We start from the raw sequence: 144,179 nt of genomic DNA on the forward strand, positions 1-144,179 counted from the left end.
GATTTGCTAACTTACATACCTGACATAGATAGGGCAACGAGAGATGACCTAGGAGCTACGCAGATACCGTGCATTTCTAGGTCTAAACTGAACATGTACAGAGTGAATCAGGTGATTCCTAACTGGTTCCTGATTGGATAAACTGGAGGTGTTACAATTCACCCGCGTTACAACCATCCCCGGTCTCCCCTACATGCTGTATAATTAATTTTATGTTTAACTTCAAGTTTCCCATGTTGGATTGAATTCTTTGTGTTTTTTTTATTTTGTTCTTGGGTTTTATAATATTTTTGTTAATAAGTGCGTTATGTTGTAGAGTAGGATGCCCGAATCCTATCAAATTAATTGATAAAAACAACAATCAGAAAAGCTTAATTGACCTACTAAATATTATGGTACTAGCTATAATAACATTTAAGGAAATAAAACTGTGAAATGTTTAAATTGTTTCCCCCTCTGTTTTAACCGTGTATAAATGTAATTATTTAGTCAAGGCGCATTGTAATAAAGTTTTGAAAAAGCCCTTACGTCACTTCCGGGTTTAATCGGACAGTAGTAGGGGGAAAAAATGGTTGCAATGAATTTCAGCTAGCTAGCCACCGACAGCTGCCAGTACATTTGAGTAAAACCATCCATGTCAAGGCACAAGAAGGATTTTCGGAATCTTGTGCTGCTTCTGTGTACGTACAGGGACAGACTAGCCTGCCTGCCAACCTACTGTGAATCGGTAAGTGACTAGCTTTGACGCTAGCGAGGTAGCGAGCTAGCTGCCGCCGCTAGCTGGTTCCCTTCCCTAAGTGATGCTATTTTGACTGTCGGCTGGCATTAACCTGTTCACGGGGGTACTGTAACAGCAGGCACGTGTCGCTTATCTACTCTTCCAGGTGTATGTATGGCATGTCAACATGCTGCTCCCGTTATGTGCCACATCACTGGCTAACGTTAGAGGTGAATATCGTTTTTACCAGTGTAGCCACCATTAGCATATCAGTCGCTCCCTTTCGCTCTGTGTCTGGGTTGAGGGGGGTGTTTTAATTAGTCACCAGTGTCCATGATCCCAGCAGGCATTTGAATCAGTACTTGCTTAAATGCACATAGCTTCTGCCCTAATAAACGCTGCTTGATTGCAGGAACTGTAACTTGATGACAATAACAAGTGGCGTGTGGTTGGGGTTGTCCTTTGTCTTTGAATCAGTTATGGATTCCTCATTGCTGTGACGCTAGGTTACTATTTACCTTTTTCCCATTGTAAACTATTTTTTTAAAGCAAGAATGATAGCTTGGGCTTACCAGCACATAAAAGCTCGAATGAGAAACATTAAAAGACCGGGGCAACTAAGTAAGCATGCATGTGTGACAATACGTTGTCATGTACAGTATATTTCCACATGATGTGAAGCCATTTTAATGTGTCATCATTTCTTTTTTATCAAGATCCAGCTGGCTCAGTGACCAGACAAGAAAACCTTGGCACCCTTGTGTGCCAGTTCATTTCAAGACCCAGGGATTTCTGAATCCAGGTATATTCATTACAGGGTATATGTGCAGGGTTTCTCCCAGGAAATTGGTTAGTGGAGGCGGTAAGGGCTGTTTATCTCTACTTTTTCTAACCTGTAAAAACACGTTTCTTTTTCTTGATTTTGCAATGTTCTCCTCTGACAAATAACTGAAACAAACGTAGGATCTTAATCATCTGCTGATCGTGATGCATCACATCTCATAATCAGTGTGGATTGCGGATGACGATTTTGAAACATGTGGCCTTTGCTAATGATGTAGTGCAATATTTGATTCTGACGACAGTGGAGATGCGCGTTATTTCAGGCAAGGCGAGGTGCCTCCACTATAAAAAACTGAGTGAAACCCTGCTGTTAATCAGAGGTGAAAGGCTTTGCTTCTTGCATGCTGTTCTTATTCTGTTATTCTACCACCTAATACTCCGTCTGCCATGTTTATTTTTCTACCAGAAGATGAACGGTCTGTCCATACGAGAGCTATGCTGCCTGTTCTGCTGCCCCCCTTGCCCCAGCCGCATTGCAGCCAAACTGGCTTTCCTCCCTCCAGAGCCCACCTACACCCTTCTCCCTGACCCAGATCCAGGTTCTGGAGCTGGAACTGCTTCTGGGTCCAGCTCCGGGGCTGCTCCGCCTTCTCTTGGAGCCCCAGGACTGCGTTCCCGGCTGGGCACTGGTAGTGGAAATGACAGAGGAGGCGGAGGCGGTGGTGGAGCAGGAGCAGGAGCAGGAGCAGGAGCAGGAGCAGTGGCAGGGGGTGGCAGCGGCGGCGTTGGGGCTGAGGGCAGGTGGAAACTTCATCTCACAGAGAGGGCTGAGTTCCAGTATTCACAGAGGGAGCTGGATGTGACGGATGTATTCCTGACCAGATCTAGCCGAGGGAACAGGGTGGGATGCATGTACATTCGCTGTGCCCCCAATGCCAGGTGCGAAACACACCAGCCCCTGAACACCTTGAGACTGAACCTGCCTGCACACACAGATCACAACCCTGTATCTCTGTGTTTTGCTTATGCTTTAAATAGGGCAGCATGCCTGTCTTTTGTTGGAACCAAATACAAATATATTTTTCTCAGCCATGCAATTATATCCCATGTTTTTCCATCAACTCGGGGCTTCCCAGTTCACCAGATTCCCTGCTTAGTCTCAGCCTGCTGCATAACATCCTTCTTCTTTCTTCTTCCTCCTTTATCTCTCAGGTTTACAGTGTTGTTTTCCCATGGCAATGCAGTAGACCTGGGCCAGATGAGCAGCTTCTACATCGGCTTAGGCACACGCATCAACTGCAACATCTTTTCCTATGATTACTCAGGCTACGGTGTTAGCACTGGCAAGCCCTCTGAGAAAAACCTTTACGCTGACATTGATGCTGCCTGGCATGCCCTGCGCTCCCGGTAAGCAGGCAGAAACTGCCCGTTCCCATTCACGCAGGGTCCGAAATCAACAGCCAGCAATCACCAAATGCCAGTTGAAATGTGTTTGGTAGATAAACCAGTGAGAGTCGCATAGATCTCTGGCCAGTAACTTTTTGTGAAAAGAACATTTGGTTGGCTCATTTATATACAGACTTTTTCCCTGCTGACCGCAGTGGCCTGTCTCTGACCATCGGCCAGTCAAATCAAAGCTAAACAATGGCGCTCTATCAACCAGGCTGATGATTGGCTGTTTTATACTGTGCTCTAAAATCATGAAAGACTTTCCTCTTGTTTATCTGCTGCCAGCATGGTTAATGAGCCCAATATTAACAGAAACGTACATTACCAGGTGGCAAAACAAATGGAACTTTGAAGCCACTGAAAAGTTAAGACTCAAGACAACATTTATGTTTAAAAAAAAAAATCAGGATTTACTCACAGTCCCTGATGCTGGTCTTAAGATAGCATTTAAACTGGAAGGATAAGGGCAAGTGAGCCTTGTCTATTATTAACAGGAAACACAGGGGTTGCTCGTGTGTTGGATGGAAAGGGTTACTGAACCATGTTAATCTGCATATGGAAATATACATACTTCTCATACTTGCGGGATAAAAAGGGGCTCTTATTCTGAGATTGTGTGTGTGTGTGTGTGTGTGTGTTGTTTCAGGTACGGCATCAGCCCTGAGAATATCATCCTATACGGACAGAGCATCGGCACGGTGCCCACAGTAGACTTGGCATCACGGTTTGAGTGTGCGGCTGTGGTCCTCCACTCTCCTCTCACCTCTGGCATGAGAGTGGCCTTTCCTGACACCAAGAAAACCTACTGCTTTGATGCCTTCCCTAAGTAAGTTCCTCGACAGAAAACCTACGTTAGCTGTATTTTGGTTTTTTTTTTTTTTTTTTAATTAAAGTGACCTTTTACTCAAAATGTATCCTTAGTATCAAGTACTCATACCATTCTAAACTCTAAAGGTGTCTGTAAAAAGAACAAGCTTGAATTGTTTACCTAGTTATTTACATGAAACTCTGAATCTTACGCATTATCACTCTGGAAAAAGAAGTATGAAAATGTGCATTAAAAATTCACAAACTACTCCTGGGTATCTGTTTCTGCCCAGTATGTTCCAAAAGCTAATATATTATTCCATTTAAATTCTGATGGCCGTTCTAGCATTATAATGCAATGTGGAACCTGTGTGACAAAGCTAGTCCTTGAGGGTGAAATGCACTTACTGTAAGTCACTTTGAACAAAATGTCTGGTAAATGAGTACGTTTGGGCAATATAATATAAATATCACCATATATTGTGAGACTACGGTCAGGTTTTTTTAATACTTTTTATATCGATTTATTTAACCCTTTAATATATTTATTGTAGTTAGACAACTGTGGCAATGTTTAGCAGGACTGCATGATGGCAATAATGGGCTTTTTGTTTATTTTTTATTTGGCTGTCCATTGGTTGTTACCTTGGCAATAGCTACTCTTCCTGGTGTCCAGATATTTTTGCGGCAGAAAGAACCTTGATTTGCAAGGTATTAAATTAGCTAAATTAGCCAGTTCAAAGAAGAAACTGCACACCTTTTAAGCCAACAGGATCGGGTGATACTCTGATTTTATGTGTAATATCACTTAAATGTATCTCAAACACGTTGACTGAAACGAGCATGGTTATTTGTCATTGTTGGTCAATACTAATGGAAAAATTATCTTGTTTCTTGAATTTTCTAAAATTAGGGCATTAATAGCCTCCATTATTTTTCTTCCAGCATAGAGAAAGTGTCAAAGATCCCGTCTCCAGTGCTCATTATCCACGGTACAGAGGACGAGGTGATCGACTTCTCTCACGGCCTCGCCCTGTTTGAGCGGTGTCCCAAGGCCGTGGAGCCCCTCTGGGTGGAGGGAGCCGGTCACAACGACATTGAGCTTTACAGTCAGTACCTGGAGAGGCTACGGCGCTTCATCAACCAGGACCTGGCTACACAGCATGCCTGAGAAACAAACAACAGCCTCTCTGCGTTTGTGTGAATGAGACGAGCGTGTACGTGCATGTGTGTGGGACTGAGTGAGAAAGCATGTTTGCAAAGTATGGATGAGAAATTTGAGGATGTGTGATTGAAATAATTTTTTTTGGTCACATCTGTGTGTCTTTGAAGCAGCACACCTTTAGGTTACTTTTCAACATGTGTTAAAATAATTTCCTGTTTTTTAAAGGTGAGAAGGCTTTTTAATATATAAACGGCGGTGTCCATCTGTGTGGTGGTGAAACACTAAGAACAAGAACTGAGATAAAACAACTTCAAGTTTTACAAGTCACCTGGGAAAACTTTTGAATTGCAGCTTTAAAATGTGACACTCACATGAATTTAGAAGTAACAACAATGTACTTTGTCCAAAAAGGCACACAGATGTAATTTTTAAGTATGACATGTTAGTGAATGTATGAGTCATGGGTGTATGTGTTCTTAAAATCTCCATGGACCCGTGACACCTGAATATGTATGTGTGCAAGAGTTTGTGAGCCAGGCAGTGCTGAAAGAAATGAAGGACATCCTAATGACCTGGGACAGCTGCAAGTGGAGAAGGCTTATGGAGACTTATCAATATTGATGTTTAGTTTTTGTCCTTTTTATTTTTTTGGTGCGTGTATGTATGAAGAATACCTCCACAGCTTGACCAGTTCTCTTTCCAGTGAACAACACTGGTCAAGCATGTGTGCCCTCTATCCATGTTTACCTGTTACCAGATATCCATCTGACTGCCAGGGCATTTCCCAAGTTGTCCAGCTAACACTAACCTACTTTATTTGTGTGATTTGGGGCTCCATCACCTTTCCTTCTGTGTCGGTTATGGTGGATACACAAGGACTAGCCTGGAATACGGTCATTGCTTGTATGGCTGGCGGGTGTCTCATATTTTCCTCTTCCTCATTTTTGACTCTGATAAGATCACAGGACGGCCAGCAACCACTTCATTTCCTGGCTGTGCTGTAGATTTAGCCTTTTACTGTTCGCAAAACTGCAGTGGGAACGCACAGGAAATTGTTTTGATTCACCTGTATTGCTTTTTCCCCACAGTCTGACATTTTATACTTGCGATCAAGAATGATTGTGGTTGAAGTAGAAACAGGTATTTGAGGGGCCGCACTGAGAATATGTAACGTGTTTATTTGGACATGTTTCTGGCATTAACAGAACAGTTATAAAAGTGCAGGTTTACTCTATACTTTTCATGTCACATTAGATCGGTTGGCTCTAAACAGAAGGCTGTAGCCCTTCAGTATTTACTGATATGTGATGTTTAAAAAGTTGGGCAGACTGCACTGACTTGGTAACAGCAGAAATAAATCAGATTTAAGTCTGAAGTGCAGCTGTTAAGGAGATCTGTGATGAATATGCCTTCTTTTGGAGCTTGATGAGATGCTGGATTTGGAGGCTCTAAATGTTCAAGGAGACCAAGTAGCTGCTCAGTTTACCAAACTAATGAGGATTATGTCTGTTTTATTCAGAACAATCTTTTGCTTCATCAGATTCTCTATTGTGTAATATTGATTAACTTGTTGTCTTACAGCACAGTTTGTTTTCCAAGTCTTGTTCCAGTAGCACTCATTACCAGGGTTAGTCAGCCTCCTGTTCATACTCACCCTCACCACATTTCTCCCTAACATTTTTGTCTTGATGTAATTAATCTGAGCGTGTTTGTCGTGTTGTTGGGCCATGGATTATTTGTTTTTAGAACCAGGTGTGTCGACGTTATGACTTACAATGTGATTCAGCTTGGGTGCCAGGACGGGACAACTAGCTCTGCGTAACGTGTGGCCCTATATGTACAGTAGCTCTCTTATGGGTGGCAGCACGCTTCATGTCTGACACAAGCCATATTTGAGCCTCTCACTGTTGGTGTGGTGCAGGTTCCACCACACGCATGCACGTGCGCGTGCACACACACACCTTTGCACATCATCATCACACACATACATTAAACATACACATGCGTACACACATAAATTCATGTACTGTAGTATACAGTATATTTACACATTTATATATATATATATATATCGGATCAAGCATGACAAAAGCAGGTCTTAAGTTCAGCACTATTGTACAAAGCATCCAAAGTGTAATAAGGGTATAAAATGTAAGTTTGTGTGTCTTCATTATTATTGACTGTCTTCTACAGGCCAGCATCAAGGATACTAAGATCACTTTTGAATAAGTAGTAATAGGCCCTGTGTACAGACGTGAAAAATTACAAGAACTGGTTTTATGGTTGCAGGCTAGCACCACATTTCAGATCTACACATGGTGTCTGCTGCATAGGAGGCCCATCAGTTTCAGTGTAGCTGCGTTTTTTTTTTGTTTTGTTTTTTTAAGGGAACATGTACTGAGCTAGCACTGATCTGATTGCTCCATTTTGGGAGTACAAGTCGGTCTTAGTAAGCAGTGGAACTGTTACTGAACACCACTCGCTTCCTGTCATCATTACGAACAGGGAATCTTTCCATTCTCATCCTGTACTTTGTGTCTCTGATATTTAATGGAAATCTGTTACCATCTTGAGCCAGGGATCTGAGCTGTCTGAAGAATTAGAGAGAGTTATCACCGCTCTCTCTCAATTTAGAAGTAGGTTTCAGTTTCTCCTGGACAGGTCGTGTTATCAGGGAAACCACTGGATCTACCTTTCATTCCTGGGGTTCAAGAAACGGGGTGAAAACTTGCCATTATATTGATGCACCACTATGGTTGACGTATATTGTATCCTCTGGCCCTGAATGTTTATTGGTGGGGGGGGGGGGGGTCAAACAGTGAAAACTGTATGCATGTCTATTGTGTTTTGCAGAGCAAGTAACGGGTGGGATGTTATCGCTATTGTATTCTATGTGAGGGTAAAGTTTAACTCATGGCATTGGAACATTGAAGCGCTTTTTTAAAAAAAACGGGACGTTTATTTGAATTTTTTTATTGCTGATACTAACTGATGTATTATGAGTTTTGTGCTAGAGTTTGAGTGGGGCAGTGGTGTGTGTGTGTGTGTGTGTGTGGGTGGGGGGGGCTAGACAATATTAGTGGGCTGTTTATATGGTTAATGTACTTACCTATTCTATTCTTTGTATTATGATTTGTAATTATGTTGCTTTTTTGAACTGAGAATATGTAATGAAATTAATTCATGGGACTGAATCTTGACCTTTTTATGGACAACAAAATAAAAAGATCACTTATGTACAAAAATTTTAAACTATTTGTTTTAATGAGTACTCTTAATATAGTACTTAATTTAGAAATAAAACACTTAAATATTTTTAACCCCCACGTTACAAACTCGCATACACTAAAGATTTACTGTTTGAATGACATGACTGTACACCAGTGATACTGGATTTTGGATATATATATAACAGTCTCATCCCCATGATTAGCTGGAATTCATACATGCAGATAGTGCTCAGGTTTTGTACCATTATAACAATCGTGGATATGTGTTTTCCAGACCTACAATAATTTTGGAAAATCAGAAATACCACATAAATAGTTAATGAATATCAGAGTTAAAATGACCTGTGTATTTTTTTATTTAAACAATATTAGAGCAGACATACAATTACTGAAGCATCACCACAGGCGTTTTTGACACCATTAATATTTACACAAAATTCACAATGTTTTGTCATAAAAATGGTTTAAAGTGATGAAAATCATATCGCCAACAAGTGTATGAACACTGGATGTCAAAAATTCTCTGTTAACAGGTGTGACAAAAGGGCACTAGCAAAAGTGTTGTACAATTTGCATTTTGAAGAAGTGAACTCCTGCCTTTCTCTCTCGTAACAGTGAAGTTTAATGGGGGTGACTGCCCTCTGCTGGCTGATTATTGTCATTCACATTTTTTCATATTCTTGTTAATAGTGACTCCGGTGTGTTGTCAATTGTGGCAGGATGTGTTGATCCAAGATGGCCAAGACTCCTGCAACCTCCGCTAGCTGAGCTCAGCTGTTCACCTGCCAGGAAATAAACCTGGCTTCAACAGGCTGCCTCCATATGGCTCAATGCAGGAGATCCTCGCATGAATTTTTTCCTATCAGCAGAGAATGAGTGCACTCCTAACAGAAATATTGTCGGGGTGCTTCTCTGCCAACACACTCAGTCATCCATGTAGTTCACCACATGGTGGCCTGGTTCAGACATCCCAAAAGCATCTTATTGCTGACTTGCATCATCTGTAGACGTGGCGCTAACACGGAAGGTTAATTTTTACTGTGAACATGTTTGTGCAAAATATTGTACATTTGTTTTTACAAAAAAAACTTTCACTGAAAGACGTAGGCCAATAGCATGTTAGATGGGCTGAGTCTCACTGCTAAGATGCTTTTGGGAGCCTGTCTAGACAGGGATCAATGTACAGCAGGATCTTAATAGAGTGGTGCATTGCAGGATTTGTTTGTCACAGTCCCTTGCCACTGGCTATGTTTCTTGGTACCTGCAAAAGAAGAGGAAACAGCATGAGTAGAGGTCAGTGGTGGAGGATGTACTTAAGCACTATAATGTGAAAATAAAAGTACACGTCTTAACACCAGAAATTTATTTGCTAAATATACTAGTCTTTTTTTTGGCATCTACTGTATAATTAGAATGGCTCTAATTATACAGTAGATGTATTAATAAGTAGAATTTTAGTGTATGTGTAGCTCGAAGCAGAGCTAATTTGAAGTACTTTACATACTGTTGGCTAATTTAATATTTAACAATGCATCATATTTTATGTTAATCACATTATTTGTATGTAAACTTTTAATCTTTAGGGTATCTATAGCTCTGTAGAAATGTAGTGGGGTAAAAAGTACAATATTTCCCTTTTGAAATGTGATGGAATAGAAGTTAAAAGTAGCATGAAATGCACATTATTTAAGTAATCACATGCTAAATTCATGTCTTTATAACCTTAATCTTTAAGAAATTTAGTATTCATTTAGTATTTCACAACTGTTGAGAAAAACCAGTGCAAAGCATCATCTCAGCATGTGAATTTTTAATGCAGGGGTGTGACTCTATTGGAACATAATCGGTGATCTTTCATGTTGCTGTCTAACCTGTAGAACTACTCTTAACATGTCTTATCTGCACGTGATTGTTTTTTTTTTAAGTCGCCAAAACAGGTTTGAGCCATCTCACTTTTTTTCCCATCAGACTTCCTCTTGTGTCTTTCTCCTGACAGGCTGCCTTTTTTCTTTATGCATCAACTCACTCTCCGTTGTGCAAAGACAACTCAGTCAGGGCTCCCAAAGAGTTCAGCTGCTCCTCCAGTGCTGTGATCCTCAGCCCGATGTAGACAGCCACCAAGAGGAGCAATGTCATCCTACAAACACAAAAATGATCTGAATGCTGTTGCTTTCACAAAGAGAAAGTGCGTTGTGCTAAATGAATATAAAGGTGAACAGACGGCCTAAGATGGGTACATACTGTCATAACAACAAGTGAACATTCTGCGATAACGTTTCTAGAACCGCATCTCAGAGATTAGATACTTCTTTCCTTGCTAGCTTCCAGCCAATCCAGAAAGTCAACATACCAAAATGTGCCTCTAACCATACAATTCGTAGAACAATTATGCACAAAGCAGTGAGATTAATTTTTAGTACTCTTTAGTACTCTGTGAAAGTCCCTCATGCTTTAACATCCGTGTCTAACTTCCTGGGGGGCGGGTTGTCTTACAACCTATTCCCATTTACGTGTTTTACACAGTAATTGGTCAGATGTACACCTGTGTACCAACAGCGGAGTGACAGACAGCGGTGGAAGAAGTATTCAGGATATTCACTTCAGTAAAATAAGTAAATCCACAACACAAAACTACTTAATTACAATTAAAAGTCATGCAAGTATAAAACGTAACACTACTCATTTGCAATGATTAAACTCACAGCATCATGTAGATGTAGAAGAGAACGCTGAGATTCCTTATTTCTCTGAGGAAGTAGAGCGGCGCAACATTCTCAGTGATTCTCCGAAGCCATGATTCAGCTGGTTGAGAGAAAAAACATCATGTTATTGTATAATGACACATTTCCTCTATTCCATATTGGTAACAATAGATAGATATTACCATATGGGCACATCTGTTTGTGAGCTGTTACACACACACCTCTGTTCTCTTCATCTATTAAGCTGTTTTGACGGGTGGAATTGCTTCTTGTAGGACCTGGAAAACAGTGTCATTATTAAGATGTATCAGTTTAGCGGTAAAATGTTGAGTATTTGTTTTTTCTCAATTAGAAAAAGTGCCATTTCAAAACTGAAATCATTATGAAAAATTGTCTTCTGCTGGTACAAGAGCCAAACAACACAATTATTATGTATTAGCTGGTGATGATTACTCCATTACACGTTTCTCTTTTCCTCTGTCATCTTTATCTCACCTTCACTGGACATCTGAGGAAAGCCGTTATCAAGAAAAATGTTCTGCTGTCTGCTCAGATCATGATCTGCGCAGTCCTCCAAACTCGAATAACTGGAGCCCTGTAGACAAGGAGAGGCACGCTGAAGGTAAAAGTCTTTCTCATCTCAAATTATCCACTCATATTCCCTCAACTATGACCAGATGGAACTGAAATTCCTGGTTTGGTTGAGTTAGACAAGCGGCAAACCTACCAAGTCATGATCAGCTTCATTCTCAGAGGAGGGATGAGTGCTGCTCTCCACCTATTCGAGACAAACACATAAACATCGGTTTAAACTGAACATGGCCTTTGTTTAAGAGAGGATGCCTTTATGTGCATGCAAATTAGTGGAGCACATACCTGTTCATGTAAAGAGACAGTTTGGAGGAGTTTGTAACACATCTCACGGTGCCTCAAAGACACAAATGAGTACTAAAAGAGAAAGAAAAGAGGTCAGAGAAAGGGTTAATCCAGCACAAAACAAACCATGTGTATGTTCAATTTTAAGGATGTTAATTTTAATTTGTCTTGGCTTGTCATTTTCACAGGACTTTCCCTTCTTCTTATCTCAGTTTCCATCTTTCCTTTTATTGATTTGTAGTTAACACTAAAACCACTCGACATATGCGAGTCAATTAATGCGAGTCAATGCGAGTCGAGGAGTTCAATAAGGTGTGTGCCATGTTTCTGAGCCACAAACCCCAAGAGGTTTTACCACATCACCAAGTACCTTTGGATCCGGATTATGTAGGCATTCAAGTTTAACTGCAGAATTATACTGTACATCCATATGTCAAAATCACAATCCAAAGCACTCAGCACAGAAAGTGAAGCAAAATAACAGAACAAAGATAATAAAGAACAATATGTAAGTGCATAGTCTGACCTTCTCTCCAACAGTTTGAATGGACAACATGGACAAAGCTGAGTTGTATTTCTTCACGTCCCTGACGCTGGACACAGGAATCACCACCTGCAGCATGTTGACAAAATACTTGTTCATTTTTTGATGCCATCACAGCCCTGAATAGAAAATTACAGTCATATTACACTTATAGAACATTCTCAGTGTGACCTGAAACATGCAGAACCAAGGTAAAGAACCAGCTTGTGATCTTATTCTCTATCCTAAAATAAAATAAAGCCTGACCTCTGGAGATGAAGGTGAATTCCCAGGATAGCTAATGTTAATGTTGACTGCTCCTTTACAGCTTCTGGGACATGTACACTTAAATGTCTGTTCTGCTGCTAAAGTTACTCCATATTAGTCTAACTGGCCTGAAATGGGATGTTGAATCTAAGAAAGCCCAAGCAGTGCCACAGCTGTCATTTCAGTGTTAAATCATTTTGTCAGATGAATTAACTGTCACCTCAAGGCGTCTGAGGGCGTTACCTTGGTATCTTTGAGCAGCACGGATGAGTGGAAACACACATGGTTCTCAGAAACAAAGAGTTTCCCATGATACAGCACCTCTTTCTGCAAGGCACAGGTGAATGCTACAGTGGAGACACACATAACATGCTCCATTTGAAGTTGTGAGGTAGGTGTTTCTCTAATTTAAACCCCCACCCAGAAGTCTCAACTTCTCCTTCACTGCGGAGCATTTGGCAAACAAAGTATTAGGCAGCACTTAATCAGACAAAGTGAAAAAAAGGACACAATGGGATGTCATTTCCATAATCAATACCTATGAATAAGTGACTCTGGACTTCAGCTCAACTCACAGTGTATCAGGTTCTCCCCCTCAGGAATCTCTTGAAACAGCTTGTGGAAAGTTTTGTTGTGCTTCAGGAAGCTCTTTAAGGGGAAAAAAGAGAAGTGTTCAAAAATACTCAACTGTTTTGGAGTACACAAGAAGCAGGTTCGGTGTTTGTTATCTGAAATAATTGACTTTAAACCTGCCATAATAGATTTTTTGGGGGCACCAGAAACTGTGAACTGTGAACATTGACATATCAACTTGTTGGCAAACGTGTCCAATATGTAATCTATGTAAGTCCAATATTCATTCTCTTTAACTGTGGCTCTACTCTACCACCTTCTGAGGTAAATATCTGGCACCTAAGCTGCTAATTGCTTCACAGCGCTCACAAGGTGGTCTCCAACTGTGTCTGTCTGCTGGATTTTAGAGGCTTTTTTGGTGAAAACAGCTGGCTGCTGCTGTGGCTGAAACAACCCCATGAGAGAGGGGATAGTGAACTAATAGTAAACTAAAAGTGAAACTAAAAAGTTGCAGGCTGGACAGCTAAACAATGAGCTGCGACTCACCATAAAGCTTCTTAAACCTGAGGAGAGCTGCTGATTCAGGTGCTAATTCTCTGTAAGTTCAAGTGACCCCTCTCACATATCATATTTTCACATTGTCATGTAATTTATTACATTGTTATTACCGTAAAACTTCAATTAATAGAGTCCCAAATACCCGCCTACCCCGTTTACTGGCCTGGTGTGGGAACACATTTTGACAAATAAATGCCTGCCTCAATTTAACGCCTGGTCTAATTTTTATAGAAGTTCTTTGGATGTATAAAACCACTTAAACGCGGGGTATGCATTAGCTGCTAAATATTAATGTTTTCACATATGATCTATATGTCAGTATGGACATGCTTACACATCCTTAGATCAGTTAGATTCTCCACAATTCAATCGTTCAGTTCACTTAAGGGAAACAACAAGCTCTAGTTCTTATAGATTTAGATTTAGCCCACCGGTGTAACCTGCCTGGTACAGGAGAGGAAAGGAAAAAAAGTGATGACTGCCGTTACCTTTGAAGCGCTCGTTAAGTCCGAATTAGTCCATTCCTTGAATATTTATATTCCTTTAGTCTGTAAGGGTCCACCGGTCAAAGGAATCAAAACAGTTTTTCATAAAAATTAATCCAAGTTGTGAATCCTGTCATGTGAAGTCCATCGCTCTCTGTCTGCTAACTTCTCTCATCCTGGACCATGTTGTTGTCTGATGTTACTTTAGAATAAAAGCGTACTGGCTGTCTGTCGGACCTACATCAAATGAATGACGTGTAGGCCTATTTGATATTATTCGATACTTTTTTATACAAGTATTATTCTGTTTGAAATAAATAAACTGTTTCATAGTAGTTTCAGTTTTGTGCAAAAGGAATTAAAGGCCTATATGGGACGCCTGTCTCAAATAAAGGCAGGGTCAATTCAGTGATTTTAGCAATTAAAAGCCTGGGCCATTATTCAAAGTTTTACGGTATAAAAGATATTGATTTAAGTAATAGCCCTGTGCTGCACAGAAAATATGATAATACATGAGTGTTGCAGGGAACAGGAAGGAGCAGGACTAACATTATTTTTGATGAGCCCATTTGATCGCTGAAGGGTCTCCTCTGCTATGGACTGCTCCCTGAGGACGCAAACAGGACAAATGCATCACACTAACACAAATGAGATAAGGATGTTATCAGGACTTTGTCTAGGTACAAGTTTAAAGTTTTAAGCCTCCTCCTACTCATTTTTTTCTTAATCTCAGTGTAGTTTACCTGAGGGAAATGTTGGAGTTGAGGCTGTGACTTAGCTGATGACTCTCCAGTCGGGCATCGTCCAAACTCTTTCTAGATTTCTTACTACTAAACCTGTCGCTGCCTGTTTTTCCACCAAGGGGCCCAACTCCATCTGGAGACCTGTCCCAAGAGATGAATGTCAGACTGATGAGCCAGCTTTTATTTGACCGAGACAGGTGGGAAAGGTATAGAACAACATAAAATAAAGAAATCACAAAGATAAATGGACACTACGGAGAGGGAACATCAGGAAATGTGTTAGATTTCAGAGCTCACAGAGTGGATGAAAACAACTTCTGCATGCTGATGGTAAATCTCTCATTATCTTCACTATCAGTGTTTTTCATCGAGTCTGGTTTTCCACAGAGATTAATGTAGTTCATTCAAAGACACAAAAAATGTCTTACACAAGGCATCAACAAAATATATTTTCATATTGATAAATAGGTAGGCTAATAGAAGTGCTAATAGAAGTGAATATATTATTCTTTTTTGTTAGTGAATCCAATCTAATATCAGTTTGAATAGTTCATTTATATGAAAGCAGAGGTTCTGCCTATTAGACCTGTGTTTAGTCTGCAGTCTCTGGACAACAGCCTGGTTTCACTTAACCAGCGGCTACAAAAACTGCGACACAACAAGAGCATTGTGCACACCTGCTGCTTGGAGTGACTTATTTACAGTATATTGTAAAATTTAAACAAAATCTAATGTAGGACGTAAAAAAAAAAGGAACAGAGAGGGTAAAAAGGACAGTAAAATATGTATACTCACACAGAACTGTCCAGTGAGAATCTCCTGTTTTTGAGGCTCATGATGCAAAATACACACTCATCCAATCCAACTCATGCACTCACTACACGTGCACACACACAAACACACACGCACACACACACTTTCAGACATGCAGTGCAAGTCGATATCCTGAATCCTCCTTAAACTAAGTCTGAAGGCAAAAAAATAGCATAGTCTACTTTCAGAATTGGCTTCTTATTGTTAAGTCAACCAATCACATGTAAGAGGTGGAGATTTTCACAAAGAGCGAACCAATCAGGGGAAGCAGGTGAACAGACCACATTGTCCGCACAGCGTCTGCTCCTCGTGGCATCATTCGCTGTGGGTAGTAATATCTACACAGGTATGTAGAAAAAAGCCCTCCTGCGTTTGAGACAATTAAGCCTGTTATACCGTCTGCTGCCGCCCAACCTGCTCACCCTGCATGGCACGACAGTTTAAATCGATAAAAAGCTTTACACAGATTTCGTCATTGTAGCCTTCCTAACTGTAAAAAAGAACAGACATACTATGTAAAGCTCCACAAACATTACATTCAAAATTCTTATAGCTTTTAAAGATAAGCTACATCAAAAATGTACAAAAAAAAAAGAAAAAAAAAGAAAAAAGAAAAAATACTTTATATACATACTTTTACTTCTTTATTCTTAGTCTAATCATCATAATTTACTACACACTAGTCTTTTAGCACACCCTTATGGTATGCAACTCTGAATTTCACTGCACATGTGCCAAGTAAACAAAATGCAGCACATACTGCATCAAATACAGTTGGGTCTAACTGTAGGATAAGCTCACACCCAATATTGTGAATCATTTTTTTGTTGTGATTTCTGCTACCATGACCTGATCATCTTACAGTTCCATATAATTATGTTGTCACAAACTGCGAATACAAAAAGCCCTTTTCTAGGAAGACATTGACATGTCACAGCAGGAAAAGCACAAGCATAAGTTATCCAATTAATGATGGCTTACCTTGACATTGAAATAAACTGTGCCATTGTTTATGTTATTAGTTACGTGTCACTTCTATGACATGTCTGCTGTGAAAAAAAATCCTATAGAAAATATATATTTGAAATTTAGAAATCTCTTAATTTTGGTCTTTGAGTTCAATAAAAGAAAATAATAAATAATGAGGTGTACATAATTGCATTTTCTATTATATATGGGAAAACACTTTCTTTTTATGCTGTGATGTGTTCATAGGCACAGTCACTGTATGTAAACCTTGGGTAGTACTATACTGTGCAGTACAAAAACACCACCATGTCAGAGGTTATTCAGATAGAAGTTATTTTCATTTTGTATAGTATATGAAAGGCTACTCAGGTGGGGTGATTTTTTTTGTCCAGCTGCCTACACTGTGACACCACAGGTGATCATATGATTGCATGGTGTCATTCCAGATGTTGGCTCTCATCCCTCCCCCATACCCTCACCTTTCCTACACCTTTGCCTCTGCATGTAGCTCAGAGTGCTGTGCTGCCCCATGTCCATGTATTCCGATTTGAAACAAAGACTTCAGTAACCTCTGAATAAGTCAGTGTTGCCAATTGGTAGGCCTAATGAGTTTTGAGTGCTGGTACTTTCCACAATAATAATAGTTTTAGTTCAAATATTGTGCCAGATGTAACAACACGCATCACTAATCTATATTCGCGATCCAAATGAAAAATGCAAATGTGCTGCCTTTTCAGGTACAGGAAATGTATAACCTCAGAAAACATTTTTTAGTGACGTTTTATAATCTTGTTCTCATTATCTCGTTGTGCTTGCTTTTCAGAATAATTGAAGGCACCGATGCTATTTCAAAAGCTTATAATCAGTCTATAGTCACTTTATTTGTGTTTGTGTCCTGTACATAAAAAGAGAGCAGTGTAGATTAGTGATGGGAATTTTTAAAGATGTTAATTCTAACCTCACACATACAATAATGAATTAGCCTTGCAGAACTACTGTCAGTTCTTCAGGGTTAATTTTTGTATTGACATGATGAATTGAACTTCACTTAATGCACATGTGTGGCACAATACACTATACACTGATGCCAGCATTTCAGATAATTATGTTTAGTGCTCAGAAGGTGTTCGGAGTAATAGCAGTTCAGTGTCACAATGACTTTTGGGACTTGCCTTTGTGTGAATAAACACTTCCTCATATAGGTGAGTGAGATTGATTTCATTATTAACTACAGTTAAAGGTGTGAAGTTACTGGCCCTGTCTCAACACGTCTCAAGAAGGAAATACTGCAGTCACATTCAGTCTTCAGCGATAAGAGACACATAATAGGCTACTTGTCAGGTGTGGCAGCTCTTCTTATCAATAGACAGAAACAATGAGGAGCACGCGCTGACATGCTGTACGTGAACTTTACTCAGGCAAAGGTCTATTCTATATCTTCTATATCTTGCATGTGGTAGCTATGCTAAGATCAGATGGATCCAGAGTGAGTTTCTTTATTAGTGCATTACAGCTGATTATATCTCCCTCTACTAAAAACACACGCTATCAGTGACAATAGGAGCAACATTCCTGTCTTTGAATAAAGTTATCCTCCCTTCCCTGTTCCTATAGCTATACGTGTGAGCAGTGTTCAAACAGTGATCGAACAGACTGCAAACATTTCATATCAAATCATAAAACTAAAACTTAAAGCTAATGAGTGAACCTTTAAGGAATAGTTTGACTTTCTGTTGAAAATACCAGTTTGCTTTCTTGCCAAAAGGTATGCTAAATATAAAGCTAGCGCCAGCAATCATACACCTTTTATAGCTTACATTATATTTTGTTTGTTTAATCCATATAAAAACCAAAGTGGCATGTTGTGGTTTTACAGGTGGTTATGTGGCTAATTTTGTTACCTTTGGAAACAGCTTAGCTGTGCTAGTTGTTCCTCCAATGTTTCCAGTTTTTCCTCGCCAAATTCTGTTGTTCATCGTAATTAAAACCAAATAGGGATTTATATTGAATGTATCACAGTGTTTTAATCCTTACATGACTGTTGTTAACATGGGAATCTTTCCCATCTCTACCATCCATCCCATATGATATGAATGTGGTATGATCCTGCCTCTGTCCTGTATTACTGTAATGCTACAGCAGAACTGAATGCAACTTAATTTTGTGGAGAAAAACCCCCTGAGGATTCTTTGTGCACTCTGATTGCAGAAAAGAAGGTCAAACTAAATTTCTAGGTGTAATTTTGTGCAGTGTATTTAGAGAAAACTGGGTGCAGCGACAGGAGTGCATTTCAGATTGGAGTTTCTTTGGACCCATCTAGTGGACAAGGAGTGAATAACCAAAAAAGAAAAGGCAAAAGACCCCCCACAGGAATCAAGCAGCTCATTGTGCTGTATATCCAATCATCCTGCCTTTAATACAAAGTCAAGATACAATATCTACATCCATGATTTGAAAGGAAAGAACAGGTACATAAGTGAGGGGGATGGCGTCATCAGAGCTGGCCCTCAACACGTTTCATATTATGTTTCGTGTGTGCCTTTTATAGTTCTCTTGACACATTAATCATTAGAAATAGAAGGAATAACATATTTCATATATGTCACACACTGTCAGCACTTCTGCACCACACATAAATTTCATATCAGAATAATTTTAGATTCAAACAATAACTTTTTGAGTGTGTTTGTGTATGTGTGTGCGTGTGTGTAGCTGGGCGATTCTTTACCCATTCTCTGTCAAAAATACACTTGCTACCATGTGCTTTCCAGCAAACTAAATACCAACAGCTTATCTGAGGTTTTCACCAACAAGTCTGCTCTATATGTTTAATTTCTCTGATGCCCTTAAACCTATCACGGCGGGGTGGATCATACCTCTGTTGCTTTGATCGCACCAATGCTTTGCTATAGAGGTTGAGTAAGGGAGGGGATCAAAAGGGCATCACTGTAAACTTAATCTAGGTCTGCCTCTAATGTACATCTCTAGTTAACTAGTCGGACATCAGTAATCAGTATCAAATAGCACCCTACACAGAGGGCATACTTTATAATAACAAAAGCAAATAAAAAAGCACCAAAACTGACCATTAAAAATAAACAAACAGTGACAATATCATACGTTAACATTGGCTCGCCAAAGAAACAAGTGAACAACAGCTTATTGGTTATAGTTGCTAGATATCCCAAATAAATAAATTAAAAACATACATGAAAAGTAACAAAATAGAATAATAAATATCTTTAAAAAAAATCATATGAAATAAATATGACAAAGTGAACAATAACAATAAGGCTTTTTTTTGCAACAATAAGAACTACATCACATCCAATCCCACGTTATATCTTGTGCTCAGACGTATGTAACCGTACTGTATAGGACTCCAATGACAGACTGTATGTACAAAATCCGTGAAATCGCCCCAGATGTCTGATACACTGGAACATTGATGTGCTCTTCAATCACCACGTGGGACCAATCATGATTATTTGTCAAATTAAAGAAAAAGATATATATCGATATCAAGGACTTGTGCAGTTGTACTGGAGAGGACAGAGGACACCAGTCGGTTAAGTTGGGATGTTCTGTACAGTGTGATTTAGGAGCAGAGAATTTTAATGGCGTTCATATGGAGGTGGCACAGTTGGGTGAGGGGAGAGGACCATTTGCGCTGAATGTTTTTCGGGATTTCTCTCATTATCTTTCAGTAGCCTTAAATACATAACAATAATAATAATAATAATATAATAATAATAATAATAGACTGATTTAACTGCAAAGTGATGCAATTCAAGTAGGTTAGCTTCAGAGGAGGAGGATGATAAGGAAACAAACTTTCATCCTCAGTTTCAGATACTGTATGACAATAAAAGTTTAGCAAACAACGCGTGAACATTAAGCAGCATGTTAAAAAACAAGAAATATGTCAGCATAAGGCAAGGACGTACAGTAAAAACACAAAGATTATGCCTGCAGAAATGAGCTGAGCATCTTTTTCAGTAAGCCACTGCTGAACTGACACAATGAGGTTGACATCAAGAGGAGCCGAGCTGGAGGATGGACAAGGACTACAGCAAACCGCAAGCAAGCTTTTTTGAATGAAGAACGTACTGGACTACAAATCTCAGCCCAGGTGAAGATATGACGGGCTCTAAATCACTGTTCTGAGGCCAGCTGTTACTCAGTGAGGACAGGGTTTGGGAGTGTGAACTGATCCTTGGCCAGCGTGTTAGTCTCTAGTCTGACTTTATGTTTTGCTGGATAAAAGAGGGAGCCATCTCTCCTTGTAGGCCACAGTTCATGTTCACGCTGCATGGTTTCTCTTGGCACTGTTCATCAGGTAAATGAGCATCCACATGCTTCTCCATCAATCCTCAGTGTGGTGAGTCCACACTGTAGGCTTCAGCCCAGGCATAACCTAGGCGTCTGTTTTAAACTAGAATCAGAACCACCTGTGGTAGCAGTGGACACCTTTGAAATAGACTCACGGACACATAGAAATGTTCACCTTTGCACTTTGTAACCCCTTAGTACACCAAACCAATAGATACAAAGTTGAGGATAAAAAGCCCATTTAGGGTGCAGCAAATATCCAGGCTCTTTGTGTTTTTTTTGTATTTTTTTTTTGTTTTTGTTTTTTATACACATATAGTATCATAATTCCTGTTCAGAAGCCGTTTGTATTTCACTGGTTCATATTGGGGATAGCTGACCACAACACACATGTAATATATGTCCTTCACACTGGAACACTGAGGTAAGTATATGGATTACACATGGACAGTCTCCACACCCACCAGCTCCTCAGAGAAACTCCTGATGAGTGTGGATGCTGTTAGACACAGATTTCTTGTTGCTTTTTGTCCTTGTTGGTGTTGAATTCATCTTTGAGTCTTGCTCCCAAAAAAAAGCTTTAATGTTCATGTTATTTCAGGACGTCTTTCTCTTGCTTCACTTGTTGGTTTGTTTGTGGACCTCAAAGCAGAAAGATTTAGGGATGGTCGTCTCTTCGTTTACGTTGCATAGTGGTCAAAGCTACCCAGGTACTCAAGAGCAGCCTGATAGCAGAACTGGTACTCATCCTGGGTGAGAAACAGAAGAGAGATAAAAATAAATAAAAATGTATCGTTGCTAGACAGGCATGGACTTATGGGCCCAGCTGACTGCTCACAACATCTATTCAGTCTCATTTTACTACTAGAATCATGCTAATTGCAACGCAACAGAGACTTTTCTGTATGTAGGGAATGCTGTGTCACATTTATCTTCTTGTACCTTTCAATGTACCTTACTGTTCTGTACCTGTGCAAATGGCAAATAAATCTAATCTAATCTAATCTTCATGTCTCAGTCAGGTGATTTTGAATTTTTCAGATAAACCCAAGGATTAAGTGTTCCTTTATGGTATGAGGAAAAATCCTCATGTCTTCATCTAAACAAAACATTTAAAAACCCATTGGATTAGGTGAAAAACACACCGTCACTTAGATTATAGCAGGCCTGTTTTAATTACCTCACAGAAAGCTAAAGTTTTGGCGATACATGACAGTCACATCAACGAAAGGGAAATTTGTTTTTGCAGTCTTGAAACATAAAAATGTTTCTTACTCACTTATTTAAATTCAACTTTTGTGAAAATATGGGAAGATTAAAATCAGTCAAACAGTAATCATTATTAAGGAATGCACATGTACACACAGTTGCCCCATACAGATATAGGGCATAATATATAAAAGTATGGTGAAGACTATTAAAGCCTTGTTTTTTTTTTGCATGTTTGTAAGACATGTCCTCCTTAAGGAAACTAAATAGCTTAAAATATCGATGAACTGCCAAATATAAACAGTAAGAAAATTACTGGATTTATCAATATATTGCTTTAAGCAGTAACAATGGTGTGCTCTACCAGTGCTTTCCTTGCTTGTATCTCTGCCCTGTTGAGTGAATGAATAAGTCTCACATGCTGTTGAGTCTTTACCTCAGTCTGCACCATGGCTGGTCTCTGTGTGCGCAGCATTTTGACAGTCTGGAATATGTCCACTGCCCCTTCGTAACGCATCCTCTCCAGGACAATACTCAGAGTGATGAAGACACCTGTCCGTCCCACGCCAGCACTAAAACCACAAAGGAAAACCTTTGTTTACAATGTGCCCAATCTTGGACGTGCTCTGTTCTGACCAACCTACTGCACATATTATGTAGATAAATGTGCTTCTAATTAACAATGAATAGTTTCATCATAAGCTGCTTAGACGAACCCCACTGCTTACCTGCAGTGAACGCTGATTGGTCCATCCTGGCCAAACTGCTCCTTGGTTTTGTGCACCTGGCCAATGAAATCGATGAAACCCTCTCCAGATTTGGGCACACCTTGCTCTGGCCAATCAGTGAACTGGAACTGACGCACTGTCCGTGATTGGCCATCCTGAAGGAGAGAGGCAACGATAAGAATCGGTATATAAGAAGACAGTATATCCCATGAAATGTGTAGTTATTGTTTGTATGAGGTGATTATTTCAAAAAGACCATTTACAGAGCTTCTTCTTGTATTGACTGAGGAGTGAGACCCTGCCAGGCAATATCTATTTTCCCTCTCTAATGATTACTGTTATCTGACCCTGGATCAGTGGCTGTGGTCAACTTCAAGCTGTAACGTCAGAATGTCTGCTTTTGTCAGCCACTCAGAAGGCAATTACATCTTTTTTCTTCTGCTCAGCCTCTCTGACTCCTCTTTAATGGGGATCGATAGAGCATCTGTCAATGTGGCGTCAGTGCAGGACAGGCTCAACTGGAGTTATCTATAACTGGCACATATGTGCACGACGCATGCGCTGTATGCTGTCAAGGTAATCTGGAGACAGTATGGTTGAATGAGTAATAGGGCTGCTTATCAATAATGCTAACCTGTTCTGTTACACACATTCACATATGAAGCACACTCTAACCAACACACACTACAGGTCGATAGGACATGCTTTGCACCACTGCCTACTAACAGCACTGATGGATTGGAAATAGAGCAGAAAAGTCAAGGAGTGTGATGTTACACTGCTGTTTGCATACAACATGAGAACAAATCTTTTTAACACACAGACACCATGAACCCACCCTGGCATCAGTAACTTTGAACTCCCGAAGGATGTACTGAGGCATGTTGTACTCGGCCATGGGGTCCACCACAAAGTATTGGTACCTGGCTGAGCGCTCAGCGGGCCAGTACTGGTGACACTTCTCCTGAGAGAGCAGAACAGAAAAGAGGTATTGATGAATTTGTGTACAGGGGTGACATTAACTGTTATTTGTATTACATTGTGTGTTCATGTATACTTAAATTATCCCTACCCGTCCCATTTCTCTCAGTTTAGTGAGCATGACCACTATAGTGGAGTTGTGTTCCCACAGCATCCTCCAGAAATCCTCCGTAGTCTCAGCCAGTGGACCTTGGGTGGCAATGTAGCCTCTCTGCTGCCTACACGCACAAACACACACATTATGAGGCCACCTCCTCCCTTCATTCTCCCTGTTTCTTCATCTGTCAGGCATCAGGACTGAAAAGGGGCCAGGCTTCAGGCAAGAATGGGAACAGTCAAAACATGTGTGTACAACCACTCTGGATGTCTGAATCATCAGAAGCGCTTCAGCGTCCATCCCTGGGACCGAAGCGAGTGCTGTGCAGCGTGACAAATAGTGGGAACATGTATACAGTAACGACGGATCTGACAGGACATGACAGGTGAGAGCGCTATGGTGAAAACCTATCCAATCCATTCACTCATCAAGCCATCATAAGAGGATGAGGGGGTCAGGTCATATTAGCGTTTTTGGGACGAAAACATACCTGTATCCGTCTATGTAACTGGCGTTGATGTAGTCGGAGCCTTCCAGGCCTCTTATTGGCTGGAGGCAGACGCGGGTTGTTTCATAGGGCATGATGTTGACCAGTCGGTTCTTGAATTTGTTGCAAGGCAGGTTGGCTGTGACAAAGCGGGACGTGTGGGCTTTGGTATTAGCCAGTCGCTGGATGGAGAAAGAAATGTGTGATGTTATTTTAAACTTCATAGTATTACCTTGACCAAAACCAAAACTGATTTTGTGTGCAAGAGTGTGGGGTTATTTAAGACTACACTGCAAAAACTGAGCTCTCAAAAACAAGAAAAAAAAGCATTAAAATGGTGGAAATCTTACTTAAAATAAGCAAAATTATCTGCCAACAGAACAAGAATTTCACTTGCTACTTAAGGCCAAAAAACTTGAAACAAGTGAAATTCTCTAACATAAAAGCCGCTTGGTAAGAAGAAATATATTGTCAGACAAAAAACAAGTATATTTTGCCATCAATTAAGATAATTAATCTTACTAAGATTTTAGTTTTTGCAGTGTACTTGGCTAGTTTAGTTATTCTACACTCTAGTGGTTCCAAATTATGGGGTTGCAAAATACATCAGAGGGTTTGTGAGATGATGCCAACAAGATGGGAAAGTAGAAAAAGTATTTTCCTGTTAGGAAAATACTGTTAATCTTCTGGGTATTTTTTCTTAGGTAGGTAGGTAGGTAGGTTTACATCTTCAGGGCTCTAAATAGTATTTAAGTGAAACAATTTTAGAAGCGAAAATTAATCTTGTGTTAAACTGCTCACAACCTTAGACAAATGCAACATAGAACGAGGGACTGTAAGTAGACATGGCCAAAAACTTGTGGAACCACTTTTCTGTTCCTACACCAATTAATTTAAATGTTGTCCCCTGCCCTCACCCATACCTTGAACTCCAGCTCCATGCCGGTGACATGCTCCCCAGTCTCCACCTTGGACAGCTTCTGCATGTAAGAGTACAGACTCCTGGCGGCCACCTCAGTGTTCCCACAGGCCACAGCCTCCAACAGGGCCTCGTGGATGAAGCTGTATTGGTCCTCCGTCTGCACCATGTAGTTCCTCTGTGAGCGCATCAGGGTCACATGACCGTATATGTCCACGGTGCGTTCATGTCGAATGCGCTCTAGCATGGCATCGATGACGATGAAACAGCCGGTGCGACCAACACCAGCACTAATAGAAGGAAAGGAATAAGTAGGATATCAGGTGACTGACATGGTGGATTTTATTTTTGACATCATTCATTTAAATGAATAGTTTAAAGTTTTGGGAAATTGTCTTATTTTGCTTTCTTGCTGGGAGTTAGATAAGAAGATTGATAGTCTTGTCTAATATGAAGCTACAGCTATTTGCCGGTTAGCTTACCTTATTCTCATGAAGACTGGAAGCAAAAGTTCGGAAAATCCACCTACCAGCTCCTGTAAAGCTCACTAATTACGTTTTTTTCATGTTTGATTACTCCGTACAAAAACTGTAATGCAACAACTACAACTGATGGTTATCCAGGGCCTCTGTGCTTGTGTGCGGATCAAACAAATGAGATATAATGAGTAATTTCGTCAGCTTTAGAGGTGCTGATAGATACATTTTATTACCTTTTAGACAGAGCCAAACTAGCTGTGCCCCCGAAACCTTGAAAGCAAATAAGCGTATTTCCATAAAGTCAAACTATCCCATTAGTGTAGACTTGGGTGAGTGAACTGTACCTGCAGTGAGCGATGATAGGGCCAGCGTCAGGAGGGTTGCAGGCTTTGACCCTGCGGAGGAAGTTGAGGAAGGGCGTGGGATACTCTGGCACACCATGATCTGGCCAGGCTGTAAACTGGAACTGACGCACCTCTCGCCTTTCACTACTTCCACTCTAATATAACAAGACAAGAGATTATTGTTTGTAGATTGTACAAACAACTATACAAACTTCATCCGTTTTATAGCACAAAACCTATTAAGTAGTTAAAGGGATTTGCCAATTTGTTTCTCACATATGTCTCCATTAACATGGCTCCATCCTAATTCCTGGAATAATACTAGTGTTACAGAATATTTCATGTGCATTATTCTCTACTATATGATGGATCTCTTAACTGGACATAACATATCAACAAAAATTTGAAGAAGAGGTGTTACACTTGGAAGCTACATTTGGCCTAGTTTCTGTGTTTGTAAGTAGGCCACAGAGACATGCTAGTCTGACGGTCCTAGATTAGCCCTGTGCTATAAGAAAGTGCTCTGCTTCCAACAGTGATCAAATCTCAGCGCTTGATACACAGAGGTGCTGGCCTGGTTTGAACACTCCATAAAGCCCAGACTAATCTATTCTCCTCCGTGAGTCCACATGCACTGCTCGTTCAGTGACGGTGGAAATTCACGAGTACTCCAGGTGCTCCAGGTTCCTAACTGTAAACTGAACAGATCAAAGCGGTTGCCATTGGATGTGATGGTAACTCACAGAGGAAAGGGCAGAGTGGCGAGTCAAGGCGTGGTTAGGGAAGGAGAGAGAGGCTTGAAGAGAGAAATAAAAGAGCGAAATAATTTACCTTATGCAGGGAGAGGGTGCGAACACAGAAAGTGGCCAGCTCCATTGTGTCAAGCAGGGTGACCTGGATCATCCCATATGTCTCTGTGCCACGACTTGGCCAGTATTGGTCACACTTTATCTACACGGATAAAGTAAAAGGATCATCATCATCATTACTAGAACTATTGCTGTTTTTCAGACTGAATTAAAGCAACATTCCTCTTTAGTTTCAGCACATTTACATTGCAGATAATGTTCAGATATAGAGAATGTTAGAATACAGTACTCTAGGGTGCGCAGTAATGCAAACTGTGGGTCAGTGTATGAAGGACTGGTTTCCTACCCGTGACTTCTCCTCCAGGCGCGTCATCATGACGACAGAGGCAGCCCGCTGCTCCCATACCATCCTCCAGAAGTCCCCGAACGTCTCCGCCAGCGGCCCCTGGGTAGCAATGTAGGCATTCTGCTTCCTGTAGCCATCAATGTAGTTGGCGTTGATGTAGTCGCTCCCCAGGATACCTGCAAAGGGGATACCTGTGAGGTTCTCGCTAACTTGCAATCTGCATAAGCGACATAATAAATTAACCTGCATGTATGACATCAAACAGCCTAACGCACTGCTTGTTTCTGGCAGCCGCGGCTTCCAACAGACGGCTGCTGGATGACTAGAGGACGACAACAAACAAACAAGCCTCTGTCAGTGTAAATTCATGAGCTCCAGATCAAATCCATTCTCCCCTTTCTTGTTCTGGAGGACTGCTGGCTGCACTTGAATGCACCCGCGCTGTTTGTCAGTCTCATGCCACTGCACACAGCCAGTCTTGAGCACTGTTTACAATTTCAGATTTCATCCATCATGCAGCACCCCACCCCCACCCCACTTTGTGTTCACCCCATGAACATAAACACGCTCAGACTCTCCTGTAAACATCTTCTTTCATTTGCTATTCCTTTGCAGCTAATCCTCACCTTCTATGGGAGCCAGGATGACCCTGGTGTGGTCGTACGCGATGACGTTAGCATAGCGGTTTTTGGGCTTGTTGACCTCCAGGTTTGAATGCTCCCAGGTGAACTGCTGACTAGGGTCGATGGACTGGGAAGAAGCGGCAAAATACACACACATTAACAGTGTGTGTGGTGGCATATTTGGTAGTGCATTTGAGGATAATGGAAAGAGAGTGCTTTGTAAGTAGACAAGTTACAGCAATAAATTGCAGTGCTGAATAAATCATGAACATATAGTCTGCACAGAGATAAAACTGTTAAATAAGATCTGCTTTATGAAGCAAAGGCTTAACAGGCTTAACATCTTGAAACAATGAGGATGTTATCTATTTATTCAAATAGAATAATAATGTATTTCTCACCTCGTACTCCTGGGAGAGTCTCAGGTTATCATTAGCTTTCAGCAGTTCTATGTGCTCAGCCAGCTCGCTGATGGGGATGGGAGGATGGCTCATCATTCCTGCGTGACAACAAGGGCCAGCGGGGTGGGGTCAGAAGTGACTCAGGGTTCAGCTAAATAACCTAAATTACTGTAGGTCAACATCACTCATATACAAAGATGTGAAGATAATTATACGATCAGAGAACATCACATATCATTAAGGAACACGCTGAGGCAGAAAATCAATTTTGATCCACGTGCAAGGACAAAGTGAAGCGAGCCCTGTTTGTTTGTAAATTGTTTTTCTTTGATAAATTGCTTTCTCTGAGATCATAGGAGCAACGAATCAGAGAAAACAAACACAGACAGAACACTAATTAGGAGGGTTGTACACTTGGGCACACACATACACACACACACACGCACTAACACAAACAAAGGAAGCATCCTATGCCTCCTGTTTCTTTTCACAGCTGGAGTGAGAAAAGAGAAGCTATAGCGAGCCATTGTCCATTCAAAAGGCAAACAGCCACAACAATAAATCAAAGTAGCACTGCCATGTATACAATAAACATGATACATTGAATGCCAAAGTCAAAATGCATTCTCTGTGTTTCTTAAAATGTAATGAATGTCGATGCCCTATGAAGAGCATTTAAGTCTTTCTGCTGTTACAGCTGTGAAAAACAGGCTCACATCGACGATTATTTCCTTCTTCAGCCCGCCACTGCAGCACTCACAGGTAATCACGACAAAACGCTCTTGTCACGATCCAAAATGACCTCACATAGCATCAGCCGGTTTTGTTAGAAACAAATTTTATCTTTGCCGAGCATCTCAAAAGCACAAATCTCAGGGGAAGAGAAGTGGGTGAAGTGTGAGCATCAAGGTTGCAGCTACATGAGAGCAAAAACATTTTTTTTTATGATAGACAAGAAGCGAGCTGAAGAGCTTTTTTTGCTGTAGGTTTTACCTTGCTTCCCAGGAACATTTACAAAAAGAAAAAACTTCAAAGCTTCATCTGTGAATTTAATAAAATACAGAATCATCTGACTTTCTATATCCTGGCATGTTAAGACTAAGCCTTTCCCCCTGGTGACACATCTTGCCACCCTTCCCACAAGGAACCTGTGAGGCTTCTATAAACTGCAACCATGAAAATATAGTGAGAACAGTGATTAAAATCCTTCCAGGCCGTGCGTTTTTAAAAATTTTTTTAGATGCTGTTAAATTTGTGAAAGAAGTGAAAGCGAAGCATCATCAGCCTGGTGCTGTGACCAAAGCAGCTGTGTTGTTAGATCTTACTAAGCAGAGGGTGGGAAGTGGCAAAATCCATGTAATTACTTGACAGTGGTGTTTTAGTTGGTTATGCTGGCGAGGACAGAGTTCCTTCACAAATGATCACAGTTAACCCACAACTCCCCTTTTGATATAGCGTTTTGACTGTTAAACCCAGTGCAGAAACATTAGTGATAAGGCAGATTTCTTTCATTTCTGTCTGTTCTCATGTGCATCTGCAGCCTGCATGAGGAATGTGGGTGAGCAGAGATGATCAGATTTTGCCACACCTTTATGACTCAGCCGTGACTAAGCATTGGCTGCACTACCTGGGCAGCCATTTTGATCTAAGAAACGACTAGAAGTTGGCAGGTACGTGTTGGTTGTGATGCGGAGGAGGGCTTGCAGTATGTTGTCTGCATAATCTTACCAAAGTTAAAATTAGTCACATGAATATTTCATCATCAAATGATGAGCAATCGGAAGTACACATTATTATGCAAATACAAAGTGTGTGTTTGGGTGCCTGTGTGGGTACATGCTTCATACCAGGAGTCTGGAAGTTGATGCGTCTCATCTCCACAGGGTCTGTTGGGTGATGGGCCATCATCTCTGCGTTGCTCAAAAGGCTCTTGGTGCCTGGTTCAGAGTCCTTGCGTTTGCTGCTCAAACACCAGCGAGTCAAAAGAGCAATTAGCACATGCAAACAACCGGGGAGCGAAAACCAGACTGTGACACGTCATTAGCATGGGTACTTGATTCAAGTAAATAGATATGGTGTTTAACTGCTTTGTACAAGTTCTCAGTGCAGCAGCTGCTATCATGTAATTGCTGCGGGTTAAAACGAACAAAGAGCTTGACATTGGTTTAATCTTACCTGTCAGGTTTGCTGCTTCCAGTGAAACAAGAGCAAGGGAAGGAATAATTAGGGGAGGAAAAGGAAGGAAACAGACATATTGTTAGAGAGGAAAATCAATATTTTGCATTAGTATTCAAAAGCTTGATGGCTTGCAGGAGATATAACAGGCTTACGGCAGGGTCAGACTATTTCATAGCTGTCTCAGGGGAGAACAAACTTCTAAATTGGAACAAATTTGATTACAATCACACTGACTGTTGAGTATTTGAACTGAACATTAAACAATCCCAGTACGCAAAAATGTAAGCACAGAGCATGACAGATAGAACTCATTGTATCTTTAAAGAATAAGGATGGAAATATTCAATATTTCTTATTCTCGAGAAATCCCAAAAGACCAAAACTAACGAATTGATCCTACAGTACTAACAAGTATTGTCAGTGTAGCCAAATCCTGATATAGCTTGTTCCTCTATCAATCCAGCTCTATTGTTGTCCAAAACTATTAAAAAACACAACAATGAGTCACACTGTTGCAATCAGTGACATGTTCCTTTATTACCACGAACATGCACACTGTAGTTTACCCCACACGGTCTCCCCAGTCTATCCCACATACACCATGGTGCCTTACATACTCACTAGAACACCAGATGTAAATTAATCTTTCACAGAAAATAGTCAATTTATTGAATAACATCATCCTTATCCTTTAAGAATCAGTAATCAAAGCTGAACAACAACTTTTGTCTCACGGCTATGGTGTTTGGCATTTTGTGTTTTAGAGTTTATCCGTCACACTCACTTTTTGTAAAGGAGGATAGCGATGACGATGCAGATGATGAAGACCACAGCTAGGACAGGTCCGACCACCCAGATCAGACCATCACCTGCGTCGAGCGGCTGGGGGTCTGAATCTGGGGCAATCACGGGGTCCGTGTAGGGGCTGGCTACATACATTTTCTGTAATCAAACAAACAGGAACATAATCAAGAAAACTGTCCAAGAAACTGGAAATGTTTTACTTTTTGTTGACTTTTTTTTAAATAAAAAAGAAAGGTATGCTTTTCTGTTATTTCACTCTTTCACCAAGTCTCAACAAGATCAAACAGTTGCACTGCATCAAATAAAATATAAAATCTATCCTAATTCAAGTTGTATCATTTACGTCTACTCCAATTCAAATGCACATATATACCAGCAGTGCACAAGGCAATATCTCTCCCTACTGCCACAGCAGGTACATTCACTCTTTATTAGCAGTGTTGATGGAAGTACGTGAAGGTTATTGCCTTTTGCTTACAACACTTTGACTGACATGCATTTTATTGTTCCAGCAGCAAGGCCATATTGATTACAATGTATAGTGACAGCCTGCGGGAGAGAAAAATAGGCAGCGGAGAATGAAGGAGTGGTTAGAAACACGGAAAGAGAAAGGATGTGTGGCTTTTGTACCCCAGTTGTGGAGTTGAGCTCAGCCAGGATGAAGAAGACGTACTCCTGCCCTGCGTCTAGAGCTCGGTTCTCAAAGCCTCCATAGTCCAGTTGGTCCCCCAGGGTGAAGAAGGCCGGTAGGGTGGCAGGTGTGAAACGGGCTGTGATGTAAGCTCGTCGCAGGTCAACCTGCTTCTGCTGCCGAGATTCCTTCTGCCTTTGACTGATATCTTTTAACAACTGAGAGACGAGAGGAGAAACAGAGAGAAACAGCGAGAGTGATGATGAGAAAAATTTGATGTTCCCATATCTATGACTAATGTTTAAACACCAATATTGAATTATAAATGGTAAGCGCTGCCAAGAGTTCTCAGCACAGGACTGTGTGTGTGTGTGCGTGCGTGTGTGCGCGCGTGTGTGCGCGCGTGTGTGTGCGTGTGTGTGCGCGTGTGCATAGGTCCATTCCTCTTTCCAGGCACAGACATCAGAGGGTGCTGTGATTGTTGTGGTTCTCACCTCCTCTAGGTCCATTTCGTCTGGGCTCTTGAGGTGTCTGATGACGCCGCGGGCTCTCCTCAGTGGAACCACAACAACATAAACATTCCTGTAGGAGCGGAAGTGGACAAAACAACATTACACAAGTTGCACTGACACAATAGCAAGCACACCTAAAAATTCTTTATTCTTTAATTCTGTCACACCAAAGACTGTGTTACACCAAAGACTGTGTTTTTAACATCTTGTTAGTCAGGTAGTGTTATCATCCTACCCCACACCTTTAGAAATTGTAATCATCTGACATGTCTCACCGTCTATGAATTTCAAAAACTGTAACAACATCTAAAACTCCTTCTCTATGTCTTACTTGACAGGAGAGCGAGTCTCCAGTGATGGCAGGATTATGGTGACTGTGGTCTCAGTGTCACGCGTGTGGTCAATCTCAGGGCGGCGTATGATGATTGGCGGGGAGGTCTTGGCAGAGATGCGGTGGCGAAGGCCTCCCATGTTGCCCTCTGGAGCAGTGATCTTAAAGTCATAGTTGGTGTCAGGCTGAAGGTTAGGGATGACTGCCTTTCTCAGACGAGCATCCACCTCCATCTTCTGTCGGTTGTACTCCACCTGGGGGATAGGAAAGGTTCAGTGAAGTTAGAATAGCAGAAGAAGCTTATTTATATACTGTATGCTGACAATAGCGGGGATAGAATTAAATTAATTTGGAGATGAAGTTTTCAAGGGTTTATTACAATGTTGGACAACCACACTGGCCCAATTTATACCATATTGGAAATATGCTTATTCACTTTATTGATGGGAGTTAGATGTGAAGCTTGATACCACTCTCATGTCTGTACGATTAATATGAAGCTACCACCAGCAGCCAGCTAACTTAGCATTACATAAAGACAGAAAAGCTTGCCTGTCTCTGCCCAAAGGTAACAATATCTGCCAACCAACACCTCTAAAGCTCACTAATTAATGTTTTATCTTGTTTGTTTAATCCATCCAAAAGAAAATGAATTGTTAAAATGTCAGTTTGTTGATGGACATACAGTAAAGCGATAGGGGTTGCTGCTCTCTGGAAACTCCCAGGTCAGAAGAACACTGGTCTTTGTGGCCAGGTTGACTGAAAAATTTCTCGGCACATCTAGGAAGGAAACGAAAAAAAGAGAGTGTCACTCGCCATGAAGCATTTAATTCAAAGCAGTGGCTCCTCTGCTTTCCCACTGCAAACCTGTACAAATGGAAGACACGTCAGTCAGATCAGGGGGAAGAATGCATGATGGTTAGGAGGATGGGCAGGTGATGAGGAGAGTGGATGGCAAGAGTAATAAGTCGAAATAAGAGACAGACCGGCTGCAGGAATGTGACATGCCACATTCTCAGAGTGTAAGGTTGTGTTTGTTAGACTCAGAATTCAGCATGTCAGCAAAGGCTTTAGAAACGGTGGAAGTGGAGGTCTATCAGATAAAAAAGGCTTACCTGCAGATACAGCACCAGACGCCGGTTCTCACTTGAATTCAGACTTAACACTTACCTTCTGTATTAGATACTGTATATCCGAGCCCTGTATTGACTTTTACCTGAGGGTTTGTGATAAGCAGTGCTCTTGAAGCAAACATCCATTAACATTCAGCCTGCTTCCACTGGTTGTGAAGGGTAGGTGATGAAGGTATAAGTGAGTGAGTGGAGGAGATTGGGGGGAGTAGTCGTGTTCCCCTGGACTTTGCGGTTCTCAGCCTCTCTGATGTGCACAGGTGAAAGGCCGACCTGTAAGAACTGGCCCAGACTTCATTTAGTTTAGTGGTTTGGAGTGAAATCCACAGTAAGGGGAACAGATATGTGAAACTGAACCAGTGCTTAGAAGGTGAGGGGTGTTCCTGAGGCCTGAGGCCAGCCCTACCTGTTTCAAAGGCCAGGGTTCGGCTCACTACAGTTGGGCTGAAGGGGCCTGGCCCTGCCTTGTTTTGGGCTCTGAGCTGCACCTCATAGGCTGTGCTATGATTGAGGCCCTGGATGGTGTAGTTGGACTCACTCGCTGGTAGCGTGATCAGCCACGGGGGAGCAGTGGGGACTGGTAAAGCTGAAGGGCCAGGGTCACCAGAGGGTTTGGGGCCCGCAGCCTCTTTGTAAGCTATGGTGTATTCTGTGATGACACCATTGCACTCCTCCGGGGCAGGGGGCAGCCAGGAAAAGTGGAGGGAGCAGCAAGTGGCATTGACAAAGTCAGATATTTTGGGATATCCCAAGGGTGGGAACATGGGAACTGTTATTTCCTGCTGCACTACATCTCCGTAGCCTGCTCGGCTCTTCGCGGAGAGCACAAAGACGTAGGAGGAGCCTGGGGAGAGGTTTCTGACGGTGAAGTTTTTCTCCCGATTTGTGAAATCCACTGTGGTGTCTAAAGAGGTATTCTTCTGGCCAAACTGTAGGCGGTAGCCCTGGATTTCCACTGGGGCCCCCTGGCTATTAGAGCCTGACTCAGAGCACTCCAGCGGAGGAGACCACCGAACCACAACTGATCCTGGACCCGATCCCGGACGCAACCAAAGGGAGGGGGGGCCAGGCACTGCAAACGACAGTGCAGGCAGAAGAAAATCAATATATATATATGTATAAACATATATCTTGTAAATCTTGTACAGGAGAATTGATTTGGCTGTTTATTTACTGCAGGCTCCTGGTGCATCTTATTGTAAGATCAATTCTCGAGTATGTTACTAAATCCAGTGTACTGAACTGTATACTTGGCATATGCTTACCAATCCCCAGGGTCTGCACCAGCTTGGCTTTGCTGTGCGCTCCATCCCCTTTGGTGGTGTACGCTGCCACTGTGACAGAGTACAAAGTCTCCGCTTTCAGACCTCCCAAAATCAGCTCCTGTGGGGAGATACACATAACAGCACCATCAAATACTGCTAACTCATTCCTTTCAATATGAGACAATGCACATACCTCTTTATTCCCTTTCTTTACAGTTATGCATCAGTAAGAAGTGATTAAAAAGTTACATATCAGAGGCTAATTAAATCTCTGGTAGTCAAACTCAATGGGAATTTAGGAACTGTCTCTGTGTAATGTATTGGATGCATTATGCTGTATGTATTAATAGTGAGTTGATTCATAATGAGAAGAAGATGGGTAGTCTGCACTCACATATTGAGTCGAGTCATCCTCCTCCATCTTATCCCGCAGACAAGACACACCCCGCAGGCAGCCAAGACAGATGAGAGTGAGTCAAAGGATAAAAAGGAGAGAGGGAGAATGTTTAATGATAAAATAAATGAACATCAATTAATCATTTATATATTCAGCCATGATGTCACCTGGGACTCGTCCAATAAGAGGTCTTTGATCCGGGGCAGGTTTCGTGATTCACCGCTCTCGACACGGCTGAAATGCACCTGGTAGCCACGGATCTGGCCTTGCCGTAACCGTGGCAACACAGACCGCCATGCGACTCGCAGTGCTGAGGAGTTGAGCGGCTGGACGTCCACCTGGCGAGGAGCTGCACCAGGAACTAAGCACACACAAACACACACACACACACAAAGAATTAATTAAGTGACCAACAGTCTAGCCAGTAAATAATCAGCTCAACAATCAATACTGTGTCGGTCTGATCTACGTCTCTCACTCTTACCGTCCTCATCAGTTCTGCAAAGCGCAGCCAGGCTGTCGGGACCAGACCCCTCTGCAGTGTAGGCCGCCATGGTAATGTTGTACCAGCTCCATTTCTCCAGCCCCTCTAACACTGTCTGCCCCTGCTGGGCCGGGATAGGAAGCCCCTTCACCTCCTGGCCCTGTTCTCCGCCTCCTGCCCCAGAAACTCTCTGGTATCTCAGCTCATAACCTGCCAAGTCGCCATTCTGGCCCTCCATTGGAGGCGGCTTCCAACTTACTCTCAGCGAGGTGGAACTGGCGCTCTCACAGGACACACCCTCGGGTGCAGCTGAGGGCTCTGATCGAACAAGGGGCAAGGAGGGCAATTGGCAAAGAGTTCAGGAGAGACCCGAATATGGAGTTGAAAAAGCAAGAGAGGGGAAAAATAAAAGCAAAAGGATAGGAGATAAGGATGAAAAAAGAAAAATAAGAAACGAAGGTAAACTGGACTGAAAGAGATAACAAAAAAGGGGGAGTGACCACATAATGTAAAAGCATAATGTTAGGCTTAGAGCCTAATGAAATAAACCAGAGACGAGAGTATCGACCCAAAGTGGACAACTTAATTATACCCAAGGAGAATGTGCATCCGATACCCAATGATTTTATCTTATCCTTTGGCCGTGGCTGGTGGCATAAAAGGATCCAGATTTATGAATGAAAAACAGATCAAGTCTTTCTTTCTAAAGCAAGGATGCACAGCTTAGTACGCAGCAGCACAGACAAATATACACATTTCACACCCATGGTGGCATAATCCTTGAGTCCCCGGGATAATAGAGTGGTCTGAGACTTCCCACTGCTTGCTAGGGGAAGGTCTTGAGCTTCACAAAGGGAAGAAACAGACAAACTAAAACAGATCTCACACAGTGCCAAAAGGATTACGGAGGCAGGTTAAAAAAGATAAAACAACAACAGGGAGCCGGGGAGAGAAAGGCACTCAGATGGATATTGAAAGGCAGGCTAGAATGATGAGTTGTAGACAAGGATTGAATCAGAAGTCGACTGGGATATTTACTGTAACACACATTAGCACAGAAAACAAAAAAAGAAAATCATACACCTTCATCACCACAGATTTCTGAACTATTGGCATCACTCACCCTATATAATGTTCCTTAAAGAGAACACACACAAAAACAGGTGAGCATGGCCGAGGCATATGGGCTTGTGTGTGAGCTCTGGAGTGTATAGCATGTGTGTATGTGTGGGAGTGTAATAGTCATAGCTGACAGGTTCAAGTATCTATCCACTCAGCCGTACAGCCACTGTTCTGTTGGCCTCAGGGGACAATCTAGATGTTCACCAAAGCTTGGCGATAACAAAGCGCACATAACCTCCCTGGGAAATGAATTCTGCTGCATGAAATAGTCTGCTTATCTGGCATCCCCCCTCCCCGCCACCTCCTCCGGTGTACTACCTTGGTCTCTGTTTCTTTTTGGAGGTACAGAGTGAAAGGAAACCAGCTAGCATATTTTGTACTTGGCTCTAAAAGTGACCCGATTGTGAATGCATGTTATGAGTCGTTTTATGAATCAACTGTAAATCCTGTAAAAACAAACACTTACCGCTGAAGTGATACAGCGCCATGAACTGCAGGACTTTGACTCTTTTCCTCAACCACGACTACTTAGTTAATTCTTTTCCTTGCACCATTTTCTCTGTTGTGTCTGCATTTTCTTTATTGGTTTTCTTCTTGAGATATGAGATGTGAAATGACATCATATGTCAGAGGAAAATAGTAGGAATAGAAACTTATTTAACTCTTATCCTCTATCAGTGATTGTGCAGAAAAAAAGAGAGAAAGGGAGACAAGGGAGAGAATCCAAATTCAGCATGGATAAAATACAGACTGGCCGGCACTTACCTGTCAACATTACAGGCCAACCACCATCCTTTAATGCTCCTCACCACTGGCTGCTAGCCAAATAAGTGGCAGACAGTTTCGCCCTTTCAAAGACATTAGACACTGATAGAGTGGAAAAATTGAAAGGAGGGTGAAGAAAAGGAAGACTGAAACATTACTCGGTGCTCCATCTCCATCTGTCATGATGTTTTGGCTGTGTAAGAAAGCAAGAGGCTGAGTGGAGGAAGAAAGGCACAGTCAAACCGTAGATGGATGGATGGGAGGTGGGGTTGGACAGATGAGTTGATAAACGAGATTGATGGAGAGATGTGAAGATGGTCCCCAGGTTTTTCTGGGTCAGGAGCTGAGGAAGTGCCACGACCTGTGTGTGTATGTGTGAGCAGAGGACCAAATATTTGCCAGAAATATGTGCACAAGGCTCAAACATGACACAATTAAAATTTGTGGTGTGTGTGTGTGTGTGTGTGTGTGTGTGTGTGTGTGTGTGTGTGTGTGTGTGTGTGTACAGTACATGAACACAGCCAAATTGAGACGTACTGGCTTGTGACGTCCTCTGCACCAGTTCGTTGGTAAAAGCTCCGATGCCTTTGGTTGAGATGGCGGCCAGGGAGAAGGAGTACTCTGTGTTCGCTTTCAGGCTCTCCACTGTGTAAGAATTCCTCGGGCCAAAGGTGAGCTTCTCCTGTGAGAGAGAAGAAAGTGGAGCAGAGGACAGGATGAGGGGTCGGATGATGGCAGTGGAAAGGAAAACATTAAAGGAGCGTTGGAGGTAAAGAGAGATGAGGACTGTCACCAGCAGACACAGTGGTGCTGGACACCAGGGTTAATCTTTTAAAGACCTCTTTTATCCGTCCTCTCATCCCTCTGTCTTGTTAGGAAATCCACTCTCAACTGACAGATGTATGAAAAGAGAGTAAGAGGTCTTACCAAACTGCCAAACTTGACAGGTTTATAGAGCAGCTCATAGTTGACAATGCCCTCCTTGGTGTACGCAGGTTCCCAGGTCAGCTCAATACTGGTGTCTGTCACTCTTCCGACTTTAAACTTCCCTGGTTGGCCGGGGACTGAAGGAGACAGGTACACAATATCAGTCAGTTGAATTTAGAGTCAGTCAGGACTATAAATATATACAGTATAAGACAATATTCTTTTGTAGTCTTGTGCATTTCTTATTTTATAGTTAAAGGTCCCGAAAACACATTTTCTTAAACAGCTTAAAGTGATGTGATTCTACATGAATGCGATTTCACATACATAAAATATTTCCACACACCGATCAGAATTTAACAACAATACATCTTTTTAATTCACATTTACTGGAAGTCTCTTTTCTGATTTTACCATGCCTTTTATGTCCGCTCCATGTTAACTCTGTGTTTTTATTTTTAATGTATTACATTTAATTCTTTAACGAAGAATGTACATTTTAAGAATGTATTCTTCTCCTGTCTAGTTACCTCAATATTTCAGTTAATTTGATCTTTTTTCCTGTTTTGCTTTGTTGTTATCACTGTGATACACTTTGTAACTATGTTTAGAAAATTGCTCTCTAAAGGAAGTGTATTATTATTGATATCATTAATATAAGAATTGGAATTATGTTGCCTGGGAAATGTCTCTATCAATCAAATCTGATCAAAGCACACCCACACATTCCTGCTAAAGCTGAGTTTGGGTTTTGAGTGTTGAAATACAATGAATTAATAACTGCTGTCAGAAATACTTGATGTTAATCCATTTTAACTGAACCTATTTTTTCAGGTCAATGTTTAAAGTCATAGTGTAATCAAAAAAGACTTTGCACCAATTCTCACTATCATAATGTACATCCACTAACCCATGTGCATTTCTGTACATTCTTATTCCTTTTATGTGCTGGAAAATGGTAGACTTTTTAGGGACATCTAATGGTGTAAGAGTAGCTGAAGTTCCACAGAAATTTAAACCGGTAATACCATCAGAGTAATGATCTCTTTGTCCCTCCCATCACATAAAACCTGTGACTTCACAGCAGCTGTCACGGTGACACGAGCAGCGCTGAGGTACGAGGGACATTTTTGGCTGTTAATCCCTGTTTCCTTTTCGTAAGTCTCCACACTTCTGTCCCAGCAGGTAGAATTTATTCATTTTGAAGGAGGCATATTTTCTGACAGGTCAAGCTTATTTGCAAAGCGTTTCACAGTAGTTTGCTTCACAAACTTTACATAAGTCACTCGAATAAGCTTCTTAACAGTTTATTTACATGCACACACATGAATAGTGACTCATTTGTGCTCTGTCGCATGTACACATTCACCACATGTTCACCACATGTTCACGGACCTCCAGGCATGACTTTAACATGGACGGGGTCTGAGAAGGGTCCATCCCCTACAGAGGTGAAGGCTAGGACCTGGATGGTGTAGGTCTCGGACGTCACCAAGTTCTGAATGGTGGTGATCACACTGTCCTGGACGTTATGGATTTGCCACTCATTCATCGGCCTGGACGGGTCCATGGTGTAGTACACGCGGTAGCCTTTCACCTACAATAGAGGAACAGAGAGAAAGTAAGGCTGCTAGAAAGAGAGCAGGTTCAGGTTCTGCTGACTGGAGCTGGATTTTTAAGGTCATCAGTGACTGGGTTGTATTAAGTGGTCTTACATCTAATTCCACTGTGCTGTACCCATGGTAATCCATAATACCATCTTTCAACAGAACTTTGTCACAGCAAAGGTCATCATCTATGAATTGTGTTTTGTTTTTTTTAAACTTTAGTCCAGATGGTCCTTTGGATTTGGTCGATCAGTATTTGTTAGAGGTCACGGTCACAAAGTGATGTCCTCAACTCTCTGGGGCTGTTGTGCAATCGACCCTGATCAACAAATCTCACTCTAAGTTTAACAAAACCAGTTCTAATACAAGATGCAGATGCACATATTTTAGTGCTTAAAATGCAATCACTATACCTCCTCCTGTGGAATTTGTTTAGAGGCGGTTCAGAGTATATAATCCTGCTGCCATGCATTTGCCCTTACCCTCCACCTCTACCACCTCTCCTGTTATTACTCTTTAATATCTATAATCCCCATGTGCTCTCAATTCAGTCTTGCACTTTTATGAACCTACTGCACAGTTAGGTAGGCAGGACAAGGAAATAGGCCTCAAGAGGGGGTGCTCTTAACTTAGGACAGACAGTCCAATTACCTCTTCTTTCTTTAGAGGGTGGGGGAAGTAGCGAGGGAGTTACAGGAGAGAAATCTTTGGCAAAACACCATCCCTGCAAAGGAGATGAACCTGCACACTGGAATAAAGCTCCCGATGGTGATTTTCATTAAGCTTTTATTGTTGAGCTCATGTGGGCCTTTTTGAAATGTTGTCAGTCCATACTAAGTGAGGATAAATGTAATTCCAAATGTAGGGAATTCACCCTCTCTGTTTTTTACTTACACTCTCTTCTTTTTCATGATTGGTTTAAAAGACTAGAATGTTTACTTTTAATCAATCAATCACTTTATATGTCCCCACAGGGCAATTGATTGCGCAGCAGTGAAAAAAAACAAAACACGAACACATATAAACACATAATGGAAAAAAAATAGTCTACTAGTGAAAACAACAAAGAGTAAAACATTAAGTAAAAAGTTAAGGTAAATTATGAGTACTAATATAAAAATCTGGGAAGTGAATTTATCAACTGAGTTCGTGTGTATATGTTTCCTCAAATAATTGAGAAGAGCCCAAGGGTATGAAATAGGTTTTATATGTTTTTGTCACAACCCTGGTGAAGTCTGTCTGTTTTTGTAATGTGTTTTGATTCTTGTCTTCAGTTTTCATGGTCATATGGTTTTGTTATCCGTTTCTGTGGTTTTGTATCAGCACACTAGTCCTGTTGTTGTCTTATTTTGAAATGGTCTGTGTCGGTTGTTTGTCACATGCTTGTTTTGGGGTTGATCTGCATGTCTGTTTTTTTTGTCTGTGTGCCTGTCTGAACTTGGTTTTTTATGGTTTTGTCGGGTTTTGGAATTGCACTTTCGGTTAACGGCATTTCCCTGGCACGGCAGCAAAGGACCATGCTTCGCCATGACACAGGAAGTTGTTGTAACTTCACTGTACATGCTCAGATCTGTACTAAATGTATATATTTTTATTACTCAGAACAGATCAAAAAATGCTGTGTCACTCCTCATCCTACCTGCCCATTGGGTTCCTCCGGCCTCCTCCCAGCGGACCATCACCGTGTTCTGAGAAATAATGTGAGCCTGGACGTTTCGGGGAGGGCTGGCCGGGGCCTGCTCTCCTGTACGGGCCTCCACGCGTGTAGAGGGGGGCCCCTGGCCAATGCTGTTGAAGGCCGACACTCTGATTTCATACTCGGTGTTGGGGTACAGTCCCCCGATGCTGTAACGGGTGGTGGTGATGCTGTCCACTGTCTCGTACTTGCTGTCCGGCCCTTTGGCTCGGTACTGGATGATGTAGTAGGAGACAGGATCTGGGTTGCCAGAGTCCCAGGTGATGGTCACACTGGTGGCGGTGGTCTCTGTGACTATTGGTGTGCCAGGAGGCTTTGGCAAAGCTGGGGATTAGGAGAAAGGGGAGATAAAGAGAATTATACTATTTACTACACACTATTTATTAGATTGTGTCCATATTCTGTTATTGTTACATATTATGGCTGCATTCATTCATACAGTACATTTTGTTAATTGTTTTGTTTATTTGTACAGATCACACTCACATCTCTTCCTACTATTCTGTACATTTGTTTATCTATCCTTCAATGAAGCGACAACTGAGGTACTTTTCTGCATCCTCTTCTCTCTCTAAGAACCAAAATGATTAACTGTGTTATTAGAGCGTCTCTTACTCTTCACTAAGACCTGAGCGGTGGCCTCGATGATACCCAGGCTGCTCATGGCCACACAGGTGTAATTTGCAGACTCCCGGACACCATTGAGCTCCAGCACGTTCCGTCCAATCGGCATCTCGTCCTCGGGGGTCAGGTCCTCACTGCCCAGCATCCACTTGACGTAGGGCATGGGCGAACCCACGGCCACACAGGTGATATTGACGCTCCCTCCCGGCATGATCTCATGGTTTGAGGGGAGAATAGAGAAACGAGGGGGCACACGGCGCACTGGGAAAGGAGGAGAGTCAGGGTTGAGAGGAAGGGGGGATGGGAATTTAGGGGTAAGGTGGGGGAGGAGAAAAGTGGGGAAGGATGTGAGGAGAAGAAAGGTGGAGAAAAAGAAGGAGGGGTGGAGGGAGAGAGGATTTAGAGAGAAAGAGAGAGGAAGAGTGAGGAAGAAAGCAAGATAGAGATTGAGAGAGAAAGTGAGGGCAAGAAAGATAAAAAGAAAGAAAAAGAGAGAGAAGGAGAGGAGAGGTAACAGGAGGGGGGAGAATGAACTTCAGGGTTTTTACAGAAAATTACAAAGGGATATTTCAAGTTTAGTCCCAATTACTTTATGGTACTGATGATTCCAACAGAAAGACACAAATCTTGTGTTTAGCTCAACCAATCAGAGTGAGCTGCCTGCTCAAAATAATAGTGACAAACTCTTGAGTACTGTTTCAACCAGGACATGACACCTATAGTCAGTTTCTCTTCCAAAATAAACATTTTCTTATTATCATAAACAGAAAATAAGACTTTGTGATTCAGGTTTTTGATTATAGATGTATTATCATCTTTTGCCCTCGAAGCAATGACTAAATATGTTAAACTTTACCAGAAACTTCAGTTATAAACTTTACTTCATTGAGATTATTGTGCCTTGAGGTGCTTCTACATTAGATGGGCTCTTTTTAGAGAGAGCGTATGCATCATGGGGGCCGATCAATACGCCCTGCCAGCTATTTGTGTCCCCATGAGAAGAACAAGTAAAAGTGGCAAGTTATATCCAATACTGCATCTGTCAGAGCTTGGCTGATATATATTAGGGAGAGATGCATCGAGAGACTGAACTCATAGGTCACTTGCATGCCTGGGCGACTCAAGAGGAATAAAATGGTGGAAGAACACAAAGAAGAGAACGAAGAACTGAAGACAGAGAGGCAGACAGAAAGAAGCGAGGCAAGTGCAGAGACAGATAGAGTGATAGAATAAGTATAAGAGAGAGGAAGTAAGAGAGAGAAAAAGAGAGAGAGAGAGAGGCAGCTCTGCTTCTCTTCCAGACAATGACAGGCAATGTAGCAAAGGACAGCCACATTGTACAACAAGATACTGTACAATACATAGGATTCATAACTGATACAGTGTGTAGTCAAATGAATTGAAAATGTGGACAGGAGTGGATAGAGGGTTCTAATAAGGTGTTGTGGCAATTACAGAGTGATCATTGGACACAGTAAGTAAAGAACACCAAGACAGCATGAAAGAGGCAGAACGGGAAAGAACGAGTGCGAGCAAAAAGAGAGATATGTGAGGTAGTATGTGCATGTTTATAAGTTAATAAACTTATGTACATGTGTCTGTCGCTCCTACACATCAGGGTGCAGACAGAATGCAGAAGAAGAAGAGAAAAAAGGGGGAGGGAAAGGAGGGGAAAGACAGGGAAGTGGAGATAAAGAGAGGATTAGAAGAGGGTTTTAGGGGAAGGAGGGAAAAGGGGGAAGAAAAGAGGAGCGAGGAAGAAGAAAACACATGGATCTATTTAAAAACACGGCTATATATACCAGAGTCAGGCCCATTCAGAAAGTAGGTGCTTCAAAAGTAAGAAAAAGAAGTAGTAGAGATCGGATGTTGAAGGAACAGAGAAGAAGAGGATACCCGAGGGTCACAACACAGGAAACAGAAAGAGACAGAGAGAGTAACGGACGAACATCTCTGCATGGAAGGAGAGAATGAAAGGGAAGGCAGACAGAGAGCAGAAACATTGTCGAAAAAACTAAGCTAAACTCAACACTGGGAAGCTTATTGGTATAATAAACATGAACGTGAGAAGCAACAAAACTAAAATTAAAAATGGATTAGAATAGGAAGTCACTGTAACACCCTACAGTAGCAAAACAATGAGACGATATTTTCTTTAGATGATTTGGAAATCCAGCTGTCTTTCCAATATAATATATAAAATTATAAAATTAACAAAAAGATAAATAAATAAATATGGGTAAATTTGCTGCACAACCTCCACTCCTTAATGTGTAACATCATTACTTGGAATCTTCATGGGCCACATCCCCCTACTCAAAGAATCTAGAGACAATTGGATAGAAGTTAACATTTTTTGCATGATTTCAACAAATTTAAAGAAAGAAATAGGTGCCGTGATGTCACTACCATTTCATAAGTAACAGATAAAGTGCACAGCATTTGGAATACTTGTAGGGGGGGGGAAAAGCCGGAAGACACCCAGAATTGGATACAGAAGTTGAAGACACGAAAGAGACAAAAACACAGGTAGATCTGTTAGAAAACAGACATGATTAGGCAGGCATCTCCTTATGTGAGCATGCTGGAGACAGAGACCGCATCCATAACAGCTCCATGCACAAGACAGACAAAGCAGGTGCAATGCAGCATGACACAACACTATCAGGTTTATTCAGTCAGTTATTTTAGCTATTAATATGGAAAAAATACAAACTAAAAAAAGATTATTAATTAAGCACATGGATTAGTGTGGTAATAGGAGCAACAACAGGATGGAGGTGGAGACTCAAGATGATCGTTTAGTAATCTTAAATATGAACTCAGCAGTTTAAAATAAGAATTCTGTCAAAACCAGAGACAAAAGACTGAAGAACCCACTGCAGAGACACAGCCGAATACTTTACAATAAAGTGAGCTCATAACAAGGGATAATCCTTCACATGCTCACAGAGCCTCTAGCTTAAAGTTAATCGAGCTGGGCCGCATGATTCCCCTCCATTTTCTATACAGTTTGTGAGAGCCAGGAGCTTCAATCTTTATTAGCGAAGCTATCATTAGTCCCGTCCTCTGCAGGGAGTCTGGAGGCTACTGGCTGGGGGGACCTTGGCACAGCCATAAGGATTACGGCTGTATCTCAGCACTGCTATATACCCGCTCAGCACTGTCACTGAGCTGACATTTACGCAGCACCATCCAGTCTGCCTCAAGGAAAGGGCTTTCATTAACCACTGTAGTAACAGGGAATCATTAATATCCCCTCGATATCTAAAAATGCGAATGGATATTATTCATTTCAAATGTCAGTCAGCATTGCCGTATCTGAGTGTTTGGCAAAGATAGCAACAACCAGGAAAAGCGAGATACGACACAGGCTTACAGTAAAGCTGGCATATTGCTGTACCTGTAAATAGATAGTTTATTGTTCGTATGAATCTAGATGATACACAGTGGTGGAAGAAGTATTTACATCCTTTACTTGAGTAAATACCACAATATAAAAATACTCAATTACAGTAAAAGTCCTTCACTAAAAGTGTCACTTACATAGATGTACATAATTATTGTTAGCAAAATGTAGCCTACCTTAATGCTGTGTGTAATTTTTGTGGCCACAAGTGGCCGTTACGATTATGGGATGATGCTAAATGCTAAAATATAGCACAACAGTAGCACAAGTACTAATGATTTATAAAATCAGTGAATTGACTCAGTAATGTGAAACACTTTGTTCACAAGCAGAACAAATAAGACTGTAGCAACTAAACCCCTGACACTCAGTATTAAACTGAGCTGGGGGAGATTTTATAGCTTATTAATTAAACTTTAAGAGGAAAAATGCGTTACTTACTTATATCACAGTAAAATATCAAAATGAAAAAAAGGCCCCTGTGAGTGTTACAGTAGCCTATACTGTTATATATTGTATTATTTCATAATTATAACGAATTCATGCATGTGTACATATCATTTTACTGTTGTAATTCGTCTAAGTGGAGCTAATTTAAATACTTTAATATAAAGAGTAGCCTAGATAAAAATGCATCATATGCATATGAGGTCTTTTCCCATGCTTTGTATGTAAAATTTTTATTTGTAAGTAACAAGTAACTGTAGATGTTAAATAAATGTAGTAGAGTAAAAATACAATATTTCCCCCTGAATTGCATTAGGGTATTATTCCCAAGTAAAGTACCTCAAATTTGTACTTAAGTACAGTACTTATATATAAATATATTTTCCACCACTGGGGATGTGATGGTTCTCTCACCATCTTGAGTTCATGTCATAAATCCAGCCAAATAACTGATGCTTCTCCTACAAACCTGCACAACACATATAAGTTCAAAACAGAAGGGCATGTACAAGCGTGATTGCGAGTGCAAGACGTCCACTCAGTGCAAAAAGTGCAGCCTTGGAGATGTGATGACATGGGAGCTGAGACACAAAGTTACACATGATGATACAAAAGGGGGGGGGGGGGATCTGACAGTAGCAAGACATGACAAGACAACAAGTTCAATAATATCACAATCCGAGCATATCAATAGGCGTGAACACACACTGTGCCATGCTCTTGTGTCAGTCCATCAGTCAACAGACATGCAAGCGGTGCTCCTTTCTCTTTCTCTCTCACTCCTTCCATGCAAACATCGCCTCTTTTTAATCTTCCAATTCTTGGGTCTCCATGACAACATGATCATACCATGCAGAAAACACTGATCGGGGAGTGAAGGCAATACCAAGGGTTCTGCACACAAGGCCTCACAATGCAGTCAATGCACTCTGCTGCGTAGGCAGACCACTTCATCACCATAGCAGCTTTAGAGAAATCAACTCTCTTCATTTTTGAGATAAAATCATTTCACTTCAAATCTACTCAGGTGTCCTTTAAATGTTTGTTTTTCTTTTTTGCATTTTTTTGTTTCTCTCTGTTTCAATAAGTGAAGTTTTCTGAAACAAAGGAGTAACAAAAGAAAAGAAAGAGCACACCAACCTTCTCGCAGCTCTGAGGGATGGAAGGGGGTTGATGCAGAACACAATGACGTGAGGGGTGGGGAGAGAGAGAGAACGGGGAAACACAGAGAGAATAAAAACGGCCAGCGCAAAGCTACTCGCTCCACTGCATCACACATACTGTACACACACTCACCAACACCCGAACCAACACTCACACATCGCACACACACTTTTCCGATATCCCACTTAACATGGAAACTAGAACTTGTAAACATTGGTCGTGGTCTTTCAGCCATAAGCCATTGATTCACCAGCACCCACAGTCCAGAGACTAGAATCAGTTATACAGGGATCATGTGGGTGCCAAACAATGCCATTAATGTAAACACATTTAAGAATAAATGACATCCTGATTGTTTAAATTCCAATTTCAGTCACATCTTTAATCAAATATGTTTCGTCTTATCCGCCTCTTGTACAGAAACCGTTTTAGTAGACAGATCAGTGATGTTTCCATGCAGTTAAACCAAGATGCGTCCCCGAATTTATGTTCAAATTGATTCAACTGTAGGAGCTCGCACCAAGGTTTAAGGTGGACTTGTTAAGGGTGGTTGTGAGAAATACCAAACAACAGGGTCAACATATACTGTAGACAATGGATGGGTTAGTAATACTTTAAGAGCACAGTTATGGAAAGGAAATTACTTTATTTATACCAAGAGCACCTTAATTGTAGTGATTTCTGTCTTTGTGCATGTGTGTGCATGTGCACGTGTGTTCTCTATCCAGGTCCTACCTCGCACATACAGGTTGGCAGGGGAGGAGTAGCGCACGCCTTGAGAGTTGGTGGCCACGCACTCATACTTCCCTTGGTCGGTTTCCTCACTGTTCTCAATCTGTAATGCTCCTACAAGACAGAGAATGCCAGAGAGAGAGAAGAGAGAGAGAGAGAGAGAGAGAGAGAGAGAGAGAGAGAGAGAGAGAGAGAGAGAGAGAGAGAGAGAGAGAGAGAGAGAGAGAGAGAGAGAGAGAGAAACGATGTTTAGTTGAGATTGTAGAACATATTCATGCTTGCTTTGCATCCTCTACTTTTCATCGTGACATGATTTTCTGTTGGTCTGTTTCTATTATATTTTGACCCTGGGGTATCCTCGCTTCTATTGCTTCAACATCCAATAAAGTAAGCTTCCTTGTTATATAATATCTGTGAGGCACCATCTGAATGGGCGGCGCTCTCACATACCAGCAGTTGTATTAAGTTGTATTAAGAAGAGCAACTCGTTCACAAATCTGAAATTTCTTCCAAAAAGTTTGGAAGTCAAAAATGACTTTTTATAAACTTAGATGACACTTTAAGGAGCTTTTGTTGTATACCTCTTTACAAGCTACTGATTGCTCTCCTACATCAGGCTCACTGCTGACATGAAGAAAGCCTGTTTCTATCTTGGCAGCTAACTCGCAGCAGCTACACATCTTTACCCCACGGCAACAACCAGACGATGCACTTTAACTCCTCAACCTGCGTGTTTTACTTCCTCGGTTTTTATCCTCCTACCCTGATCCCACTGTGGTAAACAGTGTCTCCGTAAATGTGCTATAATTACACACAACACTCATCAGGTATTCTTTTCTTTCTTTTGTTTCACAGCATGCTATTCTTACTGCTTTTTAAAATGTGTTTATTTTTTTTTTGCTAAAGGTCTTTTGAATTACCAGCAGTGCTTTTTTTTGCTCTTTGCTCTGTCACATTTCTCTCATCTGAAACTGACTTTGACATGAAGCCTGAGGAGGAAGCACAAAACCATGGATTACACTCTGCTGCAGGAGAGGAAAATGACACAACTCAAACAACCATGACACGTGCACATATTGAGGAAAAGACACACACACACACACATACACAAAGCAGTGTTTTGTATCAGATCTTCTGTGAGACTGAGATAAAAGGGATCTGTCTTGTAAGAGATATATAAAGAAACAGAAGATATAGTATGCTCTGCACACTGACGTTTTACATACACTTACACACGGTGGTGGAAGAAGTAAAAGTAGTAATACTGTATCACAGTATACCACAACATAAAAATACAAAGTTATAAGTAATAGTCCAGAAAGTACAGACTTCCATTGCTTCCTATTTATTTTCAAATGTGCCACCATGTCGGAATGAACTCTTGGTTCCTTGTAGTTCTACATATTCACTTAGAGATATACAATATGTCTTTACTGTTCTTTAGAATCTTCTCAGCTGCTGGATGTAAAGCTACTTGCGATTGGAACAGTCCATCTCATCTTTTCACAGATTTAGATTATCAATATTTAATTATCTTAACAACATGTGTGCATGTTACTAATGCTGGTCTCAACAGTATTGCTTGTAATTTGTTTTATATAACCATCTAATTGATTTACCTCCTGTGGATTTGACCTCTATCTTTCTTATGTATTATGGGTCCTGATTGTGTAATGGGGTAAATGAGATGTACTTATTGTGCTAGTTATAACATGTTTGAACCATGATGTGTCTTGTTTTAATTTTATTATTATTTAATTTTTTTCTGTTGTCTGATGTATGTGTGTTTTTTGGACCCTCTTGAAAGCAAGATGCTGCATCTCAAGGGGCTATCCACAAAAAAATTGAAATTTAAGTATTATAATAAATGTATGTAAAAAGATTAAGCAGAATGGCTGCTTTCAGAATGTACAATGATTCTAAATGATCATATACTGCATTATTATTATTATTATTATTAATGATGTATTAACATAGTAGCAAATGAACTGACTACTTATTTGGAAATTGGTTTTAGTCCTTTTTTAAAGTAAAACGTTCCAAACATCCTCCAGCTTCTCAAATGTGAGGATATGTTGCTTTTCTCTGTTTTATATCATTTATAAACTGAATATCCTTGAATTTTGGACTGTTTGTCAGGCAAAACAAGACAAATATGAAAATATTGTGGTGGGCTCTGTAAATCTCTGTTTTACTGACATTTTACAAACCAAATGATTAAATCATTGAAAATAATAGGTAAATCTGAAAAAAGAAAATCACTAGTTGCAGCCCTATACACAAGGAAAGCAGACGCACCTCAAAATTAAACCTACTACTACGTTAATGTACTTACTAGTTACCACTGCAGGCACAGACAGTTGTAGTAGTGTGTTATCCTAATGGTGAAAAAGCTTTAACTCATTAAATCTTAAAAACACGACCAGTTAAGCACTAAAAGGTTCCACAGAGACAGACAGTTTGCGTGTCTGTGTGTGATTCTCCAAATTACACAATAGCTGATCACAATATGCAGAGATTTTTGGAGGGAAAGTTGAACTTGTCACACTTAGCTAGGGCACTCATGTGCGTGTGTTTGAGCGTGTTTAGTGAGCTGAGGCCCTGCTAGCTGAAGCTGTCATCCATTTGCTTCTGACTTCTGCAGTTACATGAAAAGAAAAACAGCTCGTGCCTTCCGTTTTCTCTCTGTTTTCCCATCTCTGTTTTCCCTGCAGTACAAAGCAGAGTTGGGAGATAAACAGGAATAAATTATCTGCTTTACAAGCCCAGCCTCCTCTCCAGAAAGAGGTAGAGGCTGAAGGAGGAGTGAGAGAAAGACAGAGTGGAGGAGAGATGGAGCCAGACAGGTGGAGCTCTGCAAACGAGAACTCATCTGACAGCTGGAAGCAGCTCATATGGCTAGCCATCAGTACACATTTGAAAAATGTCAATTAAAATATTGTTTTATGCAAAACATGTTGTTACCATACGTGGTGTTCAGTATATAGGCACATATAAAGACGCTGCATATAAAAACACAGCGTAGATGGCATGAGACAAACACAGTTAGTGTGCAACAGCAGGGGAAAAGCTGTAAAAAAGGGAAAATGAAGAGGAGGGAGAGCAGTTTGTTAGTTAGTCTGGAAGTAGCTGACAGACCTAGAATGAGATGTGACTTCAGGTAAATTGAGCTGCTGTGAAATCGCGGATGGTGTATTATGTCTGCTGGGCAGAGACTCAGCCGATCAGATGACAACAGATACTGCTAACTTGATCACTCTGCCAGAACATCTAGGTCAAACAGATCACCTGGACTCCAGCCTTCCAAGAGACGAGACATTAACTTTTAACTGGGAAGGCGTTTTACACATTTACTTAACACAGTTTAAAAATAAACTGTTTGGGTGGGGGTTCTGAAATGTGAATATTTGCTGGTGTCTTAGTCATAGTAAATTGAATATATTTTAGTTTTGGACTAATGGCTACAGCACCTTGGGTTTGGGAAATTGTGAAATGAATTCATAATAATCGATTAATTGTGAAAATAATCAGCTGATTAATAGATAATGAAAATTATCATTACTTGCTACACTATATTTATTCTTTGCAGATGTTTTTGGAAGCTTTTTGAATCTACAATATAACAAATCACAACATATACAATACAAACTCCAAATGTTCTGTCAACCTAGAAACAAGATCTGTAAAAGGATTTGTCTATCTCCCAATTTAAGAAATAATTTTAAAAAAAATCCAGGATCTTTCCCAAAATGAACCTTTTCTTTTTTTGGCCAGAAATCTCTGCTGACTAACAGACAGACAAACAAACAGGACCAAGAATAACCTCAGTGGAAGAAGTATTAAATGAGGCACAGGCAACATTTTGAGGAGTGCCTATAATATGAAAACATTTCTTCTGTGTTGTGTGTTCAGTTAAAATACTGCTGGTGTGCTGTACATCTGATTTAAAGGAACTAAACTGTGTCTTTAGCCATTTAATTTTTTACCTTTTTGCTTTATATAAAAGTGACCTAAACCGTGACTGTTATCATAACCACAACCTTTGATCAGATCACAGTTGTTAGCCAAGACAGGTCCATCCATTACCCAGCAGTCAACCTCAGGGTCCATATTGCATGCCATCTGTTAGAGTGTAGGTCTACGGAGGCTGATAAGTGCTTAGGTAAACTCTCCAGATCTAAGTCCCAAATGTCAGAGGTAGACAGATAGCTTGTCATGGTTCTCCTCAAGCACATCTAAACTGGTGCAGCAGATGGCATGGAAAAAATAGATTGATGCCCTGGTTGAGGTATAAAGATGTCAGTAGAAGTTCAACTCTATACTGGGCCATATGTTTCTACCCTCAGGAGACCAATGGCTTGTGTGTGTGTGTGGGTTTTAGGTGTGTACACATGGCGTTCATGTCTGTCAACGGCCACCTTTTGGACAGTTACCTGCAGTGAGAGGATACCACAGATGATGGATTCTTATGGGCTGTGAAGAGTCATCTTGTGTGGGATTTGAGTGCAGTCATTCTTAATATAATTTTTCATCCTGACCCATATGGGCCATAAAAATATTTCCAAGACACAACAGAGAAAGAAAAGGAAAGAGAGAGAAAACAATGTTTGTGGCCCAAAACAGATCCCTGGCTGCTGTCCAACGAGAGCTGGCAGCCGTCCACTAAATCAGAGGCACTGCTTGGAAGGTGCCCCCATTAAACAGGTCTTACAGGAGTGTTTCATCCATAACACATCTCGGTGCTATTTTGTGCCTAGCTCAGGCGTAATTGATTTCCTCCAAGTCATTCCGCTGCAGTGTTTGGTTCATTATATAGTGCATTTTGTTGTTCAGCTTTGTGATGCTTTTGGTGATTTGAAATCCTATTAAACCCTGCGGTGAATCTCACTGAGCCATTTGTCTTGCTACTGTTTCATTGATGTGATATGTGGCCTCACGTTCTGTACCGGTGAATCAGTGTCATGTCTGTGTGAGACACCATAAATAGAGCCTCAGAGCAGACCAAGTGAAACTTATTATGATAGATAGTTACAAATTTGGGGCAATTTTACTTACAAAAATAAGTATTTGCTATCCTGTATAACAATGAAAATATCATGTAGCCTACTCACTAAGGGAGAAAACTATTGTTTCAAGAGGAGGTTCTTAGCTGTGTAGCTCCAAGGCCATCAGCGCTTTCTCATAAATTATAAGCAAAGAGTAGAAAAACATTTGCATAGTGTTTATAAATCATAATTAGGGATCTATAAAACACTCACTACACTGCTCCCTCTGGCATATTTCTAATATTTCTGTTGGACATAGCACAGCTTTAAAAGTGTCTTATTTTTTTTGTATCTATTATTTCACCTGCCTCCATGCTGCAATCACACCCACTGCAGAGTATTTTACACAGAGGCAGTCACACTGGTATTCTGCATGCACACACCTTCACACAGGTATTCTATATATTACAGTGGTAAGAATAAATTTTTTACACATCAGTAGGTTACTGGAAATCATGTATAAATATTTTATGTAATGTTATGTACTAGGAATGGGTGTAGGTGCTAAAACTGGTCTCTGCACAGAAAATGGGCTACAGCTACCTACAAACATTACAAGTGACTTCTCACTAAACCCCATCCCCTGAATTGCTTTTGTCCGTGTTTTTACAACTCTGCCTCTGATAGGTCAGTACTCATTGCCTCTGTTGGTTAGGGTTGGTTAAGGTTAGGGTTAGCCAGTTGGAGGCAGAGTATGGGGCAGGACGTGATGCAAAGCTGGTGTTTCTCAAATGAGATGTGTACAAACGTAAACTGCAAACATTAGCATGTTTGGCAAATTTGCTTAGCCTACTACCTAACACAGAAAAACTAATGTAATGTTATTTCCAAGGCTACAGAGCACATCATTTGCTTATATTACATTATTTTGTCAGAGTTACAGGTTCTTTCCAGGGCTGGAACAGCCAGTGTATTAAATTACCTCAATGTGTGGGAGACGATCCAACATGTTACGCTATCAGAGTTTGGACTAACGCTAGCGACTCTGTCCTGCTCTTTATTGGATTTGATTACGTTCCAGCAACCCCAGCCAAACCAGTTATCTGTAATAGCATTATGTTTACCCAGCTTATCAGTAAGTCATCATCCTAAAAGCCCTTTCTCTTGTAAAAGTGAAATTACAAATAATAAACCACAAATCTAACCTCTGTTGCTTAAGTAGGTTTATCTATAACCCACCATTTAAACAGGATTTTATTAAAACAACCTAACAGTTTGATCTTACATTTTCCTTTTCATGTAGCACTATAGGAAGTAGCTCTTCCTTGCAATACAAAACATGTCTGCACTTTATATCCATCCTCTACATTTTACTTTTGCCTCGGACATGTAGCTTTCCATAATATATGGTATGGAGTCATTAATTGCATATTTGAGACCGCTTTATGTGTTTCTGGTTGTGAGTCTGCTGGAGACACTTTTTTAAAAACTTAACTCATGGAGTTAACAATAGCTAGCAAGATAAAGCTGATCAAATCTGTTTGTTACAATCATTTCAGTTGTTAAACTCAGTAGTCTAGAAATGAGAAGCCTGCTTTTGTCTACTTCTCTGTGAAATGTGAGGCCCACTCTTTAAAAAACAAACAAAGTAATCACTGTAAACTGCCAGAACAGATAGCTTGACAGATGTGGCATCAGTTACTATGGGAGGCAGGGCTTAAAAGTAGGGTTGCACAATATTACCAAAATGTAATATTGGGATATTAATATTGCAATAACAATATTAATTTCTATACATATGTACACATATGTAAAAACACATGTTGATGGGCCCTGATACGTTTCCCCTTTGATCTCTGTTGTGTCGTTGTCTCTTATTTTTTCCCTTTCTTTTCTTTCTCTCCTCTGACTCACTTGGCTTTTCTTTTTTATCTTTTTCTCTCTCTCTCTTTACTAACACGCTGTCGAAGTATGCAGATATGTCAGGTGGTATGCTTCAAATGGTATGTTTCATAGACTGTATATAAAAAGTTATGTTTGTGTAGTCAACCCATACACTTTCATGTTACAGGGCAACGGGCCAATGAAACATGATCATTATATAGCGGTTTCTAGCGGGCTCTAAATCGAACACAACTGACCCACACAGCTACGGACTCACCTCTCCACAAAATAAACAGGAAATGGCATACTTTCTGTGACATTTTCGATACTATATTGTGCAACTTGATATTGCAATAACTATATTGAGTCAATCTATTGTGCACCCCTACTTAAAAGATTTTAAAGTGTGAGACTTAAATTTGTTTAAACAGCGCCATGGCATACTCTGCAAATGGGGATGTAGATACAAGGTTGACAGAGGGCACTAGTGATCAGTGAAGGATATTGGCTGACAGCAGGGAGATATCTGAGCTGGCAGGATGGAGGAGCACAGAGAATATGGATGAAGCAACAACAAAATGGTTTCGCCTCACCATCACTTTCATTCCCCCTGAGGACGACAGAGTGAGAATGGCTGAGAAAATATGTATCTGGCTACTCCAGGAGACACTGTATCATCTATACAGAAGAGCATAAACAAAGCTGAACAAACTGTCTTAAGCACAAGATGTGATTCCTCTGTATTTATTCCTCGATCTGTCTGTACAGACGTATTCTTCTCACCTCGCTTCAGTGGCAAAAAAACTTCTCTTCCTCTTTTCCCTGTTTCTGTCTCTGCAAATTCATCTTACATTCAGATTTTAGGACACTGAGCTCATTTCACACAATTTCAGGCTGGGCGGGTCAAAAGATAAGAGGAGCATCAGTTAAATACCTAATGTGAAGAAACTCCTGTCTCTGGATCTATTGATTTTGCGATCTGAGAAAGAAAATTATGGTTGTGGGATGGTAGATTGATTATTATATTAAGTATTTATTTCAAAGAAGATTTACTATAATTGTGTGTAAATTTTTAACTTTTTAACCCACTTATAATAAGTGAAGCCTGGCATTTTGCTTCCCAATTGCTGTTGTTATAATTTTCAATCCACAATGGAAAGAGATTTGTGCCTTTAAAATGCCATCTTTTTATAATCTTTTCTCCCAAATGTTAATAAAAACAGCATTTTTTTCCTTCGTTTAAGGATGACACAATTATCCTTTTATGAAATTGGCTTTAAAAAGGTTTACACCCCCAAAGGATGTAGATAAACTCAGAGAGGAACATGTAATCCCTCAATCCTAATTAAAACATCATAATCACCAAATTTAGAGCAACAGGGATTTTACCTGATACAGATGCTAAGCTTTAGATGCTCTGTTTGTTTACTTATTATAAAAAGACATTATCTGGCAATAATTCTTTGTATATCTCACCTGATCGGAGCTGTTTGATGCGACCCTGGCTGATGGTGGGGTCAACTGGCAGGAAGTCTTTGAACCAGGAGATCTCTGGGTCGGGTATGCCGCTGGCAGCGCACAGCATGGTGGCCGTCCTCGTACGCTCTACCACCTTCAGCTGGGGACCCATGTCTATACTGGGGAAGCCAAATGGCAACAGGTCCTCTGGAAGGATGCAGACAAAGAAAGAAAGGATTCAGAATTTACAGTTGATATCAGCATTCAAAATTCATATCAAGTTGTCAAAAATGGCTCTTGTAAACAAGACTACGAGCCTTTAGCCATACTAGTGGCTCTATAATGCTTAGGCAGAGCAGAATTAAATGTAACATCAGCATGTTAACACTATAGTACTGCATTTGCATATTAGCATTGATGCTAAAATACCAGGATGTCCTACTACATCCAGTCGCATTTTGCAGTATGCAAGCCAGCATGCTTTTCTGGCTTTTCTGACCCACAATCCTCTATGCAGCATGAGTATAAACAAGAGAGTTATGATGAAGTAGTATGTCCCAACTATATGAATACTACATGAAACAGGACACACTTTGTAAGGGCAGCTGCAGTATGTACAAAAAGTAAAAAAGAAAAAAGTATGCGATTTGGAACGCAGCATTCCTTTTCAGGTATTTGGTCATAAACCAAAGCATCGGAAACATTGATATTTTGACCCAATGATGGCGCTGAATGAAAAGTTAATGGATCATTAAAGGTATTAAAAGTTATCTGGATAGGGGGCATGAATGTCTGTACCGGATTTTAAAATTTCACAAATGCTGGACCAAAGTAGTGGACCACTGACAGTCCAACTGTCTGACCGACATTGACATCCCTAGAGCCACGCTTCCAGCATGGCTAAAAAGAGATAATGATGAAGCTATAAAGATAGACGGAAGCAGAGGGCTGTTGTTGGGGATCAGGGGGGTTAGATAATGTGAGGATTGCTCATACTTTATTTTGGAGCAAATCCAATGGGAAAATAATGTGTATAGTGTGTAAAACTTGTGTATTCCTTTTTTTTGGAACAGTTGATTTGCATTTTTTTTTCGAAATACAAACTGGTTTATCTGCCTGCACAGAGACAGAGTCAACCACGCCGTGCATTGAATCCCTACTTTCCTTCTTCTGTGGTGAAACATCAGACTTGCTCACACACAGTGATGTGAAAGCCAACCCCCAACTCCCACCTTTCACATCTGCAGGCCCTTGTAAAGTAAAGACACTGGCGATGGCAGTGGAGCCACAATATTCTTCCTCATAAAACCCACATGTTTATTCCTACAGCTAGCTATTCATTAGGTGATCTAGCAGGCTGTCAGGAACACAGCTAGGTTCTTGTGTGTGTGCGATCGTGCGTGCGTGCGTGACAGGCCATATTAGTATAAACATACCACCCAGTCAGCAGGAGTTACTTAAGTGCCGACACATTCATGCAGACGCACACATACACATACAGTATACCCCTAGAAACACAGGTGTTTGGTGGCGGCAGAAGCCAACTGTGAGTTTGCCATGGTGTGGCTGTGTGGAATGTAGTGGTAATGATTCCTGTCTAATAACTATGCAGAGAGCTGCTCAGAAACAGCAGCGGCAATTAGAAGCTGGGATCAAGAGGAGGGGCAGGGCACTGGGGGTAATAAGGACTTGTTAGCGGTAATTGTTAAAATGTACCAACGATTAGAAAGGCCGATCTGGGATGTGTCTGCATGCTTCTGGATATGTCTGATTACATTGGTTAGGGGGGGCAGTGGATAAGTGTCTCTGTGTGTGTGTGTGTGTGTGTGTGTGTGTGTGTGTGTGTGTGTGTGTGTCTGTGTGTGTGTACATATTTGTTTCTATAGATACGTTCTTATTAGCATCTTCACATATTTGTGTAATGTGTGGAATTATGTAAAGAGACACATCCACATATATCCAGGAAAACGAAGGCGTGTGCACGCAGAAAAGCAGTTGCTTTCTATCTCACATACACATTCTCATACAATTTCTCTGGTGAATGGGATTAAGCATCTCGGTGACAACAGTCCAGATGGCCAGACACGTAATCAAGCATCCATCAGCCTTCCTGCTTCCTCCCCTACTTACCCTTTCAACCACTCTATCTCTCTCGCAGATACACACAGACACCTCCCCCCATACCTGAAACTATAATTAAATATTCCACTTTGCTACAGCAGCAAAGCAATTATCAAGATGGCAATTTCCTTGGCTAATAAATCAAACCCACGGGAGCCTCTTGATTGTCAAGCACAACAAAACACCCTAAAAGTTTGCTAGCTCGAACCCTTCATCACTGACAAATTTGGAGCCATACACAGTCCGAGACACAGACTGTGGCCCCATCAACTGTCTCTGTGTTTTTCCTCTGCTCCTGTCCTCCTCCGGGCCCCCTGCTACCTGACCACATGACAGACGTGTACCATCTGTTTCCACACGCTCTGCAATGGGGATGAGAGGCTGAGTGGAGATAGGATCTATCGCTCTCTTTCCACAGTCGTCAGCCTTGGAGAGACCCTGACAGATAGGAGGGAGCTGAAGCTGCTGCTCATGGCGTGGCTGAGAGGAGGAAGGAGAAGAGAAATGCCACAAAAGGCAAGCGAGTACGTCAAAGCTCAGAGGAGAGTCTGGTGATGACGCAGAGTCTGAACGCTATGGTCAGAGCTAAGGTGTCAATCAGGCCTCATACCAACCTTCTGGTATCAGCCAACGGAGAACCAAGCAGAGGGAGGGGATCACCTACCTCCCCTCTACACTGTATCAGACCGATCAATGCTAATGATCGCCCTGAATGGAGCCCAGTGGTACGGCCATTGACTAAAACAAGGAGGATGAGAAAGGAAGTAGAGGGGGGGAGATCAATAGGGAGGTCAGGAGGCAAGCTCCCTCGAGGCGAGGAATATGCTAGGGCTACATCTGCTCCCCTTTGCCCTACCCCAACCCCATTCCTCTCCTGAGAGGGTTCAGATGGTCTTTTTATCACCCCGCCGGCCACCACTACATGGACTCCCTAGCTGTTAATTAGAGCACGCCACTGCAGTGGCCTTGGGGTGTGTGTGTGTGTGTGTGTGTGTGTGTGTGTGTGTGTGTGTGTGTGTGTGTGTGTGTGTGTTTATAGGGGGCCTGTAATCTGTGCAAATAGAGTTTAGGTGGACCTTGGACTGAATCATTACAAAGAGGTAGGAGAAATGGGGAGAAAGATAAATAGATGGATGGATAGATAGATTTTTAGATACTGCTATACTGTGAAAACAATGATAACTACTTTTAATGTCTGTTGTTTAGGGATGAAACTACTTGGTTATTGTTTAATTTATGAATTCACACAAAATAGTGTAAACTATCCATCACAATTTCCCTCCAAACTACTTTTTCAACAAGAGTTCAAAGTCTGAAATGGAATTAAGAAAAGAAAATTCCAATAAATGTCACATTTGTAAAGCTGGAATCAGCAAATGTTGGGTATTTTTGCCCAGATACAATCAGCAATCAATTATTCATCATCAGCTCATCGTCTTAGTTAATTTGTATGTAATTGGTAGTATGTCGTCGCCTTGGCACCTGGACTCCTGCATCAATTGTGTCTTTACATTAGGGATGAGACAGTTACCGCTTTAACAATAAACCATGAGCTGTTGCAGGAGGACGATGGTGGAAATGTGAGTTGGAGAGAGGAGATTGTTGTGTAGTAATAAATAAATAAAGTCTTCCTAGCAGTTCCAATAAACCAATAATAATAATAATAATAATAATAATAATAAATAGGGCACAGGTTTAAAAATACAGAAATTATCCTTTAATCAAAGAAAATTGCTGCAAAAGGGGGCAATATTTCTCATTCAGGACTACTACCCACTACTTTACAGCAAATGCAAGGTAAGTTAATTTTTAGCTGAATGCATAATCTGGAGACTTTGGAATGGGGGAAAATTTATGGCTAACTTGCTAATAGCTTTCAGTTTAACTGCTCTTGTAAAAACCCTACAATTCTTTTGTGTTGGGTGAAGACTCTTCACTGTTCATTTAAAATTGCGCATTCCTCGAATTGGTTGTGTTCCAACAGGAGAAACGCTTTAGGCTTCTATGTATTTATGTGAATTGTCGGGCTCATTGCAATTACTATCACTTATAAGAGTCGTTTGTATTTATGTAAAGTGTGCATGGGGTCATTGCATAATTGTATGACTTTATAACATCTATTCTAATATCCGATTTATACCTAGCACCAGGGACATGCCCAAACACACAGGTAGCTACGGGGTTTCACTCAATGACACTCCTGAAAGTGACGGCTTTAAAATCAGTCGCTCTCCCCTTACCCACTCACTGCACCTCAGAGTTAAACACAGCTTTCATCGGTCTTTTCTATGTTTTCACTGGAACTCTGCATCATATGCAACATATATGTTATTTTAATAATAAAGACGGGGATGTATTTTCATGGGGGAAAAAAAACAACATGCCCCCCTCTGTTTTTTTTTTGTTTTTTTTCCACAAATCGCACACTGCCTAGTACCATAATGGAAACAGACATAGATATGTGACCTGGGATCCTCTCTTTCATTGTGTCAAATAAACTAAAAACTATTTTAGCGCCATTTAATGCTGATGATGAGAAATGAACTTCTCACACCTTTCTCATCCTCTTATCATGTCATGTAATCAGTGACAATATATTCCAGATAGACAGAGAGAGACACACAGATAGATCGAAAGGTAGAGCACACTAACACAGCAGCCGACACTCTGTGCTGCAGATAAGCCAGCAGACAGATAGATGTACTGGACACTACAGTTCACTGGAGAGGAGAATAGGGAGCTACAGGTATTCAGCTAGGCTCCTGGATGAGTCAGCGGTTGCTTGAAATAGATACTGCGGGCATGGCCTTGATCACACTTTTCACCAAATGAATCATTTATCAAACACAAACACTGCAACGCAAAAGAACCGCTTATTTTCATCTCCTGGCTAAATTCATAAGACAGCCTGTGGAAAAATGCGCCATGTGTATATAAACACTGTGTGTGTCAACAGCGTTTGGGGGGAACTTTGGCAAGGACCAACCAGCATTGTTCCCTGGAGCTTTGTGTTTGTGTGTATTTTTGTGTATCAAGAGGTTGAGAGCGTACATTTTGGCCTGGCTATGTTTGCAGAAGGGCAATCAGGCCCTGTGCCCAAAACCAGTCGGTGGAGCCAACCGAATCTGGGCAAATATACAATTCATGCATCCGCGTGCCCCCACACACACACACATAATGCATATGATGCAAACAAACAAACATGGATCCAGGTTTGCTTTTCCTGTCCCTATTTGTATTTCCTTCAGTTACCCAAACACATATCCACACGCACAAACACTCGTTTCCCCACAGAAAATTATCATTTGTTCTGGTTAAGAAACAGGTCGCCTATTCATCTTTCAGTTTATTTCACTGGGGAACGGGCCTGTGCATGAAAGAAGCCCAAATAAAAGCTGATCTCGGGGTGCGTGATTCAGGATTAATCCGCCCGCGCTCAGCGGTCTTTAGAGGCTGTAATGCTTTGACTCCTATAGACTGCAGGAGGGCTGAAGGGGAGCACTTTAAATGCTAATGGTCCTTTATGATAATAGATCACAATACAATGCAGAATCAGACATAGCATCGTAGATCACTCCCACCAAGACCCCACCATCCTGAGCACTACTTTGGCTCTACTCACAGATCCAGCAGCCGAAGACTAAACACAGTAAACATGATGATCCCATACGTAACACTCTATTACATCAAACACGCATGAAGGATAGACTGCAAGAAGAAGGGAAGGAGGGAATAAAAACGGTGAAGATGAGAGGGGGTATGTATGGTGAAAAAGCTGGTTCTCCACTCAAGGAGTGTAATCCTCTTGCAGACTGAGTTGATACTCTCAGTTGTTTCCAGACCAAAATGCTGCTTGAGCCGCCAGCCTGCCAATGCAGCAGACGCCTGGGGGGAACCACTGATCTGGCTGTTGTTCATTTGAAGGGTGTTTGCCGTGGTGGCAGAACATCTCTCCTCCCCACTTCTCTCTCTCTTCCTCCCCCATCCCTCGCGCCTCCCTTTCTCCTAAAATGGGACACTGGGAGGTGAGTATAATCAGGATTACTCTGCACAAACCAGCCATACACACACACACACACACACACACACACACACACACACACACACACACACACACAAAAAAATCTATGTGCATGCATTAACCGCGTACACAGTCATGAAGGTTGTGCGCGCACACACACTGAGTATATACATGGCTGCAGTGATGAGAATCTCTCGCCCACTGGAGGTTTTTAAACATGCAGAACTGCAGATATTCACATCTCCTGAAGGCGGAACAACACAACTGCAGTGTCCATAGGAAAGAGCAGTTTGTGTGGAAAGGGGATGGGTTGGGTTTGGAGGGGGTGAGCAGTGAGCCTGTAAAATGCAAAGGCAGGAAAAGAGTGAGAGAATTCGGATAGACAGTGAGGGCCAAGCAGAATAGGTGGCAGAGAAAATGAAAGAATGAATAAAACAAGAGAGAAGAAATTAGAAACGGATGTCGCTGTGGGCCAAAGTGAGGCTGCTAGAGCCAAAGACAGTAACATTTAGTCAGGAAAAGAGAAAGGAGGAAGAAGAGTAGGCAGTGGGATGGGAAAGGTGGTGACGTTGAAGTCACAAAAATCTCCCTGACCATAACCTACCACATCTCCATCCATTAGGCAGCCTATACAGCAGCTCATATCCTGTGGCCAACCACAAGCCCCTCACGGTGTACAACATTGCTATTAGTGTCGGTCAAACATAAAAAAAAATGATACATGCAAAATGATGAGATGAAACCGATCAAGGGATGAAAAGTCTTTTCAGTGGAAAGGTTTGGTCAGTAATGGAAAGCCTTCTTTCTACTTCAGTGGCTGCATGTTGGACCTTCTCTCCAGTGAACCGTGTTTTGAAAAGACTGACCCAAACACAATTTTTGCAGACTTTTGTGCACTTAACAGCATTCTTGGATGACATGATCTATCATACAGTATATCACTCAGCCTATAGTCAATTGCAGGGCTGGATGGCTTTGAAAGCATACTGACAAACAGCCCAAAACATTGAGTTATGTTTTTTCAGTAACAGAGTTGTAAAGTGGGAGGAGATAGGTCCAAAAGTAAAGATCCAAGTATTTTTCTGCATATAGTATGTCAGGTGACTTGCATTTGGAGCACCCCAAGGCAAAAGATTAGCAACTGTGTTAGAAAATATCTGACTATTTGAAACAAAGTCAAAGGCACTAAAGATGTCAACCATGACTCCCCAAGGAGCTTCGTGGTAATAAAAATGCCACTAACGGCAGGCTACTAGCAGGCAAAGGCTAGTTTACGCTTTGCAGAAACCCAATAATACATTCAGCAGTTTAAATCAGTTTCTGGATCAATTTCAGAGAAATTAGGTGACAGTGGTTTTGTTCCCAATAGCAATGATGAAGCATGGTAATTTGGTAGCACTATTGGTTCGCACCTATAAATGGCTTCTTCTCCATACCAATTGCTGCTGAAGCTTATTGGTATTGTAATATTTGCAACCATTTGTCATAACAAGTTGAAAGACAAAACATGATTTCTGAGACACAACGCTGAAATTATTAAAGCTTAAGGCCATACCATAAACCTATAGTATCCTTAAATGAGCCAGGACACACCTGTGTCTCTATGGCAACATGCAATAGGAATCAAAGGTTTGGTGAACAAGATTCACTGTCATGGTATATGTAATTTTATATTAAGATATCAATAAATATTATGATACAGTAATTTTCGTGAAAATTAAATACCTAAAGATTATAGGTATTTCATAACACATTCATTTATAAAACATAAAACAGCCCTGCTCATTGATTTGTCAACATTGCCCACAATGGCCTAAAACAGATTTTAAAGGGACACCAAATGGCAACATCTGTCGCTCACTGCCCACCATACACAGTAGGAAAAAATACTTCAAGAACCATCACTTCTGTCTGCAACCTGCCTGCATCCTTGTATTTGAAAAATGTAACTATCATGGCTACTAACAGTTCTATGATGCTATGGCAATGGTGGCGCATGTAGATGTAGCAGCTTGTTTTTAATCAGTTTTTTCTTTCCGGCTTTATTGCCGAAACACATATTACCTTTAACAGAAATACAGTTATCGGATAAGGAAGCCAGGGTTTGAATTAAAGAGCAGCGAACCTTGAGACGATCCATCCGGTTAGATTAACCGGACCAAGCACCATGGCGGGTGCTGTGATTGCCCCAGAGGAGAGGATAGAGAGCCAGGATAGGAGCCATGCTGGCCCAGCTTGGCTGCTCCTGGCTAAAGTGTGGTCTGGACGAAATGGGACTCAGGCGGGAAATCAGAGACTGTTTTGCTCACATCATAACAGAGACCTGCTCCGTCATCCCGGATCAAGCATTAGGCAGGCAGACCATGTTTCTAGCCGACAGAGCGCAAGACTCTGGTAAGATAAGAGCAGGGGGATTCTGTATTTCCATCGATGATGCTTGGTGCTCAAACGCAGTCAAAGTGGACTTTTTATGTGAAGATGAAAACCATATTATCATCACTATTTTGTTGCTGCTGTTTACATGGTTGCAGATGCAAATTCAAAAAATGCATTGAATTATCTCCTGGGTGCCTACGTGTATGTATATATTTACATAACTATATCTATTATGTTATTTTATATATTACTTAATTTGTGCGTAGCTTGAAGGGACTACAAACCTTCATTTAGTTGAACCTTGTGTTGTATATTGTCAAATAAACTACCTTGTACTCTGTTTACTGCACAGAGCACATCAGCGGATTAGGAAGAATCAAAGACAGCTGATTCTAGTGTCACAGAGGGGACAGGGGACGTCAAGGTACATAGACCTCAGTAAGAGAAAAGTCTACACAAACAGGAACCGGCATACAGGGCCACACACTCCGAGAGGCTCGCCCTCGAGGTGTAGTTTATGTGGTAATGTGCTTTAGATTGGGGCTATGTGTGCAGAGATGATGGGCCGGGTAACAGATGGACAGGAGTCTATTCCCTGGGCTACCAGCCTTCTGCTTACCACACAGCCCTGCCAACTCCACAATCCTCATCCATCTCCCGCACTTCTACACACCCCCACTCCTCGAACATCCCATTTCATCTCTATTGTTTCATGCCATTCTGTTGTACTCAACTTAAACCCACGTCCTCACCCTCCATCATACTCCTCCTCACCTCTCCTCGACCTCTTCCTCTATCTTTCCTTCTCTTCCTCAATTTCCCCTGGTGAAATGGGTTGTCTGCCAAACCAAGGCCTAATCCCCTGATCTTTCTTCATGTAGTAACAGCCCGAGCAGCCATCCCTCTATTTCTTCGTCCTTTCCTGCTGTGCTGGGCGAATGGCCAGGGCTCGGATCCCAGCCCTGCAGCCACATGCTGCAAATTTAGTTCATTCAATGTTGGAGCACCACATTAGATAAGTTTTCCTCCAAGGAGACAGTGTACATTAGGTTAACACCCTCACTCTAGCCGGGAAGCACAGTGATTACAGCAAACTGGGATGCTGAAGTACCCTTTAGCTAGCACGCTAGCTAGCCTTCTCTGTGGCCAGATCACGCTCTGTCGCACTCAAGAGGGACTATAAAAAGAACAGTTGACTGCAGCCTGCTGTGGAGGAGGGTGTGGCACGGCTCTATTGTCACATCTACAACTGACAGCCCAGGGAACCGGGGACGATGGTTGAAATAAGGTGTGTGCGCATGAAAAAGAAAGCCCCACTCAAGTGGAAAAGGATGAAGATTGTGTGTGTGTGCTGACCTCTGATAATGGCCAGCTTTGCAGTGACAGACACCTCTCCTTCACTGTTGCGTGCCACACACTCGTAGATGTTCTCATCTCTGGGTGCTCTGAGCGGTTGTATCCTCAGCACGGCACCGGCACCCTCATCAAACTCTACAGTCTGGACAGCCACAGAACCACAGAAAAAGACATTAGTCACAGCAGAGTAAACAGATGCATTGCTATTAGAACAGTAATACATAAATATAATGTTGTACATCATTAACTTACCATAGTTTTCTCTTACAGTAATAATATGATGATAAATATATAGTTTAATACTGTATTGATCTCCTAAAGCAGGATTCCTTTTTTACTTGCCCTCCCTTCAACGAGGTCAGGGTCAGCTAGCGTTCCTGGAGCTGGCAGGGATTCAGTGTCTTGCACAAAGACACTTGAGCAGGGTTGATACTTACCAACATGAGGGGTTGAATGTGGGTCCTTTGGTTGAAATCTCTAACCATTAGGTCATATTATGGCATCGTTATACAATCAGGCCTCACTAATGTGATTGAACTGCAAGAATTAAACAGCTCTGTGGAATAGCCTAGCTCTGCAATGGCCTGCTTGATAGCATATAGCTTAGGGACAGTAATATGTTCAGTTTTACAATCTGTGTCAATTTTGAAAAATTGCTCTGAAATTCTGTTGCAATTAGTTTGTCTTCAATGATTACATTTTATACTTTAATTAAATCTTCCAACATATGCTTGAAATGTGCAAAAATGGTGTACTTTTGTCAAATTAATATTTTTATGGACTATTAATTTAGGGAAAAACGCTTATTAGCTCTCTTGATGAGACTCTTGACTGTTTAACTATGAAGCTAGGAGTCAATTAGCTTAGCATAAAGACTGGAAGCATGGGTAAACAGCTAGCCTGGCTCTGTCCAAAGTTAGAATAAAAGTCTTAAATTAACATTAAACTAATTAACATTAACACATTACACCTCCTTTGTCTAATTTTTGCAAACCACAATTCATGTTTACACTTAATGTTTTTGAACAGATAAATAAATATATAATATGTTACTGAACTTTAGAGATGGTGGTAGGTCGATTGTATTGTTACTTTTGGACAACGCCAGACACAATCGTATCATCGAACTCTCAGCAAGAAAGCAAATACTGTAAATGTATTTCACAAAATGTTGAACAACTCCTTTAAGAAACAGGGTTATGGCATCTCTAGAATCCAAAACATAATTATAACAATTTGTATTAAAAGCAACATCTAATCAAAGGACAAATATATCTAGCAAGATATCTATCTAAAAATACAATATAACTTAGCCATAGTAATTAGTCTTTACTATTTGCATACATTCATATATTAATACATTTTATTACTGGGTATACTACTTTGTATTTCTCATGCTGCTACAGTAGGAGTTAACAATTGTGCACTGTGACAACCACCTCGATACGCTGGGAGTTGACCTTCTTGCCCTTCTTGTTCCAGTAGACAACCGGTTTGGGATTGCCAGTGGCCTGGCACACAAATGATGCCACGCCCCCCGACACTCCGATCTGGTCTGTGGGAATCTTGGTGAACTTTGGGGGAGCTGAGAGACAGAGAGAGGGAGAGGGGAAGAAAAAAGAAAAAAAGAGAAGAACTAAAAGCACAAGCATGAAAATTTATACCCTTATACCCAGAGGACATCAAACTGACCACAACCAGCAACAACCCCCCTGCTGACCACACCCTGTTTCACTGTCAGTGACTGGTCAGACTGACTTGTGCTCTGATGACTGCGTGTTGTGCTTACTTCCTGGGTATCATCTAAAGGACATGCTGAAGGACTTCCTGTGGGTCATAAATAAAAGATGGGGTTGGGCTTCAGAGGAACATCTCTCTCTCTGTCTGTCCATGTCTCTCTCTCTCTCTCTCTCTCTCTCTCTCTCTCTCTCTCACGCTCTCTCTCTCTGCTTCCTACAGGGCAGGCTACCCTCCTACTGCATGCAGCACAGGCTGTCATGACATATGAGTGTTTCACAGGTAGGAGAAGTGTTGGCTGCAAATTCACAGCATGTAATTGGTTTAAATGTATTAATACTAGAGGTGTCATTTTGTGCCTTCATACTCTAACACCTATAAGGGATTTGCACTTGCCAATTCTGATGGTCTTAATGAATACAATCAATATACCAACATTAGTTGTTAATATAGCTGTCATTGTGTTAAAATCCAGCTTTGTATCATGGGAGATTTTAAGTAGAACAATTTCGGCTGTTATTATGCATCTGATGTGGAATGTAATGGATATGTGCAGCATTTGCCCTCTGTAAGAAAACAGCAATTTTCAAGTCCGATATTGAGCCAACAGTATACTGAACTACCAACTGAACCTATATTTTTCACAGTGGCTGAGTCAGATCAATCAAACAACTTCATGCACCCGCCCCTTGCTATCCGTCGGTGGCCTGTTGCCATGGTGCCCAGCTTAACTCCTCCTCAGCAACAGAATCACTGCTATCCATCAGGGTGAAGCCAGGATGACCCTTACCATAGCAACCTGGATCCCTCCTCCCACTCCCCCTGTGTCTGGGTGGGTGAGGTCCTGCTGTGTTGATTCATTTCTGCACTGAAGACAGAACAGGAGTATAAAAAAAGTCTATCAAATAATCACTAGCTAGAGTCTAAAGCCTATTTGCAGGTCTTCCCACTGCTCCCGCTCACTTCGCTGGCTAACAGCCGAACAGAACACTTTCCAGTTTCACTACAATGCCTTGACAGTAACTGCCATGTGAAAAGACTGTTCCTGCTGCACTGTGTGGTACCTCTACAAGACCCACTCTGAATGTCAAAAATAAAGAGGTTTCATGTTATGCTTGCCATAATCCCCAACAGGAAAAAGCAAAAAGCTGGTTCAGTATGGTCAATCAGAACAAATTTATGCCCACCATTTCATGACTCAAGAGCAGGATATTTCCTGCCTATTAGAGTCTCAGAAAGGCACACAGAGTATTGAGCAAATTGCTCTTTCACTCAGCAATATGAGAATGTGAACTATCAAAAGTCCAAAAAATGTCATGGCTGAAAACTGTCTTCTCCTGGCTATAGGATTATGAATGAATTTTGTGTGCTTCTTAGGGCTTCTACATGGGTTTCAGTGGCTTTATGTTGAATCCAAAAATGTGTTCTCTTAAATGCGCTTCAACACCAATCCTCATGCCAAACCGACCCCAATGGCAATGTTACCACTTAAGCCTCTTCTGAAAGCCAGGGAAAAGCCCTGCAAGGCACTGGCTGTGGATTTGCACTGAACAGAGACTTGTTATGATCAGAAGGTTCTAGAGGGACTAATGAGGAGCTCTGTCTCTTTAATAGTAGGTTTCACTTTGTTGCACTGGACCAGACAGGTGAGGCCTGTTCTGTTTTTAATGAAACGCCTTTGTAACCTGTAGTCATCTGACTGACTGACTGGCTACTGCTGCGCTTAAATATGATTGGGACCAGCAGGTATAGTGTAATAGTGTAGTTAGCATGCCATGTGAACAAAAAAGTACTCCGAGTTTGGTTCAGGTCACACTCTGTTCAGTCTATGAGTTAAGGAAATACAAGTTTTATTGTCATTTTGGGGAAATTAGTGTAACTCCTAGCAGGTATTAAGTGCAACCAGCTGCGGCCAGACAAGCCTTTAAGCCACTTTTAATAATGCATCTCTTCCTGTTTGTGTATCTTGACTGTCAGATCTGTTTGCATCTCACAGTCAAATGTGTGCAACAAAAATAGTTCTGTGATACAAAGATGATGAGGGAAGTTTGAGTATGCTGTGTAGCTGTAATTATTCCTCACTTCATTTACATGCCTTTGCAATTGTTTGTGTTTGCAAGTTAAATGTAGAACATTTTTGTGAGGTAAATAATAGAAGGGAGGGAGAGCATGAAAGGAGATGGGAGAATGGGGAGATTTCAGGAATACGCCGACTAATACAGGAGTGAGACGAGGGTAAACTAATAATATATGTGCATAAAATTCAAACCAGTAAAGAAAAACTGCCATTGAATCTGCAGAGACACAGAGGGACCACAAACAAATCTCACCTTTTAGGAGCCTTTGTTGAATGTTACAAGGTCACCATTTAGCTAACTGATTAATCTACACAGGTCACTCATTAAAAATTTAGTGGCAACTGAGTCATTCAAGTTTTTTTAAGAACAAGTGGTTTTCCTGTAAGGTGGCCCTTTTGTGTGGAAACAATTATTCATAAATATTATGATACCTTTTTATCACAATATTTATGTTAATTGTGTCATAAAAAAAACATTAGAATTGGGTCACCTTTGCAATAAAAACCATGATGAACACAGTGAAGGTTTGCAAAAAAATCTAAATGGTAGCCTACAACTACTGTTAGGACAGAAATTCTCTCGAGATGAATGAATGAAAATTTGGATTTCAAGAATTACATTTTAAGTAATCAAGTTTCCTGTTGCCAATTAGTCTACATTTTGGTAGCGGCGTTTTCTCACAGAGGCCAAGGGAAGCCAGGCTTCCCCTGTTTTTTTTAATCAGACTCTATTTATCATTTTAATAAAAACACAATGTTTATAGTTAGTATAGTTAATTATAGGTTCGATAAATCGTGAGTGCTGTTGCTGTCGTCTCTTCCCCATTTCTCACTGAGTATTTTACAATAAGTGAAAGTGGGGTGGTGATGGCGCAATGGATAAGACACATGACTTTGGTGTGCGAGACCCAGGTTCAACTCCCCACCGTGACACATGCACCAATGTATCCCTGAGCAAGACACTTAACCCCTTGTTGTTAGAGTGGCCTTCAGTCTGACTATGCGTGGGAGGCATCCCTTTGTGAAAAAAAAAATTAAATGAGGCCACTGCCTAACTGTGATTCGTCAGGATGATGCCAAGGGAAGCCAGCCGCTGTCCGGCTTCACGCCAATCAAATCACAAAATGCGATCAACATCATTCAGATGAAATAACAGGAGCTGTTAGGTGCAGTTATGGAGGTTGGAGATTTTGGAGTTTTTTAGTTATAAAATAGTTTTATTAAAATATCACTACAACAGCAACTTTTATTATTTATGATTAAATTTGATGGAGGAGAAGACCAACACCAAAACTGGAGCTGGCCTGGAGAGGAAAAAGGGGTTTTGGACGTTCAGTGAGGAAAACTATATCTGTACAGAGTGGCTAACATTAGCTGGTAGTGCCAAACTTCAATTGACTCTGTTGTTGCAGAGGAACTAAAAGCCAGTGGGAAATTCTATAACTTGGTTATTGACCACTTCGCCACCATGAAAAACAGGAGAATGGCCTTCCTTTTCGAATAGGGTGAGTGTAATGTCACCTCCTTCTCTCTCTGAATTTAACTGAACTCCAGCTATGTGCAATTTTTGATGTTGTTATATTGTTTGTTTTTCTTTGCTTGCCTGGATTTACCGAATGAATGAATAGTACGCTGAAGTAACCTTATTGTCTTTACTGCGGTTGTGTACGCATCTGAGCACCACAGACAGCACCTGCCACAGGGCACTGGGCCAGCTTACCTGACTAATTGTTTATACTCTGTTGGTCTGTTACTCGGTTGTTAGTCTTGAGTGATGTTGTATTATGAACATTTGGTCTAGCATTAAATAAGAAGTATTTAGGCCTATTTGATACATGCACCACTGCTACTATGCAAATGTAAAACTTCTACTGATTGAGCTTGTGAATGCTTCTTTTATTCTTAACCATAGCCTATATGTACTGTGCACTATAAGCAGCAGGCTATGTATGCTATTTGGGGCGAGAGAGGGCGAGAGAGAGCGAGAGAGAGAGACACACACACACACACACCCCGCGTACGTGTTGGTAAATGCAACTTTCAGCGAGTGTATTGATAACAGATGCATCTTTAAAGTATGATTCAACTTTGATTCAACCCCACGCCAATGCATTTTGGTTGGATTTTTTAAAAACCCTTCTATTATATTTCTTCACTCTAATTTACAAGTTCTGCTTTACATATTGTTAATACAAGAAAAACTCCTAGCTATAGAGATATGGGAGCTGGAGCTTTAATACAGCACTATCAGACCTGCAGAGACACACTGTAGGTGGTCCAAAAGCAGAGATCTCCAATCCCACAACATTTCAGCTTAAAGTTGTGTGTTGTGTAATTCTACCTCTTCACTGAATATAAATATATTTCAGATATGACAGTCTTCTTAAAGGATCATGGCTTCAATTGGTTACACAAATTGGGATATGAAAAATACATTAGACAATTCCTATCCCTGTGTGATAACTGCTATTGCCATATTTCACCAGTATCCGCTTTCAAGAAATATATGTGGTTCTATTTTCAGCAGCAGTGACAGCTGTGTGTATCTGAGCATGTGTGTGTGTGTGTGCCACTGAGGCAGAAAATCTGTTAAAATATTGTAATCAAGGAGATGATGAGGAACATACTGATGGGACCTCCAGGCTTATCAAAACACATTAACAACGCCACAGTCCAGAGCTGATGTACTAACACGCACACACAGATGCACGCACACGCACACACACACACACACACACACACACGCACACGCACACGCACACAGGTATGTGTGCACCTACACACACATTCACACCTTTGTACATCATATTTACCACTGTCAATATACTACCTACCATTTCACTGAGAAAGAGACAGATAGAAAGAGAAAGGCCCCTAAAGACAGATAGACTACTTATCGTCATACCTGGTGCTCCACAAATGCTGTTCAAAGGGATGGTTAGCAGGATAATCAAAGGCAGCAGCACACACAGGGGACAGGGGCTAAGGTGGAGCCCCACGATAGCTCTCCTAGACTGAGCTAGAACTCCACCTGTCCTGGGCAGAGGCATGGCACCACCGTGGGTTGATTGGAGATGATGGAGATACAAGTTGGGCTTCACTCAACAGGGGTAGGCACTCTGCAGACACACACAAAAAAAATGGTCATCTGAAACGAATGAAAGGCATATATCCGCCACCACCACCACCTGATTCATCACTTTTAGAGAGGCAGCTGAAATGTCAGTGCACCATCAGATGAAGAAGGAAAACATACAATAATTCATACAGATGCAGAGAGAACATCCTCATGAAGAAAATTAAAGACAAATTCATGCTAATGCAGGATTAGGTCTTTTGATTCAGCCAGAGCACTTCTGACTTGGGATTAACAGCTCAAGCAGGCCTGCTCTGACTGAACTAATACCAGAACAATAGACACACTGCTCAACAACTATGACAAGAAACAGACCGAAATAGTTTTTGGCGTACCGCTTCTGTATTAATAAGTCTTCTTTTCTAGTGAGCCGTGAAATGAGCTGCAATGATACATTTTTAAGAGTTTTTTTCTCCCTCAGACGTCCTAATAATTTCATTTCACTTCAGCTCTGGACTAATTCCTTCTTAGCGTTCAGTATTTTACTGTTCTGGTGGCACATAAAAGTGTTAATGCAATAATACACCGAGAGTGTGCCACAGTAATGGAAAACACTTAAAACAAAGAGGATTGAGGGGTCAGTAGGAACGCAGCAAAATTCAAAAATAGCAAGTGTATCAGAAATTGCTGCTTTAATAAATGTCCCCTTTCCTCACATAAACACACGTGTTCGCACACATCTGGAAGTCGGGACATAAATGAGATTTAGACAAGCTCTGCAGAAGCTCCCTGTTTGGGAGTCAATAACTCCACAGTCTTATCAAGCTCCCCCGACCCCCACCACCCTGCCCGATGAGTCAGAACGCAGGTGGGGAGGCCAAATGAGAAAGGAACCTTTGTTAACCTGTCATATCTCACACACATCCACGTCAACGTTCACCACTACAGGATAACATATATGCCCTAGGGGAGACATAATATGTATTCACAGGTGATAGACCACATTGTGATCGGCACATAAATATGCGCAAACACCCATAAGCGCGCTTTCACCCCGACATCCCCGATACAAGGGCAGAAATGGAGTAGCAGAGATTTGGCCGACCCTTACTCGCTTTTACTAAATGAAAGAGGCATTTCTGGTGAGTTACATATTCAAAGACTCCTCCAACCACTTATTGAGCTAATGACCTGCTCAAACACATTACTGTCTGCCAGTTCCTACACTAAAAATAGCTCATATGAAAACAAGGCTGTCTATCTGATACAGGCGCTCTTTTTCGCGCTGCTTTGCCCTCATCTTATCTGGCGTGCGTAATAGACGTTGAACAGAAAAGCTTTCAGAGTCCCCTTTTTCAATTGAACAATGTGATAAGAGAAATCAGATCAGAGCTCATTCAAGCACCATTGGCAGCATGTTAAGTAAATTCTCCTCTTACGGAAACTCAATTTGCCACCGTTAATCGAACTAGGAATACTGCTCTGTGTGGAGCCACTGAAACATTATGGTACTCCTCGTATGCTGCAGTGTCTGCTGCCTCTGTCCCATGTGGGGGATTTGCTGGGGCCTTTATATCTCACTGTGACCTTAGTCAACCCTATCTATCAGTCTCAGTTTATCCACCCCTCCCTGTTGTCTTTCACCTGCTGACAAAGCCCTCTCTGCTCTACCTCCACTGTAGTCGCTCACTCTCTACCTAATCCTTAATCTTACCCTCGTCTCACTCCTGTATTAGTCGGCGTATTCCTGAAATCTCCCCATTCTCCCATCTCCTTTCATGCTCTCCCTCCCTTCTCCTCTCCGCTCTCCTCCTTGCCTCCCTTGTTAGCCTCACCACTCTCGATGCCATCTCCTCTGTGGCACCCCATCATTCATCTCCTTCTCTTTCTATACACCCACTCTAACCCCTGCTTGTATCCAAATCCTCTTCCTCTCCCCAGCTGCCCTGCACCGGCTTCTCCAGCTGTTGTTGGTCCATTGACACAGTTCAAACAAAAAGGGCTCAGAGCATCCCACAGCTGTGAATGTCGAGGGAGTGAGCCAAAACAGAATACACAGACGCAGCAGCAGACCAGGGCGGCCTGGGCATGTCTGCATTTGTGCTAATGGTATTTAAGACTCTCTTCCTCACTGGCCATGTAGATAGAGAATTGCCGTGCACTTTGTTTGTCAGAGAGGCAGAATTAAAAAGGTGTGAGCATTGTGAGCATGGATATTCTCATGACTCAGGCCTACCTACAGTCTCTACAGCCCCCTCACGGATATGACAAGCTGCTCTCCCTGATCATCTGGCTCAGCATCCTGAGAGAAGGCAGCAGGAGGTTGGTCTTATTACCTTTTCAGCGTTACAACACAGATGGTCAGCCAGACAGATAGATTGATGGGGATACATGGGCTATTTATTGCGGGGAAGCAGATAATGACACCATAGCTCAGGTGGTGAAATGTACACCAGTTATTGTGCTCCATCAGGCTGATGAAATAACATTGTTTAGGTGGCATTCACCCTGCCCCTGCTCCGCTGGGGCCCCTTGGAAGATGACATGCTTTGTTTTTCTCACCTCGCCCCACCCGCACCCTTTACCCATGATGCCTTTCACCACAAGTGGGTTGAGAGATGGTTTCAAAAGGCCTGTCTCCATGACAACGAGCCATGAGTGCTCATAGAAAGACTAGATCTGTTTCCTGCGGCACCATGCTAGCTGTGAGATAGTACACCTGATAGGAACTCGTGTTCTTTTTTTTCCCCATTTCTTTTAGCTTTCATTTGGATCCAGCGCTGTGAGCGAGTGCTGCCTGTGTGTTGCGATGCTTGGGGGACCCGGTTCAGCAGAAAAAAAAAGATCAGAAAAATTTCTTTTTTATTTATATCTTGGGGGAACACGATGGCTATGCAATGCACCACAAAGCTTTTTAGTGTTGAATAATCACATCCACTGTCGTGTGTCCTCTTTCACATTTTAACCAATGATTCTGAACTTATAGTGCACAGTTATATTTTCAAGCATAAAAATAGGTGTGTCTTGAATTATGCATTGCTTTATGTGCCAGCTTGGAGGGGAAAAGTTTGGAGTAGGAACCAACTATTAGTCAGATATAAGGAGGGGCTAGGACTGATATTACCTCATGTTTCCTATGACCCTGGACCCTGCAGGCCCTCACAGAGCCACACACACACACACACACGTGCGCGTGCATACAAATGCATAAACATGGCAGATGGCACAGCATCATGGGGGAGATTGGCACTCACTCTCTCACACTTCCCTTCTCTCTCTTAAACACACAGCCCACAGACACACAAGTATACATACATACATACACACACACACACACACACACACACACACACACACACACACACACACACACACACACACACACACACACACACACACACACACACACACACACACACACACACACACACACACACACACACACACGCTGTGGATCAGAGGCACCGGATGAAGCACGGCTTACTGCAGGCATGAGCTGCACCGCCCTGGTTACATTTTTAGCAATGGAAATAAACTATGTGAGGCTCTTCTCTAACAAGAAAACACACCTGTCACTCAAATTCTGTGATTCTTTTCCCTGAATATCAATGAATCTGGAGACTTGAGTGCCTCAACTAAAATCAGTCTTTCTTAATGCTGCAGGATGCTGAAATTACAACAATGGTTGCTCCATACAACACTCACCCAAACAGTGTTCATCATGGGAAGCATTGACAAAATAGCAAAAACATTCCCATCCTGAAGCAACAATTTTCCCCACTAGTCTAAAGCTGTAAACAAGGATTGTCACTTGAGTTTCAACTCACACTGCTGAGAGGAAATATGACTCATGGAAATAACAATCCCACACCAAACCTGTAGGCATGGAAGGAAAGCACATACATGTAATTATTTATTTTCATGATCTAGCAGTACTGCTGAAACGGGTACTCCTCCATCCATTTGTTGATCAGAAAATATAGTCAGTGACATGGATTTTGACTTTTGTAATCATTTATTCATTCAAATATTTACCCTGATTTTTAACTCTTTAATCTGAATTATTGACTAACTTGATTTTTTATCTATTCATCTCACTTATTTAATAATTTTAGGGGGTTGACTGGTCAGACAAATAGGCAATTTCAGTCTGAATTGTGGTAAATTTGCATTTCTCTTTGTTAATCACTAAACTAAATTATGAATGAAATTACTAATTACACACTAAATCATTAACTAACCCAAAACAATAGCTTGATTTGATAACAAAATGATTTAATCAGGTTAATACCTGGTAGAAAACATACAGTACCATCTCTCATGAAGTCATAAATGACTCTATTCTTACGTATGTCTGTTTTTAGCCTACTCTCAGTCTTATTTCAGTGTTATTTGTTTTAAGTACCATTTTATCTGTTGGCTGATTTTGCATTGTTTTTATATGCTGCCATCTTGGCCAGGTCTCCTAGTTTCCAACCTCAATGAAACTTACCTGGTTAAAATAAGGTTAAATAAATGAACAAACATGAGGAAATGATCTGTTGCTTTTTTAATTCACCAAAAAATGTGTTTCTATTTATTTAGAAAATACATGTTTTAGTTATTTAGTTAAGTTAGGACTAAAATAATGGTTTGTTGACATCATATTAATTCATTTATTTTCTCTTTCTTTTTGTCTCTTGGTTAAAGGCTAAAATGTGTGGTACGTGATTATAGACATTAGTTCTGTCTTGTGTTGCAATTGAAGATTTTAAAATTATATTATATTGTAGAGATCTAAATTTGCACATTGTCTGCCTTCCTTTTGATGAGAAAGTATGTAGGTATTCAATTGTGGAGTGTGCGTTTTCTGTATGAGAGCTTTCTAATCTCTCACATATGTGTACATGTCTACAGTGGGAAGTTTCCTTTTATACTTTATTATATGATCTTCAAAAAAAACAGCATGATTTTCATTAAAATGTTGATGTCCAAATCACAAAAATAGCTTTCTTGGTATCATGACAAAACAGAATTTTAAAAAATTGTGTCCACCCACGTTGTCTCTCGCGGCTTTCTCTGGCAGGGAGCATGATTTTAGCTTAAGGCCACAATTTAATTAACTGATCACCTGCAGCTAACAGGGTACAGGACGTGTGCACTAAGCATTTAAAGACGATTGAATGACACACTTTTGCCTTTGAGTGTAAATTTTCTCAACATTCCACTTTGATTTCCTTCATTCTAGCCCCATTTACAGCAACATCGTCGCTGTCAGGTTTAATTCTAGCAGGAAGTGAAGAAGCAATCAGCCTTTAAAACTGCACAACAACAGCACATCAATAGAATTACACGCTGGCATGAGCATCATTTCTGACCATTTCAGCTGTTAGATCACCGTTCCTCATTTAAAAAATCTGCATGTAGCCTACTTCAGTTTTTGTTCAACAAAACTCTATTTCATGCCAAGACAACACATGGATTCGTGACTGAGGAACAAAAGGGGTGGAGAGGGAAGTGTGACTGAAACCTTCTCCCTCCCCAATCTCAATGTACTAAAATAACCAAACTAAGGTTCCCTTTGACCTCAATCTCTACATGTCAAGGATATGGCAAAGCTGCTGCAGCCCAACAATAGTACTGCAAGCATACACCCACGCATCTTAAAGGGGTTCCAAGGTCAGACAAACCAACACAGCTCAAAAGAGGCATTCAATAATGGATGCATCCGCTTCGGTTGAGCCCTGCAACAGATGGACTGGCTCTCGCTAAGCAGGAAATATATTACGAAAATAGTATAAAAGTACATACAGGGCAGATTATCTGAGGGGATCAAAACAGAGGCAACAGTAAAAGTGTTTATAGGCTAAGTGAATGTTACAGTTAGTGTTGCTGAAATGAACAGTCAACTTCAGTAAATACAACATTTCATTTAAATTAGGTACTGTAAGGAGGCTATCATAATGGCAAATAATAATATTTGTTTTAATTACATTAAATTACAGTGCATTATTCTTAACTTTTATTTCAACAACTAATAGTCCTTTAATCAATCTCTAATTTAGTGCCTGTTTTCGGCGTTGCTACTTCCACCCACCGAAGCCAATTTCTTTTCAAATCTTTATGGTACCACTTTGAAAACGGACCTGATTCTCGGTTGCAGAAGCTGAATGTGGCGTATAATATTTATATTTTTTGAACATAGCTAAAAAAGTCAAGGTATGTGAGAGTCATTTTGAATGTGCCCACAGTCTATGTGCTTTAACATGTCCCACATCTCAACAATTTTCATGCTTTCAAAGCTTTCATAAGCTGAAGGATTACTTGCTCCTCCATGAGCTGACTCAATTTTTCAACAACCCATAAACCTCTTTCAAACCCCTTAGGGTAATACCAAAAATGCTAAATGCTAGGCATCCCGCTAAAACATGGCTTTTTTTCCCCAGGCAAAAGACATTTTTGACATTTTGCAGATACAGTTTCACCTGACAGGTGAAAGTTTTCAGAACAACAAGGCGCGTGCATGTCTACATAGACCTATCCAGTGTTCACTCAGCTGAAACGACAACACAGAGCTCACAAACACCCAAATATATTTCATAATTTCTCTCAGCGACCGCTCTCTCTTTGTTGCTTGCTCCACAGAGGCAGCCAATCTTCTGTGCGGTGGCCCATTACGCAGGCTGATGGTTGAGTCCTTGTCAACTCACTGTCCAATTAGCATATCTAAGGCTGGTACACACTCTTATGCTAGCGGGAGAGAAAACTGTATGTACATACTGATGTCCACATAGTTATGCCCTTGCATGTATATCCCTAATTGTAAAACAGCTCCGACATATGAAAGAAGCATTGAATTGTCCGATTACAAGACCAATACCTAATTCAAATGTTAATTGAAGTTAGAAAATGTATTTTGAATAAATTATCACTGGTTAAGTTTTAAGCTAATTAATTATTTAGTTTGTGATTAGCCATTTCGTTCATAATTTAGTTTAGTAATTGATAATATAATGAAAATGTGTTGCCTAATTCACTGTATGTGGCTATAAGAGGAAAACATTTTCCCATGATTCTTTAAAGCAAATACCAATCTATCAATCCATCTATACATGTCATCCCTCAAAATTTTACCCAAGTCCATCGAGCAGCGCGCACACACACACACACACACACACACACACACACACACACACACACACACACACTTAATGAGCTTCTTCTGAAGGAGGACTAAGGCTCCCTGACAACAGAGAACACCTTCATCATCTCCCTGGACGTCATTGTCATCATATTTCAATTGCGCTTCATTAATGAGACATGCCGGCCATTTTCCCCTCCCTGTTTAAGCTGTTTAGCAAAACTTACACATCAGTCAGGCGACAAAGGCAGGTGTGTAAACCCGATTTCAGGGCTTGTTGATCTCATATTGATTGATCATTCAGAGAATTATCTAATGGGGATGTCATTAATGTAAGCTCCGTATATAAACTTATATGGATTTATCCTTTTATTGATCTATGGAATGAATATCATCATCCTCTGCAAGCACACAACAGACATTTCAAATACCAACACACACCTGGCACAACAACACTATACCGCTTCACAAGCACCGATCTGCACTGGGTGTTCACCGTTACTCACTTGTGTGCTACAGTCTTGAAGCAACGCTTTACTCATTCTTTGCTTATATAAAATATACCTGGCTCATTTGGCAGGTGCTTAATTTTCTGGAGACACACTGTTGTGTTTGCCCATGATCCAGCTCACTCCACCACTGCGTATTTGTGCTGCCATGGTATCACCTGTCTGGATTGGTCACATGATATGTTGTCCACTGAGAGCTCATTATCTCACAACTGCAACACTGTTTTGCAACAACACTGAGATCATCTATACTTTGACATACATTGCACAATCTTTACTGTTTGGTATATGGTATTTAGTAGCTGTAAATTCATAGTACAAAAATGCAGCCAAAAAAGCTGATTACTGACAATTTCCATTGCTATTAAACTATAGAATTCACTACTGAATAGTAGTAGTAGTGATTTCTCAGGCTGCGTATGCTGGTGAACAAATCCTATTTACGGCGACACAGACGCCCACTCAGCCTTAGCAGTTCTGTCACTAACCAGCCATTGCCTGACTTCCTGATGGAGATGAGATTTGTGACGCCAAATGAATTTCTCCTTCAGGGACAATAAAGTTGTGAATAGAATTGAAAACCGGAGTAATGGGGTAGAAAAACTGCATTTGTCCTCGGTCTCATTGCTGAAATCAGATGGAGAGTGTGTCTAGGTAAGTGAAGAGATGAAATGCTTGTCAAGGGTAACAGACTTGTGCACGGATGCTTTCCACCAATGACTAGCCATTACTCTTACCTCTGTCAAACAAATACTTCATCCACCGTAGCACTGGGGAGACAGATTAATCATGAAATGCCACAAACAAATGTGGGGCAGTATTCAAGAGCCATGTCAGTCAGTCCCCACTACCATCTGCACCTACCTACCCACACAAACATGTCACAGACTGCTGAATGTTTCTACTGACCCCAGAGAGGATCTAATCTTCTAGCTTTTAAGTTTTCTCTCTGAGAGTTGTGATGATGAAACAGCTGCAATTTCCTGGACATTGGCCCCTTTCCATCAAACATGGTAAAGGTCTTTCAGTAGAGCAGAGCTTTTTCAATGATGCAATAAAGATGTCCTTTCACTCACTGGCATATGGAGGCATGCCAGAACCTTTTCTTTTTTTGGATTTGTAGAGCTGACAACTAACAGCAGAGCACACTTTTCTCAGTGAGGTTGTACTTAGGCACAGCAGTGCTTTGAGCTAAATGCTAATGTTAACTTGGAAACATGCTCACAATAACAATGCTAACAAGCTGATTACTATTACTAACATTTGCAAATTAGCACTAAACAGGAAGTGCAGTTGAGGGTGATGAGAATGCTATTAGTTTAGCAGGAATTTAACCATGAACCAAATTATTAGACAAAGTAAACCTTTGACCTGATGATGGCACTAGATAAAATGTTAAGGGATCACCATAGTTCTTCCTGAGGGAGACATGAATGTCTATATCACATTTCATGGCAATCCATCCCAATTGAGCCATTTCAGTCAAAACTACAAATTTCAGTCTCATGGTGGAGCTATATGAAAAGTCAGGGGATCAACAAAGTCATCAGGTTGCACCCTGTTCAGAACTCAATTTCATGGCAATCCATCCAATTGTTGTTAAAATATTTTATTCTGGACTCAAATGGTGGACTGAGTGATGACATTGCCATCCTTAGAACCAAGGGGGGTCATCCGATGTGTTCTCCGTGTGCGTAGCTTGATATAAATTAACATTATAAGAAACTGATGTAAGCTAAATTCGCAGTTTACCTTGGAGATATCATAAGTCTAAAGTCAAGACAACAATTTTCCCCCGCAAATTTGAAGGCATAGGTTTTAAGGAGTATAAGATCAGTAAGTTGGATAAGCTGAAAACAGGTGATTTCAACATATTGACCCAAGGGAACATCCATTGAATCTTTGACCTAGGGCAAAAAACATTGCTGAGAAGATGAAACCATTTGAAAGGTCTCCTCATTGTGTCATAACAAGAGGATATTGGGCTGGGGAACATAGAACCATGGAATTTTAGATAAGCTTCCGAGCGTGGCTTAAAAGGAAGACATATTCACACACAAAGCTATAAAAGCTAAGTTGAATTAAAATAATCATACGCTGTCTTTTGCCACCCTTGACTTAGTAAGAAAAAGTATAACATGACAGACACAGATACAATGTTGCTGTTTGCTTTAGCATTCATATGGCTTCATCTCACCAAATAAAGCAATGCCAAGTAAAAATTGTTTTAGTTCATGTTTTGCAAGATTTCAAAAAATATTTTGGCACCTCTCCAACCCAAATGAATTCATCCAACCCTCTATGCATGCACTGAGGAGTTTTTCATTCCAAGAGTTGAAAATACTCTTGAGGTCTTGTCAAGCGCTCAAAGCAAGTTGCATAGAATATTCTGCCGTTTGAACATTTATTGGCGGCTAACCATACACTTCAAAGTGGAGGGAGCACACTCTTTCTCCAAGTTCTGATTAGGCAGTTTGTCTCCTGCATTGTCAGCCATCTTGTCATTCAGCCTTACCGTCCTAATGACTCTTGTCAGTCAGGGATGTAACTGTCAAACCAAGTCAATGGCTGCACCCCCTCCTCTCATGATTGGATAATGAGCTGTGTACATCAACACATTTAGCCATTTTCAGTGCAAATGTCAGCTGAATAAAACACTCAGAGAACATGTTTCTTGTCATGCAACGTGCAGAAACTTCTGGAGAACTTCAGCTGACAAAGACACCAGTGAAATCTCATTGAGGAGAAGAAGAATGAGTTTGCTGTTTAACTGGAGAGCAGGGCTGACCAGAGGACAGCCGGGCAGCAGCGCCAACGGGGGGAAATGATGCCCTCTTTTGCATAAGCAAGTAGATGGAGAGAGGGAGGGGTGAGGGGGAAGGTGAAGATGTCTTCAGATGTGGCAGTTGTGATGAAAAGAGAGGCGAACGACTGAAGACAAGAGGTGGAGAAGAGAGGAAGAGGAGAGAGGTAGTGGAGGAGTGTGCATTATTCATCCCTGCTGACACATCAGAAACTCTGATTCATCTGGAGAAGGGCATCAGTCAAGTCACAGCCCATCTCTTAGCCTTCACTCATATGCACACATGGAAACACAGACACACAGTGAACACACACACACACACACACACACACACACACATAATTGCAAATGACCTCCGAGATGATAAAGCATAATTATGGGTTTGGCTCGTTATCCTCAACAACAGAGTAAGAGGGATCGTTATGTAAATAAACGTAAATATATATAACCTGTCTACATAGTTCCCCTACAGTGTTTTTGCTTGTTGTTAAATTGAATGATCATATACAGCTCATCCGTAAAACTGCATCCAGATGACATGATCATATCGTGTTATATTATTATTTCAAAACAATTGTGATTGACATTTTTGTTTTACACATGCAAATGTTTAATGGCTATTTGATGATGCGCACATTCATTATTTGTTCTGGGTAGTTTAGAGTTTTTCCTAATTAGATGTGACGATTAATTGCGGCACAATATGAATTCCATACAGTGGAACAGAGGAGTATTTTTTTCAAAATCAATATACATTTACTATAAATGAATATATAGTTAATTTAAGTTCACACATGAAATAATCAGAGAGATGTCAAGTGCAATGAACCTTGCTTGCATCAGGCAAAACTCTTCACGTGTAAAACAATAACTTAAATACCTCCTTTTTAACATTTATAAATAAAATTTGCTCTGAATTATTAATTTGATTTGCAAGGTTTTATAAAACAATAAAATGGTATCATCATATATCACAACATGATTTAACAGAAAGCATAGAAATGCTGATTTATTGCCAAACTAGAGATAATGTACCTCAACAGACTTCCTTGTTGGACAATGGTTAAATTAATAAATTAACATTTTTCATGTCGTAGTACAACTGACTTGACCTGATCAGTTTCAATATTTTAGATGGGATTTGGATTAAAGTTGATAAGTTATCAAGACCTATATGTTTCAATTTCAGAAAGAGTGTTCATAATATTGTTAATCGTTTCAACCATATTGCCTGACGGGTTCATTCTGCATGCTGTATGCAGTGTTTTCAGCAACCTCTGAATAAATACGAAGAGATGCGGAGCAGACAAAGGCTCAGTTTAGAAGGCTTTGAAAAGGTCAATTAATATCAATACCTAGACAGCAACAAAGTTTCTGCCTGCTTGTAATACAGGTGGCTAAGCTCCCAGCATCAAAGTTGCACGCCTTGATGTCCTCCCTCCTTCCAGCTGACTGGTGCAACAAAGCTAACAAGAGATTCTGACAAAAATCCATGGATGGGCATAACAAGTAACACAAGGGAGGAAAGCAGAGAACGGAGCAGTTAGGGTAATGCTGCTGCAAGATTCTGGGAATCAGACTTCAATGAGGCCTTTGACGTGAAACCAAAGCTGCTCCACTGGGAGCGAACGTCATCCGGCATATTCAAGTCTGGATGGATCTTACAGTGGTATCCATTTGGAAGGAGCAAGCAACCATTGAGGCCTATGGTTGAACCCTGTGAAACGCTATTTAAAGCAGTACGTGCCATGACTGATTTCATAAGCTACTGCTCCTAACCGTGCCGAGTAGATGAATACCTGTGGGGCAGAGCATCTCTTGGCTCACAGAGGAGCATATTTGATCTGAGACAGAGAAAATTTGCCAATTGAATTATTCTGCCTCCACATAATGACTTTTCCCTGTGAAAATAACGCAAATATCTAGATCCCTGGTCCTTTCGTGAAAGTGTGTGGCTTGTGTAGGCTACTTTTGTCAGGTAGGGAGTGAAGCCGGAATGTCAAAAGCTGGATGGTGGGTGGGGAATCTACTGAAGAGAGGAATCCATGTGTAAAAATGACTGATTAAAATAATTAGGGATGTGGAAATGGTCTGGAACAATAACCAGCAAACATTTAGAGCCCCAGGGAAAATTCCCCATCTGTGTGTGAGGAGGTAGACCTCCCTCGGATTCACCACAACAGTGCGATTTTCCGGTTTACACAGGCCACACAGCAGAAATACAGAAAACCTAAACAGGCATTTGGTGTGTACATGACAAACAAGCAATAGCCCTCGGAAAATGTGTCAGGATGAATTGATGTATCATTAAATTTCACTCTGTCTGCACACGTGAGTGGCTGCGTTAACAGTAAATCCTATTGCATGTAATTATAGACACATGAGACATCTATGGAGTAAAAAAAACGATGCCTATATGTGCAGATGGGCTTGATTTAAGTAAGGCTTGAGAGTAGTAGCAGATGCAGCAGCCACTCTATTGTCTAGAAAACAGTCTTGCTAAATAACCCGCCTTTCCACCTGGTGCCTTCACTCTAATATTAGTATAATGGGCCATACAGATTTATAAGATGCATGTGATACTGCAATCAGAAGTGTTGAGTATGACATTATCATAATGGGATTACCAACAATGGTAACACGACTTACAGCTTCCTCTGACTCCTTGACAAATCTATAGGATGCAGGTGCTCTTTTTATTTTGTTATGGGGTTGGTCATTATGTTTTACATCGTTATTGTCTATATTTTCGTTTTTGAGACTTAAAAAAATCTGCCTTAACAAAAAATCCACTATATCTGGAGAGAGCTTTAAACGGCCAGCAGAAAAAAGCCACTTTAAATGAGAGTGGATGAGGAACAAAGGCTTTGCCAGTCTGCCCCGGTCCCTTAATGCTGCCCAGCCAACAATAAGGAGGGGGGTGAAGGGGGACGCGCACTCGCAGCGCTGTTGCCAACCAGCTTGGTCGTCTCAACCCGCGGTCTGATTTTCACCAAAACGTTTGAAACAAAGTCTCAAGTGACGCTTAGATGACAGAGAAAAACACGCAAAAAGGAGGCTCCCGGCCACTGAGAGGGGCTAGTGAATATTCACCCCGGCAGAGGGTGAAGTGTCATTAGTTTCCTAAAAGGGCTATTCGACAACTGAAAATAACCCGTCTGGGTGGGGTGCACGGCTGCAAACACTGTAGAAGGATATAAGATGCTGGTTACCTTGGTAGGAAGTGCTCCGTCTTCTTTACCGCCTGGTAGATTCATGTGGGTGGATTTGCAGCTGGAAGCTTCCTCGGAAACAGCAAGGATAAATGTAATCCAGAGGCACCAGAGCTCCACTCAGAGAAAGGTCTGTCTTTGTGGAAGATGCATGCACACATCGCCGGCGTTGCCCCCCCCACACCGTCCTGGCTGTCGACCGACCTCTCGGGAGCGCAGCGGGTCACGGCTGCTCCTCAGCCCTTAAGTCGCGAGAGCATGGCTGGTCGGGCGGCCTCAGATTCTGCTGGTTGATGTCATTGATACTCCCTGCCTTCTTCCTAAATGCCCTCCTCCTTCCTCACACGCCTCTCCTCCCCCTCCCGTCTCTCTATCTCTCTCTCTCTCTCTCAAACACACACCGGAGCTCTCCCCCCTCCCCCCTACACATGACGTGATGCAGGCAAGATCTCCAATAGCAACCGTATCCCCCATCACCCCTATTACCCCCATTACCAACCACCATCCCTCCCCCCACACTCCTCCAGCTCTGGCTGCATCGCTGACTGGTGTAAAGAGGTGATTGCTGAGGTAGGTTGGTCTTGTGTATTGGTGACTGATTTTTCCACTGTGCTCCCCAGGGGCTAAAAGGATGATAAGCACCTTGAAACCCCGTAGATTCCCATAATATAGTGTCTAATTATAGCTGTTGGCTGGAATACGAAGTCAGGGCCCCAGAGCAGCTCCTAAAGAGCAGAACTCCCTCACTAAATTATAGCTGGACACGCTAAAAATATTGTAGGGAAAGAACAACTCACTGTGGGGCATTGTGGGAATATATTAATAACCATATAGGAGGTCACTTGTACCTTAACATAGGATCAGGTGCACTGCTTGTTGAGATGTTAATTCAACTTTATGACTACCTGTTTTGAATTATAATGAGATATGTTTTTAACATTTTGTCCTCCCCATTCATATCAATGAGGGCAGACTCTTACATTGATAATAATCATTATTTTGGGGTGATGCTCCAAATGCACTTTTATTTGTTCACGTAATGAGGAACTAACATATTTTCTTAATTTTTTCATATTGGCAAGAGATTAAAAAAAAAATTACATGGAGATGGCTCTTTTGTCACATTATACGGGAAAAATCCTTGATAAACGTTGGACTGCACATGGAAATGGCTGAAAGCACACCTTGCAACCAAGGACAACTGGACTGCAATTGTGTATAAAATAAATTGTAATAACTTATCTTTACCTGCTACAAGAACTATGTAAAATTCTGCGGGAAAAGCAACTTACATATGATGAAATCCATCACATAGGGCTAGTGTTTTTCACTGAATGATCCTATTCCACCACACTTATTGTGTTGCCCATGTAAATAAACCCAATCATTTTGCTTGAAAATATAAATAAAATTGAAAAAAAAAAATAATTAAAATCAGTGAAAATGAAAACAAAGCCCTATGCTTTCGATTCTAAAAGATGCCACTCGCGAACTCGGGCCTTTGTTTTTTAAGATTTGGCCTTATTTAGGTCACGCAACAACAAACAACCGCCACAAGGGCCACTTCTGAGGTGTTGGATTATGGTGTGGAGTTGGGCATGACGCTTCAGGACCGTGTGAAGGAGGCTTTATTCTATAATCTTTGCTGATCCCCGTGTAGCCCTCCGCACACAGACTCAGCATTGCCTGCCCGTATTTCTGTTCATCTAGATATATTACAAATGCATATTCAGCCCTGCCTAATAGCTTGGTAAAAAGTCATTCTCAACGACTCATTCTCTCGTTCTCGCCCTATGACACAAAGGCTGCTTGACAGACTGTGAGAAAGAGACAGGAAAATTAGCCGACTGCCACCTCTTCTGATGGTAATTGGAAGCTACACTTTTTCACGTGGTCTTCAATGGACAAAGGCGACGCTCTGATTGATTTTCTTTGTTGCTAGTGACATCTAGTGGGAAGTTCCTATCATAGGACGTTACATTTACTTGATGAATACAGGATCAGGTATTTCATTGTGTAAGTGGTCTCTTTTATTATTAACTTAATGAAAATGAAATTGTATATTTATTTATATACAAGTACTATAAGCACTGAAGTTACCACAAAGAACATTTTTATAAGTGAAGTGATGTACTTCTTCCTCCTCTTTGTCTATGTACCACTGGAGACATTTTCTTCGTTTGTCCCAACATCAACAATTGTAGCTGCTGCTTCAAATGTCAGTATTTTTTATGTATGTCTAAACCTAATGATGTCCACAATCGCCTGGCAGCCTTTAGACCCGTCAGAGGTCAGGTCAGCTGTAAGAGAACTCTTAGATCTACAGGTGGAGACTGCAGGGTGGATGCATGCTGTCACAGGGACTTGAACCCCTCTTTACCAGCTGGTGTTTCTCTCCTGCCTATGCCGACATGACATCTGTTACATTTACAATATCAATGCACAGCAACAACAGCAGATAACTCATATTTTAGGTTAAAGTTCCCAGCAACCCTTCTCATTAAAGCAAATGAGCTCATATTGTTTTTGTTTCCTGTCAGAATAATGCAGCCTTTGTTGTCTGTGTAGGTCTCTGCCAGTCACCCTGTGACCTGCCTGACTGTATAACATTACACTAGTCCCATTTTCAGAGTTGAAGCTAGGGCAAAAGATCCCTAAAATTAGCAGAGTGCCCTGTCTCTACCACTGCCCTGCAGCAGTGACGTTAATTGCACTCTATTTATACATTAAGACTGCAGGACTCAGAAAGATCAAGTTTCTGTTATGCTTTATTTCAGGGTCCTCAGGTTTATGTGAGCAGAGACGTGGAAAGCCCATGTTTGGTCTAAAGAGCTGAATTAAGTGGACACTGATTGATTTTTAATATTCTGCTAATGTAACACTTTGTATGCACTCCAATTTAATCTGTCCCTCACAGTCTAAATAAGTTTATTTTATGGACCTGGTTGCCCTCGCAGGGTGGTAGGGTTTTTATACTATTGCAACCATTTAAATCCATCTAAATATGTATAACTGTGCTCTTAATGTAAATGCTGCAACTGTAAGCATCAGCACTCAAGCTGAAGAACTAGTGACACATCAGAGCGCAGAAAAATATATTAATTTTTGGATAGTTAATGTTTCGTTTCATAAACAATTCAAAGTGAGCACACACAGATTATGTTGTGTGACACTGAATTTTATTCAAGTATCTCCAACACACTTTTGTTCTCGAGTTATCATCAGTTAAACAAATCAGTTGAGAAAGAGAAAGGCAGCGACAGTTCATAGCCTGAATGTAAGTTGCCTATTTAGGATTTAGAGCCTCTCAGTCTGCATTCAGTTTTCTTGGTGGTGCTTAGCACAGACAGACAAATAAAACATTCATGATGAAACAGGATAAACAAAAGAGAGAGCTTTAAAAATAATAATAAGATGCAGGAATGGCCAGAGAGCCATCTGTTCCGTTTCTGTGAACTGCATCCGAGGTTAAAGGGAAAATTCACTCCAGAAGTGACACATGATCTCGGACTGATTTTCTCGTGGGTACAAACACGAGGCCTTAGGCTCTGTTGTGATCATCACAAAATGTCCTACTTCTGATGCTGCTTCTTTGACAGTGAATTAATTATCTTTGTTGACGTTGACATTATCTAGAAGTAGAGGGATGTAGGCACACTTTAGGCTCGAGTTTGAAATTGTTCATTTCGGACATAGGCAGAAATTTTAAGAAAACATTCTTAGTTCATAAATTCGGGAGACAGTAATTCAGTGTCAGTGAAGCAGCAGCAGATTTCAGCCAATTTATCCTGTTAAGATAAGCATGTAAAATGGAAGAATAATCCCATGTAAAATCTGTTTATGTAGTGTGTTTTTGCTTGTAAAATGTCGCCTCTGATTGGGATATCACAAACTGCATAGGTTATAAATGTTGTGCGGAGACTGTCAGCCAAACAACGGTACCAGCTCTTTTTACTTAGTCCAAGGGATACCACTCATCCTCAACCTCATGACAGTCTTTCAAAAGGATGGCTCTGCAGGCAAATCATGTCACAGTCTGAAATATCTTCTGGAAGTGGAAGCTTCACGTAGCCTATGTCTCACCTTTAGGTTATTACTTCCGCTTATAATTATTTTAATTTATAGTTAATGATAAGTTAGTTGCTTGTCATTCTGTTTACAGTCTGTAACAGAACATGGCTCCATGGCTGACATTTGGCACAATAAATTCGACACTTTCCCATATCAAAGAAACACAACAGATGGTACATGTGAACGTGCAGAACCGCAACTAAGTATTGGTGGTCGAGTTTGTTCAAAGACTTCCTTTCTGAATGAATCTGCAAAGCAACAAGTGAGCTACCATTCACTCTTCATTTTCATGCATGTTATCTGGCGAGTTTGATCAGATGCTTCCTATCAGTAATACTAAAACCCATCTTTTATACAATCCAGCCACCAAACACACACAAGCGCCATCATACCGCAAGTCTCCTTTTTACTGGGACAAAAAGAGGGATAATGCATTAAAGCCTAGATTGAGTTGAAGTCTCACCCAGCTTTATACAATCAATCACTTTGAAAGTCTTTGTGACTTAATGTTAGAGTCAAGCAACAGCTGACCAGATCTAAGCCTGAGTTTAAGGCCCAGAGGCTGGATGTTTATTGCTATGGTTTGGTCTGACACACGGTTGGTAGGGCCAGGAGCGAAGCAGTTAAAAGGAGACAAAGATGAGGAGAATGGCGTGGAGAAGGAAGTTTGTGGCAGGTCATTGTATGGGGGGATAACAGGAAGTGTAGTGCAGGGGTGCCTCATCAGGGGACAGTAGGAGTCAGTGCAGTTCAATGAAAGCTTCCATCTCCTCAGAGATGAGTCCCCTGTAGGGCAGTCTGTGCTTTTCAATTGCACGCGCCGCCAGGCACTGAAGGGTGACATAGTTCAGGGGGTAGAGGGCCGGGTGCCCGCTGCTCTGCTCATCCAGCAGCTCGTAGGCCGTCTTCTTCTGTGCATTTGTCGCGTCAAAGTGAGCCCCGGCCTTCATAAGTAGCGCCATATTCTCAGGGCAGCCGTTGTTAGCGGCGATGTGCAGTGGTGTGTTGTTCTCACAGTCGCGTGAATCGACATCCGCGCCACACTCTAGGAGCAGCGCTGCCACCGCCTGGGAGGGGAAGCGGCCAACAGGGTATCGACCAACAGACGTGGTTTCCTTGTCTACAGCCATGTGGAGAGGGGTGAAGCCGCTCCGTCCTCTAGGGTTCAGCTTTAGCAGACGGTACACTGTGTGCTTCTTCTGATGCTCTTGCTCTGGGCTGCACTCCAGCTTCTCCAGCAGAAAGATAAGGTGCAGGATGATGGAGAGGGCTTTGGTGAACTGGGGAGCTTCTGGAGGGTTGTCCTTCTGCGCCACAGCTCTCTCTACCTCCCTCACACTCTTCCCCAGCACAGTCATCAGATCGTGGAAGGTGATGCGCGTTGACAGGGTGCCTTTGGCCCGGTCCTGAAGAACAAAAGAGAAGAGCTCTGCAAAGGACAGGAAACTGGAGGCTGTCATGGGACTGAGAGGGTCGAGGTTGCTCTGCTGCATGTCTAAAGCATATTTCCACAGGCTGATGCAGCGTTCAAAGTTGCCGGAGTCAGCATAAACGGCTCCCCTGTAGCGGATGTAGTAAGAGGTGTCTGGGTGGGAAGGCCCCAGGATGCGCTCTCGAACCAACAAGGCCTGCATCCTCATTTCATCAGGGTCTGTGATCAAAGCTTCCAGTTCCTCTGCAGTGCTCACCTCCTGTGCACAGCCGTAAGCAGGGATAGGGGGACCAGGAGGAGGCTTGGCCAGGGATCCAGCTTTATCCCCTGGTTGCCTCAGCTCCATGGCCCTTCTCCAGTACCTCATTGCCCCCAAAAGATCCCGCTTTTTGTCCACAAAAGTAGCCCCAAGGAGTTCAAGTGCATCAATGCGTTCCTCCCTGGAGGTGCGAGGCTGGTGAGCGAGGTACTCTACGATGTTGGTGTGACCCGTTACACTTGCAGCGAGGAGCGGTGTCATACCATAACCATCCCTCTCCATGCGGGCATTGCACTTCAGCAGCATCTTCATGATGTCTAGACTACCTGACTCAGCACAGTCGTGAAGGGCGGTGTTTCCTTTCACACTCTTGCGGTTGACATCCGCACCGCGGTCCAGGAGGAACTTGGCGATCTCCTTGTGGCCCTTGTAACAAGAGATCATGAGGCAGGTGTGGCCGTGGCGGTTGGCGACCTCCATGTCGGCTCTGTGCTCCACCAGGTAGCGGACGATCTCCAGGTGCCCGTCAAAGCAGGCAGCTCGGAGCGGCGTTGAGTTAGTTAGTGTTGCGTTGTTCACTGAGGCACCGTGTTTTAGTAGCGTCTTAACCACAGGGAGGTGACCGGCTGCCGACGCCGCCCACAGCGGCGGAGCCCCCTCGATGGTCTCGCCGTCAAAGTTAACCGCCCCCCCGAGTTCAACATTTGCTTTACAATGTTCAAGGAGGTAATCTACAACGTCTAAATGTCCGTATCGAGAGGCTATCAACAGAGGGGTGCCTCCCTGTGTTTTCTCCTCGGCTAAAGCCTCCAGCTCCTCAGGAGTTTTGTTGCTCAGCAACTTCTGGATAAGTTTCAGCTTACCATCTCTGGCCGCGTTGAAAACCGCCGTCGTTATATCCATTTTACAGGCTCTGCGCTGCCGCACTGGACACAAACCCCATAACAACTCGCTTATGGAAAACTGGCGAGTCCGCTTTTAAACAGCAGAGAGCAGGAATCTTAGTTCGGACTCGGTTTCTAGCTCACATCTTTCTGCCATTTTGAGGGTGCTGTCAAGATGGCGTTTGTGTTGTTTGACAGGTCTATGTTTACGATTGCAGCGAGGCATTGTGGATGACGAAGTTTTGATGGCATTCCTAGTTCCTAGAGCAGGTAGCGTTTGACGTTTTAAAGAACTACATTTACCACGATGCACTTGAGTTAAATGGCCCACCAGCTGATGGGTTCGTTTGTTGTGGTTGTTCGGACCAAAACGGAGCACCACCTCAGATAGACACCGGTTTGATGCCCGACTTGCAAACCAAATACACCCTGAGACAGAGTACTCAATTTAAATGGTAAATTAATTCCCCTCACTGCGGATACTTTGTAAATATACATTAGGTTTTTAGAGAGGGAAATTGCAATGGATATTTGTAAGTTTTAGCCTATTCATACAATCCTTTAGTTATATTCAACAATAAACAATAAAGTGGTTAGGCTACTTAAAACCGAGATGCGACACTGAAGTCTCCTCCTCCATGTGTAATTATCCCCAAACTAAAAAACAGAGGTGTTTCTTCTAATTACATCCCCCCATGATGACAAAGGCAGCAATAGGCCTACCGTTTATTCTCAAATTACCAAGTCAAGTCAATTTTGTTTATGTTGCCCAATTTTGCAAATCACAAATTTGCCTCAAGGAGCTTTACAATCTGTAGGCCTACAGCATGTAACACCCCAAAAACCCCTTGAACTGGGAAAAATTGGAAGAAGCTCAGGAAAAGCAAGAGAGGAGGAATCCCTCTCCCAGGACGAACAGACATGCAATAGATGTCGTGTATAGGCTAACATGATAGACCAAAGTGGTAAAATGACTGTATTGTCCATACAGTCATTTTACCACAGGGTGATCAAGAAAAGTGTGTGTTTTTAAAGCATTTTAAAGTCAGACTTGAAAATACTATCACCCTAACCCAACCATTGTTTAAGATCACCAGTTTCAGTCTTGACTCTAAATTGTTCATATTAACGATAGCTAAAATTATCAACCCAGTCGGGGGACAGTAATCTAACAGACACCGAGGTCTCCTGCAATGTGTTGAACATACAACACATACTGCAGACAGTACCAGGCTTCTGCAGTCATTTCACATTAATAGGGCAGTGAATAACAACGTGTCTGAATACATACTCCACCATAAAAACAGTAGGCCTACTGTTAATATTGTGTGATAGTATTTTATTTTTGTGGAATTACCTGTTATGTACATTGAGGGAAGATAATAAAGCATTTAGGTGATTCTGTGCTACACTATATTCTGTGCTTGCAGCAGAGTGTTTTTGCAGCTTACGGAAGTAATTGGTTTACTGTGTGATTCCTTGGCTACCAATAGCACCCAGATCATATATTTAGAACCCTGCCATTAAGGTGCATAGATCAAATATACATCTACACAGTATCTTTGTGGAATTAAGCTGAAAACACATGACTGATCTGAACATTTTGATGATTCTTGAAGAGACCACATTACTCTATCCTCCTATGCAGAGCCAGCGGCCAGAATATTGTCTTGAATATTAATAATATGCCTGATGATGAACACCAAGACCTTACATTCAGTTGAATGTGGATATTGACTTTTCCCTCTGCGTCTCTCCACAGTATGAAACATAATCTAATTACTTTCATGTGCATAAATGCAGTGTGGCATGCAGTATATTGCATCTGTTGATGAGAGTCAAGCAGTGAAGTAGGATTATAATATATTATACATTCACAGCATAAGTTCACTTGTGGGGGATTTGAATGCTGGTGTAATGACATGACACCTCTGCTTGCCGAGAGCATCGCAAAGATCAGGATTTTTAGTTCTTTCTTAAAGTAAAAGATGAAACAAAGTAAAAACAAAGTAAAAGAGGAAACAAAAATCTTCTTTGAACAAAATTACCATTTGTTTAATGTTCTATGTATGTAATATTTGGTATTTACTGTTAGTACAAATGAAAACTTTGATAGATGTAACAATGGTCATGGACAAAGGAAACATCAAACTAATGAATCAGGATTGTTACCTTGCTGGCATTCAGATGGTGTTATATTCACTGCACACACTTCATTGTCACGAAGCAGATCATCACTTAGAATTAATGAGTAGAGAATATGAAAGAGCCTGTGTGCCATTCCAAGGTTAACTTTGACAAATGCTCCATCCATCGTCACTTTTAATTTCACAAAGAGCTGGCTGAAAAAATATGGCTAAAAATATAGTAGGCAAACATCACGGTAACAAGCTCTCAAGCTAAGCTCTTGTACTTTGTCATGAGATACACAAAGTAGTACTGTTTAGGTTTTTAAATCTGTAACCCGCTAACTGTCATCAGATTTTGATTCTAAAATTTTCCAGATTGGTGCACGAAAATGCGTGACATCAAAATCTTATTTTCACGTAGGACCTCTTCACTAAGTGTGAGGTGCTGATTGAGAAAATACGTTTTCAGGGACTTTAGTAGTTTACTGGGAAGATAGAATATTTGAGCCTGTTGATTATGACTATAGGCTGATGTTTTGCTTAATGGTTTACTGAAGTCAGAGATTATTTGACCATCACATTGCAATAATTTGCTTTACCATTGGCAAAAATAATTAGCTAATCTTTCTTCACCAGTTCTATCCCTTTGCTTTCAAGTCTGCAGGAAATTAAAGTTCTTTATAAGCCCACATTTTAATGTGTCCCATATGGGTGTTTGTTGTGACTTATTCCAGATCACCCCAGAGTTTATGCCTGAGAGTGTTCTCGGATTCTTTATATTTTTTAATGAAATGTGTCTTTCTTTCCTTGTCTGGGTTATAGGAGAGCCAGTCCCATGGACAGAAGGCACGAGACACCCAGAGCAGGTCACCAGTCAATTAAAAGTATTCTAAATATGGTTTTAATGATTTAAATCAAATAATATTTCTTGGACATTTTAAAGTGTCATTCTCATGTTTCACCAGTAGAGGAGGCATTAGATACACACTTGGTCAATAGTCTTTATTACTCACTGGGACTATCCCTGCATGTCTGATAAATGCATTAGTGTGTACTTAAGGGGTATGAATGTATTTCTTGTAGCCTACTTCCTCAACACAAATGTATTGCAAGTATTGAACGCATAAATCAAAATATAACCTCACTGTAGAGATAAATCATATCTACAGCAGGGGAGTGTGTGCCAATGTTTGTTTCAGTATGGTGATTGAGTCCTGATTAAAACTCCTGCTCTCCTTAATAACTATTTGAAACTCACTGGAGGACAGCCTGAAAAGGAAACACGTTTTTAAAATTAAACAGGGAGTTTGAATGCACACAGAGACAATATTGCGTGCAGAGATCCAGGATTAAAAGCCTTACAAATGACACCCATCCTGTGTCCGCCTCAGAGGACCCAACCTCCAACTTGTTTGCAAAAATGCAAAGCTTGGGAGGGGCAGTGGAGGGTTTATAATAATTTCCTAGGGCTTGCTCTTGATCCTGAGCAATTATTAGAAGACAAAATCGCTGAGACAAAACTGCAGGGTAAAAAAAATCATCAGTGAGAGTTTAGTGTTTTTATTCATACGTTCAAAAGCATGTCACAACGTGTAACAACATATTACATCCACTAGCAATTATAATCTAATTCCCAGATATAAATTCTTTCAAGTACACAGAGGTGTTATTCATTTTCCACTGGAACATGCAAAAACCCACATGTAATATTACTGCATCATTACAAAAAAAAATACAGCCCCAGCTTAAACAAGATCATCATTGCATCACAGCTGATATGATATTGAGCCACATCACAATGCTCACCAGTGAAGGCAACACCTTATGTAACTCAGTACTCAAGTACACAAACAAGGACGAAAGGAAGCAGCTCCACTGTTCACATTACTGGTAAGCATGTAAATGATGGTAGTTTAACCTGGATTGACCATTGAAAAAAACTATGGCAACTTGGGACTTCTAATTCAATAGAGGTCTTGTTTTGTTTTTATGTTTTTGGTCCATTGATGTACATAACAAAATACAAGATACAACTCCTTTGTCATCAGTATGATCAGCATGCTTTCACTTGCCCAGTATTTATCATCAGATCTGTTGAATGGGATCAAAAGTCAGACAGAGAAAAAAGGGCCCTCAAGATGTGGAGCTGCTTGTTTTCAAGTCTTGACAGGGGCTCCCTAGAGGCCTGCTAGCAGCTCACTGAGCAGCACCTCCCTTTCTCCTAGAAGTACGTCTCTCCTCAGACTGGTTCCTTTGTTCACAACCTTTATCTTCATGGCCAGATTCTTTACCTTTGCCTGGGGCAGCGCGTCAAAAAAAAAGTCTTCGTTGAATACTGGATTCCTGCTATTCTTGATGATGGTGCTCCTCTGTTTCTGCTGCTTGCCAGGGTTCAGGTAGAGTGCTACACAGCAATTGATGCTTTTAACGTCCGTCTGCCTGTCATAAAGGGCCTCGGCTGTGAGCACGCGCACCCTCAGCCGAGCTGACTCTGGGTCGTAGTGAGTGCTCAGCCTCAGTGTCCCCCCCTTATGGAGGTTGACAGTGTGTTGGCGCTGCAGGAGGTCTGACACTGTGCCCTTTAAGCCGCTGCTTTTACACCCACGGAAGGCAGGAGATGGGGGGCAGCGCGTGCGGCGGCGCTGCATATTGGGGCTGTTGTCTGCTGAGCTGCAATCATCAGTGGAAAGAGAACTGTGCCGCGCCAGGGAACGCTTGGCACGAGACACCTTGAGGGAGAGAGAAAAAGCAACTGGTAAACATACAGGAAGAAGCCTGACTGTTAACCAGACAAGGAAACACTTTTGTAACACATTCATTAATAGCTTTATAACCATATACACACCAACAGAAACAGTCCTCACCTTGGCTTGTGTCTCCTGGGTAATTGAGCGTAGGAGAGAGGCAGAACGGGACAGGAGAGGGGAGTTAAAGGGGGACGACTCTGCTGAGGAGCAGGTGTCGCTCTCACCACCACTGAAATACCGATAGGGGTTGGGGTCCGCTGGGGCCAGAAGAGTTCCCCCTTGGGAGCGCCTCTGGGAGTTCGGGGAGGTGAGAGGGCTGCTGGGGTCGCTGTGGAACAGGCTCTCCTTGCGCCGGGTATGAGGAGACTCCACCAGGGTTGAAAAGCCATATGAGGTCTGAGCCTTGGGGACATACGGCAGAGACATTGCAGTCTGTGACTGGGGGTCTGCATTAGTGTTGACTTCAACACTATCGCTGTCCACAGACCTGGCACCTGGCTCATCAGCACTCTCTATTTGGATGATGTGACGGTTGGCTGACTTCTGGAGATTGCGGGTGTCTCCTCCCAGACGGGAAAAGAGGCGAGGGCTACAGGGGTTCTTGCTGCTCCGAGCTCTGGGGCTCTGGCTGCAGATGGCATGGTCAGAGGAGGAGGGTTGCAGTGTGGAGCAGTGCTGAGGTTCTGGTGTAAGAGGCTCTTCTGGTGGGCAGCAGATAAGTTTGGGGGGGATGAAGAAGTCAGGGATCTTGTTTGGAGTTAGAACATTGGCGTAAACAGAGATAGGAATTGCCTCTGTTGTCTGCGGGGGCCGGGATTGTGTCCCTCTGCTCTCCACAGAGCTCCGGAGCTTCTCCAGTAGCCACATACCCACTCAGATGCTTCAGCTCACAGTTTCTGTTAACAGAAAAGTAATGCCTGAAGAGGAGACAGCACATCCAACCATAACAAACAGACACAATTAACAGGATTTTGTCTTTTTGTTGAGGTTTACTAAATATAATTTCCCAAAAATCATTAAACTAGTATAAACTAAATCGTGTAGACTCTCCTGACACTCTTGAACCACGGAGCTCAGGACTTAATTGAAGGAGAGGAATGAAGAGTACACATTTCAGTTGCAGCCACGAATCATCCATTTCGTCCACAATTCAGTCATTAAAACGCATCTCCAAAGAGCAATTTAATTAAAATAACTGCGCAAACATAGTGGGATTAAAATAATAATTCTCCTCTAAACGAATTACACGTGCGTGATTTATATCATCAAACTAATTCAGCGTTTTAGCAAATCAAACTACTGGAATTTTCACTTTTACTGCAATATTTTCTAAAATCATTTTGAGATCCTTAAAATAAACGAGCAATGTCGAGTCTGAATAACTTTTTTTTCTCTCAAACAAAGCCACATTAACTGCCGACGCGTTGCACATCTGACATCAAACATAAACAAACCTGTTGGTTGTAGAACTATTTTCCTCCGGAATAACTGATCGTCGCGAAAAAGGTATTTTCCCGTAAGAGCATGATCCAGAACGCTTGCCAGCGGTTAAAGGCTACTAGATTAGACATTCTCGCTTTATATGATGGGGTCTCTGACTCTAAGCCAATGAGAAGGTTGTGAAACCTTCCAATGATATTTATCATGAAACTAATCCCAATGCAGGCAGGGGGCAAAAAAACAAAACAAACAAAAAACAATCTAATTTAAAAGCTGTTTCCTCAGCGACAACGTGTTGCAAATTATGTGGGTTTCATAGCTCACGCCTCATTGATTTTTAAAGAGAACGTCGGGATTTCACTTGGCGTTCACTTGAGATCTATTCTCTTTTGCACTGTTGTCAGATAGTGGCTCTCTCCCTATAATATGGTGCAAACATGCACCTTAATTGGACTTCCTGGTGACAAACTAATGGTGACAATATGCTGTGTTCACATTTACCATCTGAACACATTTACCAATGATAATGGAAGAGAAAGGCAGGCAGTGGACAAAGTAAAGTAAACACACCATGAGAAAGAAAGAAAAGAAAAGGTTTAGGCTATGTTAAGTTGAATTACCCTGTTTCTGTTTTAAAACTTTTCTATACTGCAGTGTCTTGCTCTCAACTTTTCCAAATAAGTTTGTTGCAGTCACTACAAGCCCTAATTAATCATTAGGGCTTGTAGTGACTGCAACAAACAAAACAGCTCATGGCATGCCTGCCATGAAGTCCCTAGACTTGCTTCCAGTTAGTTTTTTGGATAGTTTCTTAAGTCTCCGTGTTTGTTCATAAATCTTCTCATGGACACACCACAGACTTTGATATATTGCTTGGATATGTCCCTTGTAGAGCTTTCAGATCCACAGCCACTCTGCTGTCAAAACCAGCAGCAAAGCTGCCTTCTGTAGTTCTGGACCCAGTCTCTGGAACAGTCTCCCTGTTCATCTGAGGACAGCAACATCCAACCAACACTGATAGCTCACTTTTCAAGATGTGCTTTTTGTGCTATTCAAAGCTGAACTAGTCAAGTAATTAATTACTTGTTTATAAAAATAATAGTCAACTATTTTAATAATGGTTCCATACATTATAATGTTAAAACAGTGTATCTATTATTTAATAGTTGTTTGTTGTGATAGACTTCACGTTGAGCTGCATCACGTTGAGCTGCATCACTTGTCTGAAATAAGACCTGATATTCAGTATTTATTTGAGTTTTCAAAACAGCATTAGGCAGCCCAAATATGCTGTGCCTGGATGGCAGATTTGATCACAAAAAAAGCAAAATTACATAATGTGGTGATGGGGGAAGTTTAAAAAAAAACCTGGACACATTTGTGGCACTCCTAAAAGCACTACTTTCATTTGCTCAAAGCACAAAATGATGCAACATGCTGTATAAGAATATAAAACCTGAGCAAAGTAAAGGTAATATGAATTAATGATTTTTTTTATGAATTCTTTGTTTTCTAATTGGACCAGTTTCTGTTGGAGAAAGCCAAAGAATGCATTCAACCCACAGTGTCTTTTGCCAGGTGTTAAACATGGAGGTGGATCTGTCATGGTATGAGCAGCCATCTCGTAGGAGTCATTTGGACTAGACAATGTTCTGCAGGGTTTTAAAAATGCTCAACAAATGTGAGACCATTTTAGAGGACCAGTTGCACCGTACTGTCCCTTCAGGATGTGTTTAAAGTTGACAATCCCCCATACCTTTCTGCATTATTATTTTTATAATTAATATTTTGTATTTTTTAATATTTTTATAATTAATTTGTATTTTTAATATTTTTAATATAATATTTGTCTTTTTGTCACTGTGTGTTAAAGTTCACTAAACTCTGCACATGTTGCATAAAGTTTAGAACAGCAGAAATATGCTATTTTTGTGTCCACACATTACTGTATATGAGGGGATCAGTAAAACGCTGTTGTTTATTTCCACACAATTAATGTAAGAATATGAAGCAATTCACATGTAGCCTAGCCTATCAATCACTTTGGATTGCCAAAATGTGAAGGGATTGTAGCGTAGCCTGTAACACCCCTGTGGACTGATTTCTATGTAAAGGACTCATGACAGTAGGATGTGATGTTTGCTCCCGAGTGCATTTTCTTCCGCTCCCTTACCACAGTTTGCAAAGCTAACTGTGATCATGCTTATTTCTCCTTGCAGTTAAGAGTCTGATTTGCTTGGCTGGACGCATACAGGCTCTCTATGAATATGTACAATCTATCCATTTGCATGTAACAGCATACTTAACAGCTTTTGTGTGATACAGTATCTTGGTGGTCTTGAAAAAGTAATCCACAGCATGCATCTTAGATTTTTGTTCTTTTGTTCTTTTTGTTCTTTCTCTTTTGGTTAAAGAGGTCTTATTATGCCAATTTTCAGGTAAATAATTTTATTTAGGTATTGTACCCGAATAGGTTTACATGGTTTAAAATGTATCTCTCCCATTTTCAGTACAGTAACAAGCCGTCTAATTCTGTTTTTCAGGAACCCCGCACTTTAGTTCAGCCGTTCACATGTGGAACCTGTTCAGTACCAACAGATCAGACTGTAGGTCAATGTACAGCTCCACTCTTGTTGAGGGTTAAAGAAAGGTGGCAAAATCTCCCCAAGTTAAAAGATTTCCATGTAGTAATTTGGATCTATAGTTAAACAAAACAACCTTAAAAAAAACAAGGTTTGTTCAAACAACTGAGGAACATTTTGCCACACGTAATAGAAGCGGGCTATTTTCATTGCAAACAAAGCCAACACTAAAATACAAATTCACTGATGTGCCACACCCAACATAATTGAGTTTGGTGCAGGTGTGCAAACCTGGAAGACAAATACTCAACAATAGCTTTAGCTGTACCTAAACCTACCTAAATAAAGGTTAAAAATACTTATGCAAATGAGATCCATTCATGTTGTTTTCTGAAAATAGATTGTAGTCAATTATAGATTAGTGACGCACCATTAGATTAGATGCTTCATCAGTGTATGATTCATTCAGCGGTCCAGTCATACATTTGAACAGTCAAATATAAATGTTTCTGCCCCTAAACCTACTATGTACATTTACTGTAACGACACATATATATATATGTACACTGTTAAAAAAAAAAAGTGAAAAAACAGTTATATTCCAGCAGCTGGGGTGCCAGAAAAATAACAGTTGTAAATGACCTTTTATTATGGATCAGGACAGAACAGACCTAAATGCAACACTCAGTTAAAGGTGGTTTATTTAGGGGAAACAGGGGAAGAGAAGGAGGTGAGGCGGACGCCGTGGAATGTGGCACGGAGGACCGAGGAGCTGGCAAGGCGGAGGAGGAGAGGCGAGGGAGCCGTGGAATGCAGGGGACCGAGGAAGGGAATGGTTTGGTGGCAGGTGGACTGGTGTGGAGCGGCAACATAAGGTTAAATAAGGTTAAAGCTGCATATGTGACAAAATACTGTTGTTAAATATTTCATTATTAAGTTTATTATGCTTACTTCTAGCACTCTTATCAGAGGTTGTCACTAAGCTGTTAAAAAGGTGATATTTCATGATTGGAATATAAAAGGAGAGTATTGCTTTTATTTTTATTTTCTTTCGTAGCTCTTATGGTGTGTTCAAAGTGTATTCAGGTTTATGGAGCTACAGTATCGTCCTATTTTCCCCTGAATAAAGCCATTGTGAACCATCAGTAAAAGTGTAGACCATCATTCAGCCGGGGATGCTACAACAGTAAATAACTAACTTGTAAAATTACGGTAATATTCCAAAATGACAATACAGTACACCTCTGACATGTATAGCAGTTGTAAATTGCTTTGGATAAAAGCGTCAGCTAAATGAATAAATGTAATGTAAATGTAATCTAAGAAATGATACAACACCCGCAAACACTAGATTTTCCATTTAAAAAACATCAAAATACTGATCTAAAACTGTTAATCAGCTTTTAGGATTGTGTTTATTGGAATTTTTCACCATTCTTGTAGCGCATCTGTGAGGTCAGGCACAGATGTTGTACGAGAAGGCCTGGCTAACGCTATCTTAGAAACTAAGTCTGTTAATGTCAACAAACAACAAGCAGGCACAGATGTTGTACGAGAAGGCCTGGCTCGCAGCCTCCGCTCTAATTCATCCAAAAAGGTGTTCAACCAAACTCGTTCATCCATGTCTTTATGGACCTTGCTTTGTGCACTGGTGCACAGTCATGTTGGAATAGGGAGGGGCCATCCCATAACTATTTCCACAAAGTAGGGAGCATGAAATTGTTCAAAATGTCTTGGTATGCTGAAGCATTAACAGTTCCTTTCACTTGAACTAAGGGGCGAAGCCCAACCCCTGAAAAACAACCCCACACCATAATCCCCCCTCCACCAAACTTTACACTTGGCACAATGCAGTCTGGCAAGTACTGTTCTCCTGGCAACCGCCAAACCCAGACTCGTCCATCAGATTGCCAGACAGAGAAGTGTGATTTGTAACTCCAGTGAACATGTCTCCTGTGCTTTAGAGTCCAGTGGTGGAGTGCTTTACACCACTGCATCCGATGCTTTGCATTGCACTTGGTGATGTAAGGCTTGGATGATTGGCCATGAAAACCCATTCCATGAAGTTCTCTACGCACTATTCTTGAGCTAATCCAAAGGCGACACAATGTTTGGAGGTCTGTAGATATTGTGCAGAAAGTTGGCGGCTTCTGCACATGCGCTGATCCCACTATGTGATTTTATGTGGCCTACCACTTTGTGGCTAAGTTTCTGTTGTTCCCATCGCTTCCACTTTGTTATAATACCATTAACAGTTGACTGTGGAATATTTAGTTGTGAGGAAATTTCACAAATGGACATTGCACAGGTGGCAACCTAGCATGGTACCACACTTCAAGTCATAATTCACTGAGCTCCTGAGAGCGACCCATTCTTTCATAAATGTTTGTATCCACCTGTGGTAAAGTAAGTGATTGGAACACCTGAATTCAATGATTCGGAGGCTGTCCCAATACTTTAGGTAATATTGTGCATTGTTATATCAAACAGCCCTATTTATTAATGGCAGTTATATTGTAAATCAAACACACTCAAGCTTTTGGATGTAAGGAACGGCAAGCAAGTGAAGATCATCTGCCTTTTGCTTATTGCTCACACTTGATGGAAGAGCTGGTGGTGGAGGGGGAGTGGTTATCTGCAGCCAGGTAGCCTTACTTGAATTTGTCCCTAATTCTGTGGAGAGGGCTATGGACTAACACATCTCCAGAATTTGGTCACCATACCATTATTAAGGGGAACTTACTTACTTAATGTCTCACAGACCTTGGATAGATTTGCTGTTGATTTTGTTTGCCGTTTTTTATGTTTTCCGGTTGAGCTACCTTGAGAAGCCAAGTGGTTCCTTTAGGTCATCCTGAGGTTTTCTCGCTCAAAGTCAGCCGATCTGAAAATGTACTTTTGGCTTGCATACCAAAAACTTGCAAACAAATGGATTCATTAGGACTGCCAAGAAAAACTTACATATATTCAACAGTGAGTGAGCTATGGCCAGCTGGTGTTTGTTGCGTGAATAGATATTATTTAAACCATTTTAAGAAGATGAGTTTGAATTCACATTGAATTTCTGGTTCCCCTTCGAGGGAACTCGAACTGCGTCGGTTACAACACTATGGGAACGCCTCTAGGCGAAGCAGGTCTGAACGTGAATGAAATCACTCCAATCCTATTGGCTTGTTGCTAGAACGGTAAGGTGTGACGGAATAACCGGAGGAGTATAAAGCACACCTGTACACACTCATCATTAGCTTTTTTCTATTCAGCAGGCGCTCTGTATGTTGTTTGAAGAAAGCTCCAGTCCTACAAGCAGTGTGTCTTACCTGAAGAAGAAGTCTACCAGCATATCCGGCAATCAGATGTACAGAAGGTGTGTTTTTTTTTCTTGCCCTCGGTACATCACGGATGGAGAGTCTCATGAGATGTGTATCTCATGTTTGGGGATGGAGCACGCCCGGGCAGCTCTCGAGGGGGCTGCCTGCGCCCGTTGCGAAGCCTCTCTTTTCTGAGGATGGCCGGATGTGTTTTCCCCGTGGCACGGGCCCTGCGGCTGCTGAGGCGGCCCGGCAGCTTCACTCATGGGGTTCACAGCGTGATCTGTCAGAGGATTTCGGGACGGCTGAGGCTTTTTCCCGACCTTCATCCGCTGGCTCCGACGCTTCCTTTCCTCGTTCGGGAGCCCGTTCTCGGCTTCTCCCGCTCGCGGTTTGGATCCGGAGACGCTGCAGCAATCCGACTCCGAGGAGGCAGACGTGCTCAGCGTAGTGGACGATGACTTCTGGGTGTCAGGGCGGCGTCATCTGGCGGCGCCTGACTATGACGTGCTGCTGGAGGTGGTGACTAGAGCCGTGGCTAAGCTCAACATCAACTGGCCACAGGAGGAGCAGACACCACAGGCTAGTGGTAAGCTTGATGAAAGGTTTCTTAAGCACCACACGCCACCTCCACGCCGGTCTCTGCCATTCTTTCCTGATTTACATGATGAACTGAGTAAATCATGGGGCAGACCCTTCTCTACATGGCTTTCCACACCCCGATCACTGAACTACAGTAATGTGATGGGGGTTAGGGGAGTCTTTCTCCCCTCCCGCACCCCCCTCTCCGCCGTGGCAACGGGTGATGTTATCCCGCGGTTAACACATTCAGGACGCACCTGCCACCATCGAGTCCACGCCGTACTGCCTGCCCCGAGGGTCTGCAGTCAGGCGGCGTTCAGACTCACTCACCGTGGATCTTCGGCGGCTCTCCCCTGCCGTTATGGGGCTTCAGGGGTCCACCAGAAGATCACACGAGACACCGACCACTAGCCCCGAGGGGTTGGTTCCGTTGGCAGACTTTGCAGAGGCTTGGCGGAGCCTCATGAACATTTCTCCGTGGGTCCTGCGCACTGCCATACATGGGTTTCGACTACAGTTCAAAACCCACCCTCCAAATTCAACAGAAGAGAGGGGGTGGTTTGGACTGTGGTCCGCCCGGAGCAAGGTCCGGTGTTGGGACAGGAAGTTCGTACTCTGCTGAGGAAAGGGGCCGGGGAATGGAGACTTCACCCCGAAGTGGTGGAGCTCTTGTGCTAAGAGTTCGGCCCCATAGACGTGGATCTGTTTGCATCTCAAGAGACTACGCACTGCCCGCTATGGTTTTCTCTCGTTCCTCCAGCCCCGTTGGGTCTGGACGCCATGGTATATTCGTGGCCGAGGCTACGTCTGTACGCTTTTCCCCCAGTCGCTCTGCTCCCGGGGGTTCTGGAGCGGGTCCGCCAGGACAATGTCGGCCTACTTCTCGTAGCCCCGTTCTGGCCAACCCGGGTGTGGTTCTCGGACATCATGTCGCTCCTGCCCCGTCCACACGGAGGATGTACGGCCTGAAGTGGAGCGTTTTCTCCACTTGGTGTAGGGAGCGGTCGGTGGACCCTGTTACCTGCCCGGTGGTTCAGGTACTTGAGTTCCTCCAGGACCGGTTCTCTGCTGGTCTTTCCCCTTCCACCCTCAAGGTGTACGTAGCAGCTATTTCGTCTTTCCACACCGCTCTGAGGGAGGGGTCCTTGGGGAAACTTCCCTTGGTTGTACGTTTCCTCCGTGGTGCCCGGAGGATGAGACCTGCGACTCAGTCCAAGGTTCCCACTTGGGATCTGGCGGTGGTTCTTGGGGCGTTGGCTGAGGCCCCCTTCGAACCCCTGGAGTCAGCTGAGCCTAAGCACTTGACCCTTAAGATGGCCTTTCTCCTTGCTATCACCTCTCTGAGGAGGGTGGGGGATCTCCAAGCGCTTTCGGTTTCCCCGCAAAGCCTGGAGTTTGCCCCAGGGAATATTAGGGCTATCCTGCACCCTCGTCCAGGATACATCCCTAAAGTGCCTTCTTGTGCGGCAGGGTCCACAGTGCTGCAGGCATTTCATCCTCCACCTCATGTGACGGCGGAGGACGGGAAACTTCATCTGCTCTGCCCTGTCAGAGCACTGAGTATTTACACTCTGAGGTCCTCCGTTGGAGGAAGGCTGACCAGCTGCTAGTGTGTTTGGGTCTCCCAGGGCCGGGCTCCCTGCATCCAAACATACTATTAGCAACTGGATTGTTCAGACTATTTCCCTGGCCTATCAGGTGCACGGTTTGCCTTCACCTGTGGCTGTGAGGGCTCATTCTACCAGAGGCATGGCGGCCTCTCGAGCCCTCCTTTCCGGGGCCTCTTTGCAGGATGTTTGTTTAGCGGCTGGCTGGGCCACTCCGCACACATTCATTCGGTTTTATAGTCTTGACCTTCCTTCGGCACCTGCCACTCGTACGCTCTCCTCTTAGTCGTGCCACTTTATTGCACACTGGGGCAGGCGGGGTTTTCGGCACAGTTTAGTGGGTATCTCGTTCCCATAGTGTCGTAACCGACGCAGTTCGAGTTCCCTCGAAGGGGAACGTCTCGGGTTACGTATGTAACCCTGATTCCCCGAGAAGGGGAACGAGACACTGCGTCGGCCCGCCGCACCTCTCTCCCCGCCTGAAGCGCCTGCTTCATAGTTTAAGCTAAAGATGAGTGTGTACAGGTGTGCTTTATACTCCTCTGGTTTTCCGTCACACCTTACCGTTCTAGCAACAAGCCAATAGGATTGGAGTGATTTCATTCACGTTCAGACCTGCTTCGCCTAGAGGCGTTCCCATAGTGTCGTAACCGACGCAGTGTCTCGTTCCCCTTCTCGGGGAACCAGGGTTACATACGTAACCCGAGACGTTCTCTCTGCTTGAGTTGTGTTTGTATCACATTCCCATTTGTCTTTCTACTTGCATGTATTTGCATCTATTTTGTATACCAACTACATTTAGAAATTGTGGACTTCCCTAACTCAGGTGCACACAGTTGTGCACTGCCTTCGAAGGCCAGGTGGACCTAATTTAGCTGTAGCACTCCTGGGGTAGAACTAGAGGAACATGGATGCACAGCACAGGGAAACACATACAGCCGTAACAACATTTACCAGATACAAAAACTGGCTTTAGAAAGTCATAAAATGTCATATTGAATCCAGAAAATGACAAAGTCTTTGGATTGTGTATGAAGTTCACTCTATGTAAAACCGCCATTTTGTATGTCTCTCCCTATCAAAGCAAAATGCCAGCATTTTAAGAAATACTTAAAATGAATGCTTTACATTCATATTCCACTTTAATCTTGGAGCTGTGTCTGACAGTGTCCAAAATATTCTTTATGTAAACCCAGTTGTGTTTCTACTGAATAGATCTGAAAATGTCGTCAATAAGGTAATAAAAACTAGACTACTTTAGTTTCAGGAGAACAATTCATTACACTGAAATGTTTGACTTGTGTGGCTTATTTCTTGTGAGCATGGAATTGAATAAATGGTCTATAAATAGTATCAGATGTGGGTATTTGTCTTGTGGTGGTAATTTAAAAGATCTGAGTTTCCTCAAATTAAGTTAATTTAAGTCTTAAACTGTCACAAATAACCCTACAAGGTCACTCAAAAGGGGTTTCCGGTCTAAGATAAATGGATATATATTACTCTAATGTAAAATGTGAAAATGTGGTAATTTTTAATTAAGAAAAAAATAGATTTAAATATGTTGGTTTGAGGTTTTGATAATACACCGATAACTAAGAATCTTCAATCAAAGTATCTGTAAAATGGCATTAAAATCACAAACCCATAATTTACAGCAATTTATTTTTTAACCCCATTAATAGGTGTGGACACCTGTCATTTAACAATAAATTAAATATTACCTTTCTGTAATTTTACCACTTTAGGGCAATTGTTTACTATTTTAATCTAATTTGTAATCTAAGCATTGTGTTAAAAGTCAACATCTGTGAAATTACAGTAATTATGGCTGTTTTAAAGGATCGAAACTTTGACAATTTAACAATGCTTGTCAACATTATACACTGATTAAAATAAGATTTATTCAATGTTTTTATTTTCCAAATATCCATAATTGAAAGGAGATATTTGTCAATTACAGTTTTTCTCTGTTGCTTTGGTACATTTGTCAAATCATCCTTAACATTTGCAAAACAGTAAGTGCATTTCTCAAAACAGGTAGTACAAACTGCACAGCACAGTGGATTACCTGCAAAAGCCATAACTTGCTCAAAATCCTTAGTCTATCTCTCAAAAGCAAATCTTTGAATGTCATTGAACTTGTCAGTGCCATCAGAACGACAAGTCCTTGTGTCTTTGTTATGAACAAACAAGTCAAAATGTTTAGCCATCTTGTCAATATAACAGTATTTTCTGATGTAAACTTTGGCTAAGATTTTGATGACAATGATTGAAAATGCACAAGGCTGCACTTTTTTTATATAGTGCATATAGGCATATATCACTTTCACCAGTACAAAGTTATACATTGCAGGAGAGAGGACAGGAATCACAGCTATGCTTTTACTGTTCGTACTGTAATTTGTTGACAGAGCATGTCATTGTAATACAGAAAATAAAGAGACAGGACTGTTGCATGGGATACACCTCTTTGGCTGACGTTCCAGTCTGTTGTATCACAAATTCTCTTCCACATCACAACAGATATCTTCAATTCAGGACACAATAGACATGTATAGAATGTCTATCTATATATACATTCATATACATGTGTATATATATATATATATATATATATATATAAGCCTACGGAAGCCCTAATAACATATATTATTTTTTACTCCGTTTTCCTGTGATAATGGAATAATTTTCTCTTGATTTCGAGATAACCATAATGGTAATTATAGGGTGATTTATTGTATCATTGGTTAGTTCATATGGTAGAGCACAGGACATATAGTCTTAAGGTTGTGTGTTCAATCCTCATTGAACACTAAAGTTCAATGAGGAAAGTCCTCTTCAACAAAGTTCTTATGAAAAGACTGTTTCACATGCTCACAACATTGCAAAGCACATGCTGGACTCTGTGTGTTCCGGCGTTTGGTCCACATCTATCAATCTATGGGCTTTTCATTTCCCCTTCATTCCAAGGCAGAGGAAATTCCTTCTCATTCAGGGGAATCCATGTAACATTACACATTTCCTGACGGCTTTTGGAACCTTTGAAATAGCCATCGGGAAATGTGTGATTGGATTCCCCTCAATCTCTTCATAACAAATTTGCTGAAGAGGATAATACACACAAAAGAAGAAAAAGAAAGTCAACAAGAACAGGAATCAGACTAATCAAACTGAGCCCTGTGCTCTACCAACTGAGCTAACCAGTGACACTGGTAATTGCTATTATCCTAAAGAAACGCACTTGCCAGCCCCTGTATTCAGCTATGGTTTGTTATCTCATGATCACGAGAAAGTTAATTATCCCATTCTCAGGGGAAAACAGCAGACAATTGTACATAATCATTTGCATCAGTGTCAAGTCATTTGCAGTTTGTTCAAAACAATGAGAAAGTGCTTTTATGATGTGCACAAGTGACGAGATGATGTGGAGGTTGAACAATGGAGGGTATGCGTTGAGGTCACTTCCCCTTCCAGAACACGCTGGACTGAGTGGCAAAGTGGCTGCGTTTAGCAAACTGGGAGTAAAACAAGTGATTATTTGCTCAAATTAAAGGTAGTCGGACTCGACAGTGATCCTAACTGCTTACCAAAGAACCAGTCGTGCAGGTCTTTCCCATTTTAGATGTGTTGTTTGTGTTTTAGCTGATTCAAGCTAACACTGCTGCTGGTCTTTCTGCCACTCAGTGAGTGTAACTGCGTTCTGTGACATCATGCGCATACCCTTTATTAGTTTTGAGAATTTCAGTTCTGATCTGAGAAATGCACCAAAGCAACTGAGAAAAACTGTAACAAGCAAATTATGTCAAAATACAGACAAGATTGATGTTTTCTGTTACGGTTAACTGTTACTAATTGTACAAAGTTTAAGAAATGTTTTTACAGTATTAAACAACATTTATTTAAGAAAAATAATATTTGTGAAAATACAATAAATTCCTGAATGTATTGACTTGACTGAGGACGTGGGTGAGTGAACCTGGAGAGAGACAGACAAACAGGGTTAGTGACTCAGGGAAAAAGAGATCATGCAGGTTTTACAAGAGCTTGGGTGATCAGTGGCACCGGGTAAGGAGCAACGACAATCAAGCAGGGGTTGACTGTAGAACCGGCGTAGAAGTACTGTTGGAGATGAGGCTGATTGCTGGCAGGTGTGGCAGGCAGAGGAGGTGGCTGACGAGGTGCAGGTGCGGGTCGTTGGCTGGGCTCAGGAGCGGATGGAGAGAGAGGGAGAGCACACGCAGGGGAGGAGACACAGGGAGGCAGGCAGAGTACAGAGAAAAAAACAGGGAAAACAGAATCACAGACCAAAAAAAAGGAGAAATAACCAGGACACTCACCGTCAGCCGGGCTGCCTCCACAACAGGGCCCCTTCCTCAACGGACGCCTCCCGGCGGACCGCCCAGTTGGTTGGGAAGGCTTAGCAGAAGTCCATCAGGGGGAGGAAATCGCACTGGGGTCCGGCTGGCGGGGGTCCAGGGTCCAAAACTAAATGAGACACAGAAGCTTCAGAGAGGGGGTCAGGGCTGGGAAGGGTCAGGCAAACGGGCAGGGCAGAACTGAGGGAATAGGGCCGGGAAAGGGAGGAAGGGAGTTCAGGCGGGCGTCCCGAGGGCAGAGCGGAGGGAACAGGGGACTCAGACAGGCGTCCGGAGGGCAAAGTGGAGGGACCAGAGGGTTCAGGCAGACGGCCCGAGGGTGGACCAGGGGAGCCAGGGAGTTCAGGCGGGCGGCCTGAGGGCGGACCAGGGGAGCCAGGGAGTTCAGGCCCGAAGGCGGAACCGAGATGGGGCAAGGAGCCTCAGGCGGGCAGCCCAGGGGTAGGGCAGAGAGGGAACATGGGACCTCAGGTGGATGGCCCGGAGGCCAGGCAGAGAGGGAACCGGGGAGGTCAGGAGGTTGAGAGCCTGAGCCAAGGTCCACAGGGGGCCAAGCAGAGGGTCGACGGGGAAGGCGTAACCTCTCCGGAGGTCGAGCTAAGGGGCGACTGAGATGAGGGCGAGACCTCTCCAGGAGCCGGAGAGGGAGTTTTTAATAAAGTGGTTTTGTACTGTATAGTCCCAGTTTTTATTTTATTTTTTTTATGCATAGAATAGTGTAATGGTATTGCAGTCAAGCGTCCTGGGTTTGCCTAACAGTATAAACTTAAACTTAATAAGGAAACAATAAACAGGACGATGCAAACTTCACAATTGAAACATTCTTGTTTGTTTTTAACATTTTGTTGTAACACACAAAATGAAAGCCCTCCCTACCTTCCTCTCCCCTCCCAAACTAAGAAGAGTTCCCTTACAGTCAACAGATATGGAAAGATGGGAAGATAACAAACCTGGGGATTTATTCATCTCGTATCGTGCCTAACTTTAGTTGATCATAACAAATCAGGTTTGTCTTTCTCTGTAACAGTTTTAACAATGTCTTAACATTAACAAATAACATTCTTTCTCAGTCCTGGAACCCTAATGGCTTGAATTAACAACTACTACTAATAACTACAAAAATCTTTAGTCGGGGCAGCCCTACATTATAATATGCTTTACATCCATTTCCATCATTACCTCTGTTTCTCTTTTCCAGAGATAATGAATGGTATTTTGTGTCTCCAGATAACTTAAAGCTGCACTAATCAATACATTTATACTAAAAATAAAATGATTTAATGCACTCCTAGTCTACTTATGTGTGCTACAGTTTAAAAATAAAAGAAGCAGCTTCCTCGCTTTATTGTCATTCTTTCTTGATAAATGAAAGGCATACAGCAATTCAGATATTGACACAGGAGTGTTATAACACACTGTCAAATTAATGAAGACGACTGCGGCGTCAGTTAGCTCACCTGGTGGAACACATGCACCATATACAAAGGCTAAAGCAAGTCATCCCCTCTCTCTCCCACATTTCCTGTCTCTCTTTGGTTGTACTGTCAAATAAAGGCAAAAATCCCCCCCCCCCAAAATTATTACAGACTAGTGCCAGATTATTTCATGTAACACTGTGTAAAAACATCTTGCCCACATAAAAACACAACAAACTCCACAACATATAAGCACGTTTCCATGCACACATACAGACACACAAGCAAGCAGGGTAATGTGACTTTTATTGGACCAAGGCTGGTGTGCTTCTGTTTATAATGAGGCCTTTCACGCTTCTTTATCTGACTCTTGCCACAACCTCTCCAACCCAACCCACAGGATCGAATACACCATTTCTTGCTCCAGTTAAGTCTCTGCTCTAGGCTATCCACAGTACTTACAGGAGCTACTATATTGGCACACACAGCCACGAACATCACTTCAGCTGATCAACAGCATAATAATCACCGATCTTGTTTGAAATTTGATTAAAAAAACAGTTATTTCTAATGCAAACTTGTCGTTCTTCTCCACAATTCTTACCAGATGCTCTTGTTGTTTTGACTGGTTTTGCTTCTCATTTCTGCCTGTTGTAATCTATTGCTGACTGTTTCACCCATGGTTTTGACTTGTTTTATGTGTAGCATAAGTTCACAACAACTATTGGATAAATTCACTAATGACTTTGTTGATCCCGACTTGTCCTCTAGCGCCACCATGAGGCTAAAATTTGTGGTATCGTTAAATATCTCAACAACTATTGGATGGATTGCCAGTAAACTCGGCACACACAGTCATCTCTCCATCATCATGAATTATAATACCTTTGGAGATCACTTTTCACTTTCGATCTTGTAAAATCATCAAGTCAAAACTAATTTCTTCAATGCCTAGGTTTGACCAGACAACTGCAAAACTAATGACATCCCCATCAACCTCAGGTGTACTTTGTATTTAGTGAAAATGAGCAAATGTTAGCATGATAACATGCTAAAATAAGACGCCGAACACGGTAAACATATCTGGTAAACATCGACATGTTAGTTATGTCATGAGCGTGATGTTAGCATTAGTGATGTCCGAAACCACGTCCTTTACAATCCGATACCAATACCCAGACCCAATGAAGGGCTGAAATGGCTCAATACAAATAAGCAATGTCAGGAGAAATGGTTCCTATCACATGGGTTTATAAGTAGACCGTCCTGGTGACTTGTGATAAAATACACAATCACTTCAAATGACTTTTTTAGAGTTTAGATATCGATCATTTCATATGAGAATGGATCCTAGAGCAGGAAATATTGGGACCAGAAATACCAATACTTTAATATTGATTTGCACATCATTAGCATCATTAGCATTTAGCCCAAAGCACCACTGTGCTTCAGTGCAGCCTCGCAGAGCAGCTAGCGTGGCCGTAGACTCTTGTTTAACTCTACCGTCAGAGATTTCTGTACTTCATAACATTTTGTTCATGGTTTCTCTGCTGCAGCTGCAGGCTACATTTGCAGCCCTTAGCCCTTTTGACTCACAAAGTTCCTAATTGAGTAAATTGATCCAGAGAAGTCAAAGCATCAGCCATAATTTAGGCCCGAGCTATTTGAAGAAGATTTTTCATTCCCCTTATACCTCAAAGAAGTGAATGTGTTCCTTCTTGAAGAATGGATGAGTATCCCTTATAGTTGAACCCGTTTATGGCAGCAGGTTAGGGCTAGGTTGATTTAATGTAGTTACTGTGTTTCTCATGTCTCATGGATTCAAATAAAAATCGATGTCTCCATGTTTTTTGCTATATTACAGACACACTGTGAGTGGTTGAACATCGTTGCTTTGATCTCTCACCTGTTCTACATCCAAAAATACTCAGTGCCTCAATAAACAGTGGCTCTATTATCATATCTTAAAGTGACATTGCCATTTGATATTTTTAACTTTCAATATGCTCACCTAGAATGACTGTATACTTAGTCTTCTAAAATTACTGGCGGAAATACAAGAACCCAAAACAAAACAAATTCTAGGAACTCATCATGTGATTTATAAAGTTATAAATCTGCAGTTATTTCTGTGGTTATGTCATATTAGAACAAAGTAGTCTATAAAAAGGATGCAGGGTACAAAAGGCAGACATGTCTACATTTGGACAGCATTCCTTTCTTTAGGGTGAATCCACCACTGGATGTTCTTTGGCTGTCATTATTATGGACCTTTTAGGCAAAAATGTATCCCACATAACAGGGAAAACAGCAGCTCCATCTGTTCATTTTAGCTAAGATTTTTTGTAGAGTATGTGCCAGAAGGATAATGGGAGCGAAATAACCCATTGATTTCAGATCTCATTACTTGCATAGCCAATTTGGTGGTTGAATTCTTCTCTGAGAAACAGTACTGAAAACTAAAAGTAAATGTCAAATGAAATGTCACAGGGATTATTTTGGCTGCATTATCCCTGTCAGGCATTTTAGAACCATTCCATTTCCATTCCAGATTTTTATGAGCTACTTTCCATATTTTGCATTACCTAGAACATCTGGTGACATTTTGACCCAACCAGACTGCAAAAATTCACTGTGTTCACTAATTCTGACTGCAGTTTGTTTGTGTTCCCCTCCAACTTCAAATCTGTTTAAAATCAAATAGCCTATAAGATTTTGAATACTTTGTTGTAATCTATGCATATAGTCTGCATAGAAAGCATGTATCTAACAAGTAAATGTCTCATATTTCAAGCATGGACAGAGTGATTCTTGATCACAGGTTGACTTTAATCTTAAAGGGGTACTCCACCGATTTTACAGAAAGTCTGTTTACAGTTCCTGAGTACTACATATGTGAAAAACGTTGTATAATGCCTTTTGTGGCTCCAGAGCGAGCTATGAAAAATGTAATGTCACTTCAGGTAGTGTCAGCTGGTGCTGAAATTACAAGTTTGAAAATGACAAAAATCTGTGGGTGTGGAGTTATAAAGAAAAGAGCTTACCAGACCTTTGTAGCCCGCTCCTTATCTGATGCTAGAGGCTACATTAGCCGCCACAAGCATAACACAACAAATTATTTGGTGGAACTGTCGGAGGTCAAGTTGCACTGTGGATAATGTTGCCGACAGGTTTTGAAAAGGAAGAAGATGCGCAGAATAAAAAAAGATGATATCTCTGAGTCTCTGTCTGCTGCATTTTTTGATTTTGAGGCTGTCCATTATGGGTCTGACAGTGTTATGGGAGTGTGATGTTAAATCTTTGTGCTCCTTTTTCTTAACAGTAGCTGCCAGATCTGGCAGTGTCTGTGGTGATAGATCTGACACTATACTTACTGGGTCTGTATTAGACCTTTTACCAATCTCTTTTTCTTCTTATGTCAATCAATTATTATTTAACGCATTTCATTAGATTTGTAGTGAATCTGTGTCATTTAAGTTTTCCCTGACACATTTTCCTTGTCTTTTTTCTCGATTGAATATAAACCAGGTATGTTTATTTTCTACAGTACTTATTGTATGTATTCTATAATGTATATATTATTAGAAAATTCACAGCAGACAATATAATATCCCATAATAAAGTCAGAGGCTTTCATATGTCCACGCTGCACAAAAGAAATTAATTATGCTTTCATTCAACTATGAGCTGTTTCATCCAATGTGACTCATACTCTTTGACACATATAGACATAAAACTTTATTTTATTGCAGCAGTGTTACAGTTCCACTGTATTGAACCTAGTACCTGTACCATATATTAATATTGGATATATAAATAAATGTGTAATGTCTTTTTCTTTATTTGTGCTTAACTTAAGGTGGTATCACTTGATGCAGCACATGTGTAAGATGCAAACCTTGGAAGAGTCTGTCTCAGTGAGCAGAGAATACAAAACAGTGTGTTGGTTGGCATGAGGCTCATTCTACTGATATTCTCTTTATGGCTGGGAGATGGCCAACCCATCTGGTTGGGGGCCAATGGGCACCAAGGTAAACAAACACCAAGCACACACAGCTAACGAGAGAGTGGATTCTGTGCTGCTCAGTGTCAGTATTCAGAGCCATGATGATACATTTGTTTGAGGATTATCATATATACAGGCCAACAGACCAGAAGCCATGAGTGTACATAGCGCAAGTAAACATGGCAAACAGAAAAAAACAGGAGACAGATGGAGAGGGGGTGAAGACAGTACAAGATGGAGTATGTACAAAGTGAATAGTGGACCTGTACCATCTGTAAAACAGTTGGGAGAAATAGCCTACAGGAGAAGGAAACAAGAACAACAACAAAAAAAAAGACACCAAAAGGAGTAAGTCATTAGATTTTATGTGACAGTGAACACACAAAGCAGATGTTCTCAGCTCAGATGAAATCATTAAAATCCTCTGAAGACACAGCTTCCAGCCCCAGCGTATTCTCCTAGCATTAAGGAAATTGCTCATTGCTCATAAATGTAAAAAAGAAATGGGCAAAATCTGCCTGAAGTGCAGATTCTGACTGTTTAAAGGTCTTTTGAGACTTATCACATACTGTAACAACACTTCTAAAACCTTTAATGCATTTACCTGGCATGGTGCAGGCCTTCAGTGAAAATGATCAGAACTATGGATTAAATTATGTGAGGGAACACATGCTAACATATAACAAAATTAAATTTGTAGTCCCTTCATGCTACACTCACAACATATAATTAAGTGTATGATATTAAATTAAAAGTATTAAAATATGATAACATATAAAATGAAATAAAACAATATGTACAGTTATTTATATACATATATAAATGCACATGTAATACATTATGCAGTGCATTTTTTGAATTTGGGTCTGGTGTGAAAGTAAACAGCAGCAACAAGATGATATGGTTTCATCTTCACATTAAAAAGTCTGACATTTGGGAAACAGTGTCCATCTTGACTGAGCACCAAGCAACATCAATGTAAAACCACCTCCTCTCATCTTGCCTGAGTCTTGTGCAAAGTACACGGACCACCCGCCGAGTGTTTGATCCATGATGTTGATGAGGCAGGTCTCTGTAAAAACAGTCTCTGATTTCCATTGCTTGGCCAAAATGAATCCCATTTTGTCTAGAACAGACCATTAGTAGCAGTCTGAAATCCAAGCTGGACCAACATGGCTCCTATCCCGGCCCTCTTTCCTCTCCTCTAAGCGATCATCACACCCACCGTGGTGCCTGGTCCAGTTAATCTGGCCGTGTGGATCGTGATCCGCTTCTGTTTCATCTAAAATCCGCTTCTTCCTTTTCAGATGACTGTATTTCTGTCATACTGTAGGAAACGAGTTTCAGCAATAACGCCGGAAAACACACACACACACGCTCATTGAATTTTATGTATGAAATTGTAATTAGTTAAGGCCTTGACTGCTCAAATATATTTTAAAACTAATTATTGAACACTTTAATCATTAAAGTTGGACCCAAATAAGGAACATTATGCAACATTTACTGCTTGTCTTTAGTCATATAAATTTTTTAATCACCATGTGATTTGTGCCATCCACGTTCCACCTCAATCTGAAAATGTTCATGGTATTAAATGAAGGGGTAAATGCCAAATGTAGCATGCAAAATGATTTTTTGTATTTAAGATATATGTGTGCTACATTTCTTGCACCTGGGAAAAATTATGTCTATAGCTGATGTCAGCAGCAGTTAGTAGTACAGTAGTTGTATGAAATCAACACAAAGCCTACAGTTTAGAGCAGGTCCTCTGGGTGTACATCTTGTGAGTGTGGGACAACGTCATATTGTTTACCCTTTTCTGCTACACTCACCCCCAACTGTGCTCAGTAAACAGTCATAATGAAAGCAATGTATGTACAACTAACAGGACATCAGCCTCTCTTTCTCTGCTCACAAACAAGTATTAAACTCTCCTCAACCACTTTACAGGCAATACCAAACACACAAGCACATGTTCTCCATGTATACAATACAACTGCGAATGTCTATGGCTTATCTTAATTTCTCAAGTATGCCTCTTGCTGAATGACGTTCCAGGGGTTATGTGTTATAGACCTGTGATATTTTAAATGCCACACAAAAAATAGCTACATCCAGATATTAAAGCAGCAACTGATCCTCTCATGTTATGGTGTGTCAGGGCATGTTCCAGATTTAAATGTAGAGTAGAATGCACATTGTTAAAAAATGTTTATAATAATTTAATCATCACATGAACATGACAACAGTTATCCAATATTTTTTTATCTTTATACAAATATAGTAATGTCAACAGCTGTTTCATGACATTATAATGATATTATAATTTATATTATACATGTTTAATTCAAGTTGTTACTGATATTACTTTCTCACACAGGGAACCTCTTATAATGCAGAAGAATTCAAAATTGTGGCATATTGCACACAACATCTTGTGTGTTTGATTTTAGGTTCAGACTGCAAAGCCCCATCATTAAAATAAATGTGAATTTTATAACAGTGGTAATTATATATAACTTCTCTCAACTTCCAACTCTCCGCTGGTGTGTATTTTGGTTTATCAAACCAAGTGTCCCAAAAAGGTTACAGAGATTAAGCTTGGCTTAATAGAGAAATGTTTATATTTATTTTTTTGGTGCCCTGACCCCTTGGCAACCAGAGCGTATCGTCTTGGGGAAATATTCAAAGAAGGCATACTTTCACAGTTAATGGCTGTGCTTTGCAGGTCAAATTTTAGTTCTGTCTTTGCAGACCGAGCTTGGCATTTTTCAATGCTGGCATTAAATTAAAACTGTAAGTCACAACAAAACAAAATGCATGCATGCAGGCATGGTTTTAAACAACTTATTACAACTTCTGCAGTCTTAAAGTCATGCCAAGTCACCTATTTTACACACACAAAAAACAATGTATCTGTTAAATAACTCACTGTAATCCTACTGATTTTCATCATCTGTCACCCAGTTATCTTGTAATGTACTTTTTAAAATGTCAAAAATGATTTTTATTTGATTTGGGCTGCTTTCTATCAAAAAGTTGTATTTGACAGACAAGATGAAATCCTTCAGTTACTTGGCTACTTTGGATCTCCTCCGCGTGCATTTATACTTGAGTGTGTGTTGCAAGTGTGTTCTCATCATCCCTGGTGACTGCTTGGCATTTTGACAAGTTTATGACAGTCAAGTCTGTCAACAACGGCAGCATGATGACTCCTTACACAATATGCTGGCAATGAACAGTGTCTCTCCAACAGACAGAGAGAAAAGAAGGGACGACCAAATGGTACACAGTAAATGTTTGACAAAAGGATAACACAACAGCCTGGGTTCAAATACAAATGAATTGATGAATGAATCATGGCATACAGTAATTGGCTCAGGGACAAGAGAAGCTTAATTAGTTCCACAATCAACAGATGCCAATGCTTCTTGAAAATACTAAACAATGTTTGCTCACTTCTGTCTTGCTGGAGTCCTATCATCTCCTGTACATAACAAAAAGACAAGGAAAGTTTGACTTCTCTTTACAGGAGATTACATGAAAGTAAAAACATAAAGTCATTAAAATCAAGTAAAGTCATTACACACAGTGTAGTTAGGACATCAAAGAAAAAAATAAATATGGTGGTACATGATTCTAAAACCTCATTGAACCAGAGGTGGTGTCAGCTGGCTCTGCACATTTTCTTTAGTGTTGTTTTTCACAGGAAAACATGTTGTCGTTTACATAGCCTATTTTTAATTCTCTCTCTGCAAAAAAGACAAAAACATCCTGCTGTCTCTGAATTGGTTTCCCAGTGTCAACAGAGAGCCCAAGGGGAGAAGACGGAAATGGCAGGAGTTAAGTATTCTGCTAATAGGAAGAATTAAATGGAACAAGGACCCTTTAGGCTCCTACATATAGTCTCTCTTTTTACTCTGAACAATGCTTTTGCCAGCGTTTTATAAGGGCAACATGGGAGATGACTCACTGCCCTGCTTCATCATGAAAATGTGAACGATTGCTGGTATTTATTATACAGCAGAGAAGTAGTGAAAATGAAAAGGTAACAGCAGGGCTGGAGGCATACAGCACTGCTCTCCAGAATACTTCAAATCCATAATTGGCTGTTGGTTAAGATGATAAGAGGACATTGTGACACTTTCATATTTTCAATCTGTTACTTTTTTATTATATACACACGTTGTAATCACCTGCACGCACCATTCACAATGGCCTCAGGGAAAATTTTATTAATTTATTAAAGGATAGCCTCTTGAGATGCATCATCTCATTTTCAAGAGGGTCCTATTATTTTTAAATTCTGAAAATTAACAGGGCTAACTGCAAACAGAACAACGATCAAAAAAGTTTGAAAATGAGATGAACACAAATCAGTTGAATGACTGATCATTTGTGCCGTGCTTCTGTTTGTGTTCTGAATGTTTAAAGTTCACAACTGGTCAGATCTAAAGCTGGTATCAGTAGTTTTGTAATCATATCCATCTGTGTGGTATAATATTGCAAAATTATAATTTGCCCGTTCACTAACCCCTCCCCTGAATAGTGATTGTCTTATCATAGTTTAAAAGTTCATGTGACAGCAAGCCTGTCAAATGTTGATTTCTCCACATGTTGAAGTGGTGTGCATGGAACTCTAGTAAGAGCAATACTCCAAATATGAAGAGTTTGGAGGGGGAAGAAACTGAACGACGCACGTTTACGCATATTTGTCAGAAATACATGCCTTTCAATCACAGTCAAAAGATATCATAGATGATCGGTGTTCTTTAGTGCCCCTGGAAACGAAACTTCCACGCAGTATAACTTCGGCAATAGTTAATCACAAAATTCTATGAGTCCTGGGCATAATCTGTCCCTGCAGAGGGCCCTTCATCATGTTTTTGCACATAGGCGCAACTTGGACGGCACTTTGCCACATTTCCTCACACAAAGGGGCACCCTAGAGGGTACAACATGACATTTTTTCCATTGGAAGGGCACCCATTAGTGCACTGCATTACATTTTCTCAAACGCTGGGTTACCTTAGAAGGCACTACGTCACATTTTCTCCACTCGAAGGGTACCCAGAGGGCACTTCATCACATTGTTTGCACACAGGAACACCTGGGAGGGCACTTTACAGCATTTCCTCACTCAAAGGATACCAATTAGGGCGCTGCATCACATTTTCTCACACAGTGGGCCACCATATAGGGCACATTATCTTGTTTTATTTACGAAAGCGGCATTCAAGAAGCACACTGCGTTATAGGGTTATGTTGGAATGAAATAACAGTCTGATCGTTTTTCCTTATTATACTTTGATTCAAGGACTAAATCTTTTCGCTGCAGTACAAGAACACTTCTGTTTATTTCCATGTCTTCTACGTGGATCATTTCATTTAATTGCTAATGTTAGCTTATTTGGAAACCTACAGCTGACAGGCAAGTATAGCAACAGTAAGTAAGGCTACGTTCAGACTGCAGGCCTTAATGCTCAATTCCGATTTTTTTCCCAGATCCGATTTTTTTTGTTTGACAGTTCACATTATGTTTAAATATGGCCCACATCAGACTCCAGTCTGAACTGTCCGCGGCCTGAAAGTGACCCACATGCGAAGAAGAATAACACGACGTCACACACAGCACGCTGTTGCAGGCTACAGAAGTAAACAGAGGTTAGCTCCGGGTAACTCGCGGGAGACTGTCGTTTTTCTTTGTCCTCTCACTGGTGACATTTCTCTCGAATTATGACAAGTGTTCACAACTTTCTGTTCTTTTCTTTACGGTTTCTGGCGCTGGACAACGCAACTGACCCAAAGTTCACTCCCCCCCCCTCTCTCCCCCCCCACTGTGTCCGCTCGGACAAGTAGCATGCACGTAACTCAGAAGAGAACCCCGTTCCGGTGAATTTTAGGTATAACAAAAGGAATTTGTGAGCAGATGATAGCGAGGTCGAGGAGGAAGAGAGCCACATGTTTGATAAAGGCTTTGGTGGAGCTTTTTCGTTCAGCGCAGCCCCGTCTACAGCAGAACAGCTGCTCTACGGTGACGTCAAAGTCGCATCAAATGCGACCGCATATGGAAGTGGACCAATTCCGAACTGGAAAAAATCAGATTCCATGTGACTTGGCCTGTTCACACTGTCATAAAAAGATCAGATCTGAGTCACATATTGGCCTGCAGTCTGAAAATAGCCTAAGTGAGTCTGAATGTCTTCTCTGACCATTCGACCATGTTGTATTAGAAGTTGTAATTTTGTCGGAGTAGAGAAGCCTGCACAATAAAACCATGGACATGTACTGTCACCCATTGGTTTCTGAAGAGTGACTGTGAAGCTTGATGTGGGTGGCTCCAGTCATGACTATCTTGGCAGTGCCTGACTTGCCCAACTCTCTGCTAACCCATAAAATGGGCAAAGAGGTGTCATTCACCTGTCACTCAAAGTGCCATGCCCTTAATTAGACATAACTTTAAGCCTATAAGTGCAGTTTTTGGCACTTCCGCATATGCTTCATTTTTCAGTCCCAGAGGCTACCACTTGGTTAAAACCCTCTGAAGTGGTCCTCTACTTACAGTGTGTGTGATGTAACTGTGAAAAATGTGACACCTGTCCTATTAAAAGATAAGCTTGAAGAGCCAACAAAGATGAAAGGCTTTGAACAACATGTCAAGAAAAATCTACAGATATTTGAAAAATCTTAACCAACTGTCTGACTTTTATTGTTAGATTATATTTCTGGCTCTCTGGCGTGTTACATGCACTGACTCATTCACATCAAATTTGTTCTTCGTTTTACATGAATCACTGTTGCAGAACTTTTATTTGTGATTTAAAAACAAGCCTACACACTTAGTAAATCTGATCACCATGGCCTCTGCTATCATATAATAGTCTTTAATATAAAAGTTCATTATCCTTACTGCTGTCTTTGCCCATTGTATTTGTTGGCCCACCAAAAGCTCACAATGGCAGCGTAGTGGTGAGGGTGTTTGAAATTAAGGAGGACCCAAGGTGGTGAGACAATAACAGCCACACTTAGCACCACACGGCCCGGGTTTATTTATATTGTTAACACTCCACAAACTACAGTTGGAGACTTACCAGTCTCTAGCTAGCTGGATACAGGTGCCAGCAAACTTGGATGTCATTAGAAAGCCATTGTTGTGACTTTAATGCATCATGTTTGAAGAAATGCTCAGCCAACAGCATCTACCACTAGAAAAACCTACACATAGTTTGCCTTTCTAAAGGTTCTTTAATATGAATAAAAATGATAATCAACTCTTTAGTACAGGTAAAAATGCTGGGAAATTCAAGAGTGTGATTCAAAGGACTTGGTTTTGTATCATTCTTGTTGTTATGCAAATGATCAGTGTCATGAGCCAATAAAGGATGGGGAACCACCCACATAGCTCCCTCAGTACTAATTACAAAAACAGATACTAATCAACTATACATGTTTCATATGTATATATATATCTATCTATAGATAGATAGATATAGATAGATAGAGATAGATAGATAGATAGATAGATAGATAGACACACACACATACAGTTACATACATATGGTACATTCACACATGCTTTCATGCACATACAGCAAAGCCAAAAAGGGAAATATGGATATGTAACCCAAAAACAAGGGTGGGAGACATTTTCTTTCTCTGTTGCTAAAGCAACAGAAAAAATGTCATGCCCATGTACAGCCTACTGAACTGAAACTGAGGGGGAAAGAGAGAAACATCACATTTCCATCCACTGTATCTAGTGTCTCCATGTCCATACCTGACATCTCCACCTGTCAAAGAGCTCCATCTGTCCATACTAGTCTTTTATATAAAGTCAACTGTGGACACTTCCCGAAAAAGAAGAGGGGTGTAAAGGTAAATTGATTTTGATTGGCACTCTTCTCCAAAATGTCTAAGTCTGTCAGTACAGTGGAAGGTCTGTTTAAATGTATTTACTTGTATTTTATTGTTCACCGTGACAATACTCCTAGCCAAGCAATTATCCCTTCAATCAAATTTATTTATAGCATGGCAAATTCGCCTTACTTTGTTATGCTTCATAGTCACAGGAGTGTATAATTACTCGTGTCTCATGGTGGTATAAATCCAACAGCATCCACAGTAGTGCTCATTGCAGTCTAACCTGAGCTAGGAAGTCTAAGAAACCTATTTCTCAAAACCAAAGTATGAGGACAACAGAAATATTGATTTGTTGTGATCACAGAAATGGAGAATTGTGATACTGTGTGATCTTCAAAATAATGGAGCATGTGCATGTCTTATGTGTCTTTGTGATGACAATGATACTGTAGCAGCAAAGGTGAAAAATAACAGACTTTTTACTCAAGAAGATGTACAGTATGTGTACTGCAGTTTCTTCATCTTTAAATATGTCTTTATGGTTATTTATGTCCCTTTTGTTACTTATGTCACAAATACTATAGGACATTTAATTAATGTTTGATGTTGCTTGGAGGATTAGCAGAATAAGAATTTCATTGAAGCGTGTGACAACCGTTTCCTGTAAATATGACAATAAAGTTTAATTGGTTGATTGATTTATATGTCTACAATAAATATATTTCTGGTCTCTATTTCAAAATGTCCCCTGCCCCATTCCCAGTTTAGTTTAAGCGTACAATTTTGTTAATGGGAAGCTGTTTTTGTAATAAGCTACCTTCATAATTATGCAACATCTACCAATGCATTCCGATATGTATACACACTAAACCGTTTCAAGTTTTCCCTGTGTTTATCTTTCCATTACAATGAGCACATGTAAAAAAATATTCTACATAAAATGTTAAGCACTTCTTAACCACAAAATGACCAAAGTCATGGGTGGTTGTGTGCTGAAAAGGCCTTAAGGGTCTTTTTAATATTTACCAAGTTAATTGATGTCGGAACATCTAGAAAGGTCATAGAAGATTGCAAAGATGATAGAGGTGGAATTTACCGCGATTACTTTCCCCAACTATCTCAATGTGTCAGTATCTAGTGTCTACATGGAGAAACCAGACTATATTAAGATAGAAGAACAAAAGGAATGTCAGAGATTTTCTGTACCTAATATATTCATCAGCCACAGTATTTTTCAATCTGAAGTACATGTTTTGTCACGATGTGTCTGCAGGCTCAAGAAAGCAAGCAACTGAAAAAGGAAGTACTGCAATAGATAAATGTCATGTACACTGCTGATAAGGTACTCACATTTTTTTTAATACATCAAACGCACAGCATGCAATTTTCTGCTGCTAGGGGTCTCTCACCTTAAAACAATAACAGAAGACATAGTTTGATGATGTCATGAAGTAGCATGGGATCATGGGAGCTGTTGTCTTCACCACCATTGCCTTCATTGTAGTCAGCTTCTCTTCAGATTCTTCAGTGTTCATTGTTGAGGAGGTTTTTACCGGGAGCCGAGTTATCCACAGAAGTCTCCTCCTCTCCAAAACATAACACAGAATAAAGCAGTTTCATGCTCTGCTTTTTTATCTGATAACTTCCAGACATCGGATGAATAAATCCTTCATCTGGTCAAAATCTATAGTTAAAAACTAATCCAAATCTAAAAAGTGTGTTGTAAAAATGTGGCTTTAAACTGGATAAAGAGTCAATTTATGACTCTGGCAGACAACAACAATGCTTATACATGAGCAAACGGAATATGACGCCATTGACAGGCAACCAAATGATACACACTGTTACCTTCATTAAAAAATATGGATTACTCTGGGTTTGAGAGTACACAACTCAACAAAATACTTAACAGAGGTCTAATCGTTTATTGGACATATATTTAAAAAGATGTAAAAAAAAATAAGAAGAAATCACCGCATTATGTGACATTTATTCTTGGGTGATATAAGCTGATGAAACCACACCACACATACATCTGGGACGTGGTGACAGTTCCTTGCACATAGACTAATTAAGCATTTCTTTGTCCATGTGTTTTAGCGCTTCTGCATGCGACTTGTGTGAAGGTGAGGAAGAACCATTAGGAAGAACAATCAGCGAAATAGCTTGAGGGAAAGACAGGAAGCGCAGCAGGCTGTGGACCACAAAGAGAGAGTGGGCAGAAGGAGGGAGAAGAAAAGACTGATGCAGTGGAAGAGATTAAAAAGACAAGGGGCAATAATAGGGGAAGCAAAAGAAAAATAATAAATGGACTTAAAAGAGAAAGGTGTCTTTCAAAGACAGCTGCCTAGGTCAGTCTTGCTGCATTCTCGCTGGTGAGCACATAGGGCTCCTACTCTCCCCTTTGTGATATTTCTGATGCACTCATCTCCTCTTTGAACGCACATCTAGAGCAGAGGTGTGGTGATGTTATAGCCAGTGGAAAATCACACATCTTAATAGTACATTTTCCAACTGAGACAGATTTGTCACTGTTTATCTGGTGTGACTCATGTCCACTTTCTTCTTTTGAGCCAGTAATATTGCATCTCTTCAGACTACAATACTCCAATTTAATAACTATATTCATCTATTCATTGACTTTTAGGAAACAGATGCAGCCTCTGGTCCTTGAAGTCAGTTTTCTATAACAGCTGTAACAGAGCTACTATCCTGCTTTGTGAATGTTTGAGTAGTGGAGCCTGTAGACTGATCTGCCAGTCATGTGAAATCCAAAATTACCAATGTAATAACCCGTTTCATTTTGCCTGTTTTATAACAGTACAGTTGCTGCCTGCTTGAAAACCGCATGCGGAAAAAACATGTACTCTGAAACATTTGAAAATTAACTGACAAAAATCATATCACATTTGACAGCCATTATTGCTTTGAGCTTTTGCAAACCAGCTAGTCACATTTGGTGTCACGGGTTTGTTAGGTGTGTTTTGTGTTTGTTTCTGTGTTCATTCCCATTCATTGTTTGCTTTTCTCTGTAGTATGTGTTACTTTGGTCATTTGTTTATTAGTCAGGTTTACTTATGAGTTCGTCAGTGTTTTTCAGTGAGAAGGGGAACGAGACACTGCGTCGGTTACGACACTATGGGAACGCCTCTAGGCGTAGCAGGTCTGAACGTGAATGAAATCACTCCAATCCTATTGGTTTGTTGCTAGAACGGTAAGGTGTGACGGAATAACCGGAGGAGTATAAAGCACACCTGTACACACTCATCATTAGCTTAAACTATGAAGCAGGCGCTTCAGGTGGGGAGAGAGGTGCAGCGGGCCGACGCAGTGTCTCGTTCCCCTTCTCGGGGAACCAGGGTTACATACGTAACCCGAGACGTTCCCCTTCAAGGGAACTCGAACTGCATCAGTTACGACACTATGGGAACGAGATACCCACTACCCACCGTGCCGAAAACCCCGCCTGCCCCAGTGTGCAATAAAGTGGCACGACTAAGAGGAGAGCGCACGAGTGCCAGGTGCTGAAGGAAGGTCAAGACTGTAAAACCGAATGAATGTGTGCGGAGTGGCCCAGTCAGCCACTGCACAAACATCCTGCAAAGAGGCCCCAGAAAGGAGGGCTCGAGAGGCCTCCATGCCTCTGGTAGAATGAGCCCTCACAGCCACAGGTGAAGGCAAACCGTGCACCTGATAGGCCAGGGAACAATCCAGTTGCTAATAGTATGTTTGGATGCAGGGAACCCTACCCACGCCCCAAGAACCACCACCGGATCCCAAGTGGGAACCTTGGACCGAGTCGCAGGTCTCATCCTCCGGGCACCACGGAGGAAACGTACAAGCAAGGGAAGTTTCCCCAAAGACCCCTCCCTCAGAGGGGCGTGGAAAGATGAAATAGCTGCCACGTACACCTTGAGGGTGGAAGGGGAAAGACCAGCAGAGAACTGGTCCTGGAGGAACTCAAGTACCTGAACCACTGGGCAGATAACAGGGTCCACCGACCGCTCCCTACACCAAGTGGAGAAAACACTCCACTTCAGGCCGTACATCCTCCGTGTGGACGGGGCCCTGGAGCTCAGGAGGGTCTCGACTGCTCCGGCTGTTAGACCCGCCTCTAGTTACTGTGCCCCCTCAGGGGCCAGACCCACAGTCGCCATACGGCGGGGCAAGGGTGAAGAACCCGGCCCTGTGCCTGGGACAGCAGGTCTCTCCTCAGAGGGACCTGCCACGGCGGGCCGTCCAGGAGTGACATGATGTCCGAGAACCACACCCGGGTTGGCCAGAACGGGGCTACGAGAAGTAGGTCAACAACGACACTTGCGCGTAACCCAAATCAGACGGAAAGGATTTCCCCTCGGGGGAAAAACCCTTGGTCCTTAGCCACCACTGCAGGGGTCTCATGTGCAGCAGTCCAGATGGTATTATGCTGGACGCAGCCGCCAGGAGACCCAACACTCGTTGAAAGTGTTTTATAGTGATGGCGTGGCCTAACTTTACCCCTTTCATGGCAGCCAATATGGTGTTGACTGTGCCGGAGACAATTGTGCCCGCATCGTTGTCGAATCCCATACAACCCCTAGGAACGTAGTCGTTGGGTGGACGCAGCACACTCTTCTTTGCATTGAGCCTCAGCCCTAAACGCAGCAGATGAGCCAACGACATCTCGATGCCGAACCGCCAACTCTCGAGACTGGGCTAGGATGAGCCAGTTGTCGATGTAGTTGAAAATCCGGATGCCCTGGAGCCTCAGTGGGGCCAGTGCTGCATCCATACACTTGGTGAATGTGCGAGGGGAAGTGCCAGGCCGAATGGAAGAACCCGATACTGGTAAGCCACACCCCCGAAGGCGAACCTCATTAACTTCCTGTGAGAAGGACGGATGGAGACGTGGAAATGGGCGTCCTTTAGATCTATCGTGACGAACCAATCCTCAAATTGGATGTGCGTCACGATGGCGGGGATGGTGAGCATCTTGAACCTGAATCTCCTCAGAGACCGGTTTAGAACCCGCAGATCCAAAATAGGGCGCAGCCCTCCGTCCTTCTTGGGGACTATGAAGTACCGGCTGTAGAACCCGGCTCTCTGTCTGGGGGGAGACACGTTCCACGGCCCCTTTCCTCAGCAGAGTAAGAACTTGCTGTCCCAACACCGGATGGTCCGGGCGGACCACAGTCCAAACCACCCCGTTGAATTTGGAGGGCGGGTTTTGAACTGTAGGTGTTGGCGGGTCTGGGGGCTGGGGAACCGATCCACCACCGAGTCCACCGTGTCACCGAAGAGGCCTGCCGTGCTCACGGCTTCATCGAGGAGGAAGCTCTTATCCTTCGCAGATATGCCCGCGAGGTTGAGCCATAGGTGACGCTCTGTGGCCACCAGAACCGACATGGAGGCCAATGGAGCGGGCTGTTTCTTTGGTGGCCCAGAGAGACAGGTCTGTGGTTCTGCGAAGCTTTGCCAGATCTTCCTCGAGGGACCCCCCCTCTGAACCATCTCCTGTAGCAGGTCGGCTTGGTAGGCTTGAAGCACCGCCATGGTGTGCAAGCTCGCACTGCCTGGCCCGCTGCCATGTACGCCTTCCCCAAGCGTAGATGTGGTGTGACATGGCTTGGAGGGTAACGCCGGCTTCTCCAGGGAGGACGGACGAGGGGAGAGATAGCTCGCAAGCGCATCCTCCACCCGAGGCATCCTCCCATAACCATGGTCCCTAACCCCCATCACATTACTGTACTTCAGTGATCGGGGTGTGGAAAGCTGTATAGAGAAGGGTCTGCCCCATGATTTACTCAGTTCATCATGTAAATCAGGAAAGAATGGCTGAGACCGGCGTGGAGGTGGTGCGTGGTGCTTAAGAAACCTTTCATCAAGCTTACCACTAGCCTGTGGTGTCTGCTCCTCCTGTGGCCAGTTGATGTTGAGCTTAGCCACGGCTCTAGTCACCACCTCCAGCAGCTCATCATAGTCGGGCGCCGCCTGATGACGCCGCCCCGACACCCGGAAGTCATCGTCCACTATGCTGAGCACGTCCACCTCCTCGGAGTCGGATTGCTGCAGCGTCTCCGGATCCAAACCACGAGCGGGAGAAGCCGAGAAACGGGCTCCCGAACGAGGAAAGGAAGCGTCGGAGCCAGCGGATGAAGGTCAGATGAAGCTTCAGCCGTCCTGAAATCCTCCGACAGATCACGCTGTGAACCCCATGAGTGAAGCCGCCGGGCCGCCTCAGCGGCCGCAGGGCCCACGCCGTGGGGGGAACACATCCGGCCATCCTCGGAAAAGAGAGCCATGCGGGACCTCAGTACCCGCATGGAAAGGGCTTCGCAATGGCCGCAGGCACCCCCTCGAGAGCAGCCCGGGCGTGCTCCATCCCCAAACATGACACACACATCTCATGAGAATCTCCATCCGTGATGTACCGAGGGCAAGGAAAAACACACCTTCTGTACTTCTAGTTGCCGGACATGTTGGTAGACTTCTTCTTCAGGTAAGACACACTGCTTGTAGGACTGGAGCTTTCTTCAAACAACATACAGAGCGCCTGCTGAATAGAAAAAAGCTAATGATGAGTGTGTACAGGTGTGCTTTATACTCCTCCGGTTATTCCGTCACACCTTACCGTTCTAGCAACAAACCAATAGGATTGGAGTGATTTCATTTACGTTCAGACCTGCTACGCCTAGAGGCGTTCCCATAGTGTCGTAACCGACGCAGTTCGAGTTCCCTCGAAGGGGAACTCACCAACTCTCCAGTTTCTGTCTCAGTGTCTGCATTTGGGACCTAATCTCTGTCACCAGCGTTCAGCCTTGAGGCAGAATGTAACAAATTGATGGTTTTGTCCTGTTCACCATGCCTTGTTTACCCCCACACACTTGTAAAACCTTGTCAAAATCTGCACCTCTTCATAATGATACTGTGTTTTCACTTAATTCAATATATTTTCATAGGATTGAAAGGAATAGTTTAATGTTTTGGAAAATAAGCTCATTCACTTTGGAGCCACACAGCCAGGAGGAGATTAGCCTAACTTCGCATAAAGAGTGGAAGCACGGGGAAACCGCTGGAACTTTCAGTAATTCAATAACTTAAAGCTTTCTAATAACATGTTATATCTTGTTGTTTTAATCTGTGCAAGCTGGAACTGCTTATTAGTAGAGGCACAGTGAAGTCCTTGTGTCTTGTTGTCACTGTGAGGTTAACAAGCAGAGATTCAAGGAATTGATTGTCCTGGCCGCTGCTGCCCAAGAAGTGCACATAACTCCCAGTAAAATGTGACATTTTTACATTTTGGTTTATGTATGGATTTAACAAAGGACAATTTATTGGTGAGTATTAGAAGTGCTGGATGGCAGATTTCTGAACTTTGGGGAGAGCCTGGCCAGCCTTTTCCCCTGTTTCCAGTCTTTTAGTATCTAGACATAGAGTGATTGTTTTTATTTTTCATTTTTATTATTATTATTTTTTTCATCTGACACTTGGCAAGAAAGTGTATACATTTACCCATATTTAAAAGGTCCATACCACTGACTTAACATTTTTAGTAGAACAATATCTTGAACATCAAATCTGCATTAACCCTTATTAAAGTTACATTGTTGTTGTGAGAAAACACGCTGTAGGCTTATTAAATCAATAAGCATGAAAGCTGCCTTATAACACAGTGACAATGGAACACTAATGCAGAGTTGATGTTCAGTGATGGACTACAGCTCTCAAGCAGGTTTCATAAGCTTCCTGAGCGATTTTCATATTGTATGGAAATTAATGGAAATACAAAGTCTGCCTGAAAAGCATTTGAAAACCTAAACTCTACTGCAGGGTTTGGAAAATGGCCAGTAGTGATATAAAGCTGCTTGTGTATGCACTGAAGCAACTAAAAGTTGCGAAACGCTTTGCACTCTGAAACAGATTCTCACCAGATTGTTCTCATGTATATTTCAATTTGTATTTTACCTGTCCCAGTCCCTGCAGCCCAACACCAGCTCTTTCCCAGGATCATGTTAAATGGTTAATGAGCTATGCCTGCTTCCTTCTAGGCACAGCACTTTCAATTACAGCTGAATAGTTCTGTTCCCCTTCGAGGGAACTCGAACTGCGTCGGTTACGACACTATGGGAACGCCTCTAGGCGAAGCAGGTCTGAACGAGAATGAAATCACTCCAATCCTATTGGCTTGTTGCTAGAACCGTAAGGTGTGACGGAATAACCAGAGGAGTATAAAGCACACCTGTACACACTCATCATTAGCTTTTTTCTATTCAGCAGGCGCTCTGTATGTTGTTTGAAGAAAGCTCCAGTCCTACAAGCAGTGTGTCTTACCTGAAGAAGAAGTCTACCAGCATGTCCGGCAACCAGATGTACAGAAGGTGTGTTTTTTTCTTGCCCTCGGTACATCACGGATGGAGATTCTCATGAGATGTGTGTGTCATGTTTGGGGATGGAGCACGCCCGGGCAGCTCTCGAGGGGGCTGCCTGCGCCCGTTGCGAAGCCCTTTCCGTGCGGGTACTGAGGTCCCGCATGGCTCTCTTTTCCGAGGATGGCTGGATGTGTTTTCCCCGCGGCGGGGCCCTGCGGCGCTGAGGCGGCCCGGCGGCTTCACTCATGGGGTTCACAGCAACTGAGTAATCATGGGGCATACCCTTCTCTACATGGCTTTCCACACCCCGATCACTGAACTACAGTAATGTGATGGGGGTTAGGGACCGTGGTTATGGGAGGATGCCTCGGGTGGAGGATGCGCTTGCGAGCTATCTCTCCCTCGACTTGCGTCCTCCCTGGAGAAGCCGGCGTCCATCCATGTCGCACCACATCCACGCTCGTGGGGAAGGCGTACATGGCAGCGGGCCAGGCAGGTGCGAGCTTGCACCACTGGCGGTGCTTCAAGCCTACCAAGCCGACCTGCTACAGGAGATGGTTCAGAGGGGGGGTCCCTCTGAGGAAGATCTGGCGGAGCTTCGCAGAACCACGGAGCATTAGATGCAGGGCGAAGCGTTCCGCCAGTACTTCCCTCGCCGGTCTGGACCCAAGGCAGCTGAGGCTGCCAGGCGTAGGTCCCTTCCCTCTACGAGCTCCTACGGAGAGGAGAGGAAGCAGAGTGTCGCTTCTCGAGGGCCCCCCCGAGGAGCTGGGGCACCGAGAAGGCGCTCTCACCCTCAGCCGTCTGAGAGACGCGATCTGAGGACCGTCATCCAGTCCCGACGGAGCTCAGGGAAGACCGGGGTAGGGGAGTCTTTCTCCCCTCCCGCACCACCCCCACCCCCCCCGGAGGCCGACCGAGGTCCCCTCCGCCGTGGCAACAGGTGATGTTATCCCGCCGTTTACACGTTCAGGACGCACCTGCCACCATCGAGTCCACGCCGTACTGCCTGCCCCGAGGGTCTGCAGTCAGGCGGTGTCCCGACTCACTCACCGTGGATCTTCGGCGGCTCCCCCCTGCCGTTCTGGGGCTTCAGGGGTCCACCAGAAGATCACACGAGACACCGACCACCAGCCCCGAGGGCTGGTTCCGTTGGCAGACTTTGCAGAGGCTTGGCGGAGCCTGACGAACATTTCTCCATGGGTCCTGCGCACTGCCATACATGGGTATCGACTACAGTTCAAAACCCCCCTCCAAATTCAACAGAAGAGAGGGGGTGGTTTGGACTGTGGTCCGCCCGGAGCAAGGTCTGGTGTTGGGACAGGAAGTTCGTACTCTGCTGAGGAAAGGGGCCGTGGAACGTGTCTCCCCCCAGACAGAGACGCCGGTTCTACAGCCGGTACTTCATAGTCCCCAAGAAGGACGTAGGGCTGCGTGCCCTATTTTGGATCTGCGGGTTCTAACCGGTCTCTGAGGAGATTCAGGTTCAAGATGCTCATCATCCCCGCCATCGTGACGCACATCCAATCCGAGGATTGGTTCGTCACGATAGATCTAAAGGACGCCTATTTCCGGGTCTCCATCAGTCCTTCTCACAGGAAGTTCCTGAGGTTTGCCTTCGGGGGTGTGGCTTACCAGTATCGGGTTCTTCCATTCGGCCTGGCACTTCCCCTCGCACATTCACCAAGTGTATGGATGCAGCACTGGCCCCACTGAGGCTCCAGGGCATCCGGATTTCAACTTCATCGACGACTCATCCTAGCCCAGTCTCGAGAGTTGGCGGTTCGGCATCGAGATGTCGTTCTGGCTCATCTGCGGCGTTTAGGGCTGAGGCTCAACGCAAAGAAGAGTATGCTGGCGCCCACCCAACGGACTACGTTCCTAGGGGTTGTATGGGATTCGACAACGATGCGGGCACAATTGTCTCCGGCACGTGTCGACACCATATTGGCTGCCGTGAAAGGGGTGAAGTTAGGCCACGCCATCACTATGACACTTTCAACGAGTGTTGGGTCTCCTGGCGGCTGCGTCCAGCATAATACCATCTGGACTGCTGCACATGAGACCCCTGCAGTGGTGGCTAAGGACCAAGGGTTTTTCCCCGTGGGGAAATCCTCTCCGTCTGATTTGGGTTACGCGCAAGTGTCTTCGTTCCCTATCAGTTTGGAAGGAAACTTGGTTCCTGTCCCAGGGGCCCGTGCTGGGAGGGTCTTGTCGCCGGCTGGTTATTTCGACAGACGCCTTCCACTCACGGGCTGGGGCGCGGTCATGGACGGCCGCTTTGCAAGGGATCCTGGCAGGTGCATCAATCCGAGTGGCATATCAACTGTCTCGAGATGTTGGCGGTGTTCCAGGCTCTAAGGAGTTTCCTGCCCGATCTCCAAGGCCACCACGTCCTGGTTCGTTCCGAAGAGAACAAGACAGCGGTGGTGGCCTATCTGAATCACCAGGGCGGTCTGCGCTCGCGCCCTCTGGACAGACTGGCGCGTCAGATCCTCCTGTGGTCCCAGCAAAGGTTACTATCGCTCAGGGCGATGTATCTCCCGGGACGCAGAATCAGGGAGCAGACCTGCTGTCGAGGCAGGGGCTGAGGCCCGGGGAATGGAGACTTCACCCCGAAGTGGTGGAGCTCTTGTGCGAAGAGTTCGGCCCCATAGACGTTGATCTGTTTGCGTCTCAAGAGACTACGCACTGCCCGCTATGGTTTCTCTCGTTCCTCCAGCCCCGTTGGGTCTGGACGCCATGGTACAGAGGCTACGTCTGTACGCTTTTCCCCCAGTCGTTCTGCTCCCAGGGTTCTGGAGCGGGTCCGCCAGGACAATGTTGGCCTACTGCTCGTAGCCCCGTTCTGGCCAACCCGGGTGTGGTTCTCGGATATCATGTCGCTCCTGGACGGCCCGCCGTTTCGGGTCCCTCTGAGGAGGACATGCTGTCCCAGGCGCAGGGCCGGGTTCTTCACCCTTGCCCCGCCATATGGCGACTGTGGGTCTGGCCCCTGAGGGGGCACAGTACCTAGAGGCGGGTCTAACAGCCGGAGCAGTCGAGACCCTCCTGAGCTCCAGGGCCCCGTCCACACGGAGGATGTACGGCCTGAAGTGGAGTGTTTTCTCCACTTGGTGTAGGGAGCGGTCGGTGGACCCTGTTACCTGCCCGGTGGTTCAGGTACTTGAGTTCCTCCAGGACCGGTTCTCTGCTGGTCTTTCCCCTTCCACCCTCAAGGTGTACGTGGCAGCTATTTCGTCTTTCCACACCCCTCTGAGGGAGGGGTCCTTGGGGAAACTTCCCTTGGTTGTACGTTTCCTCCGTGGTGCCCGGAGGATGAGACCTGCGACTCGGTCCAAGGTTCCCACTTGGGATCTGGCAGTGGTTCTTGGGGCGTTGACTGAGGCCCCCTTCAAACCCCTGGAGTCAGCTGAGGCTAAGCACTTGACCCTCAAGATGGCCTTTCTCCTTGCTATCACCTCTCTGAGGATCTCCAAGCGCTTTCGGTTTCCCCGCAAAGCCTGGAGTTTGCCCCGGGGAATATTAGGGCTATCCTGCACCCTCGTTCAGGATACATCCCTAAAGTGCCTTCTTGTGCTGCAGGCATTTCATCCTCCACCTCATGTGACGGCGGCGGACGGGAGACTTCATCTGCTCTGACCTGTCAGAGCACTGAGTATTTACACTCTGAGGTCCTCCCGTTGGAGGAAGGCTGACCAGCTGCTAGTGTGTTTTGGGTCTCCCAGGGCCGGGCTCCCTGCATCCAAACATACTATTAGCAACTGGATTGTTCAGACTATTTCCCTGGCCTATCAGGTGCGCGGTTTGCCTTCACCTGTGGCTGTGAGGGCTCATTCTACCAGAGGCAGGGCGGCCTCTCGAGCCCTCCTTTCAGGGGCCTCTTTGCAGGATGTTTATTTAGCGGCTGGCTGGGCCACTCCGCACACATTCATTCGGTTTTACAGTCTTGACCTTCCTTCGGCACCTGGCACTCGTGCGCTCTCCTCTTAGTCGTGCCACTTTATTGCAGGCGGGGTTTTCGGCACGGTTTAGTGGGTATCTCGTTCCCATAGTGTCGTAAGCGACGCAGTTCGAGTTCCCTCGAAGGGGAACGTCTCGGGTTACGTATGTAACCCTGGTTCCCGGAGAAGGGGAACGAGACACTGCGTCGGCCCGCCGCACCTCTCTCCCCGCCTGAAGCGCCTGCTTCATAGTTTAAGCTAATGATGAGTGTGTACAGGTGTGCTTTATACTCCTCTGGTTATTCCGTCACACCTTACCGTTCTAGCAACAAGCCAATAGGATTGGAGTGATTTCATTCACGTTCAGACCTGCTTCGCCTAGAGGCGTTCCCATAGTGTCGTAACCGACGCAGTGTCTCGTTCCCCTTCTCGGGGAACCAGGGTTACATACATAACCCGAGACGTTCTTGTTAACCAGATCACAAAATCCTTTGTCTGATGCTTAAGAGTTTTTTTTATTTTATTTTTTATCGTTGTGCCTCCAGGCATGCTGTTTCTGCCATGAGGCACATATTTATAGTTAAGTTCTGTACTTAAAGTTCTTCCACAAAACTAAAGCTGCTGTCACAAACAACTGAATCTGTAGAATGTTTTAATTCACTTAAGTTTTATTTATAAAGTGTCAATAACAGGAGTTATCTCATTGCACTTTTCATAGAGCATGTATTCATGATTAAGACTATACTCTTTGTAACAAACTTTGGCCTATTATAGTTTTTATTTTCGTTATTAATTGCCTCAGGAATTTTCTACCCTTTTTGTGAGTTCAGTGTGTTTAATTTAAAAATAATTAGATGGTAAGTATGTTATGTTACAGGCATGACCTAAACTGGGGGAAACACTCATCTTGTATCTGGAGTTTGGTATTTCTGCCAATGATACAAATAGATTAAATTTCATACAATGGATAGATTCAATCTGCATCTCAGTTTCTGTGACATTTTCTAACTGTGATCGCTGTCCTGAAAAACATGTTAACAGCTTTCTGATGCTGCATATTTCAGAATTTTCTCAACACCTAAAGGTACTCCTTCTGGTTTAGCTGGTAAAGCGACAATATGTGTAACTGCACATTTGAATATTTCTTGTGTGAGAGAAGCTTTACCCCACAGACAGTTTCCAAAAAGGGTTTAGGAATTAACATCTGTGGAAACATAATGTCTGAGAAGTAACATAATGGAAGGCATGTTGAGGTTTCTGACAAAGCTCAAATGTTATTTTTGATTTATTTAAGGCTTAATGGTTACAAGCAGTGGCAGCTAAAACTGTGGATATTATACTTATCTTGGGGATGGATTTGAGAGACATGGGTGTATGATGTAGTGAGCATGCTGCCAATTGCCCGTCAGTGACTGTTTGAACACACGGCATGCCTGCCTGGTCTCACTCGTGTTCAATCAGGGAAGATAGAGGGATAAGGAGGCTGATCTGGACTATTGAGATGCAGTCATGGGAAACAGGCTGCAGAATCTGTTGCCTTGCCAACCAAGTCCCTCGGAGTGTGAGGTTAAATGTAAAAAATTCTCTGCCAATGCAAATATAGGTTGCCATCTGTTTTCATTACACTGCTTTTGTTACGTATTCTAAAACATGCAAAACAAGTGTGGCAAAGGGTATGCAGATCAGTGGGGCTTTTCAGCATGAGCCTAATTTGATTTTGATGTGAGAGCAATATGCATACCTGGATAGTAATTACAAGACCATCCATGAGCCTCTGAAAGCGCTGGGATATTCATTGTTGTCACTGCAGGTAAAATATGAATAAATATTCATTCAGTGTGTTGACAATTTGTTAAATATATTGAATTTTTGATATAGGAATGCTAGCTTGCACTCATATTTGTTGAACTGAGTAAAAACTGAATAACTAGTAAAAACCTGAACATTTAATGTAAATGGAAGAATCTCTCTCCATACAAGTAATCAGCAGTTGCAAACCTGCTACACTGACGTAATCAGCAGAACATAGAGAATGTCACAAAGCATAATTACCCTGAAATGAAAGAAAATCTTTTAAAACTAGCACAGGTGATGCCAATTTTAACTTTTGAGAAATTGCAAAAGTTTTGTGACTAACTTAATTTCTGTCTCTGACTATTAATCTTCAGTAGAGCCGACAGAGCCGACATGTGGCAAAGGCAAGAAAACTGCAAACTTGTTGCTTAGGAACAGTGAGAAATAGTCCTAACTTTTCTTGAAGCATCTGATCTTATCTCCCATGGTGCGCATAGCTGTGTGTGTGTGTGTGTGTGTGTGTGTGTGTGTCGTGGTGGTGGTTAGGGGAGTAAGGTTCAGCAGAGGTTGTTTCTAGGCAACTGCCCCCCCCCCACCCCCCCACCCCTTTCTTTTATTATGAAACTTGTTTGTTTTTCTGTGTTTTCCTTCTCTTCCAATTCATTATAGCCTGCTTTTTCACAGATATGATTTCTTATAATTTGGATGGGGTTAACTGGCTCTCTGGTGTATGACCCAGCATAACTCTTTGAGGAAAAAAATGACAGCAATAAAGCTGCTTTCTTCCATTCGGAACAGGTCCCAACACTCATTACAGCATCATTTATGTGCAGCAATTTTTGAGTAACATAGATCAAAGGTGATCATGTCCTGTCTGCAGACTCTCATATTAACCATACACTCTACCAGTGTGTTTTGGTGGAATAAAATATGCATCTCAACCTTTTCAGAAGACTTTTTTAAAAATGTTTTTTTGTTTGGTTATTAAGTCAACACAGTTGTGGTGTCTTGTGTTGGATTTTCTGTCTTAACGTGTGCTTAACATGTACAATAATTCAGTTTGAACATTTGAACATTGATTTTGTTCAGTCATATCCAGCTTTTCTATACATGTGCCTGCAGCGTGCGTGATGTGATGTTTGAATATTTGACCTGTAACATCTGTTGGCTTGCTGCCCAGTTCTTCCTCAGATGGTGGCAGTTCATCAACTTACAACCAGTGAGCTATGGTAAAGCAAACAAACAAATAAATAAACCTTTTTTCATCAGGTTTTCAAGTGATATCAAGCCTATTGTACGTTAGGATGACATGTCATGCAGCATGTATGAAAAGTCATCATTTGTTGTAATTATCATCATTGTTTTAATTAAAGGGGGGTGCAACGCGCGCAACAGGTACAGAAACTTTCTGTCCAGGCTCACTTGATGCATTTTACATACATTTTCTCAGTTTCATGGTGTATTGTTAATAAGTGAAGAGTTGTTCATGCGAGCAAATTAAACAATTTAAACTGAATTATTTCAGTGCAGTAACATGGAAAAAACATACACTGCAAAAACCTACTTTATTATTTCACTAATACATGTATACAGATACACTTGATACTTGATGGAGGACTGATCCTGACAAATTCAGAAATAAATACAGAAATAAATGCTCAATAAATATACATCCGATTAAATGCACAAGTATATAAATAAATGTAGGCAGTAACTAAATTATGCAAGGAGACAAATGTATACATCTCTTTTAATTAGCTTCTTATTTAGTCACCTTTGTAATAATTACCATATTTATTTATTGTCCGTTATAATCTTCAACATTTTTATTTTATTTTTTTAAATGTATTTATTTATGTGTGTGTGTGTGTGTGTGTGTGTGTGTGTGTGTTTTAATATTTTTGTCTGTTTTATTCTTCCTTTGCATTTCTAACCTATTTATTTCCACAATGGCTATATATGTCTGCCTTCTCTTTTTACATTTCTCTATGCATTTCTTCCTCATTATGCAAATGAGGAGGGGCTGTGTCTCAAGGGATGAACTTCTCCCATGTTGGTGGACCAGTCAGAAGGGAGAGCTCTAGGCCTACTCTACCTGCACACATCAACAAGCCTTGCTCACCACACAGTCATAAGAGATGGCTTCCTTCAGTGAACTGAAGTGATTAGCAACTCTATCTAAGGACAATTCTACCAGCCATGTTTTCCTTCCCTTTTTATGTGGACACAGTGTTTTCAGGTTGCTGCATGCATGGACACACAACTGCGGTATAGGGAGAAGCACACGGTCAGCTAGCTGCAGCTAAATCTGGAGTGCACTCGTGTTCACTTCTGTATGGTAAATTCAGTTTTAACGGAGCAGAGCGAGCTGACAGACAGAATTAGAGACTTTTTTCTGTCCGTTTCTCTCTTTACAAAGACACAAGTTGCAGTCTGAGTCTTATCTGAAGAGAGCAATGAAGTCTCAATAATATGCGATGCAAGCGCCACATACAACATAATTTTGCAAATTACACAACAGATATACAGTATGAAAAGATTAATTGGATTATATTCACAAGAAGTATAAAACCTGTTACATGTGTCTATTAAAAGTAAAATAACACAAAAATGTTTACTTTACTTAGATTTAAGTACTGCAATTGTACATTGAAATACCTTCCTTTCTGTTAGGAAGTCTTCTTGAGGTGGTATAAAACATTTCTCCTTAAATTCTGATTTGAGTTAAACGTAAAACATTTCACTGCCCAATCCAGCTATAACACAAGGCTTGTGCATTAGACTACATGCTTTACTGTATTTGTGGACAGATTTTGCCACAGGATTTATTATACATTTCTTCTTCTTCATTGCATGATTTAGAATAATAAGTTGAGAAATGGGTCTGTTCTAAGTTCATCCTGCACTGCAGCAGCTAATAAAGCCCATTTAATAATCCCTTTTAGGCAGGCAGGAGTGGGAAACAACTTACCTTTTTCAAGTTGTACAGTAATGTCACATATGTGTATGAAGGTGGATCAAACACAGCTAATCTTAAATGTCAAAGTAGAGAGGAGCCTAGTAGGCCTATTTATTTTCATTCATTACACAAGAAGAAACTATGCAGACATGCAATCTTGAATGTTCTCCACTTGTTATCCTGTAGTTACACAGTAATATTAGGGGTGTGGGCTGTATTAAAAGTATCCACGGTTCTCCCATGTTCTATAAACTCCATTACCACACATAAAACACAACTTAATAGTAATCACATTTAACAGAAGCATAAAATTCTTCTTAATGGTAACTGTCAAGATTAGTTTATTTGTTAGTCACCACCCCTAGCTTAAGCGCTTTAGCCTGTATGATATTAACACTACATAAATTAGCTTAGCAGCTAGCGGACTTTTACTCTTCTCATAGCTTAACAAATTACATGCATTATTCATAATATTTCTTACTCACCGCTGGTTAACTCACTGCATCTCCCGACACTATACCATAGTTGAATTTTCACCCTGAATGGCGTTATTGTTGAAACAGGAGCTGATAACAGCAGAACAAGAGCTGCTCCCTGTGGGAGCATTTACCCTAAATATTCAAATAGGAGTGCACTCCAGATTTAGCTGCTGCTAACTGACCATGTGGTTCTCAGAAACAACAGCTCACTTTCCTGCACTTCTGTGTCCGTATAAGTCGCTAAATGAAAACTCTATAGGTCAGAGTGTCCACATGAAAAAGAAGGAAGACATGGCTGGTAGTATTGTCTTCAAATAGAGTTGCTAAACACCTCAGCGCACTGAAGGAAGCCATCTGACTGTGAGCAAGCTTGTTGATGTGTGCAGGTAGAGTAGGCATAGAGCTCTCCCATCTGACTGGTCCACCAATAGGTGAGAAGTTGACTCCTTGAGACACAGCCCCTCCTCATTTGCATAATGAGGCAGAAATGCATAGAGAAATGTAAAAAGGACAGGCAGAAATAAATACCATTGGGGAAATAAATAGGGTAGAAAATGCAACGGAAGAATAAAACAGAC

General features: G+C 42.1%; 5 protein-coding genes across 7 annotated transcripts; 1 reads left to right on the forward strand and 4 right to left on the reverse strand.

Moving 5' to 3' along the window:
• Positions 1-540: 540 nt before the first annotated feature.
• On the forward strand, positions 541-8,174 carry LOC119902186 (alpha/beta hydrolase domain-containing protein 17A-like). Its single transcript, XM_038718198.1, has 6 exons — positions 541-727; positions 1,435-1,520; positions 1,968-2,440; positions 2,714-2,908; positions 3,597-3,776; positions 4,703-8,174. The coding sequence occupies exons 3-6, from the start codon at positions 1,971-1,973 to the stop codon at positions 4,926-4,928; spliced, it is 1,071 nt and encodes a 356-aa protein (XP_038574126.1). The 5' UTR covers positions 541-727; positions 1,435-1,520; positions 1,968-1,970; the 3' UTR covers positions 4,929-8,174.
• Positions 8,175-8,576: 402 nt separating this feature from the next.
• Positions 8,577-15,871, reverse strand: LOC119902187 (GRAM domain-containing protein 2B-like). Of its 3 annotated transcripts, none has more exons than XR_005444308.1 (13): positions 15,675-15,871; positions 14,880-15,020; positions 14,686-14,743; positions 13,096-13,168; positions 12,764-12,867; positions 12,257-12,343; positions 11,731-11,802; positions 11,582-11,632; positions 11,350-11,449; positions 11,037-11,132; positions 10,855-10,954; positions 10,106-10,289; positions 8,577-9,413 (listed from the first exon to the last, which is right to left on the reverse strand). XR_005444308.1 is itself a non-coding variant. In XM_038718200.1 (13 exons), exons 1-13 carry the CDS (start codon positions 15,713-15,715, stop codon positions 9,398-9,400), a joined length of 1,011 nt encoding a protein of 336 aa, XP_038574128.1. In that variant the 5' UTR covers positions 15,716-15,871; the 3' UTR covers positions 8,577-9,397. The 3 variants fall into 3 exon arrangements, 2 of the variants coding, with proteins under 2 accessions (XP_038574128.1, XP_038574127.1); XM_038718200.1 differs by having other exon boundaries at positions 10,179-10,289; positions 11,076-11,132; XM_038718199.1 differs by having other exon boundaries at positions 10,179-10,289.
• A 3,181-nt stretch (positions 15,872-19,052) lies between these two features.
• On the reverse strand, positions 19,053-87,714 carry LOC119902189 (receptor-type tyrosine-protein phosphatase S-like). Its single transcript, XM_038718201.1, is given in 37 exon segments — positions 19,053-21,742; positions 22,639-22,774; positions 22,931-23,085; positions 23,769-23,894; positions 24,003-24,129; positions 24,499-24,677; positions 25,419-25,704; positions 26,238-26,392; positions 27,069-27,188; positions 27,393-27,568; positions 28,019-28,142; positions 28,417-28,514; positions 30,264-30,376; positions 30,592-30,606; positions 31,379-31,536; positions 32,029-32,247; positions 32,524-32,611; positions 32,873-33,126; positions 33,558-33,652; positions 34,409-35,074; positions 35,268-35,385; positions 35,662-35,688; positions 35,832-36,025; positions 36,149-36,466; positions 38,573-38,717; positions 38,963-39,099; positions 40,358-40,559; positions 42,209-42,229; positions 42,231-42,589; positions 42,881-43,150; positions 44,482-44,496; positions 48,645-48,755; positions 56,987-57,175; positions 66,843-66,984; positions 68,282-68,427; positions 73,562-73,775; positions 87,377-87,714. Coding segments are annotated over 36 exon segments (5,898 nt in total). The 5' UTR covers positions 73,707-73,775; positions 87,377-87,714; the 3' UTR covers positions 19,053-21,673.
• Positions 87,715-90,126: 2,412 nt separating this feature from the next.
• On the reverse strand, positions 90,127-94,226 carry fem1a (fem-1 homolog a). The gene has a single exon (XM_038718202.1). The coding sequence runs from the start codon at positions 94,039-94,041 to the stop codon at positions 92,188-92,190; it is 1,854 nt and encodes a 617-aa protein (XP_038574130.1). The 5' UTR covers positions 94,042-94,226; the 3' UTR covers positions 90,127-92,187.
• Positions 94,227-97,696: 3,470 nt separating this feature from the next.
• On the reverse strand, positions 97,697-100,714 carry LOC119902191 (C2 calcium-dependent domain-containing protein 4C-like). Its single transcript, XM_038718203.1, has 3 exons — positions 100,353-100,714; positions 99,016-99,794; positions 97,697-98,880 (listed from the first exon to the last, which is right to left on the reverse strand). The coding sequence occupies exons 2-3, from the start codon at positions 99,763-99,765 to the stop codon at positions 98,329-98,331; spliced, it is 1,302 nt and encodes a 433-aa protein (XP_038574131.1). The 5' UTR covers positions 99,766-99,794; positions 100,353-100,714; the 3' UTR covers positions 97,697-98,328.
• Between the last annotated feature and the right edge of the window lie 43,465 nt (positions 100,715-144,179).

Source organism: Micropterus salmoides, unplaced genomic scaffold (assembly GCF_014851395.1).
Source record: "Micropterus salmoides isolate LMB-PRFRI ecotype aquatic unplaced genomic scaffold, ASM1485139v1 Ms_hic_scaffold_14, whole genome shotgun sequence".
Classification (NCBI taxonomy): Eukaryota; Metazoa; Chordata; class Actinopteri; order Centrarchiformes; family Centrarchidae; genus Micropterus; species Micropterus salmoides.

What these genes read in the sequence shown, in the direction of transcription:
- LOC119902186 (XM_038718198.1), top strand. Translation starts at nt 1,971, where the DNA reads ATGAACGGTCTGTCCATACGAGAGCTATGCTGCCTGTTCTGCTGCCCC. An exon ending in CGCTGTGCCCCCAATGCCAG is followed by an intron (nt 2,441 to 2,713) that starts GTGCGAAACACA and finishes TTTATCTCTCAG; the next exon opens with GTTTACAGTGTTGTTTTCCC. An exon ending in TGGCATGCCCTGCGCTCCCG is followed by an intron (nt 2,909 to 3,596) that starts GTAAGCAGGCAG and finishes GTGTTGTTTCAG; the next exon opens with GTACGGCATCAGCCCTGAGA.
- LOC119902187 (XM_038718199.1), bottom strand. Translation starts at nt 15,715, where the DNA reads ATGAGCCTCAAAAACAGGAGATTCTCACTGGACAGTTCTGT. An exon ending in TGCTGCTCAAAGATACCAAG is followed by an intron (nt 12,344 to 12,763) that starts GTAACGCCCTCA and finishes AACATGCTGCAG; the next exon opens with GTGGTGATTCCTGTGTCCAG. An exon ending in CTGTCTCTTTACATGAACAG is followed by an intron (nt 11,633 to 11,730) that starts GTATGTGCTCCA and finishes TGTCTCGAATAG; the next exon opens with GTGGAGAGCAGCACTCATCC.
- LOC119902191 (XM_038718203.1), bottom strand. Translation starts at nt 99,765, where the DNA reads ATGTGGCTACTGGAGAAGCTCCGGAGCTCTGTGGAGAGCAGAGGGACA. An exon ending in CCCAGGAGACACAAGCCAAG is followed by an intron (nt 98,881 to 99,015) that starts GTGAGGACTGTT and finishes CTCTCCCTCAAG; the next exon opens with GTGTCTCGTGCCAAGCGTTC.
- fem1a (XM_038718202.1), bottom strand. Translation starts at nt 94,041, where the DNA reads ATGGATATAACGACGGCGGTTTTCAACGCGGCCAGAGATGGTAAGCTG.